A 122,400-nucleotide genomic window follows, 5' to 3' on the forward strand; every position below is an offset into this window, starting at 1 on the left:
TATCGCAAATACTAGTGGTAAAGGGAAGATGTATTTAAGTACTTCGTACATTACTAAGAAAATCTGATATTTGAATATATCATCAGAAACAAAATAAATATGTATAACAGTTCGCATTTGCATGCACAAATATTATACGTGTATATTACGTAATGAGTACACCGTATAAGAATTCTAAAATCTGATGTGTAATTCGTGTTCTTATGATTGCACTTTTTGTTACTACAATGGTAATTAAGTAGTCTTCTTTGTAGCATTTTGTGGAGAGGATTATGTACATAAAAGTTGCACATGATACGCTTGGTAGATATTGAATGTCATATATGTTATTTAAAGTAAGACTTGAGTATATTGTGATACTTTGCAAAGAATATCCATTTAAATTTGTGAGCTTTGTTGCACGTAGAGTTTGTTTGTAGTTTAATTTTCGTGCAGTACTTTGTGTCATATTCCCGTGTGGTTTTATGACGATTTTTTCTGAGGGGAATCAAAAGCTTGTTAACTAAAAGGTTAGCTGCATTTCTGTAAGAAAATGGAAACATAAATTGCATTATATGACACGGACTTCTTTCTAATGAAACTGAAACTTGCTTAAGATATTTCTTAATTTCGTTTTAGAATTATTAACAGGATTACTAATATTATTATAAAATTGTGCAAATTACTTTGTTTAATTCATATTATCGAGTCTCATTTGCCTTTTCTTTCTTTACATTCATAATATGAAAAGAAAACGACATCATTAGATACTGCATTTACACTAATAGTACATCGGTAAAACACCAACAGATTTAAATCTCAATAATAAATTATTTGATATTAAAGTTTCAACATCTGAAGTATAATACTGAAATTAATATATATACACATATTGGAAATGTGATAAACATCTTTCACAATAATCAATATTTAACAGCACGATTAGAAATTTCTTTGTTTTTTGAATACTTGTGTAGTCTGAAAAGATTCGAGAACAAGTTACAATAGTATATTTTTCAAGCCCAGTTACAAAACAATTAGTTAAAAGAAAGTTTAGATATTACTAAACATGAATTCAAAATCAGTTTCGAAAATAGCACATCAAGAAGAAGATTAAAATAATAAACTGATATTGCTTAATGGAAAGAATTTGTTTTCCATTTTCTTCAATTGAATACGTAACTTTGTATTCAATTTGGCTTTTTAAAACTTGCATGCCCAGTTTGTTGTGAGAATAGCAAACACACACACACACAAACATACACACGGATGCTCACAAAATTTGCTCCTGAAACTGCAAGACTGGTACAATTATTTGTTGGATGAGAAGTTGTTGGATGGGCAGAGTTAGGAATTGTCTACTGGGGGGCAGACTTTTTGGAAGTTAATATGAATAATCCATTTTTGACCATCTTATAGGTGGCATTTTTATTTTTTGTCAAAAAGTTGAGGAGGCAATGCTTCCCCATGCCCCCATAGCAATGCCCTTGGTGAGAAGTATTCCTAAGTTTGCTTTGATTACATGATTATGTGAACAACGAAACGTAACATTAGTTCAACTAAAAAATACTCCACAATAAGAACAAAAAGAAAGTGAAATGTTTATAACCTAGTCAAAATTAATGAAGGAATAATTATAGTGGTTACACAAAATAGTTCTTTTCCGACTTTCGTTTTCATTCGTAAAATAACTACGTAAAAGGAACACACAAGAATGAAAATAGTTAACTTCGCCATTTTCAAAAATATTTAACATTCTGTTGTTTTAACAAAAATTTACTTTAAACTATATCAAGATATTCTTACGTGAATGGAACAATTAAATTCTTTCCTCATTTATGTATTATGAGTCTTTGTTCAAAAAGAAATTTGTAAAACTATTTGTGTACAATGGTTTTTTTGGAGATAATCTTACTTGACATTATCTTTTTTTTTAAAAAAAAAATAATTTCAGTTTCGCACACTTACAACCTTGCAGCAAAATAAATCGCATTTTAGAGATATTCTTTGATTTAACTGTTGTCCAAATTTAATGCGTAGCAACACTGTAATTGTTTTTTTTTTTCAATACTTTTTATAATGTTCTTATCCATCTTAACGAGAAAATGAACACAATGTTTAGAAAACTCACAAATGTAGATAAATGAACAAATTATATATGTTGATGAATCAATAAGATTGAAAAGAATTTTCACACTATTACATATAAACTTCGGTAATTTATATCATTGATGAGCATATATCTCTCTACAAAAAAATTCACTAAAATAATATTTGCGAGTTCTTTTTAATCTGTGATATACTCCTTTTGAAGTATTGTGCTAATTTTGCTCTCTATTCACTCAAGTCAGATCAAGTGTTTCTACTTAAGCTAAATATATATTGATTTTCGTATCATGAGGTAGAGTATACTTAATTTGAGATTGTTACTAGAATTGATGTCTTACCTTTACAAAGGAGTTTACAATGTTCAATCTTCTCTAAATTTACTACAAAAGTGACATGCTAGAAAAGGAACTTTAGAATACTTGGGGAATACGTTTTTTTTTCTCAATTCATATTTTATCTAATTCTTTTGTTATATTTAGACTGAAATTATGCTTATATGTTTTCTTGCAATTACGCGCAAAAGTAAATTTTTAAATATAGAGTACAGGAAAACAAATAATACATACTATTTATATTAATATAATAACTTCCCATAAACATCAGGATTTATTTCGAGTGCTTTTTTTTTCCCAATTTGAACAAATCTTTCTTATAGGCAAATTATTCACTTTGCATAAGCAGAATATTGTTTAAGGTTAGTTTAAAGGGCAAGTTTTACCGATAGATGTCACTACAGTCTTTGTATCTCTCTCATGTATTTTTTTACTTTTCACGAAAATTTACGATTTCTCTTACTAGAGAAAGAACTTCATAACCTATCGAAGATAACAATCCATGCCGATTTTTTTATTTAGAATTTTCTTCATTGTTGAAATAGATATCCAAACCATTAACAATGGAACTGTATCAACATTGAAGAAAATTCTAAATTTAAAAAAAAATCGGAACAGATTGTTGCCTTCGATAGGTTATGAAGTTCCTTCTCTAAAAATCTGAAGTCTCTAGGTTGAAGTTTGTAAGAGAATTTTCGTGAAATGTATAAAAAATACTGAGAGAGACGAAAATTATAGTGACATCTATCGGCAAAACTTGTCCGTAAACCACATTTGAATTCGTATATTCAGCATGAAAATGTACGTGATACCATAAAACTGTGAACTCTAATGTAGTATTCACATTATACTTCTTATGAATAACTTATAAATCGAAATGGCACAAAAATATGCATAGTTTACGCATCACAAATGTTCCGTATACTATAGAGAAGCTAACAGTTTAACGTTACCATTCTTGCGAATTTTAAATATTTAATTATTGTCTTTAATAGATATCTACATATTCTCGTTTTTTTTTTTTTTTTCAAAATGATGTAGCCACAATTTTACCTCATACTTAGAACTAAACACATTTTATGTACATAATTTGCTATGTATATTCAAGAAGGAGCTCTAATACTACACTTCAGCTCAATTATAAATTAGCTATGAACGCACTTGTATATCTGTCCTCTCAAAGCAACTATTTTTGACATAAAATGTATTCAAAATATTATTAGTATCTTCCTATTCAATGTAAACAATTTGTGATATTGTATATACTTTATCTGTATGTATATTCAAACACTACTGCATTTTACTTAATCTTACCGTATATGAAAAGATCCATTTTATTCAATATATGTATATATTTAAAGAATCGTGAATTTTTATACTTGAAATACCGTAGAATTGCTTAATTAAAGTTATAGCATATTTTATTTTAAACATTTCATGTGATGTTATTTCAGGAAGAGAAACACATTTAGATGTATAGAGTAGAATTGATAAGTATACAAAAATAAAAAAAAAAAAAATCTTTTTTGGATCTTGCTTAAAACATTTACATGGTTGTATATCAAATGGACAAAGAGATCTATAAATATATTCTTATGAATATTATGTAGACTTGTAATCTCTTTCTTGTATCGCATGGTTCAATTTCGGGACGAAAAGGTGAAATACCTTGATAACTGAATTTTTAAGGTTTTCATTTTGTATTATTGTGATATGATATAATTCTTCAATACTTGTAATTATTTAAATTAAATGCGTCAACGTTGATCAGTAAGGAAGGAGATAATAACACAAGAAATAGGCAATCATATGTTTACGACAGCCTATTTTGGGAAAATGATTAAGCTATTCAGTACGGTTCTCCAAACCTATCCTACAATTACTATAAAATTCTAGAGTTAGTATATTTGTTGTTAGGTAGTAAATTTGGTCTATACTGATTATGATATGAGTTCTTCCATAAAATCATTCTCTTTGTATAAAAGAATAATTAAAATAATAATTTAGCTCATAATGATATTCTTATTCATTCGAATAGTGTATGCAGTTTTTTGTTTCACTGATACTTTAAGCTCAAAAAAAAAAAAAAAAGTTATTGATTTTAGACGGTATTTGTAAAAGGCAAACAACAGTCAGAAGGCATTGTGACGGATGATATACTATAATAACAAATTAAATTTTGAACTAGTTTCTACATTCTTGAAGCAAATCCCGTGCAGATTGAGTATATACATAAATTCATGAAATATACATTTCTTTCTCTCTGCATTCACTTTTTGTATCGTCAGCAATCATTTGTGAGGTATGCACTTGCATTCTTCGGTACAAATTCACTTTAAGAGGTCTTGTGCAAAAACACCAACCAATTTGTGCTAGGTGACTACTAAAAACCACGAATATTATGTAACCGAGTCAGAGCAGGAGCGCAGTAAGGCTTGAACGGTAACGATGAGGGTGCGTCCGTAGGGAGCAGGCGCATCAGCGGTGGTGAGTTTACGCGTGGATGAGGCTTATGGAAACCACTGCTTTCATGATACAAAGATATGTGATTGGTATCCTCATTTACACTTTCGCTTACAAATCTGAAAAAAAAAATACCTTTTACTATTCCCCACATCTGCACATCGTACCACTCTTCGTACTGACGATTTGCAACAACTTCAGAATTTTGTACAAACTTAACCAACGCTTCAATAGTTCCGCTTCTTCACTCTTCACCTTCGTGTACCCTGAATCATCGTTAATGTTCTGCTTCCTAACTCTTCTCCTTCGTATACCCTGAATCATCTTTCTTCATTTCGTACACTGTGCTTAATGGCTACATAAAGCAGAATGTGTGCAACATGTTACATTTCGATTTCTGTTTTTTCTACGTACAAATCCCTGTCGGACGTACCGGTAACAATACAAGGTACTTCGATTATTCACATACTGGTCTATTACAATATTATTACTACTTTATTCTGTATATTTTATATTCATCCGTCACTACTTACCTTATGTCCCAATACGTATATACCAGGTTCGAATTTCATTAATGTATTTTGACGTACATACGCATCTCACAGGCAAGAACACACCATATTTTTTTATTATTCACACACTACTATTAAAATATTATTACAAATTTCTTTTGTAAATTTTACAAATTTATGGATCCATATAATCAATCTCTACCGCAAATCCACTATTTGCAGTTAAGCAATAGCACAATATCAAAATATTTTAACTGGCATGGAAAGTAAATTCACGAATAGAAATACAATATTATTCTTTACTAATTATGAATTGTCTTTCTTTATCAATGGTAAACATAGTTTGTGCAATATAACTAGAATAATCTAGTATTAATTGTCTTTAAGAGCCTGACATACTAAAAATAATACAAAATTTACCATTTTTCTTTTGCTTGATTTTGATAAGTGAAAGGAGATAATCAAATGCAACTTACTATAATCATAGATAATGTTATTCTACAACAGAAAATATGAACCTGAATAATTTTCAGTGTTTCTATCCATAGAAGTTACAGTGTTGCCAGAATATAATTTCGCCAAAAATCTAAATTAAGGCAGCGACTAGAGGAACGAACTTAACTGCATTTGAATACTATCATGTTGTCTTGGAATCCTGTGAATTACTTTTTTTTTAAATAATAGTTGCAATTAGTTTGTAATAAACAAAATAGTTTTAACTTATAGTTAGTAAAATTAAATAATAATAATAATAATATTTAAAAAGTAGTTCACAGGATATCAAAACAACATGATACGTAACTAAATGCAAATTACGGTCTCGTTAACGGTCCATGGTTTCGTTATGACAAATTAATATATCTTGCTTAAATGTGTTTTTACCTCTATCTCTTGAGTTCGTTCCTTTAGTCGCTGCCTTAACTTAGATTCTGGGAGAAATGTTATTTTTGCTTGTGAGAAACAAGCGAAAGAGAAATAGTATTTTATATTATTATTAATATTTTTAGTATATTTTTCTTCTGAAAAGTTACATTTTTCTTTAGGTGGTTAAGTATTGTTTTCGTAATTATGGGGCTCGTGAAAAATGTAAGATTACTTTAGACGAAACTTGTCAGTGATTAGGTCTTTCAAAGGATAAAGGAAAATATCTTGGAAGGATGTTACAAAATATTAAATAGTTTAGTTATACTAAAGTTGCTTTACTATTCCATGCATTGTGCCAAAAATATATCAGATGACTTAGTGGTTTTTATTTACATGTGTCGTCGTGGTGATAATTTTATGATTATTGGGTTGAGCTGTTCCTGGGGGGTTTAAAATTTGTCATTCCTTTGTTTGTAAGTGTGTTTTAAAATAACTGTCAGTTTCAATTGAAACGATAAAGTCTTCTATGAAAATTAAAAATCAAAACTGTGGACTTCAAAGAACAAAGTTTATGAAAACAACATGGTCTTTAAATCGCTAAATACAACAATCATGTACGAACAATTTTGTATAATGCGTTTTCCGAAGTATCTTGCAATCGTTCAAATGTTAGCTAGACATAAGTTTCTTTTTTATTTATATTTTATTGCAATGCTTTCAGATAAATCACAATTAACTTTTATATGTAACAGTGGCGTATTTAGGGGGGGGGGCTTCCGGGCTTAAGCCCCACCCGAAATGTTACTTACTATAGTAAAGTATATGAAATATGTTGCTGAATTTTCACATTTTCAGGCAAAGCCCCTCCCGAAACAAAATCGTAAATACGCCACTGATATGTAAAATATATACATATATACAGGGTGTTACAAAAATTTGTCACAATATTTTGGGAATAGATTCCTCACATTAAAATAAGAAAAAAAGTTCATATGACCCTGTGGTCGGAAGTGCATAGTTTCGAAGTTATAGGGTGCCGAAAACGTGAAAACACGATCTTCAAATATCCATAATTTCTCTACTGTAGGACGATCGTAGCTAGGTCAAGACATCACTGAGGAACTGTATCTGAACTGTCCAAATTATCCATCTTTCAGAACCTTCGGTACTTGCGCAATCATTTTTAGAGAGGCTGTTTGGGAGTACTTGATTACTATCCACCTACCTCTAAAAATTGGTGTGCAAATACTGGAGGATCCTTAAACATAGATATTTGGATAGTTCACATACCAGTTTCTCAGTGATGTCTTGACCCGACTACGATCCCCATCAGGATTCTGCCGCCTATAGTCGGACAATTTGTCCATGCCGACCAGATGCCGCGGTCGGATTGCCGGCGCCGGCATCTTTCAGCGCGATTTTCGACCGCGGCGAATAGTTGCCTTGGCGAGCGGTCGGCAAACAGCCGGAAATTAGCATTAAATGCGCCGGCACCGCCGTCGGAAAGTTGTCTTGCCGAGCAGTCGGCAAAAAACCGTAAAGGCGCAGTAAATGCGCCGGCGCCGCCGTCGAAAAGAGGCCGGCATAAGGAGTCGGCAGAGGGTCGGAAAGAGGCCTTTCCGATTGTTTTGCCGGCTCTGACGGTCGGCAACAGTCGGCAAAGAGTCGGCAAAGGGAATTTTACTTGACGATTTTCGACCGCTTGCCGCCTCGGCAAAAGGTCGGCAACTTTGAACAAGTAGATCGTCGTGCCGCCGCGGATGGGTGCCGGCTGTCTCCGGCGGCCCGCCACCGTCGACGGCGGCAATCCCTCTTTCCGACCGCGACGTCCTGATGGGGATAGGTCCCATAGTAGTGAACCTATGAGCTTTTAAAGTTCACTTGTTTCACATTTTTGGCACCCTATAACTCCGAAACTGTCCAATTTTGAGCACAGGTCCCTATGAACATTCTTAAATTTATTTTGATGTGAAAAATCTGTTTCCAAAATTTTGTGACACATTTTTGTTAACACCCTGTATACACTTATGTTCTGGTATAGTTTCTTTAAATGCACCAAATTTTCTAAATTCGAAGAGTAATTAATGACACTAGCGCTGTGGTAATTTTGTTCATATAACGGCAAGAAGAAGAATAACGGGGCAAATTCTATTTAGAAGATTATAGATCATTATATCTATTGACAAGAAACAAGCAAGCCACTAGTTTGTGAAACAAAAAGCTTTAGATAGAGTGCAGATAACTGGTAAGAACTTTGAATGTTGGATTTTGAGTTGTCAGATTTACTAAGTAAAATAAAAATAAGAAAAAAAAATGGATAAACTTTGTCCTAAGAAGTACACTTAAATTGTCTTTTTAATAGTCCATAGGGACCAGACTTCTAAAGGAAAAGCGTTTGTGTTGAATTTTGAGACTTCTTATTTAAAATAATAATAATAATCATAATAAAAGCAAAAAGAATTGTGATAATTAAAAAGTTGCCTTGTCGTAGCGTGGTCACTGTATACATTAGTTATTGTGCACAGATAGATTGTGTTGCTCTTATTACAAGGAAACAGACTGATTGGTTTAGAAAATATGAGGAACATTTAAAAAAAACATCTGTAACTTTTCTTTTTGTAAAGAAAAGGTGTAGTGCGTGTAGTACGGAAGTAGAAAATTTTGCAAAAGAAATGTGAATTGAATCATTATACGGGTCAAAATGTAGACGTTAAGAAATGCATGGTAGAATAAAAAAAATATATCGGATAAAACTAATACACAATAATCAATTTTCATTATATATCGATGTTAAGTGAAATGAAAACTTATATGAACGTTTTATCAGAAATGTAAGAAAGTTTCTCTGTGTAACGCTATTTCTTCAATAATAATGTAATCTACTTATAGATATATAAGCGATATTGTAAATTATACATACATATATATTGAGCACATTTTCCTGAATGATATTGCTCTTAATTCGCTTGTTAACAAATTATTCCACATATCAATTTCTGCTAATATTTAAATCACAATTGTTTTTTTTTTTAATAATGGAAAACACTATGTATTTCATTATGTAAATATTTATCTACGTACATACTTTGTATACTTGTAAATATCAGTGCACTGAGCTAGACTCAAAGAAAAATGAAAAAATAATAATACAAATTGTATTTTATGGCACAAAATTGGTAATTTGCAGTTAAATGTTATACAAAAATTACTACTTTTATTATATTACAACACATAGGTGTATTGCGGAAATTTTCATTACTGTAAGTTTCCAAGTGCGATTACCGATATTTTAGTTTCTGAAACAAACTCTTGGACTTTTTCTGAAGCTTTAAACGTTTCATATCATATAGGTAATTTAAACTTGGATATTATTCATTATGTCGTTTCATTCATAAAGGTTGTTAAAGAAAGTTAACAGCTTTAGTAAGAATAATAGTGATTAAAAAGATGTTAAGTAATGATGCTTCTAACGAGGAATGTATACATTACATATATATATATATAGTGGGCTTCTAAAATGAATTCCTTTATTAAAAGTATGCTATAATATAGGAAACAAAGTTGATCATTGGATTAGAACCTGAGATTTGGAGTTTCTCTATATAACTTGTGATGATGTGAATTGTTCAAGCACATCTTATTGATTTACACTATAGGAGCAAGCCTCTACTCGTAACAAAACACATATTATGTTCTATAAGAATCTGAGTGTTTTCAATTCACTGAAAATATGTTATATAAGATTGGGACAAATGCTGTCCTTCATTATCAGCCCATCAACTTCAAGCAATTAACATGATTGGAAATATCCTGAGAAAATATTACGTCATATTCGACTAATTCCTTACAAAAGCTATCGGTATATATATATATATATATATATATATATATATATATATATATATATATATATATATATATATATATATATATATATTAAAAATCTTTGCGGGAAAGGGAAGATAGGTTAAGTGAATTCTCCAAATCGATTAATATTTACGAAAATCACCATAGAACATATTTATTTAAACCGGGGGAGGAGATAGGTTCACTCTTTCGATCTAAATTCATTTTGAATCCAAATAGTGGGAAGGATTTGAAACCTCGAAAAAATGTGCGTCATATTCCATGAAAATCGAATTTCTTTTTTCACGAAAGATATCGTGGATCATTTTTTTTTTTTTTAGTCGAGGAAAGGGAAGGAGATGGTATAGTTATCCATACCACATTAGGCGGCTAAATTTATGACTTATTCTTGGCGAATTTGAATTCCAAATACTGGGGATAGCGGAAAACACACTCAATACGTAATATTATGTAATATACATAATATTGTGTAAAAACCAAATGATTTTTACAAAAGTTATCCTGGAATTCTAAAAGAAACTAGAGACGGGATAAGGGAGGGTAAATCCACAACTTAATTCTTTACTAATTTAAATTCCGTGTAAAAAGGGTGATTAGAAACCTCAAGAAATGAAATGAAATAAAATTTTTCGTACCTTCCTGGAAACATGAAGAAAATGTATTACAATGTTATACCAAAATGGAAGTTTTTCAGTATAATTTTCATTAAAAAACATTTTTTTAAATTAGGGCTAGTAATCCATTCCACGTGAGGAGGATAAATTCTCCTTTCATTTTTGACTAATTTTAATTCCAAGCAATGGGGATTATAAGAAAAGGTTTAAAAAAGACTGCGTAATATCCTCATGGAATATAGTGTTTTATGGTGTTTCTTGCCTTCTCTCTTCCTGGGAGAGACGAATTTAAATCTTGCTATTAAGTCTTATTAAAAGGTACTTAAATATGATTTTACTGGATGCAACTGTACCAAATAGGATTCTTAATGTACAATAAATTTGTTTTGGGGTGCACCTACAAGTTGACCCTCACTAGCTTGATTATAGCTGTTTAGTACTCGTGATGCTATTTCACTGAGATACTTGCAATCAGAAGTCAACCAGTCTTGTGACTGAAAGATGGATGATACAGTAAAGAATTGTTTTATTTCTATAAAAAGCGGAAGTTTGTGTTAAACTGGAAATAAGCCCAAATGTTACATTCCTCGCTGTTTCAGTGTCGTTTTCTTCTTTCTGCACAGGTTTTTAGACAATCACAGTAAAAATAAAAATCAACTTGATGTTTTCTTCATATGACTGTACTAGTCAAAAGATGTTGCATTACTGTGTTGATTCTTTTACATATTTATAATAAAGGAGTTACTTCATTTTCATTGCGTAGTATCATTCTTATATTTCCCCTACAAATCAATTAGGCAACATCTATTAAATTTAAGAGTTAACTCAGCGTAAGCCAATATCCCTTTCGCGACGTACCCGCACGATTGTGCGGATATCACCTACGATCACTAATAATTATATATTTTTGTGTTGCATTTTATTTCTTCGGCCGGGGACGGCTCGCTACAATTTTGCGGGTTACATGAGTCGTACAGATGCGTCAATCCCAAACGAGAGTGCGTATTTCTTTTGTTTGCGGTTGGAGTTTGGTGGGGATTTATAAAGATGTTAAAAAGTTCTCGTATGGAAAGGGATATTAGATTTAAGATTGAATATATAAACTATAACTGTGCCGCTACCAACACTCACAGAGAGAGCTTGTCATTCAAGAGAGTACGTTCCTTAACTGCAAGTTATGCTTAAGCTGTCTTACGACGACTCAACATAATTACACCGATTATTAATGAGATATTTGTTATATGAAACTTCCATAATACACTTAAGAGCTTCCGTTATCACTCTTGGTCCAACTAAGCTTCCAGCTATCTATTTACATAATCAGAGATTACACCTAAGGGAAATGAAATGAAATTTTGAGTTTTACGTCCCACGGTTATGCTGGTTAGGCTAAAGTAGACGGTGATGATGAGAAATGAGAGAAATGGTGGAATGAAGAAAGTGGGAGGAAATGGGAGAACCCCGAGGAAACCACACACACGGTGTTTGTCCACCACGGACCCCAAGCACCAGAGGTGAACGCTCTACCACTGAGAGAACATACAAGAAATTCCTGAAAATCAATGCCCATTATGATTGTTCTTCACAGAATCTATCCTAACAATTAACATTCAATATAGAGGCATGACTAAATCTTCCCTAACACATTGTGTCCGTAATTATTCCCAACATCAACTTTTCTTTGGGAACTTACTGAACAGAATAACCATAACAAAGATAATATATGACAAAGTATATAAGACATTTAATTATTCCCCACATTGATTAACTCACTGTCAGGATTTACTGGTAGCATATATATATTCAAGATTCCTATAAAAATCTGGAGCCAATGGGAGAACTAATTAACATGACGTCTGGTTACCATTCAAAATGTGTTCCCAATGTCTGTACGTGAAGAAGGAACCAACACTGTATGTCTTAGGAAGCATAAGCGTACCACCATTTTTGAGAGCCTTCTAATTATATTCTGGGCTCGTGCTTGACTATTACCTGAAATTCTGTTTGCGGCTCACTCTTAAACCGTAAAATTTTTCTTTCTTTTTTAATGTCGTACCACTATCTGAAATTCTGTTTGCTTTTCTCTCTTACAACGTAAAGTTTTCTTGTTGGAGACCGGATTTAAGTTTAGTGTCCCGGTTAGCAGCGAGGCTATATAAGACGTTAACCTACAGGTTATCATGAAATCCGAACTACATGAGTTGTGGCTGAGAATCGAACTTGGCCAAAGACCCATATGCTAATCACCTAGCCACGAGGAAGGTTTAGATAGATTAGAGTTTAACACTTCACCATTACCTGAAATTCTGTGTGTTTACTAACTGAATGACCCACAAATTTACGAACTAACCAAAACGTTAGAAGTTTGCTTACTGAACATTTTTTTTTTTTTTTTTAATTTGAGGTTTATACCTATTGGCAAGAAGCTGAATTAGCCGTGGAAAATCCCTTATCGCCGGTTCTCGCTAATATAGCATCAAACCATTTTGAAACTAACATTTTAAAGATCCCTGAACTAAAATACATTTAAGTATTTTCGTTTAGCAGAAGACACAATGGTGTACACAAATGAAGATCAGCTTAATCATCATCTAGGCAAATTTGAGAGTACTGACAATAGAATTGAGAAAGAAAGTAATAATTCTATTAATGTTTTGGACACTACTTTTTCAGATTCAATAAATTCCAATCTAAAATATAACGAAAACATTTAGCAAGTAATATACTCGTTAGAAAAAAAAAACAGGGCATTCGTGGAAGATAAAAGCGTGCGTACGGCTTCAAAGATGGCCGTATGTCTGTCACTGATGATTCCGGTTGTGGTGGGTGTCGGCCAACAGCAATTATTCCTGGAAATATTTAATACGTTGAACAGTTTATCGTTAACAATCGTCGCATAACCTAACAGAGAAATTACAAGGGTCTGTAATCTTTCGCTAGGAACAATAAATACAATGATCCCTTATCATTTGCTGTTCCGAAAGGTAAGCGGAAACTGGGTTCCAAAACAGATGTCCACTTTTGACCACCACAAAAGAAGGTGGAGTATGCACTGAACTGAAGAACAGCTATTACTCAGCGCTAAGTGATTTCCATCTGTCTGGGCCCTTAAAAATAATTTCTCAGAGGTCAATATTACCTCGGTCATGACGAAGTGAAGTAGGCTGTCCTAGAGTGGTCCAGATAGAGCTTTCTATACCGAAGCATTTCGCATTAGTCAAACATTGTGATAAGTGTGTAACTGTAGCAGGGGGTTAATGCAAAAATAAATACAGTGAATATTTTATCTTTAAATTATGGAAGACGAAGTTCATTCTTTCATGATGTAAAGAAGGAAACACTCTGTGGGTTGTTGAAGTTAACAATTCTCTTCCCTGTCGAAAAAGGCAATAAACTAAAGGTACGGGTGCTAACGTTCACGATATTTCATTATTTATTATAGAAAAGTATTCTTAAGCTAATTCCTTCAGCTCGGTAAATTGATTGTACTCGCATGAATAGTTGATCAATATTATTGTATAGCTTAATGGCTAACCTTTTTGCATCTATAATGCTTTCATGAAATTTAATATTGAAATAATTTCAGCAGCCTAGTTGCTTTCATTGGTCAATTTAAAAATAATAATAATAATAATAATAATGAAAACTCACAAAACATACACCAAATTCACTGTATAGAGTTCTTTGTAATCTTGCTACATCTATCAATGATATATAAACAAACAAACAAAAACAGTCAATGATTATCCATTTTAAAATACGTTTATAATACCATACTTATTTAGCAATCTCTACTAGAAGTCGGCCATCTTTTGTTTATATAATAATGGGAAGTTACAAAGTATTCACTGTTCCCAAATTTCACACCTATAAACAAAGTGCCTCTTGGTACAGTCTCTGAGATTGAACGCAAATTTGAGTAAACTATTGAGATCGACTACGTTCAGGTCCATATTTCTGAATGAAGCTATTTAAAACACATTTCAGTATTTATCAAGATTGCCCTAATCCAGCTTTAACGTTGAATGTTTAGACTAACAAGATTCGAAAATATTCCTTTCAGCATGAGACGTTTTTCGAATAATCTTGACTTTCTGAACGTTGTGTTTAGATGTGCCTTGGTGGCTTGATAGGAAGAAACCGCTTAATCTTACTTGTCTAAAGTGGGATCCAAGTCGGATTTCTGTCACAAAGGGAATCGAATCAGCGAAAATACGAGAAGAAAATATAGGCATTAGCCACTTGTCTACGAAGGGTTATTTTACAGAAGTTATCCTGGACCAATTTGACAACAAACGTACAGATGTATGTCGTACCAAACGATAGGAGACTGACTCTAATTATTTAATGTATCTTTATCTTCATTCGAATGTGTACCGAATGCACCAAAGATACGTACCATAGCAGACCAAGGAAGACATTTGCACAGATTCAAGCGACTTTTAATGATTAAAAAGTAGGATCACTAGTGTTACGTAAAGAAAAGAAGGTTGTAGTATCTTCTAAAAAATCTTATACTTTATTGCTAAATATTGGTATCAATTTCTTTGTAACGGTATCTGAAATTAAACACCTATTATGACTTGACATAGAGCGATCAGATAACTCAGATAATATAACTTGGTTCAGGAGCGGAAATGAAATGAAATCTTTGAGTTTTGCGTCCCACGGTTATGCCAGTTAGGCTAAAGGAGACGGTGATGATGAGTAATGAATGAAATGGTGGAATGAAGAAAGTGGGAGGAAACGGGAGAACCCCGAGAAAACCCACGCACACGGTGTTCGTCCACCACAAAGTTCACTTGGCGGGGGCTGGGATCGAACCCGGGACCCCTAGCACCAGAGGTGAACGCTCTACCACAGAGCCACCGCGGCCCCGGTTCAGGAGCGGATCCAACACCGACTTCTGGGGAAGGGGGGCGGTGGGTTGTCATACTATTACTTAGAGCTACTTTTAACAGCTTCAAACTCTGGAATGAGTTTTATTTATATGTATAAAATGAGAAAGTTTCCTCTTCTGGAGGGGGGGGGGGACAATTGCCTTCCCCCCTCCTTGGATCCGCCACTGACTTGGTTTAGGTTTCGGGAAAAGATAATGTTTATTGCGTACTCTGAACATTTCTCGAGGGTTAGGAATCAAGAGAGAATTTTCATTGTACACTGATTTTTGTTAAGGTGGGAGTAGTAAAAGAGAATATAAAGATTCGTTGTGTATTCGAAGTGTTTTTTAAAAGGTCTGATCTTGATTGATAGATTTTTGTAGTTTTTATAGAATTTTGTCTTAACATAAGCTTCTTCGTGGAAGCCAAAATCTACATATCTTGACATGGCGTGATCTTTGTTTCCAAAATAAGTTAATACTCAGCTGCGTGACAAACTTAAACGTTCTTTCTGTTTGATCAGTTTCTTGAAGTGCTTGTACTCGATGTAATGACGTATCTAAGCTTAGTAGGCATGATTCGATGGAAAAGGCCCGTGCATGGAAAGTAACGAAGTCAAGAACCACTTAGCTTGTAGAAGTTGACGTCAGAGTGAAGACAAGTTGATGATGATTAACAAAAAATTGGTTACTTACCAATAAATCCTCCAGTGGGAGAACTAAATATTCTCCAAACGTATCTTTACTTAACCACTGAAGATGGGACTAGCTTGTTGTTCCGATACGTTGGGAGAATATTTATTTTCCCCACGGGAGGATTTATCGGTAAGTAACCCATTTTTTGTTAATTTGAATTATTCTCTCATGAATACGTAATTTTAACAGGTTATCATGGCCTTCGTAAAAACGTTATATACAGAATACACAGGAATAATAGTTGAAGGTAGGGAAGAGATGACTTAGCTGACCTTCATACTTTTATTATATATATACTTGATAGACGGAAGTCATAGAATGCATCGATACGATGCTTAAGGCTACAATAATTTAGGATTTTTGAAATGGCGTCGTCGCTTCAAAAATGAACAACCTCCGGTGGATGTTGTTTCAATCGTTAAGTAAACATTGACAATCCTGAATGGGAAAAAAAGCAAAAACGCAAAAAGGCTCGGCCACGATATGATGGTTATAACCTCTAAGGTGCGTTACTAAACTGAATAACTGTTGCGGGTTCCGAGATTTCGAGGTACGAACGTGTTCAGTTATTCTAGTACAAATGTTCCTTTTTGTTTGACCTATATACACTTTATCATATATCGACATTTCACTCGATAGACGCCACTGCTTTGTAAAGGGTCAGTAAAAAATGCCTTAAAATTAGTTATGTATTTATCTATAGATTTCGGAGGAACTTCTGAAATTTTGATGGTGTGTGTTTGCAGAATCTACTTAATTTTTGCTGAAAAATGTGGAACCAAACAGATACCAATCCATCTGTCAGTTCCGGCATCTGTTGTTAGTTGATGGTGGGTGCCGACAATCTCCTGTTGTATCTGTTTGTACCATTTTAACAATAAAGATTTTTGGAAACCATTTTCCTGTCCAATTTGTAATAAATACTTTATTTCCTTATTGAGATCCTCAGAGAGGTCTGAAAGTAAAAGAGCTCTCCTAAAAAGGTTTTTCCAAACATTTAATTTCTGATGCCATGAATGTGATGATTTAAAGTTTATATATTTTGTACCAGCAGAAGGTTTGCGATATAACAAATTTATTGTCATGTGAAGTTTCCTCAAATTTTATTCTAGGATGAATCTGATTAAACTCAGCGAACAGTTTATTTAATTCTTGAGGGTCCTTGTACAAAATCAGAGTATCATCAGCATATCGAAAATACCTAATACAAGGGAATTTAGGAAGGATATTGGTTTCAAACATGTTCAGTACCAAATTAGAAAGTATCAGATAAAGAACATTACCCATTGCCAATCCATTGTCCTGTCGAAAAATGGTGTCTTCAACCTGAAAGACATTGTTTCTTATACAAAAGGTTATTAGTAGAGAGACTAATTGGATTTTGTATGGGTTCACTTTAATTTAATTAAAGCCAGTTCGACTGCCAGTAGAACCAGGTCTACTGATATTGATGGATACATCTCCACAATATCTAAGGATGCCAAATGGATGGAATTCGCAGCAACAAAGGAATTCAAGCATGTTTTCAACTCCAAACTGTTTTTAACCGTGTATCTAACTGGAATATTATACGATACGAGTTTGTCATACAGCCATTTTGAAAGTAAATATGTAGGATGATGAAAACCAGCTACTATTGGTTTTAATAGAACATTAGGTTTATGCATTTTTGGAAGCCCATATATGATTGGTAAGGCTGGGTCATGGATTTTCAATTTTGTTTTGATTTCATCAGAAATTATAGAAGAGCCATTCATCAACCGATTGGTTGCTGTTATCAAGGATTTCAATGGGTTATCCTTACATCTAGTAAAACAAGACTTTTTGGCACATTTGTATATTTTATCCCTGTATTGCTGCTTTGATATTATTATGTATTTATTGCCTTTATCGGCTCTGATACAAAAAAGTTGATGGTTATGTTAAAAAGACCTGAATTGGATTATTAGTTTCCGTATATGTCCGGTAGAATCTTTGTGTTGGTGGTACTGAAAGAGAACCGAATCACATTCCTTTCTCACCTCATTAGCATCCTCTTGATCAGGAATAAAGTGTTTAGCCTTCTCAACTGAATGAACTAAGTCATGAATTGGTAAGTGTATTGTAGGTTGAACACTAAATTTAAGTCTGATTGAACTTTTTGTGATATTGACAATCTTAATCTTGAAAATTTGAGTTGGTTCTCCCTAGAGTTGAACCAGCAGCAACCTAGCGGGAATCCATTTGGTTATACGCCCAACTGCATATTACGTGGGATATATTTGATCACGTAACACTATTACACATTCTTTCTACACATACTTACATATCTGGGTTCTTTTTTAATAACTGACGCGATTCCGTGATTTGTCAAATGTGTATTAATTGTTATACTTGCCCAAAGATTATCAAAGTTGAGTGCTTTTCTTCTTGAAGGGATGTAAGAAACTTCATGTGAGGATTTTACTTTACTATCCCTCCCCTTCCCCCTCCCCCCCCCCAAAAAAAAAACACTTCCGCTCACTTCAGTGAAGTATCGCAATAGCTATAGAAGACAAAATTATGGTAACTTAAAGTGGTTTTCAGAACACGACAGGTCAATGATAGTTTTCAAAATGCATGTTCTATCTCCTTCTGAGAAAATCTAAAACAACAAATTGTGTTTCTGTTTTTATTTTTCAGGAATTTTCTTTTGGAACTTACCTGTATAATTATTTTCATTTCTTCTATATATCTAATACTATCGCAGGCTATATATATAATTTCGCAGGTTAATGTCAACTCCCACCACAATGATCAACAACATTTTTGCAATTAATGACCCACGTACTTAACAAGTAGCATTTATAACTTACTATTATTCCAGGATCATACTTCTCGTAGTTTTATACAATATATTCTCAGAAAACATAAATATATGATCTTAAGTTCGTGGAATCCCATCATAAAACATATAAACCGGTATTATAAAATCATAGTTTTGTAGATATATCGTTAGGTTAAATTATCATATGCTAAAAAAAAAAAAAAAAAAAAAAAAAAAAGTTTAAGGAGATTGTTTATAACACCATCAATTTTGAATTTTACTGCTTCAATTTATATTATTAATTATTTCATTTCTTTTCTAGCAATTTGATGAACGACAATGGAGGGACAGCGAGTGTCTCTCTCCCGAATAAATTTTATTCTAGCACTTCATTAGTTTATTTCTCTCCTCAATAATAATCATCATCATTATCATAGGTATTCTGCCCTTATTGGCAGGTCACTTGTCGCAGCTGAGAAGCTTCCATGCTTCACGGTCCTCCGCTAACCTCTTCGTCTTCACGTATGATCTTTCTGCTTTTATATCATCCATTAATTGGTCTCCTTCGTCCCCTCCCTCTCTTTCCTGCCATCATACCCTCTAGGACGTCCTTTCCAATTGCACTCTCCTCCGTCAGTTCTTCTTCTATCTTAACACTTACTTGTCGGTTCCTCCTCAATAAAATTCACAATTACCTGTATTTTATTTATTTTATTTTAAGCTCCCATTTACTGAGGATAAACTACGTTGAATATATATATTTTACAAAATCACTAAACTCGCTAATCTTCAAATTAAAATTAGTTATTTATCTTTTCGATTCGAAAAGTTATTAATTTCCTGATGATTTTTATTTTTTGCATCTTAGGTTAAAGATCAAAGTCCTAGTTGCCACGCTCCAAATATCTGTAATGTGCTCTGGTGCAAGTACAATTTAGTGGCACATTACAACTTCTCGTATAACGCATGTACTAGAAAATGCAACCGCTTTAGAGTTCTCAAAAAACTGCATCATCAATTTATACTACGAATTATAATTTTTACTCGGAAACAAACGGCAATTAAGTGATATAACATGACATTTATAAATTAACTGTTGACTAAATGCTTTATCTTATGGCTTCATTTTGCATATTAAGTCAGTGTTCTAAGTTTTGACCTAAGACGAAACGACTTGACAGAACATATTTTTGGAGAAGAAAGAGAGGAAATACGGAAGCTGCCTATCAGAAGAAACTTTTCGCTCTCTCTCTCTCTCTCTCTCTCTCTCTCTCTCTCTCTCACACACACACACACACACACACACACACACACACACAAAAAAAAAGACTAAACGATTATTTGGAGAGCAGTGACTGCGTTTTAAGCGGTATTGCATCGCAGTTTGCTACACAAAATCAAAGAAATACGATGGTAATGAAACATCGGATCGCACAAGGTGATTTACTTATGATCATAATTTATTACTTTTGCAACAAAAAATAGTATATCATTGTCAAGACAGAATGGTTCTCTTTCTATGTCACATACACTAGTAAGCGTTGAGTGATAAATATTCAGCCCTCCCCTCACTTGAAAACCCAAGCTTTTCCCTTCAGGTGTATTTTAGGTTCTCAATAATACAAACTAATTCACTACGGACTATACACCATAATACTGGAGACTGGTCATAGAATTGTCGATGAAGATACCCCGTGTTTTCAATTGCATTTGAAAATAAAACGCCTTAATGAGATTTCGAGATGCACGATTTCATCTTTTAAAAAATAGATCACTAACAAAACGCCAAACTTCAGCAGTATCCTCGTTTCTGCTTTTTTTCTCTATTCATTGTTGTTTCAAGCTGTGGTAAGGAGTTCATATATGACCCATCTAGTCCTTACATAGCATTGGTCCAGAAATATATATATTTTTGTCAAGCCCTTTTGCTTGCCATTGATAATGAAAAAAGTAAAGTAAGGTTTGTTTTAGAAAAGTGGAAAAAATGAACTGAATCCGAGTAGCATTTGGCTACAAGTTACGATTTAATTTATCCATATAGCTTAGCGTCCCTTGAAGCAGCGAAGCTATATGAAACGTGGATCTACAGATTAACTTGGAATCGGAACCACATGATCTCTAACCGGGAACATAAGTTACGAAATGAACATTTGTGTGAAATTAATTTATGTCTTAATCGTCGAAATGAAGGTTAATTTCGTAGATTGCAAATTCCAATACTATGTTTCGTGACGGCGTTACGGCTTCTGCACTTAACAGAAACCACTATTATGGACGCATTCAAAACCAGCTACCAGCTTAGACAATCTTTAGGACAAAGTTAGCACTTAAAGAAACATAATTCACATCACTTTTTTGGGGGTGGGTGGGTTACTTTTCATTATTAGAATGTTTGTGATATTCAAAAATGTTAATTTTTAATTTCCCTACCCACATATAACAATAAAATACACAATAATATTTTCTTGCATTGCAGAAAATGCGATACGAAACTTACAAATTGCAACGTAAATTTGAATCTGTTTAACAATTTGTGACACAAAAACCAAAACTTAAAAATGCTTTTGGAATTTCAGAATATCCAGCGAAGATCCGAAGGAACGCATTGTACAATATGTAGACATAATTATGCCGAACGTCCTGCCAAAGATTCTGGAGAACTGGAAACATCGCTTACGCACATGCATTGATGTTTTAAGGTATACATAATGATACACTATGAGTCCCTAACCTGACTTTTGACTTATCCTATATACAGGGTGCACCATTTATCTTGAAACGTCTTCGTAACTTTTAAACTAATAGACGAAATAAGCAGTGTTGCCAACCCAACATAAAGTTATATTTTTAATGACATTTTGTAAGCTTATTGTACATTTCAAATCTACTTATTAAACGAAAATTTAAAATGCAATATTTATTATTCAGTGTTACAAACTAAGTATGCTACAGTATCACGAACATCGGTAAATATCCAAATTTTGGAGCCCTTTACAGCAATAATAACGCACGTGACAACACACATTGGAAGTATCTTAAAAGTGTCGATCTATACGAGGTGCATTCAAGGTATAACACCTCCAGTTTTCTTTTTCTCACGACTAGTAACAGATAGAAAAGTATAGTTTGTTTTAAAATACGCGAGCACTCGTTGTCAATGAGTGACAGAGATGGCAACACCTACGGCCCACAGAACTCTAGCGGCAGCGGTGAGAGTGAAGATTGTTTTTGATACTTTGACACTCGTCGTTTTCTTTATTTGCGTGTTGTCACACCGTTTGAAATTCATCGCCACAAATCAAGACAATCTCGGCCTTGCACAAGCCGGTCTCCCGACAGTGTGCACAGATCCCATGTTTGGAGGCGATGTGTTCCACCACTCGTTCAGCGATCCTCCAGAACAACTCTCCCCACTCGTTCGATCATGTCGTCAGGCCCGCTTGTAGGAGGCCGAGATTGTCTTCGTTTGTTGTCACACGACGTTCTGCCTTCTTTCAACTGTCCCACTGCTCTCACGAACGCACATTAGACACATCCATGACACTATCATTACATGTCTCACTCAACTGGTAATGAATTTCAAACGGTGTCAAACCACCAAATGGAGAAAATGACGAGTATCGTAAATATCGAAAATAGTCATCATTCTCACTGCTGCCGCTAGAGTTCTGTATGCGTCTGGCGTTGCCACCTCTTGCCACGCATTGACAACGAGTGCTTCCGTATTTTTTTTTAAAAAAAATAGCACGTTTCTATCTGTTACCAGTCCTGAGAAAAAAAAAAAAAGTTGTTACAACTTAAATGCAAATCAAAATCATAATATGACATTTCCAACAAGTGGGAACAAATTTACGAGGGAATGAAAATCTTACTTTCTTCAAAAGATTGTATTTCGAAAATGTGCTTAGGTAAGTATCACATTCAATAACATAAGATGGTTTACAATAGAAGTGAAGATCATAACATCGTTTACCGCAATTTTATATCTCAGCCCAATCCGGAGATTTGAAAAACCTGATTAGAGAGTGTTATAGTGCTTCAAATGACGTAGTTCTGGGAAATGGTTTTAAGCAATATTGCTTCCGTTTGTTTCTACAGAAGATTGTTCACTGTTAAGTTTAACGTCCGTTTCAGCAGCGAGACTATATGAAACGGGACCTACTGATTAACGTGGAATCCGGACATGAGCTCCCGCCGGGAATCGAAACCGGGTTTCCCACACTAAAGGCGCCTATGCTAACCGCTTAGCCATGAAGGAGCTCGATGTTCGCTGTATATCCGACCATTTTCGAGTCGGTGCTGCCACCAAGCGTATCATGCTGGACCTATGGAGTCGCTGGCGGAAGCAGTGTTGTGTCTGACCTTGTAGGTGCGTGTGTGTTATCAAATAACGCCGACAATCAATCGGTATTGGCAGGGTTACGTAATGGCTCTTTTCCACACTAAATTTTCATACGTACAACATTGTGAAACAGTGTGGAAAAATGGGTTAACACTCGGGGTGACTGAGAAAGCTATTGTGGCCCGTTACATGCAACAGGCTCTCCTTGTGAAACCACCAAGAGAAGAGCAGTAAGCAAAGTGACACCCGTAGTGCTAAGGAGGATCCGTCGATTGGCATGCCAAGAAATCCCCGACGCAACGTAATATGGCCCACAGATTCCACCTCGCGCCGTCAATTGTGAACAAAACAATTAGTAAGCGCTGGAAGTTGAAGTGTGTACGGAAGACCCGTGCACACTATCTGCTGCCGCGTCGTATTGTCGAACGTAAGACAAACTTCAGGAAACTTATGAAAAGTACCTGGCGGGTTCCAAATGGAAGAAAGTTGTCACAATGAATCAATCATCAATCATGAATCATATGTACATCTTATTGTTGATGGTCACGTTTGGGCAATCACATATCCTGACATTGACGGCAAGGGCAGCAGTAACTTTGTTCGTCAGTGCAGAGAAAGTTTCCCCTCGTGATTTTATGGTTGTTACCGGATTCGGATATGAGGGTAAGTTGATGATATGCAAGGTGCACAAAAATGTGAAGGTAAATACAAGGTACCTCTAAGAATCCATTCTGAAACCTATCTATCGGAGATACATCCCACAGTTGTACGGAATGGACGAACCAGGTGATGACCCATATGAACAAGGCTTCGAGTCATACTGCCAGAACATCACGTTTTTATCAAGAAATGACAGAGGAAGTAGGAATTCGTGTCATGCCGTTTGAACACATTCCTGTGAAAAGCTCAGATGCCAGTCCAATGTATTTTTGCGCATTTGGGCTGTTGAAACGACTTCTTCAACATCGCCACCCGCGCACCCTGGATGATCCATGTAAAGCGTGCAGGCAGGAGTGGGACAGAATTCCCATGCGTCCTTCGCCGGAGCTTGCTGCAATGGAAACTGCAATGTCATGTGATAGTCCACAATGCTGGGGGTCCTATAGAACATGATCAGTGGTGTTAGCGCGGTATTTCTTAAGATGAGTACCCCCAGCAGATGGATCTCTCTTAAGAGTCAAAATGGTCGGATATAAAGCGAACAACCTTCTGTAGAACATTACAGCAACAGTTTTTGGCCGTTGTAATTACAGGGTCTCGTAATTACGTAATTTTAAGCAGTGTTTTACACTACCAATATTTATCATATCTTCGGAATGGTTTGCTGTAAACAGCTTTATGATCCTTACACTTGTTGTGAACCATCTGTGTGATTAAATGAGATAACTTGTCTAAGCACTTTTGCGAAATAAAATCTTTTGAAGACAGTAAAATTTTCAATCGCTTGTAACTTGTTCCTACTTTTAGAATTATACCATACCGTGATTATAGTATTCGACAGTCAAGTACTTCTGATGTGCATTGACAAGTCTGCCTCACTTGCGTTACTAGTGTTGTAGGAACCTTCAAAATTTGGATGTTAATAGATGTTTGTGATACTGTAGCGTCTTAAGTTTGTAACACCGAATAATACAAGGGTCATTTCATAAATAATGTACACCATGGCAACACTGTGGAGTGGATGATGAAATCGAGGTAAATATTTCGTCAAACAAAACTGGGGTCTTGAAGTAACACGGCGTGCGCTTGTGCGCTCTCTAGTGAATACAGTGTGGCTGTGGCAAGTGTTGGAAATGGAGGCGGAAGGTGTCTCGGGTAACGTGTCTATTGAAGATCAGAGGTCATACATAAAGATTGAAACTTCACGTGGCAAAAAACAGTGTCTTACGTGAAGAGTGTGGTGAGATAACAGTGAATCGTAGTACAGTATCTCGTTGGGCTACTCATTTCCATAGTGTCTTGTAAGTATAAAGGAAGATGCAAGTCCAGGAAGGCCGAAATCATCAACCGATGAAAGAGGTGTGAATTTGCGGCAGATACCCTTAAACAGGATCGTCGTGTATCATCTGAGTAATTTTGTGACATCACAGGGATTCCATTTGCATCACTATACCCAATTCTAACAAGTGATTTACAGAAGAGAAAAATTTCTGCCCGATGAGTCCCGCACACCGCTAATGCTATGCGCCAAAAGCTTCGGAAATACGGTTAGGAAATGTTACCTCATGTTCCCTACAGTCCGAACATGACTACGACCTGTTCCCAAAGTTGAAACAACGTATGGTGGACGTCGGTTTCCATGTTGGAAGAGCTTACTGCAGCCGTTACCCACACCATTCGACAGCTCCACAAAGATGGCGTCCTTGATGAAATAGAGAAGCTACCGCACGTTGGGATTCCGTCATTACGAAACAGGAAGATTATATTGAAGGCCTGTAAAAAGATCATCTCCAAACAATAAACGTGTACGTCACAGAAAATTAGTGAGCATCAGTTATGAAATAATCCTCGTAAATAATGTATTGTATGTTTTTGTATCATACCGTATGTTCTGTCGATATTTGCATGTTACAAATTAGTTACAAAGGGGTTTGAAGATAAAGGGATTTGAGGATAAATATCGCTTCAAACCATTTTCTTCGTAAGCCTCTAGATTTAAAGTATATAATAATGTTTTCTTTCAAAGATTTGAATTTCAAAAATCTGGCTAGTATATGCCGTATATGCACGTACACTTTCCATTACAGTCTTTACGTAATACTATTTTACCAATGTATAATACTTCTTAATTTAAATACGAAATGACTCTTCTACATTTTGCAATACATGCAGAACGATGACGCAATGCCTCCATCTATATAATCTAAAATTAATGTTAATTGGCATGCAAACACTTTCATATATGCAATTTGAACTTTACTCTAATGTGTATGGTCCTCAAAACACACATTAAAATAACGTTTTCTAAATATATTTTAATAAGTTAAACTGAAAATTACAATTTTGGACACACAATAAAGCATTATCTTTATTTAGAAAAGTACAAACACTGGGTCCCCTAGATTTTGACTTGTTTCCAAAGTACTTTTCTTTTGAATTCTGACAAAAATCAAGTATTATAAGAAAGTTTGAATTTCCTTGTTTAGCATATACTGTAATAATATCGTGTTTTGGAAGTGTAAACAGATTAACAAGCCAGATCATTTCACACACTGAAAAATACGTGACAGCTGCATAAAAACACATTCATATTCTTTGCTGCGAAATGATCTAGTATGTACCATTTATGAGCATACTCTTCAATGGTAAAAAGTGTCAATCCACAATTCATAAATAGTTGGGTTTTTCAGATTAATATATAAGACACACAAATTTCATTAGCAAGTTGGAAGAACCACAACAGAAACAAAGATTTTCAGTCAAAGTAAAGAACTGAAAATGTGTCAGAGAATTATTACTGTATCAAAGTAACAATAGCTCTGAACAAAATGCTAAATCTGTTATATCTTGAGTCTGCAAATCCAAAAGGTATGCTTCAAGGTCACTTCGCACTGCAATAGTGTTGCCACATAGTGCAGTGACACTATTAATAGGAAAAAACGGAGATTTCTTTTCCTATATTTTTGATCCTTTAGTAACCAATAATTACAAACAACTGAAGCTAACAGTCAAGCATCCTACTTAGTCACATACCAACACAACATACGAAGATATTTTATAAATTTGAAACACAAACACATGACAAGCATGAAAGAAAATGCGATAGTCACATGTACGAGCAAGCTTCAAGTGCGGTACAGTAATTGTAACAACAGATTCCAGCTAAACACAGACCAAAAAAGCGACGGAAAATGAATTTTTAACGAAGTGACCTTGAACCATATAGTTTCCTTACATCGAGTACAGCATTTTCTTTCTTAATATAAATTAAAGGAAGTATTTTAGTGTCATACATATATATATAACATATTCGCTTACATTTCTAAAATCATTCATTACAACTTTTAATACTCTTAGTTTGCAGATACCCTTGTATATACACTTCCTGGTTTCATTAAGTCAGGACTAATAACTGCAAATGAAAATATGTAAGTAATCCATACTGAAACCCAACAGAAGCTTTATCTTTTTCTTGGCTCAGTGGAAGATATTCACAAGATGAAAGTAAAGTTACATACTGCTCAAAGCTAACACCTGAATTGGGTTCTTCATTCCTACCACAAGCACCAAAACTTAGTAGACTCCATTTTATAATTCATTCACGCATGTGTACAATTATTCATAATAAAAATCACGTATTCAAGTAATATACCTTATATAAACTCCGATCATCATTAAATGTTGACAAATATAAGAAAGAAAGAAAAAAAAAGCTGGAAAGGAATTTGTGTTATAAAGTAAAACAAATACGAAGAGATGAATACAATAAAAGAAAAGTCAAATACGTAAGATCAACTCTATGAAGCGTTATACAATCACACTTAAAATATTTGCTGTATACATTAACATCAATTATAAGGTAATATTATTCAAAGTGAAAGTACTTGTTTCTCTATCCAATATATTCAAATTACTGAAATACATTTTCTGTTCCTTGAAGTATAGTGTGTCGTCTCCAAGGAAGTATGAGCGCCGCCACAACCAATCGCAAAGTTTTGCTTTACTTTCGCAATACTAAATTACATTCATGATTAAACAATTTTAACTCTTTTCTTCTATATTAAGTTACAGGTTGCAAATATAAGCTTGTAGGTTTCCAATGATGCCAGCAGCAAGCAAATGATCAATGTTCATCAATACGAAATAATGATAATATTTCATAAATAGGTAAATAAAATAATTATTTTAAATATTAAGAGCATTTTCTATATTCTTCAAAATTTGTTTTCTACATTAATGTTTTAGTAGTTAATGCTAGTTAGAAGTGTTTTATGATGTTTCTCAAGTATGATAATATTCAAGCAATGGTATTTTTCTATCTTTTAACATATTAATAAATGTTGCATTCTAAATCACAAGCTTTATTCATTTTTCCACTCATATTCACCCTTGTATCTGTTACTTCTGGCCTATTATGTGAATCTGAAGTAAATGTAAGTGTATTCATTACACTGTTTCTGAGTCAATTAATTTAAAATTACATTATAGTGAAGGTATCTTTGTTTCAGGTACTTTTCATGATGTAAATGTTAAGCTGATTTATTTTTTTTTTTTTAAATAAATTTTTGAAATAAATGTTGAGACCACTCGTTCTGACAAAAGGGGTCGTATGAGGAAGTAGTACTTGCATTTTGTTAGCAAGATTAAATAAACCGAATATTTACCTCCTTTTCTGAAGCTGTATGCTCAAATCATACATAAATACGCGAATCTAAGCCCCACATAGACGCAACCCCCAATTTTTGAAGGAGAAAAAGAAAAAAAACTCCAATGTAAGACGCACCCTTCACGAACGAACAGGTCTTTTCGAAGGGTCACAATGTCGGAGGGCATTACCTTTAAAACTGCACCTGAAAATCTTCTGGGAAGCACGTTGTCATTCCCAAACAATGACTCAGTCACCCGCGCTACTCCCCTCCTTACCAAACCTGTTTGTGCATCCAACTTCCTGATTTGCAGCATTTTTACACTCCTTATTTTGTTATAAATTGTTGTGCTTTAAGATGTGTGACTCACTTGTGTGTACTCTTTAAACGGAGGAAGACACCAGCCACGGTATGTGGGAGGGGAGGGAACAATCTCTGCTGTCGTAAATTCACAAGAATGATTCATCTCTTTCATTTGACGCTGATTTGCGGGCTAATTTTTTTTAGAGTTTTTATTTCGCGTAAAATGCGCGATTTTAGTTCTGCATTCTGTTTGTACACACAAAATGCACATTCTTTACAGAAACGTAACTAACGGGATTAGCAATTTTTGGCAGAACTCCATCTAATCTGGCCTAAATTTGCAATACAAATCTAAGACGCCCCTTGATTTTGGAGGAAAAAATAGACGAAAAAGTGTCTTAGAATTGCGTAAACACGGTTTCAGCATTTTAAAATGTTTAGTACAGGGTGGAAATGGTAAATAAAGAATGATAAAAAGTCATTTTCTATACAATTCCATTCGGCCATTTTCTGATCATTAACACTAAAACTATTCCTTGTCAAAAAGAATCTACGCACACCACCCTATCAGCGAAACTATCGGTTACAACGAACTCAAACTTCAAAGGTCTTACCAAGGCGTACATACGGCGTTTTTTTTTTACCTTATTTATTTATTTTACTTTATTGTATTTATTTATTTTTTGACGCTACGATTACTAAATTGCAAAACAGAAAATGAGGGTATGGTAGTCTTCCTTCGAAGCACGAATCAGCTTCTATGTTTTTTATGAACAGTGAATTTCAGTAAAAGCTGGATTGTTTATATTTGTGAACATTACTATACATGCACATAACACTTCAGAAAATGCTGGGGTAAATTTTATGTACTTCTCCCTCACACACATCACATAGCAAAGATCAGTACCATTTTTCTGGATGTTGAACATAATGGTGTGAAGGTTAACTTAGGTTACAATAAAAAATATTTGGAACAAGAAACAGAGGCAACCGATACACACAAGGTTTTCGTCTAACAAGAGGTCTACAAACCAAGACTTGATGTCGAATTTACTATAATACCCTTTTTATATTAACTTTTTGCCACTCAAATACCAAAGTATCTTTCTTTGTGCATTTTGTTGTACAATGATGTGTCACTTAAGTTCTTATTACATAAATAATGTATTCAAGCATACATGAAGAGTATGTTCTGAAAATGGTACCAAAACTTACAAAATGAGACAGAAAAAATATCTGATTTTCAAATTTTACAAAAAAAAAAAAAAAATCTTATGCAGTAAAGGACTTAAAAAAGGAAAATACTTCCAAAGTTCTCAGTGTGATTCCCTTGTGATAACAATGGAATCATTGTTGAACACCAAATCAGTTCGCGATGGATAAACACTCTTCAACTGACCTTCCACGTCTACAATTCTTACTTGTTCAACGACTAAAGAATGGTAAGAGCTCTCCTCTGCATCTCCTACTCCTAAATTAAGGGTCTCCAACAGTAACGTATCCAGGATTTTCTTGCAAGAAGACATTTTGTCCGCGCTAGTCACCTCCACAAACATAGCAGTGGTTTCCACACTTAGCTTGAAAGGAAAGAAAGAAAATAGTAAATTTAGTTTAACATTTTTTTTTCAGTTTACGTTATTTTGTTGGGTATTCTACACACATCAGGGCATGTCTCAGGGAAGTAGTTCGGCATTATTGTTCAAATAAATCCTTGACAGAAACCGGACACGTGACAATATTGCTTATATTATAATTTTGTGTTCTTCGTAACTGAGACAACTTTTGGCTGAGTTGAATATTACACAAACAAATATTTCTCATTCTTTAATAACTTAGTTTTACATATTTGTAAATCTCTTTATACAGAACTGGATTCTCTTGTGTCCACGTCAGCATGTTTTTTTTCAAAAACTAAGAACAAAGGAACTCAGGATCATACACTTATTATTCAGTTATGCAGTCATTTGTAGTCGCGACAGCAAGTTTTCGTCTTGGCAGAGTCCAGCATGGTAACTATTATTATAGAAGGCTATTCCTAAATCTCTACCTTACACTCACGACAAACTGGTTTATGAATAAATCTTTTATATCTAGTAACTTCATTTTTTCAGTTAACTAGCACCATGTCCGTTTCTCGCACGGGGAGAGTACGTTTCATTTTGGACATAAAAGGTACCAAAACTATCATTAATCAACTTAGGAACCTAAAACCTATGAATTCGACACTAATATCGGTCATTTTCAATTATTTTTACATCTCACCATCCCCCCCTTAAGAGTACTAATAGAGGCTGAATTTAGATTTAAACGGCATCGGCAGGATCAATGTTCGTCTCAGGGACCACGAAAACTATGTATTCGACACTAATATCAGTCATTTTCGATCATTATATATATATATATATATATATATATATATATATATATATATATCCCCGATCCCTCCTAAGTTGCTCCGTCAAAGTGAAATGACAAAAACATCCCAGGCCCGAAACTCATCTATGTTGAAAATATAATCGACATCGGTCGGGTGATTCAAGACTTATTAAGTCACAAACTAGTCACTTTCATTTATATATTTTAGCCACTACCACTATTGAGTTATGAACCACACACTTCTACTACAAACATTAAACTTGAAGTTTACACCACGGTGGGTTAGTTTTAGAACAATATGATGCAGAATTGACTGCTTGAAGTGAGACTAACGGTTTTATCCCCCAAGTCCTGTGGTGCTCTCAACTAGAATCCAACTCGGGACTACGTTACAGAAAGCATATGTGTAAGCCATTTGGCTACGAAAGGACACGAGGAAAACATCAATACGTAAGATATCATATAAATAAATATAGGCTTTCCAATGCTAATGAAAAAGAGTATAAGAAATCAGAACGAAAAAATATAGGAGGTTTCGTGAGGCTGTGAAAAAGGAACATTTCAATTATCCAATAGGTAGATATATATATTTAAAAAAAAATGGAAATTACATCAATTATCATACATTCTACTCTACATGTAACTAAATAGGTAATTATCTCGTTGCAAAATTTTATGAGTTTCTTAGTGTTTTCGTACGTAGCTCACCAGTACTAAGCAACGACAATAAGGAAAGTGTAAAAGAAGATCTTCGTCAGAAAATTGGTGTTTGTAAGTATACGTCTCCAAGACGTGAATAATTTCATCACTTGCAAGAATGTAAAATAAAATCTAAAATAAAAACATTCTGCAGCTGGTGCTCTTAAGGTAAGATTTGACTATGTGTAACATATTCTACAATTATTTGCCTACAGTTAGACTTTTCCTCATTTGTATCTTACGTACGTCAATGAATTCTATCGGAAATGCTACGCAAATTCTTTTCATAAAAGATGGATACAATGTGCACGAATTCTTAAGTTTCTTTGGGATTGGTCGCAATATATAGATAGATCAAGCATGCCCTCTGTGTCATGTGTGAGTTAACATATAATGTTAGAATGTCGAAACAACTGGCAATGTCGACACAATGTGAAGAAAGAAATTATAGAAAATGTCAATAATGTGAGCCTGATGTGTGTAATAATAAGAACCGCGTTATGCAAGGTACGTTCTATATTTCAGGAAAAAAATGAGAAAAAAAAAACTGTACTTACTCTTTACGTTTTCATTGTCAATATGAAACAACAGGGCATAAAAGGAATTTCTTCAATTTACTTATATAATGAAGCATATCTAAAAATTCAGTACCTTAAACACACCCAATATTGTAATTATATTTAAATATATACATGAAGATTATTTTTATAGTCTTGGAAAATACATTTTGAAAATTATTTCTGTTTACCTTCGTAACATCACTGTTTGTAATAGGAGGGAATGATATAACGCGTCCAGTGCTGTCCAGGAGGCATGGGTAAACAGGTTTCCCTTCAAGTAAATACAGGAACCTACGGGAAAAAGAAATCGTATTAAAAAAAAAAAAAAAAAAAAAAAAGTAGTGTTGTGTTATACGATAATATCTTGGATATTTATTCTTGGTAGCATTTATACGTTTGTCACAGAACACAGGCCAATATAATCTAATAGGGAAATATCCTTTACACTAGTGATTGGTAATTCTTGTAATCCAAGATATACAACAGGGTCCAAAATGAAAAAATGAAATGAAATCTTTGAGTTTTACGTCCCACGGTTATGCCAGTTAGACTAAAGGAGACAGTGATGATGAGTAATGCATGAAATAGTGGAATGAAGTGGGAGGAAACGGGAGAACCCCGAGAAAACCCACGCACACGCTGTTTGTCCACCACCAAGTTCACTTGGCGGGGACTGGGATCGAACCCAGAACCCCTAGCACCAGAGGTGAACGCTCTACCACTGAGCCACCGCGGCCCCAGGGTCCAAAATGAAATTTTGGTATTCAGTTTCCTGACTTTCCATGATTAAGTAACTAAATTTTAGCTGAACCGCGAACACTTATTTATGGTTAGACTTGGAAACAAAACCATTTTTTAATCGGCTCACACCATCCACACAGCCATGCAACTTTTTTTTCAACGAACTTAAAAACTTCGTTACTTAATTCTCTATATCTGTGTGTCTGTCTGTCTGTTATTTGCGAGTTTTTCAATTTTGAACCCTGCATTCGATAGAGCATCAAAAACCATCAGAGAAAGTGATTAAATTTTTCGCGTCACTCTTAAGGCGGATTTTCATGCCCGCGTTAGAACGGAAGCATCACATGTAGCGTATTCACCGTAAATTATTTTCGTTTCCATACATCCGTGCGTGTATTGCGCCAAATTACTACTCGCTAGCTAATGCGCATGCGTAAAATAGAAAGTTTGCGACTTTAGTTTGTGATAATGGATTCCCGAAGGAGAGCTATCGTTTTAGCTGGAATATATTTCAAAACGCCGCCGTCGGAAGTATGTTAGGAAAATGTGGTGGGTTCACCCCATTTTCCAGCTTAGACGAGAATACGGAATATACAGGAACCTTTTCTTTGAATTAAAATCCGATCCGGATAAATTTTATAAAACAAATAAAAATATTTATAAATCATACTAAAGCATGTTTCAAATTACATTGCTTTTATTTTGTATAGGGATTGATAATTTGTACATACCAGTTATTGTATGAACTATCTATTGTTCCCGTAATACAACTAATTAACTACACAAATATAAAAGTACTAACCATCGATAGCAATATTCTCAGCAATTTGATGCCATGTTTTTGTCCTTAATACTGAATCCTTGTATTTCGGATGCTTAAGATTGTACAAAATTTCGTTTTCTCTTACTTGTTCTACGAGCAGTTCTTCAAACGTTGTTCTTACCTCCGCCATGTTAGTCAGTGAATACAATAGTGTACGCGCGCTACTTCCGTCAGAATTGAACAAATTTCTACTCTGACGCGAGTGTAGCGCGCCATCTCCGATGCGTGATTTCATTGGCTGTTTAGCACAATCGCTCGCAACTCGCGGAGGTAAAGGACACATGAAAATCCGCCTTTACCGTTCCCGAGATATTGGCCAAAACATGGCCGACTTCCAGAGATTTAAGGAGCCATATCTCGGGAACGGTAAGAGTGACGCGAAAAATTTAATCACTTTCTCTGATAGTTTTTGATGCTCTATCGAATGCAGGGTTCAAAATTGAAAAACTCGCAAATAACAGACAGAGAGACACACAGATATAGCCGACTTCGACTTCCAGAGATTTAAGGAGCCATATCTCGGGAACCGTAAGTCATAGAGAGATGATATTGGTGTTGATCAATATCTGATGGTAAATAGTTTGGTACCAAATACTAATTGGTGACCACTGTCCAACTGGCCACTGGCCACCAATTAATATCGGTACCAAAATATTTACTATCCTCTCAGGTATTGATTAACAACAAAATCATCTCTCTATGACTTACCGTTTCCGTGATATTGGCCAAAAAATGGCCAATTTCTAGATATTTAAGGAGTCGTAGCTCGGGAACCATAAGTTGTAGAGAGATGATATTAATGTTGATCAATACATAAGAGGATGGTAAATATTTTGGTTCCAAATATTAACTGGTGGCCAATGTCTAACTGGCCATTGGTTTGGCCAGTGGCTAGTTGGATAGTGGCCATCAGTTAATATTGGTACGAAAATGTTTAACATTCTATTAGGAATTGATTTACACCAATATCATCTCTCTATGACTTACCGTTCCCGTGATATCATCTCTCTATGATTGGCCAAAAGATAGTTCCGATTTCAGGAGATTTAAGGAGCCAAAACTCGGGAACCGTAAGTCACACAGAGATCATATTGGAATTAATCAATATGTAAGAGAATGGTGAACATTTTGGTACCAAATAGTAACCGGTGGCCACTGATTAACTGTCTATTGGCCAACTGGTTACCGTTCCCCAGATATTGGCCAAACTTTTCGAATTTCTAGATATTTAAGCAACAATATCTCGAGAACTGTAAGTCATAGAGAGATAATATTTTGTTAATTTTTGCGAGGAAGAAAAGGTGCGGATAAAAAAATTACTGCGAATGAGTGACATCAGAGATCCTTAAGAGTTTGCATTGGTTTTGCCTCCACCGCTGTTTGCAGGATATCGTTGTTCAGTTGCAGAGATCTCCCTTCTCGTAGGTTATCGGTGAAGCTGGAGTTCCAAGACAGAAAATCTCTGGCACCTCTGAAGATTAATGGCACCTTGGCCATATATTGCATTGATGTTTTGTGCCGCTGTGCTAACTGAATGTTCCTGAAGAAATTCATATAGCATATACTGTATGTGATCTTCCTACACTGTCATTGTCAAACACAAGTCTCAATTCCAAAATATGGAGTAGAGAGTAGACTCTTCTACACACTGTTGCACAATGAAGTGTCCTATATGATACAGCTATGGCAAACTTACTTTGCGTTTTTTTTTTTTTTTTTTTTTTTTTTTTTTTTTTTTTTTATCACGTCAGATAACATACGGTGAAGAAATGGACTGCGAGGAGAGTCAGTCTGAAATTCAGTAAGGAAAGGTTCAACTTCTGAAGCAAATGCTTTAAATTATAGAAGTTTAGATAAAAAGCATTTTATCTTTGCAACATACCTGACATGATCTGATAGTTCGCAGAGTTCGAAACTTATTTTATCTTTCCTAAAACAATGAATGTACAACAGAATATACGGATAAATGTCAATAGTTCGCTGGGTAACACTATTATTTTCAAGCAAACACAGAACAAAATTCACTGGAAAATTTTCTGAACCTCTATAGTAGTGTACTGGGCAAGGCGTGCTGAAATATCATAAGTTAAGCAGAGCTCTTAGAAATCCAATGATTCTGCAGTTCGTTACCTCACTTGCAGCCTTACGAGGGGGTATCAGAAAGTTTGTGCAATTACCTAGAAGATGGCGACGAACTACAAATCTCCTCGGACCATGCATTTTATAGTTAGGTCCTTGTATGTTAACCATACAAATTCTGGACTCATTAGAACAATTATTATTATTATTATTTTGAGGTAAATCACTGAAGGTGCAATGACTGAGAAGCTTGAGGCATGGAATGTCATTAAGTTACTTCATCTTCAGAGGAAATCAGCACATCCACGAAGAGATGAAAGAAGTCTATGAGGATGAAAGCCCATCTTATGAGATGGTATCCAAGTGGACACAGCAATTCCAAACTGGACACTTGACCACTGCGGACGCCTCTAGATCTGAAAGACCATTGATACCGCCTTGCCGGAGAAAGTTTAGATCATAATGGAAGACAGGAGGATAACCACTGAAAGTATTATGTGTGTATTAAGTATGAATTATGGGTCTATTGGAATATCGTTCACAACCAGTTGCATCTTCAGAAAGTGTCAGCACGGTGGGTGTTACGACTGCTCACATCTTTCCAGAAGCGAAAATCGCGAGGACGCTTTTGCATCGTTGTGGGGTGGATGAAGAGGACTTTTCTGACAGACTAATGACAATGGATAAAAGTTGGGTTTATCTTCATGACCGAGAAAAAGAAAATGAGCAAATAATGGAAACATTCCTCCAGCCCCAACCCTAAAAAAGCAAGAGTGCAGAAGTCTGCCGCCAAAGTGGTGCTTTCCGTTTTCTGGGACTGTGAAGGGGTTATCACGACAGATTACCTACCACTGGGGCAAACTATTACTAGTACCTAATATTACCGTCTCCTGACTAAGTTACGAGAGGAACTGAAGAAGAAACATCCTGGATTGATCACAAAAGGGTGCTGCTGTTGCGGATAATGCACCAGCTCATTTCGATCTTGCACGCATGTTGAATGCAGTCGAATTAGGATATGAAATACTGCTCCACCCCCATACTCACTGGGCCTAGCACAATTGACTTCTTTCTCTTCCCAGAAATGAAGCGTCCACTCACAGGACGACATTTTGACAGTGCGGATAACATCATTTCTGAGATTGAACTGTAATTTCAAAGGTAAACTGCAGGCATTTACAAAACCGTCTTACGGAAAGTGAAGAACTGTTGGCAAAAATGTCGCTAGGCACGGTGACTACCTAGAGAAGGACTAATTCCATTATGGGGTCAGAGTTCTCCGGGGTGGATTTCTTCTAGGTGATTGCAAGAACTTTTTGATACAAAGTAACCAGCCCATGGCTCCCTGTATCAAGAATTACAGGATCATTTGTCGACGTCTTGATATCTGTCTTGAAGATATGCAGAAATAAGTTCACATTAAGGTAATACATTGAAATTTGAATCATCTTTTTTAAGTTCATGGGTGAAAGCATGTCTTTGAAAGAGATTACGAGGTCAGAAGCTATAGAATTTCATAAAAACCTTATCTGAAATAACGCATGCACGCTTGCCCTTTTACGGTACTACACACTTATGCTTCTTTCAACAACTGAATTGGTTCACTTCTAAAATATGGTAATAACCCATAAACGGGTGTGTACATTATTTTGTCACGTTGAAGCTGTATTTTCTATGCAATCTTACTGTCTAGGAACATAACTGGTACTTTTACATCTTTAGCAGCAGTGCGCATTCATGTATGTCATTACACTTTTAATACACCATAATAATTCTATTTTTATAGTGTTATCTTTTACTAAGAATCCCTGTGAAGTACTTTCTTTCGTCCCCGAAATCGTACCCATTTGCACTGCAGAATCTACATTTGAGTAGGTAACATCGCAAGAAACTTTTCAGTTCTGAATAGATGAGCTACAAATAAGATGACTCTCCAAGTCAGAAGGTACTGGCTTGTTTTCTTGAGTCATAATGGTATAACTGCTCTCAACATTGAAAAGAACGTGGACATCTTCATACGATTTTTACCTTTCATGTGACTTGCTACCCCTTGCCATCCTATGTAACTCAGCGGAAAGACGCTCCGGCAAATGTTGCAACTACCAAAAGGTTTGGCAACTGATACATTCCGAATCCATGATAAAGAATTGGAAGGATTGAATATATTCTTGGAATAATTGGAAACTGACAAAGATTGTCTGCACAGGAACATTGGATACAACGAATACCACAACTACAATACCTCTTCACTTTCGATTCTGCCTCTGCGACGTGAACAACACGCTAAACTTGAGGAAGATTGTTACTCTCCGCTTCACCGCACTGCTTCGTAAATAAAAACCGGCTGTTGACGATTACATTGAGTATTTTTCTTCTTCCACGTACACCACCTCGATCCACTGCATAAATCAAATTGCATTTGTTACTCCTATTTCTTCTTGGGTCACAGCCAGTTTTTGTGTTTAATCTAGGCGTTTAAACTTTAAGTTTCTAAGATAATGAAAATTACTGTAAACAATGAAACACGATCGTATTTTTAATACATGACAATATAGTGTATACACTCATTCTCAGATTGCTATTTATTCCTTTAGAATTTCTTTAATAATGTTTTTATTACGTTGTATTAAGTTCAGGTGGGTATTTACAACATTCTATTTCGCAACAACGGATACTATCGCGAAAGTAATCTAAATTCCTACGCCTGAACGAGCAGAGAACAGCTTATTTCTGAGAAAAATAAAATCGTGTCCCGGAATATTATTTAGACGGGTGAAAAGAGTCAATCACTGCAAATTTGTAGTCTCACAATTCCAGAAGGCGGGTTAAGGTCATTGACAGACGGAAATTAATTATTTAACTTTTAAACTTTAAATTAAAGCATTAGTTTAACGTTTCACAAAAGAGCTACAAACTACTGAATTAATGATATACGAACAAAAGGAATCTTAATAGATGGACAAACGGAAGAACACCGAGAAAACCCACCCATTCGGTGTTTATTTATCACAAAACCCATATCGCGCATCCATAGTTTAAACGCAAGAACTTTGGGCTCAGAAGTGAACACTCTTCAGACTACGCCACCAAATTTGTGTTTAAGTTAGTATCAAAATCCACAATATTTCAAACCCGCAATTTGAAATACAATCCATCGCTTCTATCAGTTTCCTTCATTCAATATCACACGTGATAATGAACCTTCAGTAAGAAGGAATATGTTTGTTTCCCTAGTTCCAAAACCTAAGGATCGGAAAAAAAAGAAAAACCCATAGGAACATGACAGACATCCGATTACCTCTTTTTTTTTTTTTCCTACAGCAAAGATATGAAGATATCAACAATAAAACGAAAATTGCACATCATAAAACTTCGTTACTTCCACAGTGTATTGGAAACTATTTATTATTATAATTTTACGATAATGTGAATGGCAAATTCTGAGTCTTAAAAAAAAAGAGGTAGCTACTATGAGTGTCCGCATGAGGAACACCCTCCAACCTTCAATACATTCCAATTACATAATACTTTTTATACGTCTTGTCTGAAAATAATCTTGTTTTATGAAGCTTTTGACATTTTATATTGGCATTGAAAAAGCGTACGAAAATTTGGCTCAAAGAATAACTAAAGGGAGAGAGAGAATGAAACTTTATTTGAACTCATGTATCATAAATATTGTTCGCAAATTGCTGCATCATTTTTAATATCAGAATAATTTTTAAAAATTTTAAAACTTATGAGAGGAATCATTATAATTAAATCATTAAAAGTACATAATTTTTGATGAAAAATGATCAAATATGTACCTATAAATGTATCATAATAAATATTGGATTTTAAGTAGGAAGTAGAACTTGAACTTGCACATTGGTACCTATAGACGTATCCCATATTTAAAGATCACGAATCCGATGAAATTAGTCTGGCTATTCACTGAATATTGAGCCAATGCATATACTAATGTGAAACTTTATCAGCTATTTTCATAAAGACATTGCAAGACATTGTAACTATCATTCTACTTATAGGTTTCTATAATTCTTGAATCTTTAAATTTCCAAGCTTTCGACTCTCCCTTGGACTCTTGGTCACGGAGGTTAACAACAGACAGAAAAAGAACAGAAACATCAAGGAATAAAAAGGAACAACGGACTTACCAAGGGGAAGAGATGTGTGGAAAACATGTTAAAAGCGTCAGCGATCTGCAGATGTTCTTGAAGCAAACTAAAATATGGCGTAGTCAGTTTGTGCGCCTTTTTTATTTCTGTCGGAAGGTTGCCAACTCAAGTTATTTTGATTATGCCAATGCTGTGAAAATTTTGTGACACCGCCTCCTATTCGTCATTCAGCCATCCATTGTCTAAGTTTAATTTTACTTTTATTTAATGAATAAATACATTTTCAAAAAACAATCCCTCTACTTCATTTCTAGCTCCAAATAAAATTTTTGAATTTTCTACCTTTTGCTTAGTTTCTTTTAAATGTTTCGATAAACCTGACACCGGATTTTCCGCTTTTGAATCTCTGTTTCTTTACTCGGACTTTTGAAATTTCTTTTCGTTTTGCTTATGTAACCCTCTTGGCAATTGCATTCCATTTCATAAATGGCCGATTTCTGAGCTCCTTCGTGGCCAAGCGATTAGCGTACGCACCTTTGGCGTGGGAGACCGGGTTCGGTTCCCGGCAGGAGCTTATGTGGTTCGGATTCCATGTTAATCAGCACGTCCAAATCTCATATAGCCTCGCTGCTGAACGGAACGTTAAACTCAAAATCAACTCAACTCTCATTGGGATCTGTGTAATATCTTTTAAATTGAGCAATGTTCTTTTCTAAAGTTTTAGGTTGTTTTAAAGCTGTACATAAACCGTATTGAGTGTAGATTCTATTTAATGCAGTTGTCAATCTAGGAAAAATAGGCAATCCTATCCATCTTTTACTCTTCATGTCGGTTTCAGGTTTATCGGAACGTACATTCCTTTTAACCCGATTATACCAATTATTTAATATTGGAGCTGAGTATCTGTTCAGACTACACAATTTCATCAGGTATTCGAACTCTGTAAATCTGTTTTTAAGGAAGTAAGATGTATAAATCGCAAAAAGAAATACTTTCAAATATTTGCTTTAGTACCTACTGAATGTGCAGATTTATAATGAATGTACTGTGTACCTGCAGTTGGCTTGTGGTGGACACTGGTATGAATTTGTTGTTATGCCTTCTTATATTAAGGTCTAAGTACGTAAGATTGCCGTCCTTTTCTTTCTCAACCGTGAATCTCAAATTCTTATGAATGTTATTTAATTCATTTAATAAGTAATCCAGTTGTAAATCGTCCTTGTACAAGACAAGTACATCGTCAACATATCTATAATATCGTACCGTACCAAGCTTCCGTTCTTTCAAAATTCTACTTTCAACCATATGAAGTACTAGATTAGCTAACAATGGTGATAATGGGTTTTCCCATAGCCAAACTTTCAACTTGATATATATTGCCTTCAAATGAGAGAATATTGTATTTTAGGCAACATTCAAGAAGATTAAGAATTTCATTCACTTCTTGAGTACAAAGGTTTTTACTGTACAGGATGTTAGAACCGATTCATAAACTACAACAATTGATGCCATTTTTATGTTATTTGCGTTAACTCAATTTGCCTATTCGACTGAAACCTCTAGTTGGCAGAGTGCCAAGGACGGTCTATCTTAATGAAAGGAGAGAAGGGAGAAAAAAAAAAGGTTATTTTTTGCGTGAGCGGTAAAGGCAATGTTTGAACAACAATGCAGTAAACTGCACAAGTACAAACGTATGTCTGCTGTAGAGAAAGACAATAACATAAGTCCTCCTGCGAGTCGTTGGCGCAATCAACCGAATATCGAAGCCCCTAGAAACACATCGCTAGGTTGCATTTGAAATGTGCGCGCTCTGTTCACTGCGTGACATAATCGCCTGACTAGAAAGTACTGCTGACCTGGAACCAATTTACCTAGCTTGGCAACTATGTTTAAACTTCCAGCTTCCTTTCTCTCGCCTCCAGAGTCGCTCCAACAGGAGAAAACGAACACTTGTTGTCCGTAGTACATACACATATCTATTTTTTGTAGTGGACTCTTCTACTTCTGTCATACGCAGAGGCATCAAGAGAACTAATGTCCGAGGGTAAACTGTATTTGTTGTTTTTTACGCAATAAGTAAGGGGAATATTCAAACACTTAAAACAATTCACAAGCCAGTTGGCCAATTTACACGTGGGATGGCGTTGACCTGATATAATAGGCCTAACAGGAACTTCTGCCTTATGTAATTTTGACAGACCGCATATAATAGGTAATCCGAGATTAGATATTTTAAGAGCTGTCCTTGTTGTTGAGTTCAGAAGTTTAAAGATTCAAAAATTACAGAAACCTGTAAGCAGAATAGAGATGCAAGGGCTCGGAAAAAACAGGCTTTTTTGAAGAAAGAAAAAAAACTTTTTTCTACTTCGCTTTTTGTTTGGGAAATTTTGGGCTTTTTTGAAAATTTCGCTTTAAACTGATAATGCAGACTTTGTTTCGCTTCTCTACAACAAAAAATCATTTAATTAGTGGTTGATGCAGATAATAATATGAAACCTCGAAAATAAACCATGAATTTAAAAAGATCTTTTAAAAATTCTTAACATATTTACATTATGAATTCCAAAGGATTAACCAATATATGTAATAATATTTTAACCTCTTATATGCAATAAGTGCTTAAAAAATTATACATAAATAACTAGCAAAATTGTATGTAGTATTTTTACTTCAAAATATCACACACCATCTTTTTGAAGCAAAATAAAGAAAAGAAAAACATGAGAGAAATATGCACATCAAGAGCTTCGTTTCGGGTAACTCTGTACATTCTTGACATTTTTCAGTTAAGTTTTAACTGTCATATACATTGTATGAATATTTCGAAAAATTTTTCACTGATTGATCACATACGTAATAATCTGTTACCACCTATCAGGTGCTTCGGATCTGCAAAATCGGTAAAGCTCCAAATTCTGTAATGCACTGACTGTTAATTAAGCTTGTTCAGAATCGGGAAAGTATCGAATTTTCTGTTCATGGATCATATACGTAATAGACGGTTCATCTGAGCATATGGTTTCCTAGGCTGTAGAATATATAACCACAATACGGTTTACCCAGTACTGAAGGTTTCTGAATTTTTAACAAGAAAATTCAACATATCGTTAGATAACTTTTTTTTTTTTTTTTTAACCAAAAAGAAAAAACTATGGAATATATTTAAAATGAGTGGAAGAATCAATCACTGTTCCAATTCACAAGAAAGACGACAAAATTGGTTGTAATAATTATCGAGGCATTTCTCAACATTCTATTAATAAGATTGACCCCATACGCGGATGAAATTATTGGAGATTATCAGTGTATATTTAGTAGAAATCGATCAGATATTTACCATTCGACAAATACTCGAAAAAAATGGGAATATATTACCCAGTACATCGACTGTTTATGGATTTTAGAAAGGCTTACAACTCGGTTAGGGGGAAACATTGTACAACATTCTTACAGAATTTGGAATACCGAAAAAGCTAGATTTACTAAGTGTCTAAATGAATCCCAGAGTAAAGTCCAAGTAGAAAAATGCGAGCTTCCACGTCGAGACTGGCCTGAAACAAGGATATGCGTTATTGACATTATTATTCAACTTTGTTCCGGAGTACGCTATAAGAAAAATCAAAGATAGGATCCAGGGCCTAGAGTTGAATGGTACTCACCAGGTTATGGTGTATGCTGATGATGTAAAGCTAATAGGAGAACAATCGAAAGAAATGCAGAGGCTTTATTAAACGCTTGCAGAGACATGAGTAAATGCAGAGAAATCTAAATACAAGGAAGTTCACAAGAATCGTAATATGGCAAATTATGAATGCGTTAAAATATCAATTAATACTTTCGACACAGTGGATACTTTCAAATATCTTGAACCAGTATTACCAGACCAAAATCATACCCACAAAGAGATTAAATGTCGACTGAAATCAGGAAATTCTTGTTATTATTCAGTTCAATATATTTTGTCGTCGCGAATTCTGTCAAGGAATTTAAAGCTTAAAATATATAAAATGATAACAATGCCTGTTATGTTTTATGGTTGTGAAACAATGGTCGCTTACGCTGAGGGAAGAACGCAGACTGAAATTATTTGAGAATAAAATTCTGAGACGAATATTTGGACCCAAGAGGAACGGGAATGGGGAATGGCGGGAACTTCATAAGGAGGAACTACATAATTTATACGGTTTACCAAACATCATTAGAGTCATCAAGTCTAGGAGGCTCAGGTGGGCAGGTCATGTAGCCAGAATGGTAGGAACGCTTTCAAAGTTTTAACTGGAAATCCAATCGGAAAACGTCCATTAGGAAAACCTAGGCCCAGATGGGAGGACAATATTAAGATGGATATAGCAGAAATAGGAATACGGAGAAGAAACTGGATTGAATTGGATAAGGACAGAAGTCAATAGAGAGCTTTTGTGGCCATAGAGAAAGAAAGAGAGAGAGAATACATTTAAGTTAAGCACAACAAACATGAGTGAGTGGTTAGCTTTCGCGCTTCTATCGTGAAGTCCGGGATTCAACCCCACATTCGACAATTTTGACAAAAGTTTTCTTAATCCCATCTGTGTGAATGTAGAGATAGTGCGTGTACTATGTGTCCTGGCCGACTACCTTTCTACTCGTTTTTAAATCTTTGTTATTACTAATTACCAGCAGTGATGGATTTGCGAAGAGGGTTAGGGGTGGGGGATGTCTTTCGGATTGAAGCCTCTACCCCGAAATTACGGAATTTCTAAAACAAACTAAATATTAGTTTTACCTTTACTCATAAACTTCAAGCTGTCCTCAAATAAAATAAAATAAAAAAAGGAATTTTTAGAAAAACTAAGCATTAATAAAAGCCCCTCCTAAAATACTTTTCTAAATCCGCCACTGATTATCGGTATAAAATAGTCTTCAAGGTTGTATCTGGAAGATTATAGCTGAATATACAAATGAAACGAAATATTTATTATGCCTGTACTCATAAACTTAAGCTCGTCTTAAAGAAAAGTTAGGAATTTTTAGAAAAAACAAACATTATTCAGAAAAACCCCTCCCAAATATTTTTAAAATTCGATACTGATTATTTCTATCAAATGGTATTTAAGGTTGTGTCCGGAAGATTATTGTTAAATCATTGCACAGCTACAGTATAACGGAAATGTGGAAGTACGCCCTGATGGATATATTGAAAAACATAAGTTTAATTATGTGCTAGAAGCTAGGGTTCTAAGCTCTAAGAAATGAAACACGGATGACTAAAAAGAAACGATCTAGAGAAGAAAAAAATGTCGATGATTCAGAAGTTAAAATAAGGTTAAACAGCTTCTAAAATTGTCCTCAAATACTACGTACTTTATTTTTACTTTAATTCATAAACCATGTGCTCCATCCATCATGATGGTAAATTCCAGAGCGAAATATGGCATTTAGGTCATGAAATCTGATTTAACTTTAGAGTATACTATAAGAAAGCTATTTATACAGAAAAATCATGACAATGAAAAAGCCAAAATTTCCAAAATTCTCGTTTTTTTTTTCAAAAAACCCGGCTTTTTATGTGCAAAAAACCATCGATTCAAAAAAGCCGGCTTTTTTGCATCTCTAAAGCAGAATGATATTTTCATAAACTTATAAACATTTCCAAAATAAACCTCTTTGTGAATTAAAATGCAATACAATGAAAAAACACAAACTTAAATATGAGTAACCATATTTCATCATTTGTGTGATAAGCTACCCTCATTTAATGCACGAAGAAACCTTCGACAACATCGAAACCAATGAGAATAATACATAAATAAAAACAAATTAAAACAATAAAAAAAATTGAATTATGCGTGTATCGAAGATGAAACTTCCACTGGATCGTTTCCAGTGTGGATGATTCACCAATATATTCTACTCCACAAGCGAAAGCAAAAGATAATGCTCAAGGCTATGCACATAAGTTTGTTACATATCATTAATGGAAACACACAACCCCATCTGAAAGTGTCTTACATTTTTTAATTTCAAATGTTCTTAATATCTAATTCTTAGCAAATAGAAATTCCCTGACTATTCTCGGTCTTCTTCAATTTCCTGATATTTCCCAGTTTTTCCAGATTTATCGCTACCCTGGTTGACTATATCTGAAACTCCACGTAGAAGTATCTCAAATGTCAACAATGTGGTACTTATACAGTGTACATCAAGGAGGACGTGGTTTTAGTGTCATTTTGTAGCAAAATACAAGTTTTGACTCACGTAGTACACTAGTTCAGAAACAAGCCACCGCAAGCGCTAGCGGCAGTTGAAGGAAAGATGGCTGCCTTCTCGAGCGTGCTAGCTGTGTTTTTTTGGTATGAAGAATCCAAATCTGCAACAACTGTTCAACGTAATTTTCGTACAAAGTAAGGTAAGGCCTATTATTTATCAGTGGCATAAGAGTTTTATTGAAACTGGATGTTCGGTAAGACACAACAAATCTTCAGGTCGTTCCCGTACGACTGAAGACGTTGTAGAGGAAGTAAGACTTCAGATGGGATGTGTGCCGCATCACACATTGAACCTCTTTAGGTATATAAGTATTTTGCTACAAAATTACACCAAAACCATGTCTGTAAACTAAATCAATAAATCAATTCGATACTATCAGTTTCCAAAGTTCTAAAATCCTTTTTGATACATCTTGTATTCTTTCATGATAGAAGCGACGATATAACATTGGTGTTACAAAGACCTTAAAAAACAAATTAAACAGTAGCTAACATACCTATGGATCCCTGAATAGGTATTTCTCTTCTTTTCCTTGCGAACTGCATCGGCTTCCTTCTGCAACTGCGAAAATAGCTCAGCACCTGTGAAGTCCTTCAACCGCATCAACGGCCGAAGCACTATTTCAGCAGGTGGTCTCGCAGTATACATTAAATTTCCCGCTGGGATTTTGGACAAGTCATGTGTTGCAATTGTTGCTACATTCCTCTTCTCACAAACAGTATCATGTAGTCTTGTCTGATGAGAAAAAAAAAAAAGTTACACTTAAAGAGCTTGTTCTGAAATAATATCCGAAAATGTTTTAAATACATCACTTAAGGGAGTCCATTAGTTTCTCCCTTACTTCTTCATGTACTTTCAAAATATTGACGAAAAATCAGTACTTGCGATGTGCTGTTTGCTGTTGGTACAGTTCATTGTCAACTAGTACAGATTCAAAATTGATATCAAAACGAAGGTCTTCACAATGGAAAATATTTTAAAATGAATTGTTCCTCTTAAGTACCATTTTGAAAATATTTTAAAACAAACTATTTCCTGAATATCAAAACAGTTATTACCTTTGAGAGTTTGGCAAGTTAAAAATCACTACGATATTCTGTAACTTGTTCTCATAGTAGAATCTTTCTCGAAGTATTTGAACCGCCATTTCATCCTTATTTTCTTCTGGTATGCTGGAAAATAAACTTCCTTCACGATAGAGATGCAAGGGCTCGGAAAAAAACCGGCTTTTTTGGAAAAAAAAAACTCGGTTTTTTCTGCTTCGCTTTTTTGCTTGGGAAATTTTGGGCTTTTTTGAAAATTCTGCTTTAAATTGATAAATCAGAATTTGTTTCGCTTCTCTACAACACAAAAAGTCATTTAATTAGTGGTTGATGCCGATAATAATATAAAACCTCGAAAATAAACCATGAATTTCGAAAAGATATTTCAAACAGTTTTACTTCTCAACATATTTACATTATGAATTCCAAAGGATTAACCAATGTATATAATAAGATTTTTTTTTTTAACCTCCTACATACAAAAGTAAGCAGGGTTGGCAAGAGCCATGGTTATTTTTGAAAATGCCAAAAGCCCGTTTTGGGGGGGGAGTTTAAACTAGGCTTTTTTGGTTTAAACCAGGTTTTTTTGGGTTTAGATATTTTGCTTTATGTATTTATATTACATATTGACAGAAATAAGTTTGTTTCGCCTTGGTGTTATTATGCAACAACGGGGTTATGCTGGAAGAGGTCACATAAGCTTAAAGAAGTCCGGTCAGTAAATTTCTTAAATTGAGAAACTCCCGCCCTAGCCATCGGGAAAATCCCGTCATTACTCTAAATGTAAAACAATAACGGAAAAAATCCTGTTATTGCTTTGCATGTAAAAGTTAAAGGTCAACGTATCATAATCAGTACGTTAAAACTGAGGTATTAAATTACAAATTTAGTGCGTACATATCATTGAAAGTACAATCCAAGCTAATGTTGGAAGCTACGTAGGCAATCGATAAATTTTGTCAATTTATATCAGTATATTTAAGCAAGCTTGGCTTCTTTATAAAACAACAGGCATTCAGGCATGCAGAAATATACAATTTAGTTTCGTTTCGTATGTTCAGGCTTAACATCCTTACGTAATACTGAGGTTATCAAGGAGAAAACTTTCACTTAAAGTGACATCCGAACCGCTACTTTGTTTACGCATGAAAGAAGGGTTGTGGTTTGACCGAGAATTGAACATGGGACACCTTGATTAAAAGGTGAAAAGGAAATAAAACTAATGCAGATGGTTTGATGTATGGAAACGTCACCATGAAGTTCACACGATTCGCATTTTTCGTACCTTTTAATTTTTTTCGGTTTAAACCAGTTGTTTTTATATATATATATATATATATATATATATATACATATATAAAACAGCTGGTGTAAACCAGCCAACTACTTCTTTTAAAAAAAATACTCAAATAAGTAGCAAAATTCTATGTAGTATTTTTACTTCAAAATATTCCATACCCTCTTTTTGGAACAAAATAAAATTAAAATAAAACATAAGAAAAATACTTACATTTATATGATACACTTAAAGGCTGCACACCTAGAGCTTTTGGTTTTGTACATTCTTGAAATTCTACAGTTTTATATAAGCACCATCACGGTTTATTCAGTCCTCAAGTTTTCTGCATTTTTAACAAGAGGGATTGAACATGAAGGGTGTGAGATAAGAACATGGTAACCCATAATTTTACTATTTTAAGAAATTAGAAATTTTCTGCTGCACAATCCATTTTGAAAGTCGGAAAGCTGATTTTTCACATAAGTCTATACATGAGGGATTAAACGAAGCGGTATGCGTTGCTGCCTATCTGATGCTGCGTAACTCAGCAATTGAAAATTTGTTTTAAGTACCATGTTCTTGGCTCATACCTTTCATATCATTATGGAACTCTCCCCACCCCACCAACACACACACAAAAAAGGACTACGGAATATATTTAAGTTAAGATAAATACAACTGCAGAACAAACATGATTGACTGGAGCTTTTGCGCTTCTATCGAGAAGACCGGAATTCAACTCAGCATTCGACCATTCTGACAAAACTTTTCTTCATTCCATCTATGAAGTAGAAATAGTGCGTGTACTGTGAATTGGCTGACTTCATTTTTTATTGTTTTTAAATCGTTATTATTACTAATTACCAGCAGTGACGGTTTTGCGAGGGTTAGGGGGGCGGTCTTTCGGACTGAAGCCTGTTCCCCAAAATTACGGAATGTCTAAAACAAACGAAATATCTATTAGTTATGCCTTTGCTCATAAAATTTAAGCTGCCGTCAAATAAAAATTACGAATGTTTAGAACTTTTCTAAATTCGCCACTGATTCTCAGTATAAAATGATCTTCAAGGTTGTATCCGGAAGATTATCGCTAAATATATAAACGAAACGAAATACAGTATTAGTTATGCCTGTACTCATAAACTTCAAGCTCCTCCCAAATAAAATTAGGAGATTTTAGAAAATGAAACAATCAGAGAAACCAGTCCCAAAGTACGTTTCTAAATCCGCTACTGATTATTTGTATAAATTAGTATTCAAGGTTGTATCCGGAAAATTATTGCTAAATCGTTGCACAGCTACTGTATAACAGAAATGTGGAAGTACGGTTAGACGGATATATTGAAAAACGCCCGCTTTGACGGATATATAGAAAAACGTAAGTTTAACTTCTGCGTTAGAAGCTAGAGTACTAAGCTCTTAGAAATGAAACAGACGACAAACTGAAATGATATCGAGAAGAAAAAAATTTCGAAGATAAAAATTTCGATAACATAAAGTTAAAATAAAGTTAAATAGCCTCTAAAATTGCCCTCAAATACTACATTCTTCATGTTAGCTTTAATTCGTAAAACACGTGCTCCATCCATCTTGATGGTGAATTTTAGAGCGAAATATGGCATTTAGGTCATGGAATTCTTATCTAAGTATAGAATATACTATAAGAAAGCTATTTAGATAGAAAAATCATGAAAATGAAAAAAGCCAAAATTTCCAAAATTCTCGTTTTTTTCCCAAAAAAGCCGGTTTTTTATGTGAAAAAACCGTCGATTCAAAAAAGCCGGCTTTTTTGCATCTCTACTTCACGATAAGTATTTTGTAAACGTGTAAGATGAGAGATGAGGAGGTGAACTACATACACTTCAAGTTGACGATCAGAGAATACAAGCTTCAACATAAGGTAGCTGCCCTCTTCAATCTTGTATCAATGCTGCCATAACTAGAAACTTCACAATAGGACACTAATGATGCTCTTTTTCTTTCTTTACTTTTTTTTTTTAAATTCAATTCCTACGGAGATTCAGGTAATAACTGTGTTGATATATATTATAAATCAGTGCGTAAATATACGAACTTTGGTATTTCTACAAACTCTTTTGTAAGTACTTGATACTTCGCAAAGAAATCATAAGTTATAGTACGATTTTCGCAATACTTTGAAGATAAAAATGAGTTGGAGACTGATAAACGTTTTTTTGAATATTCTTAAAAAGTAAAGACATTGTGAATTTACCGTTTGTTGATAATTTACAAAATAATAGAAACACACGGAGCAATATGAAAATTTTGGCTTCACATAATATTCAATGTCGTTATGGTAGGAATACAAAACGGAGTTAAAAAACGGAACAGACGAATATAAACATGTTTGTATTTGCAGACGATGTAATGATCTGGGGAGAAACAGAACTAGTACACAGACAACTGGATGCTTGGGACAAATGTAAAGAAGAATGTGACTTCATATAAGCCAAGAGTAGATTGAATTACTCATTTCAAGGATTATAACCAACTAAGAGCTTGCTAAGAAGGAAGGAAAAATCTACAAGGAAGCAACCTACAGACAGCAGTGTGTTTTAAGTACTGGGGTTCCGAAGAAGCGATTGTAAATGACTGTCTGAGAACTTACCACGAGACTACATTAAATAGGATGGTCTTATCATAGCGTAAACATCTAATATGGGTCAAGAAAACTAAAATGGAATCGCGATATGTCTTAGTGGCAGGGTGTTCTTCTAGTGTGTGGGATACCTGGTTCGATCCCAGCTAACACCAAGTAGGCTTTGTACTGGATATGCACTGTGTGCGTAAGTTTGTTCGGGTTTGTTTTCTCCCATTTTTTTTCATTCCACCACTATCATGCATCTCATTATCACCGTTCCCCTTAGCCTTGGTGCAAAATTGTGGGATATTAAACAAAAATAAATAACTAACTAACTAACTAACTCTATGGCCTATGGAACCCGGAGGTTCAATGCCGCGTTCACAAAAGCTCTCCACTGACTTCTATCCTTAGCTAACTGCATCCAGTTTCTACTCTGTATTCCAATCTCTGCGAGATCCATCTTAATATTGTCCTCCCATCTGCGCCTAGGTCTTCCTAATGGTCGTTTTCCGATTGGTCTTCCAGTCAAGACTTTGAAAGCGTCTCTACTTTCTTCCATTCTAGCTACATGACCCGCCCATCTAAGCCTCCTAGACTTAAACAAAAAAATAAATAAATAAATAAATAAATAAATAAATAAATAAAATAAAATAAAAAATAGTGTAACATACTACAGCAAATTATGGATGTGTTAAAATATCAAATAATACTTTTGATAAAGTGGATACTTTCAAATATTTAGGATTAATATTAACAGACGAAAACCATATTCACGAAGAAATTAGATGTCGAAAGCAGGGAATTCGTGTTATTATTCATTTCAAAATCTCCTGTCGATGCGAATTCTGTAGAGGAATTTGAAGCTTAAAATATATAAAACAATAATCATGCTTGTGGTTCTGTCTAGTCCCGGAACATGGTCGTTTACTTTGAGCCTGAGGGAAGAACATAGACTGAAAGTATTTGAGAACAAAATCCTGAGACGAATATTCGAACCCAAGAGGAACGGGAATGAGGAATGGCGGAAACTTCATAGCGAGGAACTACATAATTGATACGGTTTCCCAGACATTGTTAGGGTCATCAAATCTAGGAGGCTCAGGTGGGCAGGTCATGTAGCCAGGATGGAAGGAAGTAGGAACGCCTTCAAAGCCTTCACTGGAAGACTAATCGGAAAACGACCATTAGGAAGACCTAGGCACAGATGGGAGGACATTATTCAGATGAATCTCGCAGAAATAGGAATACAAAGTAGAAACTGGATCCAATTGGCTCAGGATAGAAGTCAGTGGAGAGCTTTCCTGAACGCGGCATTCAACCTTCGGGTTCCATAGGCTATAGAGTTACTAACATCCCACATAAATCTACGCTAAGGAAACATGGATGATGATGATGATGATGATAATAATAATAATAATAATAATAATAATAATAATAATAATAATAATAATAATAATAATAATAATAATAATAATAATAATAATAATAGAGGATGATGATGATGATGATGAAGAAGAAGAAGATGAAGAAGCAAAATTTACCAATAAAAATGAAGTTCCTAACAAGCATTCTCACAAAACCGAGAAAATATCAAATAATCCGGAAAATTCTCACCAGAAAGTATTCGGGAGAGAGAGAGAGAGAAGAAACTAAAGTACTTGGTATGGAAATTTAGAAGCTTACCTAAGAAATTTTTACACATAGGTCAGACAAACTGTCATATTGTCAAGAAACACGCCACAAGATGAAACAGAAAATGATGTGAAAGAAAAGAAAGGAAAAAAAACAGAGAGCCAAAGATGAAGTGGTACAAGAAAGAATTAAGCCGTTGGACAGGCATTCTGCATACCCAATTTCGGACAAGATGCTGGAGTCAAGAGGATAGTAATGTTATTCTGAATTCAGTAATTTCAGTTGATTAAGGAATTGCATTATTACAGAAGGAAATGAGCGAATACAGAAACTTGTAAGTTTAAAACAAGAAGCGAATAGGTAAATCCGGAAAATTTATCACTATGACAAATTTCTATAATATGAAATTAGTTTAGCAGCCAACTTAATCAGTCACACAAACAAAGAGGCGTGTATGCCTTGAAACTGTGAAATTAATTTTTTCGCACGTTCTAGGTAAGTTCTGTCTATTTGAAGATTTTAATATGCATCCAATAGTACTTGTGGGCAATTAACAGATGGTTATTATTAAATTTCGTGAAATAAAGATATAGCAAAAATACAGGGTTCCTACTCTCTTTCCCCCCAAAATTTCCAGGACAAGTCACCAATTTTCCAGGACTTCTACACAGGAAAGTATAACAGGATTGCAACTGTAGGTTCAAAACTCAACAGTAAAATGAAAAGTACAGTAGCTTATGCAGTTAATATTAACGCAAATATAGTATTAATACACAAAACGAAGTATAATGTGCTTTTATTTATTTATTTATTAAATTTCGATTTTTCTTTCTTTTTTGTGGGAAGGGGGGCTCCCAATTTCCCTTATAACCACCCGATCCACACTCATCCTGCACATGTATTTTCATTCTTTCTAAATGACATTCAAATTTTCAAACAACAAAAATCTATTTTTCCTACATGACATCTTAATTGCGTGATAGTGTGACAGCTATAATTAGGGAAAAGAAAAAATATATTACAAGTTTTTAAACTGAGTATGGTGTTGTGTGATTTCCTCATCTATATACATAACCTCTTTCTTCTTTAGCGAAGTTGCTCTACGGATAGCACTTGACTTCGTTAAAGTAAAGCACGACTTCTGCTCTGCTTCACGTCCAAGAAACTTAAAGTTTCTGTGGTATAGCAAGGAAATGAGTTCCACCTAGATATGACTTTGACACAAATAGCATTCATATGAAATTTTACTGAAGAGGAAGTACTGTTGTGAAAATAGACTGATTATGAAGGATTGATACTGGTACAAAGCACAGTTGCTTAAGGATAATGCTAGTGAAGACAGGATTCAAGAATGGATTGACAGAAGATGGACAGACATGGATGAAAGAAGAAGAGAGTTCTCCCAGCCAACCACTCTTGTTGGGAGGCAGAAAGTCCACCAACCATCCACATAAATCTTTATTATATATGTAATTATGAAAAATCTGACATTCAGTATTTCTGTAAATTTCAAGGAGAGAAATGCATTTTCAAGGACACTTTCAGGATTTCCAGGACGAGTGGGAACCCTGATTAAACACTTGGTTACGAGAACTATGGTACCTCCTAAACGACATGTGAAGAAGATTTAATTACGGGTCACATGAAATTTCACAGATCAGGTATCCAATTCTTTTTTTCAGTTTATTTCTAATCATCTCAAGGAACTTTTTAGGAAATACAACAGCATCTTACCTACGATAGTACTCTCAAATAACTGGGAAACCTCTAACGGAATATAAAAGCTTTTATACAAACACGATCACTTCTTCGGTAGTGTACTAAATCACTTGTAAATGTGTAGCACTAATATAGGAATGACTAAATAGAACATTCACCAGCTTAAAAGAACAGATCAAGAGACTTACAAAAGATAATTCTGTTTTACCTAGACATTTATTGGAAAGTAAATACAGTATTTAATTAGTAACACAAAGCCAAATCAACAGAAAGAATATTGTTTTTAAAGGTTACCATTAATTTAATTAAGAGCCAAATTAGGTTTGGATAGGAAAACACACAATATTATATTAAGATACAAATATGACTACAAAAAGAAATAATTTACATTTTCAAGCCACAAGTTTCATCTTCATGTAAGGACAATCTTAACGGTCCACACTCTTACTCATTTATGAACTACCACTATCTGTTTGAAGAAAAAAAAAATAAAGGATAGGAACAGCAGATCAGGGTTGGCTGGTTTAAACCAGCTGGTTAAAAATAAACAATAAATAAATAAATAAAATAAACCTGGTTTTAACCAGAAAAAAAAAAAAAAAAAACGAAAAATGCTTTAAATCGTGTGAACTTTATGATGACATTTCCACATATCAAACCATCTGCATTAGATTTATCTCCTTTTCACCTGTCCCATGTTCAATTCTCGGCCGAACCACAACCCTTCTTTCAAGTGGAAACCAAGTAGTGGTTCGAATGTCACTTTAAGCGAAAGTCTTCTTGATAATCTCGGTATTACATAAAGATGTTAAGCCTAAAGATTCAAAACGAAACCAAATTGTATATTTCTGCTTGCCTGAATGCCTGTTGTTTTATAAAGAAGCAAAGATTGCTTAAATATATTGATAGACATTGGCAGAATTTACTGACTGCATACGTAGCTTCCAAAATTGGCTTGGATTGGTCTTTTACTTAATGATATCTCCATACTACATTTGTAATGTAATACTTTAATTTTTCCGTACTGATTATGATACGTTGACTTTAAAATTTTACATGCAAAGTAATAACGGATTTGCTTTGCATTTAAAGTAATAACAGGATTTTCACAGTGGCTAAGGCGGGAATTTCCCGATTTAGAGGTAATTTTGCATAATGGTTTTACTTGTGCAACTGTTTATCTTTTTGTCATAAAATAACTCCTGATAATTATATTAACAAGCACGTAAACATCAGTACAACGTATTTTTTTTTTTTTTATCAGAAGTCCTTCATGAGTGAGTCGGCAGACTCATCGCATTTGTGATCAATTAGTCCCGGTTTCGAATCCAAATGGAGGACAATTTCTCTCACATGTATGGCAGGAAGCGGTTTGGATTCCGCTTAGGTTTATGTGACTCCTCCCAACATAGCCCCGTTGTTACATACTAGCATCAAGGCGAAACAAACTTATTTCTATTCGTATGTAATATAAATACATAGAACAAATTATTAAAAAAAAACTGGTTTAAACAAAAGAAACTGTTTAAACAAACAAACAAACAAACAAAAAAAAACAGGTTTAAACCCAAAAACCGGGTTTTTTGGTTTTTTCAATAAAAAACATGGCTTTTGCCAACCCTGCTACAGATAGAAGTAGAGAGTACTTGAGATATGATAAGTTAATTTCAGTGTACTACGTGGGTTCAACAGTAGAATTGACAGGTTAGCTCTGAACATATTCGACATAAATCAATGCAATGGAATTTCAATATAAAAACAATATGATCTTATCACTCCTGGCCCTACACAATTACACTGATAATTACGATTTAACCGGTTCCTTTATTCCAATTTAGTGTATTATTACTTACCGTAACTTATCATATTTATTACCATAATAATCTTCGTAAATTAGCTCAATTATTACGCACTGACCACGCAACCGTTCGTTGCTATAATTATGTAACTAGTCAAGCTTACACCACCATGTTTTCAATCTGAATTTTACAATATCAACCTGCGTCTTTCGTGCCAACAATTACAACCTATGGAACAATTTTTTCAACAATTAGTACTAATATTTGTCCTGAAACGAAGATAGGATGCTCCACTGAAACAACAGGATGTTGTTTTTAACCGAAGAAAATGACGTCACAGAGCTCACTAATATAATCAAAAAACTGGTTTTTCTACATTGCGGGTCTGTGAGCGATAGGTTCTCTTAATTCTCATGTCAAATCTATACATTATATAAACAAGTAAAAGTGACTCATTCATCAACGTCCAGTATTACTATTACTAGAAGCATGAATTCTGGACAGAATACTCCCTTTGTCGCTAAAGAAGGGAATTTTTTAGGTACATATCCTAAGGTGGGATAAAGAATGCTACAATTTTTTGGCAATTGTAGAGTATCCCAGGAATCTCCCAAGTTAAAAACATAAAAATCTTGATTAAGAATAACTGAATACGTGGCTTAGCGTTTCCGAAAATTTCATTCCGACGGAGAGAGAGGATTTATTTTGATTTCCGAATCTTTATTCGGAAAATGTCCAATGTGAAAATTCGCTTGAGTTGGATGTGGGGAATTCAGCATATAAACTTTTAATTAAAAGTAAGCGAACAAGAGCTTCCTCGTGCCTATGTGGGTAGCGTGCACGCCTTTAGCACGAGAGACCTGGGTTCGATTCCCATGTTAAGCTGATGGTTTACATCTTACATAGCCTCGTTGCTAACAGGGACGCTAAACTCATATCACATCAAAATCAAACTGTGAGCGAATATGTGCTTGAGCTCTTTCAAAAATTCCGCTTCTAAAGAGGGAAAGCGGCCGATTCCTACAATATTTAAATTTTCCATTTTATATTTGTTAAAGCTTTATTCTTCCTGTGCGATGAACGGGTTTCTGCTAGTACCATATATGAAAGACAAACAGAAATTAACGACTTAGGTAGTATGAAAAACAAAACCGATAAGGCTCATTATGAACGTGATTTAAATGCTCCGAAATTTTCCACAATGTAACTGTTTCTTTTATTCTCCACGGCATAAGAATATAGTGTTAAATATTATTTTTGTTTGGAAAATGCTGTAATCAATATCACAGTCTTTTGGGAGCCAAAATCATGACTACACCAAGAGCCTATATTCTAACTGCACTACTAGCTCTTTCGTGGCTAAGCAGTTAGCGTACGCGCCTTTGGTGTGGGAGATCCGGGTTCGATTCCTGACGGTCGTTCATGTGGTTTGAATTCCACGTTAATCAGTAGATCCAAGTTTCATAAAGCTTTGCTGCTAAACGGGACGTTAAACTCAAAACCAAATAAACTCTAACTTCACTACTTAAACGTTTTGCAAGGAGGTAACACCATACTTCTAATTAAATTACTAATTAACTGGAATTTTTAATTCTCCTTTTCAGCTCCAATGCTCTGTAAGACGGGGTTACTACTTAAAGTAGAATTCGAACCACAACTAGTTTCACCTGGAGCTTTTGGACTCCTATTGGGTTTCGAGCTCGGGATTACAGAGTTATGTATTTAGCAACATATTTGTTCACTGATGATTGGAAGTTCAATACATTGTATCCGTAGTCATCTAGTATAGCCTCTGTTGTTTTCTATTTTTCATCATCATCATCACAGGCATTCTCCCATTATTGGTAGGTCACTTGCTGCAACTGAAAAGATTCCATACTCCACGGACTTCCGCTAACCTCTTTGGCTTCACATACGAACATGTACTGAAATTTATCCGTTACATTCCCTTATATTTGATGGATTGCAACCCCAAACAATAAGGTTATTTCTGCAAGTAATAGGAAGACATATACCAGGTTTTATTAAATTCAGATAAATTTTACGAGTTACTGTGGAGCAGACGGACAAACCAGAAATGCCGATCGAGTCAAATGGTATAAGTTTCACTAATGCTCGCTTCAATTAAAGTGAATGGACACGATATTATCTACCACAATTACATGACCTAGCATCAAACCAGAGATCCTCGCACCAAAGGTGATCTCTCTATTACGGAGCCATTACGCTCCCTCATTTGCATTCGATGTACAATTTTAAATCACGGAAACGTTGTACTTTAAATCCTCCAGTGAAATTATGAAAACACTCTGACAGATTAATTAGGATTGGATATGAGTTTACTATTCCATTCAGCAGCGAGACTGTATCAGACATGAACCTATAGCTTTACGTGAGATCCAATCCACATGAGCTTCCGCCGGGAATCGAACCTGGATTTCCCACGCCAAAGGCGCGCATGCTATCTACATAGCCACAAGGGAGCTTTGATGGACTGAGTAATTTCACGTTGCCTACGTAAGTAATAAAGCGTGTACATAACACCCTGGACGAAATCCAGGAGCCAAATTTTACTGGTCTATATTTTTAACACGAAACGATCTTGAAATGAACGCTACGATCAGTGGACATCGAAGAAAGAAAGAAAGAGAGAGAAAAAAAAACATTTGATAGGCTTCGAAAAATTAGAGACGAGTGATAAACCAAATAAATGAAAAGATGCAAGAAAACTGTCGGAATAAAGATAAAGACCTCGGGGACCTTTCACACTGCAGATGAGAGCTCTGCATCACAGCCACCATATTCCTGGTGAACTTTGAGAAAAAAAAAGTACTTACTGCATTTAAATCTAGAAATAAAATTAAATCTTACCTGCAGCTGAATGAACTTCTTAAATGAAGCCTCCGTGAACTTGACGTTCCTTATAATGCAACAGGTGATGAAAGGTCGAACACTTTTCACGTCCTCTGTAATTACAACAGCTGGTGTCTCATCAGAGACATGAAGAACTTGCAGTTTGTGACACAGAGCGTCAACCTACAGACAAAAATGAGCAACTACGTACACTCATGTCCAAAATTATTGTCGCATGTTTATAAAAATGTTGTTATAGGAATATAATTTGATAACGAATTTGCTCGGTATTTTTTATAATGTTAGTATATGTATAATCGGCAAAGACATGTATGTGGCAAATTTCATGTTAAAAGAGCAGTAAATAAGAACAATAAAATGAAAATAAAACTTTCTTGTCCATTTAGCAACATTTTGTCTTACTCATTCTAATTTCTGTATTTGTAATTCTTTTCTCATAAAATTTACCACAAATATACATTTTCCGATTTTACACATAGTATCAGTGTTAAAAGTACCCTGCAAAATCATTATCAAATTATATTCTTACAAGAAGACAGTTATAAATATGCGACAATCATTTTGGACATGAGTGTACATACGTTATACTTAACACGTTAATACCATTAGCACCATCACTAATCCTTACCATTAGAGATTAAGTTCTTTCCAAAGATTGAAACTGAAAGAAAAATATCGAAGTCATTAAGTACATATACAAAAATGAATACGCATAACTATCTGATTTATATTAGTTTTGCTCTAATAATTCAAAATAGAAATAATACACAATCTCTGAGTAAAGCACATTTTTTTTTTTAATTAAAATATCGATATGCAACAGTTTCCCTAACTAACTGAGCCTTTGGCTTCATCAGATACATTACAACACGCAACATCAGGTTCGTCGAGACATTTATTGAAAAGTCAACATACAATAGGGTACACATACTACATGAAGTAAAATCGTAGACCGAAGAAAATGTCACTAAAGAGTTCTAAATATTAACAAAAAAAAATTGACCTTTCCCACGGCGCTGCCATACACGCACACGATGATAATCTGTTATACGGTAGAACTGAGATTCATCATCGAACACGATCCGTTGCACTATGCTTCTCAAGTGCGATACCACTCCACGCGGTCATTTATGCACTGGCGTCAATGGCAATCTACGCAAGGGACGATGCACCCACAATCCAGCTGATATCAGTGTTAAGACACGGTATGGGATGATACAAGGTGTTATATAGAGTACTACTTGTGTCCGGGTAACAGATACAGACGTCACAGGATTACTTAATGCTTCATGCAATATGAAACGGTACTCCCGTGTTGTGGTCTGTCGTAGTCGACCAGAAATCTTAATGTATCCACTGGCCCCAACATCGGGCCGCAATGACACTGAAATGTCCAACATGTCTGGCAATAGCACGAAATACTCAGGCTAACTCGTGCAATCCCACGATGCAGTCTCTTTCAAACACCGTCAAATGCTATCTAATGCACCGACGAGGTTTCTTGACCTTCCCGATTCACTCTTCCACACTTCATACCTGACTGAAAAGACCAGGGCTTAATTCCTTACTGCTGACATTACAGCCATCTGGTGAACATTCGCAATATTTTTGGTCTTCGAAACTCTCATCGTTTACACACCCTCTATTGCAATACATATCTACTGAATTACAGGTGAATTGGATGATTTCTTCTTGATGCGATGATCCTGACACCCTTCCCCTTAGAAGCGGAATTTCGAATACTCTGGGGCATGTAACCACCTATTTTCAGTAAGGAGTTTATATACCAGTTTTATCTCCCTAACACAAGAGGTTACTAAGATAATATATTCTTGGCGTACACGTTTACCGCCCCCCACTTTACAATATAGAAAATGAAATGAAATTGTCAGTTTTACGTCCCACGCCTACGCCGGTTAGGCCAAAGGAGACGACGATAATGAGAAATGAGTGAAATGGTGGAATGAAGAAAGTGGGAGGAAACGGGAGAACCCCGAGAAAACCCACGAACACGGTGTTTGTTTACTACAAAGTCCACACGGCGCGAGCTAGGATCGAACCAGGGACCCCAAGCATCAGAGGTGAACGCTCTACCACTGAACCACCGCGCCCCCCTTTTGCAATATAGATTGCCTCTTTTGTCTCTTAGGGTTAATAATACTTCTAAATAATGAGTCAGATATATATATATATATATATATATAATTTTAATTTTATACTCTTTGTGGATGTTGATAATACAAAAATTACTTACCAAGTATTACTGAGGTCTAAATCTGGCGTTTATGAGATAAATGGAAATTCAATAGTACAGATGTACACTACAAGGTACAATCGCCATGGAATGTGCATTGTTCATGCGTAAATTATCACACACACTACTGAACTTGTTGGCAGCAGAACCTACTATTAAACAAATACTTATTTCCGTTACTCCACACGCATTCTGGACTTTCCAGAGATACACCGTCAGAATTTTACTCAAAAACAATAATATTAAACTTTCGCACATTCTAAATCCTTAAAGCAAACTATCAACGCAGAATAGGTTACTATATTTGTAGCACTTATTCGTCTGCGTGGGTTAAAAGATGTTCTGCATTTGATTTCTTCCTACTTTATCGTCATCTTAATCCAAGATGGAAAGAGAAAAAAAATGGACAAAGTTGGTTATTAATTGATCTTACTGTAAAGCACGAACTGCTTCCATTTCCCTACATGTTTAGAACAAGTTCAGGGTAGTCCAAATGAAAAAAATCTCCTTCGTCCCGCGCTCTTGGGGATCAGAACTTCTATAGTGGTCACTCTCAACTGCCCCATGAATGACGTACGGGCAGACTTTTAAGATTACCAAAACCAGTACAGACATGTTAAGAAAGTAAGGAAGGGACGAAGTACGTTGATTCGGATTAGGAATTAGATTTTTGGGCTTTCGCCAACTATGGCCATGTTAGCCCTTCACGTATGAGAGATGACGTCTCCAATGTTTACCATGCTGTGGCTCGAGGTCGGATGTGCATTTCGTAGTACATGCGGACGTCCTTATGACTAGTTACGGAAGTTTAGCGAAGTAGAACACGCTTGATTTGCTCGAGACTGCTACATTTGGTATTTTCGACTGCTGTTAAAGCATGAGAAACGTAGGAAGAGTGCTGTGCTGTCGTGTAGGGTATATGCCGAGGGAGACTAAGCCATAAACCAATTATTCGTGATCCTCTTTAAACAACTACGGGAAACTAAAAGTGAGACCTCGACGTCGTACGAGAAACAAACAAGTGACTGCATAGTGGGTGAGGTTCATGCTCTAACTGCTATCGTGATAGTTGCCCACGGTAGCATATGTTCCATCGCAAGGGGTTCTAGAGATCGCTTATATTCTCCACCGTCACAACTTTAACCCGATCATGTGTCACTTCTCCAAAAGCTACATGGAAAGGATTATCATGCTCGTCAAACAATTTTGTGAATGAGCATTATGCCAGAATGTATCTTGTTTTCTGACAAACTAACATTTACTAATCATGGACAGGTGAGCCTCTGAAATATATTACTAATGTGTACCCAATCCTCACTGGCTAAATCAAGTGAAACGGCAGTGCCGCGAACTATAGCTGGCCAGTCCTTTCTTCCGATTTGATCCAACTATACTTTTTTTTTCTGTGAGGGTATGCTAAAGATATTGTGTACAAGGCCATACTAGTGACTCTCAATGATATGGAACACTGTATTACTGCTACCTGCTCCATTTCAACTGAAATGATACAACAAATACAACCATCTTTACACCCTAGGCTTTCGTGAGGCTAATAGGTATAATTTTTAAACGTAACTTATGAATGTGTGTGTTCTGAGTTGAGTTGATTTTGAATTTAACGTCCCGTTCAGCAGCGAGGCTATATAAGACGTGGACCTACTGATTAACGTGGAATCCGAACCACATGAGCTCCCGCCGGGAATCGAACCCTGGCCTCCCACGCCAAAGGCGCGTACGCTAACCGCTTAGCCACGGAGGAGCTCTAATGTGTGTGTTCTGTTGGGAAAATTAGAGCGTCACTTCGTGCTTATCTCTAGCATTCACTCTTGGTTTCTTCCGACGATACCCTGTGGTACATTTGAACCAGAAGCGTGCAATAAACACCACTGACATTCTCACCACTTATGCTTTCCCTTACATGATATTCCAAGCATTATCCTTTGGTGAATCACTCTGTACATATTCAACAATTTTTTTACAGTTTTTTATAGGCATCTAAATTTACTATAAACTTCAATACATGGAATCCTGTACATATTACAACACCGAAACTGATTTGGGAGTTGCCAACACTGATACCGAAATGGAGAACTTTCTAGGAGACTGTAAATAGTGTTTTCGTGTATATATATTTATTATTTTACTCCTTAAATCAGCTCCTAAATGCAGAGAATCAGAAAGAAACCTAGAGATCCTACGACTCTTTACGAGTAACATTAAGATATGTAATTACAAGAAGCAAATCGTGAAACAATCTGCCCTGACGAAGACGACATGACTACCAGAGTTTGAAATATTGGATAATTAAACCGTACTAAACAGGGCACAAATATTTTTATTATACTGGTTAGGAGTATCTGAAAAGAATTGTTCGAGACTATTACAAACACTGACTTACTTTGGCTGCTTCAGTAGCATTGCTCTCAGAATCCCCTCGTTTTCCTCTTTTACCCTTTTTTGATTTTCCATTGGATGTTGAACCATCTCCTCCTGAACCTCGAGGGCAGTTCTGACGTATATAATCTAGAATCTGTTTGGCATGACACTGATCAACCAACTTCATCAAACGTCTGTCTGAAAGCTTATTTCCTTTCAAATTTAAATCTGAAATATTAAGCACGTATATGTAATACTTTACATCAAAATAAGAGTACATCAATAAAGTATGTAAATAAATTACAGAAACACAATTTGATCAACAAAAATTGACACTACTTTCAATGTAAAACGGAAAAATACAAATACTCGATTTTTTCTTTTGCGGGGGAATTTTTGAGCTTTTTAAAAGGTAAATTTAATTAAAAAAATGGCAGTTTGCTCCATCTCTTTTCTCCACTATAATAATATTTAAACAATTTTAGGAATGATAAAAAATGCATCAAAAGATTGCGATCTTGACCAATAACACTGTGCAACACGGAATCTGTCCTTCAAATGAAAATACGATTTTCTTATGTATTTTTGCATGAGAAAGTCAAATCTGTAATTATTTTTTATGTATCACGTACCAATTTTGTGAAAAATTGAAGTTTGAAATTTTGTTTTATGAATAACTGTACTTTTACGGGTGGTGATGAAATATGATTAATGTTTGGTTTGGTTATAAAAATTTAGCGTACTTTTCAGCAGCGAGATTATATGAAAAGTGGGCCTACAGTTGAAGGTAGAATCCGAGCCACTATGTCATTCCATGTTCTCCTACTGGGAATCGAACCCGAGACCCCATGCACCGAAGGCGCGCGCTCTACCCATTAGACCACCGGGGAGGGCAGAAATGTGTTTAAGATAAAAATTGTTGCATTTGTAATATACCTTACACTATACGCTCATTTAAACATCATCCAAGCGACAATTCTTCTTCTTTGCAGAAGAAATACGCTGCTTAAAGAGAGGATCTTCTCATCCCTCCAATTTTCTCGTACTGCGTAGGAGTCTTTTTCTGTGTTATACGAGGAAACACTTGTTTCTCATATTTCTCCTCACTCTTTATCTTCATTTCAGGTAGTAGCCCATTAAGATTTAGTGATAAGCGAGTTTAGATTTATGTTGCCAAACTATGCTACCGTATGGTCTAGCATTTAAGTAATTTTTGGTTCGATTGTATTATTTGCTGACTGGTGTTTCATTAGGAGAGGTCATATTTGCCGCATTGTATCATTTTTGATAGTGTATGCTGTGCACCTGCGTTTCAAAAAAAGTGCTTAATAAACGTTTAGCTATGTGCAGTGAAGTGCAATGTGTTGTGCGTGTAAAAATAAACCTGACTTATTTTGCTAGGTGTGTGATGAACTTACATCTAATACTCATAAAGCAGCCTTACACCTTTAGTTAAAAAAGGCTTATTAACTGTACTTTGGCTGTAGGATTGGAAACATTTATGAGACTTGGACCCTAAACATATATTGCACTATGTGTTCCAGGAATTTGAGATACTGGCTACAAGGAAAACGCAATTCTGTGAAATTTGCTATTCTTATGATTTGGCGCGAACAAATATATCAAGTAACTGACTGTTACCTTTGCTTAACAGATGTAAAGGTTTTTACCTCTAAATCTGAACATCAGATTCAGTACCAAAATATAAAGTCAGCTATTTGACCAGTTCCTCAGAGTAAATATCTTCCAGTACTTAAAGCTCCAGAACGTTATACTATTGATTCAGAAAAAAGATACACCAGACGTTTCAAGGAACAGGAAAGATATAGACTTTCAGCCATCTACATCCCAGTCAACGTCACCCCATTTGATCACACAAGAAGAGCTTGATGATCTTATACGAGACTTTAATCTTCCTAAAATAAAATCGGAATTGTTGTGCTCCAAGCTTCAAGGTTGGAATCTCTTAGCTCAACATGTTAAAGTAAGTTTGTTTAGAAAACGACAAAGTCATATTGAGGATTATTTTGTTGAAAATGGAGGCATTGCTTATTGCATCGATGCAGATGTCTTATTTCAGTCTTTGGGACATGAACATAATCCCACCGAATGGCGCTTGTTTACTGACAGCTTTAAAGTAAGTCTGAAGGCAGTGCTTCTCCATATTGGAAATTTTCACCCATCCGTTCCTGTAGCATATGCGGTTCGTACATAAGAGACGTATGAAGTATGAGTGCGATATTGGACTTCACTGAATATAAAAAAATCAAACGGCATATGTGTGGGGACTTTTGGCTTCAAAGACAAGATTGCATTCCTAACAGCAAGAACATATCTCGTAAACCAATTGTGAACCTTCAAGATGTATTTTTGCCACCATTCTATATGAAGCTTGGGTTGATGAAGATTTTTGTTAAAGAACTAGACAGAGAAAAGAAGAAATTCCAAAACTTAAGTGAGACAAAACTTAAGGAGTATTTATTGGTCCACAGACTAAACCAGTCATGCAGGATGAAGACTTTGAAACTAAACTCTCTGAAATTGAAAAATTAGCTGGTTGTCATTTAAATAGGTATGTTCAGATTTTCTTGGAAATGTAAAGGCTGAAAATTATGAAGCTATTGTTACTGACATGATGCGCAGTTTTCAACTCATGGGATGCAACATGTCATTAAAATTACACTTTTTGCACTCAGATCTTGATCTTTTCCCTCGAAACCTCGCGCAGTAAGTGATGAATACGGAGAATGGTTTCATCAGGATATTGCCATATTTTAAAAGCGTTACAGGGAAAAATGGGCTGAAAGTATGCTGGCTGAGTACTGCTAGTCTATAATCAGAAAAACTCCAGATGTCTACAAGCGTAAACTACCAAAAAATATCTTAAAAGGGTAAATCAACAAAATTTAATATTAGTATAATACGTCTTCCTAGCCTACATTAGATAGTAAATATATGTAAATATGTACATTTCGTATAATGTGTTCTGGTCTGCCCAACAAAAACGTGACGTGATGGAACATTTTGGTTTCCACCCATGAATTCAGCACCTGTCATTTAGTTAAAATCACATAATTTCATTTGAAGAACAGAAAAAAAGTTTAAATTTGTTGCACAGTGTAATTAGTTTTTGGATCAGGGCCCACAAAATTTTTGAAACGGCCCTTAAATCGAATTTTCGTATTTCTTACGAATAAACACATCATACTGACGTAAGTTTTCCACTACTAAGCTACAGTGGTCCCTTCTATTGATTGCATCTACATTTAATGTACTATTAACTTACTGTTTCGGTGCTCCTTGATTACCTTCCTCAGCAAATCTAGGCAACTCCAAACATCTCACTTCTTAGAGATTTACCTTACCTAATACCATTTGCATGCCACGACTATGTATCTTGCTTGCATTAGAATTCTTTTCTTTTGAAGGTCCATTCCTGGACCTTATACAGAATATTCTTATGAAGACCTGTAATTCTGCACTCTTTGTAAAAATCTGTTACTTCTAATAAGCACTTTGCTACGATGCTGTTATGATCTTAAATCTACGATTAAAATTTAATTGTAAATTGTACGTTAAACTCCAATAATTTTTCGATTTCTTTAATTTGTTGAGGAGTTTACAAAACATTGAATTGCACGTAGTTTGCCCGGGTTTGGTGAGGAAGGTGTCAGGAAACACCAAAACAGTGCGCTAAATATCTGACGCAATACATTAAACGTTTGTAATTATTACAAATATGTGTCAATTCCTATCTAAATAATCGTCTCAATGATTTAAATTTTAGTATTATGCTAGATTTACAATCTACTGATTGGAAGTTAACAAATAGATTTTACAGTTCTTGAAACAGAACATCTAAGCCATGTAGGTATGTTACTAATAGAAATTATAGGATACATATTCAGTATTAACAATGAACTCACCTTTGTACCGTGGGGTATTTTCTTGTCTAAGAAAAGAAACAAAAGAAAACCTCTACACGAAAGTGAGTTCATTATTATGTAGAAGTATTATTTGAACTTAGAAGTACTGTAAACGTAGGTAGTTTCTTTGCCCACAACTCTGAATTTAGGCAATCTAAAACCAAAACACAAGAGCTAATAACTTTCAGGCACTGATAAGTTGATTAGGCATCCAAAACACCACGAATGTAACTATCATTACTCAAGGTAAAAATTTCTATATCTGAGTCGAGATTTCCAAAGGCAAAATTTCCGTAACAAACCAATGTTATGACTGACTGACTGGAGTTTACCATCAGCACCGAGGTTATTTGAAACGCGACCTACTTCTTAATGTAGGATCCGAGGGAAACACCCACGAGCATAATCGAAGATAGAACCACGAGCAGGACCAAGGCTCAGGAGCGGATCCGGGGGGGATCGGGGCGATTGCCCCCCCCCAGAAGAGGAAACTTTCTTTATATATATATATATATATATATATATATATATATATAAAACCCATCCCAAAGTTTGGAGTCCTTAAAAGTAGCAGTATGACAACCCACCGCCCCCCCCCCCCCAGAAGTTGGTCCTGGATCCGCCCCTGCCAAGGCTATGAAGTTGTGGAAGTGTCCTGTCATAAATCTACTTTAGTCAAGCTTTATATGTTCCAATTTTATAACTCAAGTGCATGAAAGGGGTGAAAATGAAATGAAATCTTTTTAAGTTTTACGTTTCATGGTTATGCTGGTTAGGCTAAAGGAGACGGTGATAATGAGTAATGAATGAAATGGTGGAATGAAGAAAATGGGAGGAAACGGGAGAACCCAAGCACACGGTGTTTGTCCACCACAAAGTTCACTTGGCGGGGGCTGGGATCGAACCCGGGACCCCAAGCAACAGAGGTGAATGCTCTACCACTGAGCCACCGCGACCCCCAAATGCATGAATGTATTTAAACAAAAAGTGAATACACGTAATTGGAACCTTTTATCTGGCCTCCGTACGAAACCCCAGCTTACTTCCAGAGCAACACAAAACTAACAGCATACTACTGAAGGAATCTTTGCATTAAGTTTCGAAGACGAATATCCAGTGTATCACACAAGAAGCATTAAAAGTAAAAACATCACATTGAACCAAAACTAACTTAACCAGATGGCCACGAATATAAGAACACAGCATTTGACCCAGAATGTAGGCGTAGTAACTAACCTGCATAATGCCCTAATATTTTCCATATTGGAATAATTTAGCATGATAATTTGGTTATAGTTTGTGAACTGCTTCGTAAATATTTTAATATTCACTTTCCCAAATCTTAGCTGCAAGCGTGAATTCTTCTAAGTACCTTAAAATCTGCATTTCGGTAACCGTACATTGAAGGGAAGGATCCACGCACAGTTCGAAGTTTGGTGTTTGAAATACTGAGTCAATGTTTTGTCATTTAATGCAAGTTACGTTCAAGATCAAAACGATGTCTTTGATGCAGAAAACTTTGTTGTAGTTTTCCATAATTGACCAAAACAAAATATCTTTTAAAAATAAATAAACAAAAACCTAAGGAGTTTGTTACCAATAGAAACAAGTTAACACCCTGAGTGAAAGATGTTTCCCTCCTAACTGAGTCGTATTCATGTCTAAAATCATTAAATAATTGATGTGCTGGGATATTGCATTCCCCTCTCTTTTCGAGTATTGGCGAATGGTAAATATCTGATCGATTTCGGCTAAATAATTTCCAATAATTTTATCTGTGTATGGGGTCAACCTTACTAACACCGTTTGAGAGGATTTTATACGACGTTGAAAAAACGAAGCTTTGATAATAATTACAATCTGCTTTGTTGCCTTTCTTGCAAATTGGAATGACTGATTTTTTCCACTCTTGTAGTAATAGTTTTTTTTTTCTTTCTCTCTCTATCCAGACGAAGATCACGAGTGCATTTCATTCCACAATTTTGCCAGATGGCGAATGCCTTTGTCAGATGACATTTACTACAGTGTGGTCCGGATGTGGGCGTACCCTTAATTGGTTTTTCCTGATGATGTTAGGTTTTACCCACATTTGTTTGGTAACATTGCTTGGCACTGTCTGGCAACATTGCTATCAATGTTCATTTGTTTTCTCTGCAGTGCAGTTAAAGTAATCAACAATGTGTGATCAAAGCCCATATAGCATTGAACAAAGATGAGTTATTGCCGTTTGGCTTCACGAAAGGCGTTACACAGGTGACACCATGGAAAGTGTTAAAACGAAATTTACACACTGCTTTAGTATTAATCCACCAAGAAAAGCAACAATGTTCGGGTGGGAAAAACATGACTCAGGAGTATTTCCGCAAAACATCTGCGAGAACTTGGCGCAGATTTCAGCTGTGTTACGACATGGATGGTGATCATATCGATGTTTATGACTCTTAATACTTCAAGGTAACTGAATACAGACATTCTACTATAACTAACACTATACTGTTTAAACTAATGGGTGGGTGGAGAAGTACGCCCACTTCCGGACCACCCTGTATATTTCCCAAATCCATCGACGCTATTGTGACTTCTAGTGAGCCGTTGTAAATGATCAAGTTTAGGCACATACCCACCATCGCTGACGCGCCTACTCCATACGGACGCACCCGCTCGCTAGTGCTCGGGCCCTCCCTACTTTGCTTTTGTTCTAACTTGGTTAGATAGCATTTTTAGTGGACACCTAGCACAAGTTGTTTCATGTTTTATGCACTCTAGTTTTTCTGTCGTATGTTCACATTGTATTTATACTCATGACAATTACAAATAACGAACCGTAATCATTACTACATCATTTAGAGTCACTACCAAGTGATTTGGGGGAGAAACTAAATAATATCCGTCTTTGTCAAATTCGTTTTTGCCTTTATACAAGGATAAGTGACAAACCCTGCAATATTCTGGTACAAAGCATAAATGTATTCATTACAGTACAATGAAATGAAGTTAACATTCACAGTATAATCTGTCGTGTTGGTCTGTGCAGCCACCTTCTTCCCACGTTCTCTATTCCACGTCTTGTCCTTAGATGCAAAGAAGTCAGTTATTGCTGTCTGTATAGATAGAGACTATATACCAGGTGTGGCATTAATTCGATGCTATCAAGTTTCTGACATTTTGTTCGGCGTTTTTCGAGCCGAGAGTGAATTTACATTATCTTGTTGCATCAGGGCGTTTTCGGTTCAGCAATGTGGGATATTTTGGCCTAACGTAGTATACATCCGCACCAACTGTACGGAATAAAGGTCGGCGTTGATGGTACGACCGTTACGAACGGAATGATTAGGGGTTAGTGAACGAACTCGGAGGGAATTATCCTCTGGTACACACACACACACACAGAGCATGACTTTATTGCTTGAAATGGCCGTGTTTGAAATATGGTTCTGCAAATTGGTCCTTGCTCAACCACTGTTTTTACACATTCCGATTTCGGAAAAACATGCATGTGACAGTTTCCGGAAGTGCATATCATATGAATTTTGCAGCAGTAGTCGGACATGTTCACTTCCCCCTGAGCCTGAATTGTAGTCAGCTCATGAGAGCGTAATGTAGCAGCTCGTTATGATTTTCCCAAGTTCGTGAAGGTGACGTACTACAGTCGAGTAGGAAATGGTGAGTTGGTCACTAACACTAACAATCGTCGTGTGTTAGTGAATGGAATATCTTCAATGGCGTGTCGTATAATCTCAGAATCTGGAGGCGACCTAGCACAGGTTGGTTTGCTTTTTTGCACTATGCCACACACCCAAAAGTCGTATTTATATGTAAATCGTAAAAGAACCCTAAGTTTTCAATAATTACTTTTGCTGGTCTCCTTGAATCTTACCTATGCCAACCAGAATGTTTTCATGTCGCCCAGCGGAAACCTTATAGGGAACGAGAAGGAAATTAGTGAAAGAATCATAATTTTGCAACAATTCTTTCAAGTGGTGCGTCAAAAATAAACCATACGAATTTTACTATTTCGGGTTTGCCATCTGCAGTAGTAAACATTTCTAAACCAGCCCTATTTTTCCTGTCTGCATAAGGATGTCAAATGGAGCGTGTAACCTAATTTAACCCCTACTTACTCATTCTTTGAAATTCACTACTACTTCATATTGAAGGAATTTACGATACTTACTGAAATCGTTATAACAATTATTCTAATATGTGTCAGCATTATCTACCAAAACCGGTATTTAACTTCTTTGCGTTGTACTAGTATGAGTTTTGTTTAAACAAGTTTTAATTCTAATATCATATAGGGCGAAATGAATATTATTGCGGTAACCAATAAAAGAAATTTCGGGTTCACTCGAGCAGATGGTTCTACCAAACAGAAAATATATATTTAAATAAGTATAATATGATGTGAAACCGAACATATTTCGTGAAGAAATGAGACTATTACCAGTATTTTAGCAACTCTAACCTAACTTGAAAATCGTTGGTTTACTTTTGGTGCACCACTAGAAAGAACTGTTGAAATATTACGTAAGTTAATTCTTGGGTTAAGTGCTATATCGCCGGACTAATTTTAGGAAATTTACTGATTGCAGGGCTCATAGCGGTTGGTCTCTTGTAAATAGTTGAAACCGTGACCAAAAGCACACGAAAAAGTGACCAAAATCTCATCATGCCCCTTTTTCCTTTGTCAATTTCTCAATCACCTCTCTCTTTGTTTGTTGTTTTGTTTCATCTTTTCCTCTTTGAACTTCCTCCTTTCTTAGGTTTTTTAAGTATGCTTTCTAATTACGGTAAGCAGACTTAGCAGATGTAAGAAGCTTCCGAGTAAGTGGAACCAGTTCTGGCCTATTTCCGAATTTCTTCATCCCAGACATCTATAAATATTCAACTTAGCATTGAGAGCATTCATCACCTACTCTTAAGAAGAACATACAAGAAGCATAACACAAGACGAACATGATGAACCCCCCCCCCCACACACACACACACAACGTTGAGCGAAGCCTTATTACAAGAGAAAACTAAGACTATTATGATAGAACAAAGAATAGACACAAAAGGGTTGTCAACCCCACCTTCCGAGCTTAAGCATCCACCAATCATCTACTGTGCTTTAGAAAGAATAAAAGCTGAAGTGAGAATAAAGCTAACTGTTTCACATGTGGCAGCAAGTACTGAAGCTTTCAGAAGAGCTTTCAGAACGTGTAACAAGTTTCTGCCTTTTCCCATTTATTTTTATAATATTTTTCTTAGAAAACTGCCAATGCAAAACATAAATCACACGAAAAAGTAACTTTACTTTCCAAACAAGTAACTTTTAGTGGCAAATTTGAAAAAAAGTAACTTTTAGTGACCAACTTGAAAAAAAAGTAACTTTTAGTTAAAAACGTGACTCGCTATGAGCCCTGCGATTGAATTGGAAATTATATTTTGGTTTGTGAGGAAGTGTGAGTGAAAATCAGGTGATGGGAATAGTTGAAGTTAAGAACGTGCTTGCTGTACAGTGTTTTTGATGTAAGTGGCGCTGTATGTGGCGGCGGAAGGGACTACTTGACGGAGAGGTACACTTATGATTTATGGGAAAGGTAGTGTGGAAATGATGCGTAACGGACAAGATTTATGATATCGTGTTTGAGTTTTATCAAGTCATACAAAAATAAGGACTGTTAGTTGTTGAAATTGTGTGAAAGGCATGGTCTACTGAACAGGCAAAGAAGTGTGGAAACGAAACTACAGAAAAGGAGAGGAACATTAACAAAATCTAATCGTATCTAACCTATTTTAGTACATTCTGGTACTTTTTTGGATGGCACCCCCAACGCTGTGCAACACATAAGCCTTGCATTTTATAACAGTTTTTTTCCACCATCCTCATTTATGCGTATACTCACCGCGGCTGACGTGCCTGTTTCCTATGGACGCAACCTCTCGCTATGGCCTGAGCCCCCTGCTGCGTTCCTGCCTTTACTCGGTTAAATAGCCTTAGTGCTTTTTAGTGGCCATCTAGCACAAGTTGGTTCGTGATTTATCAACTAACTATCAAAAGCCACTTGCTCTCACTTTATTTCGAACAATAGTCCCTATCAAGTGAACCAGGGTCACAACCTAGTATTTGGAGGGTGGAGGGAGAACTGAATATTCCTTTATTTTTCGATTTTCGTGTGGTCCCGCGATACAGCAGTAATGTCTAAGTTCCTTCTTTTGGTCCCCTAAAAGGTTTCCGCTGGGTGATATGAAAATATGGCTCCCGGATGTATATCACAAAAGCTGCAGTGCAAAAAACATAAACCAACCTGCGGTAGGTGGCCACTAAAAAGCAGAAATGCTATCTAACCGAGTCAAGCAGAGCGAAGCCGATAGGGTCGCGCGGCAGCACTTCGGAAGGGAGAGGCGCGTCAGTGATGGTGGGTATGTGCATAAGCGAAAGTTGTGAAAAAAATTGGTTGGCAAGTTTCTAGAATACAGGTCCCCTTCTTATTTAATTGTAATAAAGACAGAAAACATCGTACTCTGTGGGGCTCTAACCCACCTCCACTCGCTTACGCTCGCTCTGCAATACTATGTGAGTCAAATATTAAACTTTGGTACCAACCTAGCTACAACACTTGAAGGGTAAGGGGAAAAATCAAGGAATGTCCATGTATGTGCTTTTTTGGGTGCTTTGTCCTATGTGTTAGTGACTCTTGGTACTATTTGACTGTATATGCCATGCATACGTAGATGTAAAAATGTCCATGTAAAAAGGGGCAAAAGATGTAACTAACCCTATTCTTCTTACGCGGTTTTCGACATAAAATCGCAGTTTTCTCGAAAATGCAGTTTTGTGACATTCCTTCTTTTTTTCCCTTACCCTTCACTTGTCATGCTAGTAACGCTCCACTTGTAAATATAAAATATAGATTCTGTACATTGTGCAGAAATATAGCACCGGGGAATATAGCATCTAATCAAGGTGACCAGACGTCCCGTTTTAGCCGGGACAGTTCCTTTTTTGCAACCGTTGTCCCGTTTTCTTCTGATTCTCGAACGGGACGCCTAAATGTCCAGTTATTAAGTAAAAATGACCTAGGTGTCCCATAATTATTATTCAATATATAAATCGTCAATGGAAATTCTACTCTCTTCCGTACCAACACTCGTTGCCAAGGTTCAGCCGTGTCTAGAACTTCTGAATTTTTAAATGGGAATTGAGTGTTTGTGGTTCAAGTGGGAATTCTGAGTGTTCAACTAGTTAAAAGAATTGTTGGGTAGAACTTGCAATCAGGAACCATTATTTGTTGTGTGTACACGTAAAGTTAGAAACGGTGTGTTATTACTCTTACTTGTGTATTTTGTAAATTGAGAACACTTCTGAGTCCCAAAATGCAACCTGGAAGTCAGATATCCATCCCCCCCCCCCCGCGTAGCCCGTAACTCCTAATAAAAATTTTTGTAATGCAAAAGCAAGTAGTGTAACGTACAAAAGAAAATTTAATGACGAAAATATACAATATTTTAATCACCTTCTCAGGGAAGAAAATTGGAACGAGCTTTATATACATAATCAGGTTAATGAAGCTTTCAGTTATTTCATTGACACCATAAGATTCTATTTCGATCTAGCATTCCCTGTTGTAAAATGTGTAACTTCAACAAAACAATCAAAACCCTGGGTAACACAAGGGATCAGAATAGCAAGCAAAAAAATGAGACTTCTTAACAAAGCTAAAACACAAGGAAATCTATCACCACATACAGAGACATATTACAAAAGATACAAGAACATATACAAACGGGTTCTGAAAGCAGCAAAAAAATTACACAATGACACAATCATTAAAAAATCAGATAATAAGTCGAAGGCGTTGTGGAAACTAGTGAAGAGCGAGTTAAGTTTAAACACTCGTAATGATGACGGTAATTTAGAGGTAATTAAAAATGGCAACATAATAAAAGACCCTCGTATAATTGCTGACCTATTTAATAACTATTACACCAACTTATCACATACGTACAATAATGATCCAGCATTGTCCACTTCGAAAATATTCTCAAAAATTTGCAACAATACAATGTATCTACATCCAGCTACTAATGCAGAAATAATAAAGGTGGTAAAGAAAATGAAAAGTAAATGGTCAGCTGGCATAGACGGCATACCGCCAAGTATTGTAAAGAAAAGCATTAAATATATTGCTGAGCCTCTGTGTTTCCTCATAAATATGTCGTTTTCAAGTGGAGAATTCCCTAGTATATTAAAAATTGCAAAAGTAAAACCAATATATAAAAAAGGCGACAAATCAGCGCTTGAAAATTATAGGCCTATTTCGCTTCTTTCAATTTTCTCAAAAATCTTAGAAACCACAATGAGTGTCCGGCTAGCATCCTTTTTACTTAAATATGATCTAATAACACACGAGCAACATGGCTTCCTACAAGGGAAATCAACGGAAACCGCAATATATAACTTCGTGGAAAGTGTACATAAAAGTTTAGATAGTAAGGAGAAATGTATAGGTGTTTTTCTGGATCTTTCGAAAGCATTTGACTTAGTGTCACATAGAAATCTTCTCTCAAAGCTACAAGGTTACGGAATAAGAGGCAATGCATCCAAATGGTTTCAATCGTATCTGAAAAATCGGCAGCAAGTAGTAGAAATTACATACAATAACAGGGATACAAACCAAGCTACACACTACATATCAGAGAAACAAGAAATAACATGTGGAGTGCCACAAGGATCCGTATTAGGGCCGCTATTATTTTTGATATATATTAACGACCTACCAAGTAATATTGCTCCAGCAGAAGCATCCCTTTATGCAGATGACGCTAATATTATAGTAAAAGGTAAAACAAATGAGGTGGTTGAAGGTAGTGCAAACGAAATCCTTTGTAAAATCTCTCACTGGGTTAAAGAAAATAAGCTTAAATTAAATATTGAAAAGACACAAGCAATTAATTTTCATCACATGCGCAACAAACATGCACAGCCTAGGAACATTATAATTCAAAATAATGAAATAGAATATGTAAACTCAACTAAGTTCTTAGGAATTTGGATAGATAAAAATCTTTCTTGGGATGTGCAAATAACTAAGCTTAGTAAAAAATTAAACCAAATATATTTCGCAATTAAAGTTCTTAAAAATGTTTTAAGAGAGTCTACTTTAAAAACAATTTACTTTGGATTATTCCAATCGAATTTAACATATGGTATTATATTTTGGGGAAATACACACAAGGCCAAAGTCATCTTTACGATACAGAAACGAATAATAAGATTGATGGCAACTGCTAAACCAAAAGATCATTGCAAACCAATATTTAAAAAACTTCGTATACTTCCAGTACCCTGTTTGTATATTTTAAATCTATTGATATTTGTAAAGAAACACCTACAAGGTATCCTTACGCGAGTAGAACAGCAACATGATCATGACACAAGAAACAAAGAAAACTTTTCTATTGTAGAACACAGAACAGTATTATATGAAAAAGGATGTAAATACGCGGGTATCATGCTTTACAATAAACTTCCGAAAGAAATAAAAACTCAGGACTCTGTTGCTAAATTTAAAAAAGAACTCCAGAAATATTTATTACAACATTGCTTTTACTCGGTAGAGGAATACATGAACTGCTAAGTAAATAGAAACGTTACAGGATATACAGTAAATCAATGTCATTACTTGCTTTTAGCATTACATATTTGTTGGAGGGTTTCTAAATACACTGCAAGTAATAATTGCTAAGTTTATTTTTAACAATGATGTCATGTAAAATGTATAGTGTAATAAGATGTAAGAAGTAAGGCTTAATTACTAACCTAGTGTATGTAATTTTCACTATTATTGTTTCTTTTACTTCTGTATTCATATATAAATGACGTGTCCGCTTCATATGCATTGTATTACAGTGCTAAATGTATGAAAAAAGGACGAAATAAATACAATACAATACAATATGCGCTCCGTTTTCGCAAGTGAAAATTCTGGTCACCTTGCATCTAATGGAGTCATCTTCATATGCAGTCGCTTACTTTATCCATCGTAAAATATTGTTAATGTTTTTGACACCCGTAACCCTACATTTGCAAACCTAAAATACAGCTGTATTACTTTGTATTTAATACTGTTGCCTGCAGAAATTTGTCTCTTATTAATGTTTTTTTGGATTAGTATACATGAAGCTGCATCAGTCCCCTCATACTTTTAGGGATTATTCATTGAGTATGTACGAACTTACAAAGGGGGTAACAAAGCCATTGGATATAGTATACGTAAAGCCTCTCGAAGGAGCTGGACGCTCATATTTTTAGGGATTATTCATTGAGTATCTACGAACTTACCAAGAGGGTAACAAAGCGACTTTGACTTACTTATCGACTGATACGAAAATAAAAAGAACGTACCTGTACTTTATATCTGCATGTGTAGTGCCCTTGTACTTTATCTGTGACTGTGTGTGTGTGGGGGGGGGGGGGATTTAACGCATATCGCATGTCTTGTGCACATGGATACTTCTTAATATTGCACTACGTAGAAAATTTTTGGTATTTCATGTAGAAGTGGTAACAGAACACAGAAGAAACGCAGATCAGGGGGTTCTCATGTATACTATTACCTTTTTTTTATGCAAAGTACTGAACTTTTATCTGTAAATATTTCAAAATGTGATGCGCCGTAACTACACCTGCAGTCTTGCCATTAGCGCTTACCTTTATTTAAACATTTGGGCCCCTTCATTTACACATAATCCATTTTTGCTTACCTTTCAACTTCGTTATATCAGCAAGTTCTCCAGGAACAATTGCGATTGCATTTTCACTTACGTCAAGGTTTTTGAGCGATGCAAGAACATTTATGTTTGCAGGGATTGATTTTATTTTATTCCCATTGCAATACAACTCTGCCAAATGTGTCAATTCAGGGTAGCACACATCTGGGAAATCTTCAAATTCATTATGAGAAATATTCAAAGAACTTAGTTTCGTAGCTCCTATCATTTTAGGCAAAGTTTTCAGCTTATTTGATGCAAGATTCAGCGACGACAATTGTGGTAAACACGAAATCTCATCGGGAACACTTTCGAGTTTGTTCCTGGACAAATCTATCAATTTCAACTTTGATAGTTTCCCAATTTCCGCCGGTACTTTGGACAAATGATTGGAATGTAAAACTAACGATGTCAAATTGGTTAGCTTTCCTACGTCGCTTGGCAATTCAGATAGACATGTTTCACTAATACTCAGATAATTCAGATTTACTCGGAATAGGTCGGGATGAATCCCATTTTCTTCAATCTTCTTGGACACAGCAGCACCTGACAGAACAAGCTCATGTCTATTCTCTTTAATAGCTGTTTCAATTTCAGTCCATCCCGACATTTTCACACGTTCTGGTTCTACACAAACGTAAACAAATGCACGCAACAGACAACCACACCGGCTGGAGCTACGTATGTATTGGAATATGTTAAACACACTCTAGATTCGTTCCGTACAACCCAACACCAAGTTTCACCGTTGTATAAATTGATCATCATTGAGAAGAAGAGAAGCATATTTTTTTCACGCGCCACCCTAGCTAACTGTTTTTAAGTTGGTCAAGGAAGCTGGTGAGGTAACACTTCGTCAGCTATATGTTGTATACGCCGATTTGTATGTGAGATCCTGACTGCCAATATTGTTTCATACGGAAAGTATGTACAGTATATATGGAACACTTATACAGAAAGTATTATAAAACATGCGTTTTCAGTTATACGTTTGCTGTAAGTGTAAAAACTACAGGATTTACAAATGTAACATATGATTTTACGTACGCTACATAAATTTTAATTAGTCTCGATGCGTAAACGTGGGACGTTAAATTAGATATTTCATTTCATTTTAAAACATATTAGTTTTGTTTTTCCACAACTAAAGAGAAATGTAGAATTTAACATCGGTAATTCCGTACACTATAGGTCCGACTACATGGGTATGGCCTTGGCTCAGAGGCTCAAGCATCCGTAGGAAATTTTTAATGTGTGCTCATAAAACTAATATCGAAATAACATTTTCCTGACATCTTAGTGCATGTGACCGGAAGTTTGATTTCATGGGCGGATGCTTACATGTTAAATCATTGTTTATCAATATAACTTTTAGTCTCCTAAGTATATGGCACATTGAGGATTGAGAGATATAACATTATACAACAATAAATAATAAGCCTGCCATACGTTTCGTGAAAAACGGGACAGTCCCGATTTTGGACCGCGTGTCCCGCGTCCCCGTAAATTTAGTCGGGACAAGCAAGTGTCACAGTTTTAGTCTCGTCCTATTTCTGCTGTCAATATCAGCCTATCTAATAGGGACCTTGTTATTAATGAATTAACAATAAGTTGTAACATGAAATAGCTTGGAGCAGGTTATCACTACACTACTCTCTCCAATTTCATAATAAGCAAGCCAATAAACTAAATAGATTCTCAACACTGAGTTGCAATTGTTCGTTGGCAGTCAAGGGAATCTAAATTTTTTGATTAAGTGCACAAGCTGAGCAGTTTCTCATAATACATCACAAGTGAAGTATTCCAATTTTGTATAAACAAGAATGCCTAAAAATGCACTTTTTCTACAAATTTGAAGCGTTTCCAGATGAAATCTCTCATGTAAATTTATAAGGCCCATAGTTGTCCAGAAGCATCAAGTTTCCTGAAAACAGATTGGACTACAGTTTGTTCGTTACTTCTTTGTATCCATTTCAAATATTGCGGTGAAAATCTTTTCAAAAAAATGATTGTGATGGATTTTTTTTTTGTGGGGGGGAGATCGATAGTGTTCCGTATTCTCATGAACGAAATATGGCAGGTTTATAATCCATATTCACAAGTGAGAGTGATTTTGTACAGTTATTTAAAATAACTTGGAGTTTGATACCATTATTTTGTATTTCTAATATAGGTCAAAAGTATTTATATAAACTGAGATTACACAAAAGACAGACAGTTGAATCGTGTTCAGTTTTCACTCAAATTATTCTAAAATATTATTATAGAATATTTGAATTTAATTATTATTATTTTATTTATTTGTTACTTGCTGCAATTGAGAAGCTTCGAGGCACGGTGGTCTTCAGCAAGTCTCTTCGTCTTGATGTACAAAATTTATTTTTAATATCTTCCTGCAACAACAGTCTCCTTCGTTCCTTCAACCATATCCTCTAGCACTTCCCTCATAATAAGTTTCTCCTCAGCCAATATCCCAACCAGTTCCTCTTCCCCTCCTCTTAACTATATCTAAAATTCTTCTTTTCTCTCCTAATCCTACTATTTCTAACACTTTATTCGTTTCCCGTTCAATCCAGTTAATTCTCTCCTTTTTTCGTCCATGCCCACGTTTTGAAAGTCTCCAATTTTTTCATCGCTTTGGCGTAATGTTCATGTTTCTGCCTCATAGAGTGCATATTGGAATCAGTAAAACAAAATCTCAATATTTAATTGGAAGTTTGTTCAATACAAAGATTAGCTAATCGTGGTTGAAAAGGAAAAAAAAATCTGATGCCTTAAGAGTATACAAATAATTTTGCAATTCATGGTATTTCAGTAATCTGTGCCCAGGAGCATCCGACATTGGTACATCAAAGAGTAGAACAATGACTTCAATGTCACCATACTGCATATTGGAATCAGTAAAACAAAATCTCAATATTTAATTGGAAGTTTGTTCAATACAAAGATTAGCTAATCGTGGTTGAAAAGAAAAAAAATCTGATACCTTAAGAGTATACAAGTAATTTTGCAATTCATGGTATTTCAGTAATCTGTGCCCAGGAGCATCCGACATTGCTATATCAAAGAGTAGAACAATAACTTCAAGGTCATCATATGCATATAGGTCCTCACTCTCTTTCCTTCCTTCCCTTTGAACAGCAGGGATTCCTGGAAAACTCAATTTCAACACTCCTCAAAATGCAAACATTTTTAAAGAATAAAGACGACGTTGGCGAATAAGCTTGTCTAGGAACTGTTTAGTGTTTTTTAAAATAGAGTACCGTACATGAAAGGCAGTTGCTATTTCTTCTGAGAAAAAAATACGAACATCAAAGTACGGTACCAAAGTACATAGTCGGAATCCTTTGAGGGGGCTCGGCCTCCTGGGCCCACCCCTTCTTTACACCACTGAATAAATAAATGCATTAACAATAAATAAGTAAAGATAAAGCTAAATATGTATAAACAATCAAGAATATTAAATAAATAAAAATATAGAGGGCCTTATGCAGAGTCGTTTTGACATCTGATTAATGCCTTAGTACGAGTTTGGTTAACGGATGGTTATCAAAAGTGTATTCAGAGTCTCTGATTAGGACTTAGAATTGACGAAGTTAATCACATGTGACTAATCTAGAGCAGAGGATACCCTTTTAGCCAAGGTTTAACTTGCGTAACACATCCAAGGATGTTATAAAATAGAGGATATGCCTATATGTATCTCCATCTTATTGAATTAATGAAGCCAAAAAACAACCGAGCTTCGGCAAGTCTGATTGGCTACTCTCGTTTTCGCCATCGTCTGATTGGTTACTTTCGTTTCTGCCATGATTGTTGGCTCAAAACATTGCGATCTTATTGGGCGGAGTGGGCAGAGTAGGGGTGGTGAAACTGTGACGTATGGTGAAGTTTTTGTCGTAAGGGCAGATCCTCTATTTTATAAGATCCTTGGACACAACATTTTGAATTTCATGTATTTTAATTTTTACAGACTACGCATGCGCACATCTACATTCATTTGCCACATTTATTTTTCTCACCCGATGAATTTGGATTATATTAGTTAATCATACCCAAATCAACATTTTAGTTGTACTCAAAGTAAACTCTGAATACCTAAAAGTACATTTTCCTTAGTAAAGCGCTAGTATTTCACTAACTAGTCTGTGGCTAACCATTGATTAATGAATTCTCTCTGAATTCCGCCCAGAATAATTAAACATTAGCAAACAATAAACTGTCATGTTAGGCTAGATTGGGTTAGGTTAAAATAGGTTAGATAGTTTAGTAAGTAATAAATAACAATAAATTTTTATAAACTATTAGGATAGGATTAGGAACTGAGGTAGTTAGTCAAGCTCAACGGATATAGGACTTAGGGAAATTATTGTTAATTTTTCATAGTTTATTGTCGTTTATGTCTTGTTTTTGTGTGTTATGTGCCGTGGTTTATTTTCCTTTTACCTTTTCCTGAAAAGAAGACAAATGGCAATGATGACTATCCTGTTTTAATTGTCAGATACTGAAGGACGGGTCTTAGCCAAACTTTAAAAAAAAAATCCTCCCACAAGCGTTGACTTCCAAATACAGCCCCCGTGCAAAGAATTAATATTTCAGCTCGTAGAAAATATTAGTTTAACTAGAATATTGTTCAGAGATAACATGTATATCAATCGAAAGATCATGTCAATCTGAATAAAACGAGATAGGCCTACTTGATGTAATTTTGCACGTATAAGCCTACTTTTCGACAAAATCGAGAACGAATTTTTATGCTGCTAAAAATATGTCGTTCACCACCAGTAATAGTGTTGCCACGAGACGAGACGAGACTTCAGGCTGTCTCGTCTCGTCTCGTGCAAAGAATGTCTCGTCTCAAAAAATGTGCTCGTCCCGTCTCGTCTCGAGAGGTTCTGTCCCGTCTCGTCTCGTTTTGTCTCGTTAAAAAAATAGCAGCATACCATGGGAACGAAAGTAAAATGTAGCAGACTGCACCATGCTAATCAAGATACAGCTAAGTTATTACCCAGAACACACAAGACAAGAAATGTCACGGTAGCTACACCGTGAAGCATTTACCTCTGGCGTGTGTGGTAGTCAGTTCGATCTCGGTTAGTACCATGTGAGCTTTGTGGTGGACAAACATCGAGTGTGTGTTTTCTCGAAGTTGTCTTGTATCCTATCAGTTTCTTCATTCCACTAATTTTCCCATCATCTATTCGGAGTGGGCCAAAGTTGCCTAAAGGTCTTAAAAATAAATTCAAATAAGCTCACAAGGTAAGGACAAATAGTTTACAAGATAATATATCTCTGCTGTTAGTTGTCTGAGGCTTCTCGACCCTGGCTTTTTTTTTTTTTTAACATTTTGAAACATTGAAATTTGTTTCACCAGTTTCAATACACGAATATACAGTAAATTGCCCATAGGTACGTCGAAGATGAAGACATTAATGTCAAATAATGTTTTCACTACAAGCAAAGTTCGATGTAGAGGTGTCACCATCCCCGACACTACCGTATACTATCAGCCCACTTGCTTTATAGTATCGGTATATATATATATATATCGTCGGCGGCAATTCAAAACCTGCTATGTGCATTTTGCAGGAGAAGCGAAAAACAGTATCCTGGTTAGCTTTTTGGCTTTATAAAAGTGATGTTATAAGTAATATTTGATGCTGCACGTAACTTGATACCTTTTCAAGTAACTTGAGAAGGTACCAGTTACGTGCAGCATCAAATATTACTTATAACATCACTTTTATAAAGCCAAAAAGCTAACCAGGATACTGTTTTTCGCTTCTCCTGCAAAATGCACATAGCAGGTTTTGAATTGCCGCCGACGATATATATATATATATATATATATATATATATATATATATATATATATATATATATATATTAGATAGATAGATAGATGGGTGTGTACACTTTGATCTCATATATTCCAGCCTTTAGGTTTCACAGTGTTAACCCATACCAATTCAAAAACTACTTTCCATTTTAGCATGTTTAAATTTGTTGCAATTATTAAATTATTATTATTTTTTTAAAAAAAAGGCTTGGTACCAAATAATTTTATTGAGTAATGGAAAGTATTTGATTGAAATTTTATAGCTTACTGCACAGTAAGCTCTACTTAAAGTGCCATAGTAATGGGAGCTGAACGACACATCGGAGGAAAGAATGCTTGGGGCCAGTCTACACCTCCATGGTACAAATCTTCCCATACCCGCGGGATGTGTGCCTCTATATGGTGGTTGCCCCGTTTGTGTGACAAACTCATTACAGTACACCCAGATTAGCTAGTGATCTAAAAAAATGATTTTTGGGTGGCCATTTTGGATTAAAGTTTCTTATATTGTCGTGGTATATTCGTAATCATACAACGCACACCTTCATACCAAGTCGAGCGGTCTGCGGCGATAGACCATCGGCTTGAAGGCCCCGGATTGAGTCCCGGAAGGGTCATGTGTATGGATTTTAACAACATTTGTTTTTCCGTATTGTGTCAGGGGGCGAAATCGTACGGAATAAAAGGATTTCAGTCTGAAAAATTTGGAGAGAATATCCTCGCCAGGTTACTTTCATGTGAGTAAGGAATTAGTAAAAATATAGGATATACATTTTATAGCAGGGTCAGTGGCGGCGTAAGGCAAACTGGGGCCCGGGGCCAGTGAAGTTGATCGGGGCCCCTTCTCGAACAATCATGATTTATACACTGCTATTTTTGACATTCATTTCCATAACCATTCTCTCTGTTTACTCCTCCTCCCCCTTTCCCATTAGTGTGTGTGTTTAAATCATCTTAATTTAGGATTTATTAAATACATGGGGGTGACATTCAGCATCCCTGTCTATTTTTTAATGCTCAGAACCGCCTTTAGGATGGTATCTAAAAATAAACCGGACCAGGACTATCATTGCATATTTTTTCTTTTTTATTCATTTTTAAACAAAGGACACGATAGAAAATGGGTTAGAGGTACAAGTGTAACGGAAACTACGACAGAAATAATAATTTTAAGAACAAACAAAACGTAACAACAAATAATCCAGAATTTATCCTACACTAAATTATACTATTCTAGTTTAAAAGTGTACTGTAATTAGATGGAATAGTGGAAGTAATGCTCCTAATAATACATTTAGAAACAAATACGTACAAAATGTAACAATGAGCTGATATTGAAAAAAAAACTGCAAATGATAATATAACCGATGCGATTTCTGAATGTAAGCTCTAAGTTTTCTAGAATTTTCTTGTTCGGTTCTCGCCTTTGGTATTTTTCTGTGAAGTTTCTTGTTTAGCTAAGTTTATTAATGGTTTCTCACCTGTCTGAGTTTACGCTACATCGGTTTTATTTGATTAGATTTTTCTCCTACGATTAGCCCCATTCACTTTAATATTCAGTTTCTCTCCAGTGATCATACACGATACTTACTTACTTTTTTTTTTTTACCGGACTATCTGTAAATAATGGCTAGAATAGATTACTCTCCTGCGTGTCTTCTTCATTTATCTTTTACTAGGTTCCTCTCCAATGATAATATACGGTCTATTTAGTTCCACTGCTTTCGCCGAAATATCAATGAATAGCTAAGCACTAGAATGTTTCTCTCCTGCTTCTCTTTTTGGATCAAAAGATCCAATATAGTATATTTCAGTCAAAAATTTTCTTGTAGGCCTTATCTGGAGAACTACATATAGTGTGGCCTAACCCAAACTATCACTTAACTCAGTATGATGTGCTTATTCCGAAAAAACACGAAAACTGAATTTAGGGGCCGTTCAAAATATTTGTTGTGCATGATGCAAAAATACATCAAAAGACCCTATATATTTCAATAAAAAAATTTCTTGTATGCCTTATATCTGGAGAACTACATATAGTGTAGCCTAACCAAACTATCACTTAACTCAGTATGATATGCGAATTTCGAAAAAATATGAAAACTCGATTTGCATTTTTTTGATCATTCCTAAAATTCTTGTTTGATATAATTTTTAGATTTCACACTTGTTTTATGATTACATTATTTTGTATTTAATAATTCAGTCAAATTTATATTCTGTCACTTATGACTGTTTCCATTACCAATTACTAACACAGTATTAGAAAATATTATAACAAAAAATCCTGAATATATTGAATAATTAGGGTATCATAGATTAAATATGCGAGCACAGAACTCTACTACGGGTTGTACCGTACCATCCTACTTTTCATTATCATCCATCACCAGTCAATTGACAGATCTTGACGGCTTTTTTTCTTTTGGCACTTTTGTAATTTTATTGTCTTGAATTGAAACATAAAACTACTTTCGACGATAGTTCCACTACTTTATTAGCCTAGGTTCCACCAGCATCCAGAATGCTACCTTCCATGCTTTGATAGGTGTGAAATTCTCAACTATACTATAAAAATCCAAAGTAGATGCTATTTCATTTTCGATAGAAAGAATGACCAGATTCGTAAGTCTTTCCTGACTCACTGTGGAGAGCAAGTATGATTTTATCAGCTTCATTTTACTGCAAGACCTTTCACATGATGCGACAGATACGGGCAATGTCATCAAAATATGAAGAACGGTTGCCAAACTTTTGAAAGCTTCAATCCACATTGAAGACAAATGTCAGATGCATTGTGGGGAAAAGTCAAGTTGTTCTTCAGCTTTCTGAGCACACCTTAGTGAACGGATTATATCCTTACAATCCTGAAATAATTCTACGCCATCCAGGTCATTCAGGTAGATCAAAGCCAAATCAGAGCAACATGTTTATAGCCTTTCCTCACTCTCACCATTTAACTGCTGCACAAAGTTGGTAAAGTAAAAAAGAAAATAGTTTTTTTCTTTTGAATATTTATTTATTTATTTTTATTTATTTTATTTATTTTATTTATTTATACAAGTAACAATACAGACATAGTGGACACACACACTACACACACAAATAATATATCTATTTTTAGGCCGGAAATTCTCCGGTACTCCAGAGACTTATTATCAGGCCTATACAAAAAAACTTAGTTTACATACCAGCCTATATGGCCGGACGGCCTCCGGTATTCCACGAGGCCAAAAAAAAAAAAAAAAAAAAAAGACATTAAAACAATACTATGAAATACATAAAGACAGACAGACACATACATATATATATTGGTGGCAACACTTCTAATACACCACAACTATAAAATTATTTTATTATTTTTCTTTTACATTTATTAGCACTACGACTGGTAACCTCCGGACCTCCTTGAGGTTCCAGTCCTTGGCAGGGTTTCTTTAATATTAATCAGTATTATATTGTAAATCATTTTTATAGCTGTTACTTTTTTTACTACAATTTTAATTAACTATCATTTAATTTATTATTAATTTTACATTATCTTTCAACAAGAAGACACATACATAATACAACCTAATGACATAATATGATTATGATAGATGGCCCTTCACAGAAGCTTTCGCTTGTGAGTGAGAAACCATCTTCATAAAGTATATATAAGTGAAATTTTATCATTTTTTCCTTTTTTCTCTTTTTCTTCCTTCTCTCCTCCATTTTTTCTTTTCCCTTCCCCTTCTCTATTTTTCCTTTTTTTTAAAAATAAATAAAAAATAAAAAATAAATCCCAGTAGTTGTAGATAAGCATATTTCAAGTGACTTTAGTCGATTATTTACTAATTTAATACGTTAACGCTCTTAAGTCATCATTCTTTATTTCCTTTAACCAATTAGTTATTAGTATTTTTAATCTATGCATTTTTCCTTCTTCCCTAATTTCTTTTGGAGTATTATTATAAAGTTTCGGAGCCAAATAATATGTTTGATTTTGTGATATACCCTTATTTACTTTTATTGTTTCAAGATCTTTTTGAGTTACTTTTCTTGTTCCATACCCATGAGAAATTTTATTCCATTCATTTTCATGTTTTTTTACATAGAGTAGGACTGCTTTTATATATAATTTTTCAGCAGTTAAGACTGAAAATTCTCTATACAGGTTTTCTAGACTGTATTCTTTGTTTTTATTTAAACATATTCTTATAATATTATTTTGCTGAACTTTTAAAGGTCTTATATGCGTCTCATAGGCAGATCCCCAACTTAAGATACCATCCTGTATTGTATCGAATGCTTTGGTTAAATCCAAAAATATTGTTATTACTTTTTCATTATGATCCATGTAATTTGTTATTATTTCCGTTAGTTTATAAATTGCATCAGATGTACTTCTCCCTTTTCTGAAACCAAACTGATTTAATGCAAGTATGTTATTAGTTTCAAGAAAGGAAACTAATCTCTTTTTAATACATTTTTCTAATATTTTAGCACAATTACTAAGTAGCGATATTGGTCTATAGTTATTGAGATCCTTTCTTGACCCTTTTTTATATACTGGTTTCACGAGTACTAGTTTAAATTGATTAGGGAAAATACCTGTTTCTAAACTCATATTATATATATGCAACAGTGGTTTGAACACTTGGTTTCTTATTGAACATTTTCTTCTCTCTAAATTTGTGGACTGAAATGTAAATTCATACGCCAAGAAACAAGAGGAAAGAAGGGGAAACCAGCAGTAAGTACGCCAGAAATTTTTACTTGGGGGTGTGTTCAAAATAAAAGGGGGGTGCTCTCAGAATAGTGATATAATTTTAAAACAAACTCAAACAAGAAAACAGTATATTTTGTTACGCAACTATTGCAATACTACTACTACTATTACTATTACTACTACTACTACTACTACTACTACTACTACTGCTGCTGCTGCTGCTACTACTACTACTACTACTACTACTACTACTACTACTACTACTAATAATAATAATAATAATAATAATAATATCAACTCTTCGCAGTGGTAGGTTCAATAAAGTAAGTTCACACATTTAAGCATTTATTATTATTATGAAACTAAGTAATTCAGTGAATCCTCTAAAAACGGACATCGGTGGAACACGATTATTTGTCTGTAAATGAGAGGTATCCCTAAAAAAAGGATTCTCTCTCATAACACCACACCATACATATTTATGGAATAGAAGAATAAGAGTTCGTCCTCTTATGAAGATGTCCATTATTGAGAGATGCCCGTTAAGAGAGGTTTCACTGTATTAAGAATTAACCTCCACTATTTTACCCAGTAATTACATGTGAATTGATTACATACAAATTATTATAATTATTTTGCAAAATTCTGCTATTATTTCAATTTATTCACCTTCAGCAAGTTTTAGTGGGTGATTTTTTTCCAAAATATTAATTGGGAAAAAATTCCCTCGTCCCATGCTGAAATCACATTCGTTTAGTAATTTGTACTGTACATAGTTCCAATTTCATTATTTTAATATTCTAACCCTGTTGTTAACGTTAATTGTTGTAATATTATTTGATCTCTTAATCTCTGTTCCTGCCCCTTCCTGGCTACGTTATGGCTCTGAATATCTTTCATAAGAAAATTATTCATTGATTTAGTTGTTTTCCAGAAATCCAGTTTTTCAATTTACAAATATTTCGTATTTTTCTGTTTTGTCTTCTTTAATATACCCTAATTTTAATAATCCCAGGACTCATAGTGGTCTGGTCTCTTGTAAATAGTTGAAAAGTGACCAAAAATGGCCAAAAGCACACTTAAAAGTGACCAAAATCTCATCATGCCCCTTTTTTCCTTTGTCGGTTTCTCCGTCACCTCTCTCTTTGTTGTTTTGTTTCTTCTTTACTTTTTCTTTTTGAGCTTCCTTCTTTCTTAGGTTTTCAAAGTAAGCTTTGTAGTTACGGTAAGCAGACGTAGCAGATGTAAAAAGCTTCTAAGTAAGTGGAACCAGCTCTAACCTATTTCCGAATTTCTTCATCCCAGACATTATATTTAACTTCGCATTAAGAGTTCTCAAAAACGTGAAATATTCAAATTCATCATCTACTCTTAAGAAAAACATACAAGAAGCATAACACAAGACGAACATGATGAACCACACGGACACACACACGGAACGTTGAACGGAGCGTTAACTATTACGAGAGAAAAGTAAAAGATGACTGTTTCACATGTGGCAGCAAGTACTGAAGCTTTCAGAAGAGTAATGAGTAACAAGTTTCTGCCTTTTTCCATTTGTTTTTATATGTTTCTTAGAAAACTGTCAATGCAAAACATAAATTACACGAAAAAGTCACTTTACCTCTCAAAAAAAAGTAACTTTTAGTGACCAACTTTGAAAAAAAGTAAATTTTAGTTTAAAAAGTGACTCGCTATGAGCCCTGTTCCACTCAATGAATTTACGTGAATAAAAATATACTTTACAAAAAATTAAGCTAGCGCCAAATGCGTTCCTGCATAACACTAGACTCAGTCTAAAATATATATAATTCTTATTTCGATCGATCTCTTCATTTCTAAAAACGTTTTGACTACACCCTTGTAACGTCCGTCCGTTGATACACCACTTGCAGAGCAGGCTCGAACCAGCCACAGAGCTTTGGGGGGGCCATGAATATGTTAGGAGAGGCCAAATCATTAAAAATTCTCTTATAAATATCTAAATTGTGCATTTTGTATTGAGATCTGGAGAGGACATGAAAAATTTACGGAGGGCCAGGCCCTCTTTAGCCCCCTCTGGTTGTGAGCCTGTTGCAGAGCAGCACTTACCAACTGAATCTGGTGTAGGCTTATTACTATATTGTCACATTTTTCCTCATTGAGGAGGAGGTAGGTGAATGACCACTCAAGACGTTGCTAATTTCAGTCATCTGCATCTGTCCATCAATCTCTTTTCTCGGAAACGACCGCGGAGGGTAGGTATGAGCAGGTCTCTTTCGTCAATTGTTTCGATCGAAACACCGTCCGAAACAATGTTATGTGGTTCTCGAAGCCGTACATGGGAACGAGGTTGCTTCGTATTTTGAAGTGAAATAAATAAATAAATAAGAATATTGCCTTCTTTCCTAAACGCTAAACCTTTTTTAATTTGATGTAATAAATAACCTATATGATACTGATTGATACAATTGGATTTGGAAGAGTATTCCTTTTCCATCCAGGGGTGTGTGTAAAGAAATTTGGAGGGGTTTTAGGGGGGTGTTGGAGGGTGTAGATTACTACCTGGAAACCAAATAAGCAAAAGGGGTTCACTCGCTAAAAATTCGACTTGTGAAGGATAAAAGAAAAAAAAAACAGAAGGAAGGAAAACAAAGTGAATCAGTGACTGCAGCGTCTCCACCAAAGAGCTTTTTAGTTAGGAACAGAATGCTAGCACCCTAATAAAGCATTATGTACGTTGATCTCTTCTTTGCGCCTTTCCCTTGAACTGATAAATAAATCTATAATAAATAATAAATAAATAAATCTATTATATATATATATAAACAGTGATATTTTAGGAAGCAGGCTAGCAGACGGGCCCCATTACTTGCATCATAAGACCTTAGAATGTAAACAGCACAAAATACTTCGATTTCTCCTTTATTTTTATTATATTGTAATCTACACTCAGCTATTTTCTTTAAATTTCTTTGGGTCCCCAAGAGAGTGAAACTTTTATTTATTTTTCAACTACATTCAGCTTTTTTTCTTTAATTTTTTTTTTGGCTCCCAAGAGAGTGGAACGTTTGTATTTTATTTTTTCACCTACAGTTATCCTTTTCCTTTAAATTTCTTCGCCCCCCCAAGATAACGAGACTTATTTTATTTGATTTTAATCTACATTCAGTTTTTTCTTTAAATTTCTTTGTAGGTCCCCAAGAGAGTGAGACTCTAACCTATAGTTTGTTTAGCTTATACGGAAATCCGGCACTGATTAGTTTTATTAGACAGATATTTCTGTTGTTTCATCTGTTATTTGGTGTAATATTGATTGACAATTAATTGCGTTTACTTTTAGAGAAGGTGTGAAATATAAATCTTGATGGCCCTTATAAGGCTCATGCTAACAAGATTCTTTAGTATTTTTTTAGCTACCGTCCGGGGGCCCCTACAAAGTGGGGCCAGGGGGCGGGGGCACCGCTCGCCCCGCCCTTACGCCGCCACTGAGCAGGGTTAAAAATATAGTTTGGGTATCCTATTTCTTTCCTGTTAATTATGTTCTTCAATGTTCGAATTTTGATCATTCTCATGATATTTTCTGCTTTCAACGGAGTTCCATGAATATTAACCAAATGTTCTTTACATTTATTAAGTTCGAAAGGTTTTATGCACCTGTAAGAAACCATTTTTGAAGATAATTCAGGTCCTAATGAATATTATTTACTAGGAAAGTGAAGTATTCCCCTCCTCTCAACATGAAAGCAGAGGGCAAATTCGCACTCTGGTCAGATTAAACATTTCCGCGTAACAAAAGGAAGGCCCCCCTGTAAAACCTCTTTACCTCCAATGTTATTGTTACTACCATAAATTTGCTGAAAGCAAACAATTGGAAGGGTTCGTCCACAATATTTTTGCTTTCTTTGTCCTTCGTCCGGCTTCCAAACGAAGATGTGAATTTTTCAACATGACTGCTGTAAGCGGGCGATTGGTAAAATGATAAAAGTGTGTTTTTATGTGTGTGTGTGTGTGTGTAAGAGAGAGAGAGAGAGAGAGAGAGAGAGAGAGAAAAGAAAAAAATAGTTGCAAGATGACGTACTTCAATTGCCGTTTTTGGTTCATTTAGCAAAAAGAATACCGCCGCGCCACCAGAGAATAAAGAAAGACAAGTGTAATCTGTTCTTCTTTGCCACCTCAGCCAGAACTTTCAACTACAGCCTGTGATGAGTGTAGACCTTACCCAGTTTTCAAATTGAATAGCTGGTGATGGTAGTTCGGTTTCTTGACCTTGTAAAAATCTTCCCTGTCTTTGTTTTGTTTGTCATTATTCCAGCCAGAAATAAAAAAATGAGATTTCCTCAGTTTACAGCAAGGGGAATTTGGGACAAGAGATTAAGGGTGATATTCCTGGAAGCTCATGTATCACGGTTGTTTCATTCAATAGACAGAGAACACTTTCTACGAAGGCTTTTCAACATGTTTTCTCACAAAGGGGATTTTCCTTTTGCAATCTATAGGACCACTGGCAATTTCAATCTTGGCCATTCCCGCCAACGTTTTCATTTTCGAGACACGAGACGAGACATTTCACGAGACGTCCCGTCTCGTCTCGTGTCTCGTCTCGTTTTCGAGACGGGACAAGTAGTCTGTCTCGTCTCGTGTCTCGTCTAAAAGGGTTCTGTCTCGTCTCGTTTACGAGATGAGACGAGACACGAGAAATGTCTCGTCTCGTGGCAACACTAACCAGTAATAATTTGTCAATTTTTATTTTGCTGAAACAAATCGATTCTTTCATTGATTGTCGTCTCCAAACGATCTTCTAATGGTCACACACTTACTTCTCATAGTCACACACACAGTGTTCAATTTGTAGGGGGGATGCCTGGAATTTTCCCCCTCTTAAAAAATTATCCCGGCTTCTGGTTTAGCTAATGTCGTCCCATCCAGGGATAGTGGTTTTCCCCTCTCTGTACATAGTTTCTTTATCATGGAAAATATTTAAAATCACACTCTTAGTGTATTTTGTTTTCTAAATTTGGATGACGTTTCTTCTGTCTCACTTCCCTTTTCTTCTTTCCCATACATGAGACTGTGTTTGTTTGTGCTAGCTACTCGCATGGAAATACCATTTTTGGGAGTTTTAAACGAATCTTGCAAGAAAACAATACCAAAGATGAGTGTGGTTTCAAGGTCTGTAGTATATTTGCAAGGTCCCCTTCCTCTTTGTCAGCAAAGATTTGAAGGGGAAGATTTGATGTTTAAGATTACCATTCAAACTCGGAGCACCGAACATCAATATACCAATAATACGTTTCTTCTTCCGCCGATAAGAAAAGAAACAATTGGGGTACTAGCAAAAGCACAAGTGAACCAGAGTTTTCCCTCTTTCCCCGTGTATGACATTACAGAAGGAAGAAATGTTTATTGCTCTTGCGGTCAACATATGTTTGAAATTTTGGATCCTACAGCCTCCCAAACCAAAGGCAAGAATGAATACAAGTCTGCGTTGTCATCTACAGTAGTCGTTTTTTTAATAGCTAATAAAGGAATAGAACTGGAAAATTTGATCTCAGGAGAACACTGGAAACCTATAGGGATGCACACGAGACGAGTCGAGACAGGATTTTCCTGACAAAATTCGAGTCGAAACACGGCTCTTCCAATAGAGAAATATACATTTTTCGAGTCGAGACATCACTTTCACAGCACATTCTCGAGACGAGACAGCCGCAAATCTTGTCTCGTGCGCATCCCTAGAAACCTACACTATCACTAGAATGGAATGGTTGTTGAGAAGGAGTAAAGGCAATGGGAAAAATTACAAATATAGAGGAAATTAAAGTTATTATACATTCGTGCTTGTGGGGTCAATGCCATATTTGTTTTTCGTTTGCGGCTGTCGCTGTGACAGATCCGTTTGGAACATCAAGTTTTATTGCTCGTTGGGCATAGGAAAACATAGATGCTTTCCTCTATCGGTCGTAGCCACATAGGGGCCGGCGTTAAATTGACAACAATACACCACTTCGGTTAATTTGGATTTTCAAACAATCGGAGAGTTATATAGGTTCCATTTGGCTTTAAAGAAAAAGAAAATAAATAAGTAGGGCCAGGACTTTAGAGTTGTTCGCAGCAAGTTAGATGTGGATGAGCCCTCTCGTGTTTTCTCATGTTGAGCATTTTACACCGGTGTAAACCGAATACTTACTTATATCGATCAATATTCCGGTAGTTTCTTATATATATATATATATATATATATATATATATATATAATGAAATCATAAACCTATGCGTGTGCATTACTTTTTAACATTTGTGTTCGTGTAATTAATCTTAAACATTAAAGTGCTTGTCTGTAGTAGCATTTACGTACAGCCGTTATAATGGAGAAACAACGAGATATATTGTCATTTTATGCTCCCAATACGAAACAACAGGAACAGAGACCAATAAATACAACAAATGACGGCACTTCATCGGGTAAGGTAAAACTTTCTGATGAAGTGAATACCGATATAAAAGTCCCATCAGCAGAAAAAACGTGCTTAATGTGATGCTAATAGTATCGTTTTCACAGAGTCAGGAAACGAGAGTAGTGCAAATGTCGGTGGTTGTGTTGAATCATCTCATTTTAATAACTGGAAGAAGAGCAGACCGTGGTTGGCAATAAACAAAATGAAATTAGTTATTTGTTCCGTGTGCAGTGAAATTCGATCTCTTAACACATATAGTATGGAACGCGTACGTATCGACAATGAGTTTATAAACGGTGTTTCCGCAACGGTAATCTCAAGAAACTTAATGACAAAATTGGTGATCATGCAAGATGCAAGTCCCACCTCAAGTGCATGGAAATAATGGATAATCGGAAGAAACGCACAGGGTACAGGTCAAAACTCCCACAGCCAAAACCCTCACACTCAAGAAATGTCAAAACGCCCACACAAACGGTCATAACCCCCACACAAATGGACAAATCTCCCAAATACACGAACGGTCATAACACCCACAGCCAAAACGCCCACACAATCGGTCATAACTCCCACAGCCAAAACCCCCACACTAGTAATCGGTCATAACCTCCAACGGTCATAACTCTCACACTAATGGACAAAACTTCCACACATAGCAACGGTCACAATCCCCACATAAATGGACATAACCCCCACACAAATGGACAAAACTCCCACATGCAGAAATTGTCACAACTGCCACGCAAATGGACAAAACCCCCACACAATCGGACAAATCTCCCACACTCTGAAATGATCCTGGTTGCATGTCTTGCCCTTGTACTTTTTAATAACATTTTTTATTCCACTTAAACTGATGTTGCAACTATTCTTCTTGCACTGTTTTCTAATGACAGAAACACTAAAGTGGGCGTCATAAAGAGCCGCAACAAAGACGTGTAATCACGATCATTTCAGAGTGTGGGGGATTTTTCCGATTGTGTGGGGGTTTTGTCCATTTGTGTGGGAGTTATGACCGATTGTGTGGGCTTTTTGACATTTCTTGAGTGTGAGAGTTTTGGCTGTGGGGGTTTTGACCGTTCGTGCGTTTGGGAGATTTGTCCATTTGTGTGGGAGTTATGACTGATCGTGTGGGCGTTTTGACATTTCTTGAGTGTGAGAGTTTTGGCTGTGGGGGTTTCGACCGTTCGTGCGTTTGGGAGATTTGTCCATTTGTGTGAGAGTTATGACCGATCGTGTGGGTGTTTTGACCTAGACCCACAGCACATTGGGGAATCCATACAAAAAAGCACGAGTCTATGGCAACTCCAAAATAAAAAAAAAAAAAAAATCAGAACAGCAGCAGCACTTATGCGTACTGCATATATAATTGCTGTCTTTCTTGACACATTCTTCTTTGGTTGATCTTCAGATATTAAATGGGGTTTCCTTGGGAAATATATTATACTCGGATCATGCGTGCAAAAACATGATAATGTTTATTGCCGAGTAGATGAATAAAAGTCTTGCTAAGTTTATTGTGGATTCAGAAAATTTTAGTATTTTAATTGCACGACAACATCTAACAAATCTTGTATGATAATTTATTTTTGTGTAGTTTTTGAAGGTGTTGCGTGTAACTATTTTTTTTTTAAATTGTCGAACACTACAGCAGAAGCTATATTAGGAAGCTTGTTAGAAACTTTATCTAACCATGGCATAAAGAAAAATGTTCTGAAGAATCACCTTGTTGGCTTAGCAACAGATGGCGCGGCAGTGATGCAGGGTTGTTACAATGGAGTTGCAACAAAGTTACATGAACTGTTACCAATTTGGAATCACAAGCTTCCTTGGTTTTCATAGCGCATATATCATACCGAATGATTCTAAGTTGTATCACGTTGTAGTTATAGTGCCCTGGCAATATATAATTTTGAGAGAAAAAATGGATTTTCTCACTTCCTTAGACTTCAACATATAATTCATTGTAATAAAAAAATTCTTCATTTCCAAAAAGTAATTCAGGTTAGAAAGGGTTAATTGTGGTTCACTGAATCATAAACTTGAGCTTACAGTTCAAGATGCGATTACATCTGTCTTTGATGTGTATCATATGTAAGCATTTATGGATGCTTTATATTCAGTGTTTTCTCATAGCCCAAGAAAATAGAGACTACATAAACAATTATGAGACGAACTGTCAACAAATATTCTGAAATTGGTTCATGTGTTTGGAGTACATTGGATTGTATCTTCATTCAATTCTGTGCGGTCACTGTGGGAAAGTTACACTGCATTGTGCAGTCTTTTGACTAGATGCATAAAGATGTATCTCGTCCGGTGCGTGAGAGATCGAAATTCGAGGGTTTAGTAAAGAAGCTAACCAGCTGATTATTCATTAGGGAATTTATATTAATCTGTGATGTTCTTGAAATTTCGAAATGTCTTTCCCTCTATTTGCAGAACAGAAGTGCATCTGCAGTTGAAGCTAAACGAGAAATCGATTTGGTATATCAATCGATTTGCGCGTTAAAGACTGTTGATTCCCCGAGATCATGGTAATTAAAAACAAATCAAGCTTCAAGAGAAATTTAATACCATTTCATTCTAATCAATAATAATCAGGGAATAACATATTCAAGTTTCGGAACGAAATTTTTATTAATGACTGCACTAAATTGGAACAAATTTTAATTAATTATTAATTAATTATATAAGCGCATATTGATTATATCAACATAAAATTAATCATTACTACTATTAAATATATTGTTATAATGTTATATACTCAGATCATTTCGATAAATTGCGTTCTTTAGTAATTCTGAGTAGAGTGCCAACGCCCTTAATGAATTAGAGCAAAGAAACACATTCAAAGGAGTGTCCATCACTAAGCCTACTGTTAGTGATAAAACAAAATTTGACACTTTCCGATTGAAATTTCTTCAATCCCTTTTAGACAACATAAACTCCCGTTTTCCAAATAAAGACTTTTTTGTTGATCCTTCAGTGTTAAACCCTGCTTCTTGGCCTGTTGATCAAAATGAACAAGTGTTCTGTTTAGCTAGATTTTGAATTTGAACATAAAATATTACTCTGACTAGAAGAGGCTAAAGGAAATATTTTTGGCCATCTTACAACTTTGAAGCCCCACTGCCCCTAATGTACGTATATGTAAATGCACTACATTGCGATCCGCTCATCCCTCCACTGGTAAATTAACAAATCGAACCCTGGTTCTTACAGTCACGCAAACACTACTTGTGATTAAAAATGTAATTTTGTAAATTAAATATTAATTAGTTCTTTCGAAGTCTGTTATAACATTTCCGATGCGATATGTAGATGTTGATTATAGATACGACACTTCGTTTTGAGGATAGGATAGGATAGGATTATAATGAAAGTTTGAAACAAACGTATCTGGAGATATTCAATAAATACAAGAAACTGGAAAGAATATTTCAGGATGTTAAGGAATTCCAGATCCTACCGGTGGTTGTGGGAAGCAGGTGGGCAATACTTAGATTTACAGAAATAGATCTACGAGTGTTTGACATTGCACAGAATGAAATCATAAAAACTATTTCACAGATAGCTTTAAAGTCATTAATAAAAACTGCTAATGCACACTTAGACTGTTAACGATTTTCGTTGGAATTATATATCTTTTTATCATTGTTTCATTTTATGTTGATGTGTAATTATTTATGAATACACTATTTTGAAGGAAGAATGCTGTAGCTACGATGTACAGAAGAAATTCTGGAAGGAATCAGTTCTAAGTCAGAAACATGAAATTTAGTGTTTGAACCATTCATTTAGAATAATTAAATATATGTTTAATCGCTTTTTGATATTTGTCCTAGAAGAGAAAATAAGAGCCGAGAGAAAATGATGGTTGCAATTATTATAATGAGGTCCTATATTCGGACCTCTTTAAGGTTAGAGACATGAAATTTGATGTTCGGACTTTTCATATTAAATGATTAGGCATGTGTTTCAACATTTCTAGGTGTTTGCACCCTGTAACTAAACTATATGAATTACTGAATAGAGCTTTCGGGGGTGAATGGATATGGTTTGATTGCTAAGAGATTCGTACTTCAAAATCCGTCTCCGAAGCTAAAGATTTTTTAAAATTCTTAATTCTCCAGATATTAAATTCGTTCTCTCCCATCCAATCATCTGATGCTCCAAAAAGAGTTCTTCAATTTAATTCGACAACTGCCTAATGTGATCCTTGCAGTTCGGAACCTTTCCTTCTGTTTCTTAAAATCACAATTTTCATCGTAATATGAATGCTGTCTGATCATTTTTTCTTCAATTCTAAATATGTAAATAATCACTTTCTGTCTCCATATTTGAATCTCTTTCTCTCAATGTCGTCCGCTATGAACTCATATGGCTTGGGATCAAACCTTCGACTCTTAAAACCAAATGTAAGCGCTCTAGCAATGTGCTATCGTAACTCTATAGGTTTATTGTTAAATGGAGCGTCATTTTAGATTTTGCCCGTACGTAGGCGGATATTCTCCGCATACATATGATTTTCACGTTTATGTAGAAGTGTATTACTATACATTTGATCAAACATTATGTATTTATCAAGCTCAAGGGAGGAGGAATTACACCCTTCTGTCCTCCCAACTGACGGTCCTGGAACATTTGTTTGCAATTACTGACAAGAAGTGAAATCACTCATTAAATAACACTCATTTCTGTCAGTAATTTTCAGAGCTCTGCACCCACATTACAGACTTTGGGAAGCACAAACTCTACTGCTCTGATTTACAATTTACATAGATTTCACAAGGAATATCTTCCAGCTTGCAGTGTTTGGAGAAGGGAAAGAATGCAAATAAAAGTGTTTATGAATCTATGGATACATTTTGTCACATTTTTTATTCAGGCTTTAAAAATGCATTTCAGCATAAACGAATGAAAGAGACGGTTTTAGAGCTATAAACCTTGTAAACCTAGTGTCTGTTTTACCCGTCTAAATGGAAAGAATATATTACGTCACACACTGCTTTAGACAAGGAGAGGTGGAGGAGGGGATGATTTGGATTGAATACTAGGAGCATATACTCGATCGAGACGTCTGTTTTTAAATGCATAGGCGAACGGGACAAAAGTTTGTTATTAATTTGGACTTTAAATTTTTGTAACGATTTCTAAGCTGCCAACTGTACCGAATATCGTAAAATGCATAGTTTTGCGTTGCCTTGACAGAATACGCTTTCCCAACCACTGCGGCCTTTTAGGTAGACTTTGGGGCCACATTTCAGAGTGGTTTAAGTCAACGTAACGCAAAATTTTCGTTTTAGTTTGCGACAGTAAACATAGTAAATGGTAATTCTAATTATTTGTTGCGTTATTTGCTCTACGTTGTGATCCGCAAATTTTGCAGAAGTCATTACGTAATGATTCGTTCTTTATTGATTTCTAGCACATGTTTATTTATAAGTACACACTGCGCCTATTTAACGCTTAACCTCACATTAACAGGTTTGTTCCATGTACTTTCCCATAATTCATAGTGATTTTTTTTGCAAGAAAAAAGTTATGTCCGTCCAAACTCAAACATCGGAACCCGAAGGTCTACACAGGAAAATAGCTACTTCAAATGTCAAAGACTCCCCCAAATTTATTCAACATAAGAAAAACTCGATACATTGTATGAGATACAAGCTATCATTGTGATTGACTCTGTTTGTGTACGTCCGTGTTCGTGTCCAAAAAAAATCAAGAACTATTTGATGGATGAAAATCAATTTTGACCCGGAAGTAGAGGGTTAAAAGTTAGGCTAGAATCGGGTTCATTGATAATCAATCCACCGGAAGTGGAAGAAATCAACCATTTCCTGTTTTAACCTAACGGTGGCCAGTGTAGAGTCAAAAACGATAATAGATAGCGATAAGTGGTTTTGTGCTATCGATTAAGCATCCCAGGAATGCATTAAATTATCCTCATCCTTAATTCTCTATCAAAACGAGATGGAATTGAATTCTACTACAACTTCCGGTGTCAATATTGAGTAGGGGAGACCGGGGCTAGTTGGCAGCAAGAGCTAGTTTACGAACTGCGTATAACTCCTTCACTAATTAACATAACGAGCTGTTGCTGCTGTCATAAAAGAGCGACCTATGGATGCAGCTGCTACCTCCATATGGAATTTGTAATTTGCGGATAATTTCGTCTATTAGATAAAGAGTGTTTTTGCCCGTCTGAAGAATTTTTTTTTCAGTTCTATGTTACAACATCACAGATTCGTCTCTACTTCGAGTACAGAGGTAAGTAATATAGCATTAGTTAGATCTGAACTTTGTTTTTATAGATATTCAAACAATAAAACGTAAATGCCAAACAATTGCTGAGTAATTACGTCTTGGTTGCACAACATGGGCTTGGGGTTAGTTGGCGATGTAGTATTTCACAACCTCTGTATGAGGTTATCAGAATAAGAACAAGAGAAGCAAACTGAGATTTCTTGCCATTTAGTATTAAGATTAGTATATTAGGAAAACTTTTCTCTCTTAGAGTGTAGCGATAAATTTTAAATGTTTACCAATGTAACTGACTTGTCGCTATAGATCTATAAGCATGTACAGAACGTAAAAAAGAGGTATCCGTATCCAATCGTTTGATCATTTCTTTATTTTGTTAATGTATACGTATACAGTATTGTGTAATGATGTCGTCTGACTATGTGAATACACACACATCTTCCTCCGCTTTATGCTGGTTGTTCCGTTGGTCTTACAATAACATCATGAATCTGGAATGATAATTAAAAATTTAGTAACTGAATTGCCAATATTAAATTATTTATTAAAAATATTTGTATAAAAAAATGTAGTATTTAACTGCTAAATAATAGTGGTAACGAATACCTGCAACTTCTTTGTCTATTTAGCCCATTGGTTTATATTGGGAAATTACTTTTCTGTGATTTTTTAAATAATCTGTAATTCTAATGGTCTGGTTTTACTGATTTGTTCTTCAAAACTATTTACGTGACTGAAAATTAAACGTTATATTTTTAATTTTAATAATCAAATTTACGTAATAATAGGTTTATAAACCAAACAAATTCATTGTAGAAATTCAAAGAACGTTTAACTAGATTTGAAAAACAATTCAATAAAATCACAATATTCAATTTTTAGTTCATTGTAAATAAAATAGAAAAAATCTACGTGCGAGAGATGATCAGAAACTAAGATTACAATGCCTGTATTTCTAGAGGACTAGCTCGGGAGAGTAGTGCTCCCGGAAGTAGAAACGAGAAACACAGTTCTGATTGGTTGGCGTTATCCACTTCTTGCCACGTTGCATTAAAATAACATAAATCAAAGACTTGGTGCTGTCGGCCTTCGTGGCCGAGTGGGCTAGCACTCTATGCTAGTAGTAGAAGTCTCTTTTGGCGCGAGTTCAAACCCGGCCCGAGGAAAGTTTTTTTTACATTTTTTTTACATTTTTATAACACTTATTAAATTAAAATAATATGAAAATAATACTTAAAAAAGTGATTTATTTACTTTTTTTGTAGTACTTATGCCCTTGTACTCCATGATATAGGGCTCGTTTTGTTCCCCTTGTACTTCATGATATAAATTTTGTGACCAACTTAGAACAACTGGTTAGGATAGCGCGTAAAACAGCTGGCTAGAGTAGCGCGCGGAAAAACGTACTTCCGGGAGTATTACTCTCCCGAGCGGGTCGTATTTCTAGAGCTTCGTCTGTTATAGAGGAATAAGAAGTATGCGGTAATGTTAATAAAGGAGTTGGGGAGAAGAGTTTCAGCCGCCTAAGGCGCTAGTTATTCGTAAACACAAATGATGATTCGTTTGGGAAATTAGTCTCGCAAAGAAGTCCGCTGAGTTATTCAATTTCTGTGGGCGAAACATGTAACTGCGACTGAATTTCACTGGCAGCTGGTTGAGGTTTGCCGGTGAGACTGTCGTAGAATGGTGTCGAGAGTTTGCGCCTGATCGAAAGAAAATATCGCCGACGAGGAGCGTAGTGACCGGCCCAGCACGGCATCAACAGATTTGAAAACAGTTGGGACATCATCGACCACCCTTTTTCCTATAGCCCAGACCTCGCTCTAAGCGACTTTCACCTGTTTCCGCACCTGAAGGAGCATCCAGGAGGTCGCTTCGCTTCAGATGAACAGGTGAAACACTTCGTAACAACGTGGCTGAACACGCGAGGATAGGATTATAACCAGAATGGAATCTTCAAACTCATTCTACGATATGACAAGTACCTCAGGCGATATGCAGATTATGTCGAAAAATGAACTATCTATCTATTGCCTGTATAGATTGTATGATATATGCACATTTCACTGAAGGCTTTGTAACCTTACTTTTTGAACACCCCTCGTTTAAATCAATGGATTAAAAAAAATTAAAGAAGGTATATGTATTCAATATACTGGAATTATGGAAGTTTCAAAGACACAGGTCTGTAGTAATTATTTTATAGAAAATTGCGTAAGGTTACGAAACATTAGGGAAAACAGATTATCATTCTCCTGATAATGAGGTGATTGGCATGTTAACTCATGACATCATATCTACACAGACATGTGTTAATCTCGGTACTTTTCTTGATGAAGTTAACTCGTGTGGAAAACTTTCTGATGGAAGAAAAAATGGTTCGCGTGTGAAAGGACGTAGCCCTATATATATGAAGTGTGTGTGTGTCTTAAGTAATTTTACATTTGTTTTTACTTGCACTTATCTAATTAACATAAGATCATTAAAAAAAAGACAACAGCAAGCAAAGAAAAAAGAACACATACTACCAAGAAAGAATATTGCAGAACACAAATGAACAAGCTTGAAAACGATAAATCAAGGATTATCTGATTTTTAAACTTTCTATTCAAATATAATTAATGGAATTAACATTGGTTATATAGTATTATATTAACTTGTGATTCAATAGTTTTTAATATACATTAATATTTGAATACTTCGAAGAATACGATTTATTGCATTTATTCAGAATTTTCTTAATAGATAATCACCATAAGCATCTTTGTTTCGCTGGCGGGTTATTAATATCATTCATAGTCAGCCTTTGCCCATCTCTCACTTTGTTGCCACAACATTTTACTTTCCATCAAAATATATTTTCTACTCAATGAGTATCTTCTCTCTTTCTCTTTTTAATTATGTCAAATAATGTGTTTCCAATTGTTCTACTCGTAAATTCTTTATTGTATTTTTATGTATCAAATTAGACTTTTTCCATTTTTTTGCCGTACCCAACATTCTAAAGGTATCTATTCGCTTTTCAGTGCTTTTTGGTAATACAAGGTGTGACACACACGAACACACACAAAACGAGACTGGTCCAATAAATCACTGTACTTACAGAATCAGTTCTCTGTGACATTATCACCTTTAAAGTAGTCCCCTTCAGCATTCACATACTTCTGCATTCGGTGCTGCCGTTGCTGGTAACAGTTCTGGAACGAGGTTTTTGGAAGGCCCTTCAGGAGATTCTCCGTTTTTGCCTGAACCTTTTTAACTGAGGTAAAATTGGCTCCCTTTAAGCAAGATTTAACTTTGGGAAATAGAAAGAAGTCACATGAAGCCAAATCAAGTGAATAAGGAGGATGCCCCATCACAGTAATGTTTTTGCTGGTCAAAAACTGCTTAACAGATAGAGCCGTGTGAGCGGCTGCATTGTCTTGTACAATAGCCATCCATCACACCACAACTGTGGCCTCTTTTTTCCCTAATTTTATCACGGTCTTTTTAGCACTTCAATGTAGTAGTGTTGATTAACAGTCTGACCACCAGGAACCCATTCAATCATTACAATTCCATAAATGTCGAAGAAGGCAATTTAAGTTTGACATGCGTGCTCTGTCCTTTCCCCCTGAAAACCGCTTATGCCATTCAAACATACGTGTATGAGACAAAGTTTCATTCCCATAAGCCTCGGTTAAGCATTTGGAATTTAGTTGACCGTTTGAAGTGTTTCCGTGGCTGAATTCTTAAGTTTCACAAGTTGATTCTTTGATTTTACATTAGACATTTTTCCCAACTGGTGTGATTGGTTAAGTCGAAACTGGCCGCATGGATAGAGAAGGTGTGTGGGATGACGTCACCAAAACAGTTGTTGCCAACTCCACTCTTTTTTCAAGCTACACATTTAGTCACTTTTTTGTGTGTCACACCTCGTATTTACATTTCTGATTCACACAAAATACTTTCTGATGTTTCCAGCTCCTTTTCCAGTATTTCCCAAGAGTTTTATCATCTACGCACAAAATAACTTTTCCTCTAAGAGAAAAAAAAAAAACCGTTCTCCTGCTTCACCTTTTCCTTTCAACTTCTACAATACATATATTTTACTTCTTTCCAATTATTATTTATTTATTATTCTTGGTATACATACTATTGACAGTTGACAAAGTACCTCGGAATCGTCATATACAGAACATATACACAATTCTTATATTACTTCATTTAAGGAAAAGAAGAAAATGAGATAACACAATGCAATGAATTTGATTTATATATTAAGAAACATTTTAGCCTAAATTCAATCCAAAACAATGTCATTCAAAATTTCCTGTGTACTGTTGAAATTACTGTGGATAACACATTTATGTCGATTTTCAACAAGTTTCTTAAAAAAAAAATAAACATTTCGTGTTTGTCGCATTTTTATAAATTTTTGTAAAGAAATGCTATTACTTTGTAAATTGAATAATGAGTTCTATGAAGATAGTGTGCAATCAGGGACGTACGCAAGAGTGAGTCTTGGGGGTACAAACCCCCTTTCGAAATTTCGACTTTTGTGTAAATTTAGCCTCATTGTAGGGGCAATTTTAGAAATTTTAATATAAAATACCCTCATATTGAGTTTGACCCCCCCGAAATAATTCACGTTCCTGCGTACGCTACTGTGTGCAATATTTCTTTTTGTGTTCAAATACGAATGAAAGTTTGCACGTGTATATCTGTATGAAGACTCATGTTTATTCAGATATTTTTGTACACTAGGAAAGTTCTTTTCAAGCCATCTATAAATTTTATAATCTCACAACTCTGTTCTTACTCGGAAGTAATCTTAATTGTATGTAAAACGCAAATATATATAAAAAAACATTCATTTGTTTAAAAGTGGTTTACATTATTATCTCTTGAGATGTAAATTATGAACATAGTATATATCTTTTTCGAGCTCTAAATGTTAATTAGATTACATTAGGTTTTGCCCTCATGTTTTTTTAACGCATTTCATAGCTTTTCCAAAGTATTCTAGCACTACAATATTTTTTTTAAAAAAAATTAAATTCTTCAATAAAAACTATACAATTAGATGAAAAAGAAAAAAATTATTATGAACGTACCTGAACGTGTGGAGGAGCAGCCAATATTTGATCTACGATATCTGCAATTTCGTTTGATTGTAGTGCTTTCATTGATGTGTACGGCTTCGACGCAGCTTCAGGGTCATTTTCATACAAGCGGTAGGTGAATTCTGTTTCTACAAAGCCTGGACTAACGCTCTGTAAGTATACAAATAGAATCAAGTTTCGAGAGATGTTAATTAACATGTATATGCACAAAACTGATTTGTGAAAACATAAGACCATTCTTAATGATTGCTTAAAAGTACAACAAATAATGCTGGTATAAAGCTTTTTAATTTCGGACAAGGTAGTTCTTTCATTGATTTTTTAAGCAAAGTTTTATTAAAATTGTTGAGTTAACTTTACAATGCCCGCTCCAGCTGGTATACTCTCTCAGAAACAAGGAATTACACTTTATTAATTTTATGAATATGGGCAGTGGCGTATTTACGATTTTGTTTCGGGGAGGGCTTTGCTAATTTTCGGGGGGGCTTTGCCTGAAAATGTGAAAATTCTGCAAGATATTTCATATACCTTACTATAGTAAGTAAGATTTCGGGGGGGCTTAAGCCCGGAAGCCACTTCCTAAATACGCCACTGAATATGGGTCAAAACTTTCCTAACCTTAAGCTAACCGCTCCTACCTTATTTTACTCTCCTCTACCGTACCCTACTATACTATACCCTTTTAAAGCGGTCCTATTTATCGATGCGCAACTGGAGCGTGTAATATAAAGTTTACCCAAATTGTTTTCCGAAATTTCCTAAAGTCGAAAACCTCAAATTCGATAGTCATAACTATTATGTATCTAAATTGTTAGTAGTGAACCTATCAACTCAGAAATACATACTCTTAATATTGAATAACTTATTTAATGAATGCCCAAGCTCAGCGAAGTGTATATATCAATTATCAAACAACAGAAACAGTTCTAATGTTAATACGACGCTTCCAATCAATGTTACTTACGAATTATGCATATTCAATGAATTATCACCATTCAAACCCGATTACGTAATTAGTTAATAAATAACTTGAGTTTCAAACTCTTTTAACTTCTTTCCATACAGGAGGTACAACCAAACTATAAATTGTTTCAAGTCGTAACTTTATTTCAGCATTTCAGATCAATAAAAAATAATAAAAAAAAAATATGTAAATATAGCTATATTTATGTAAAAATCTTACTCTCGAAGGTACTTCTGTGCAGGCACGTAGCCAAAGGGGGGTCCGTACCCCCCTTCGAGACCAGAAATGAAAAAAAAATTAAGGAAGGATGAAACAAAATGAAATTAGAAAACTACAGGAAGCTTTTGGTTACTCTTTCTTATGAGGAGATTTGTATTGGCGTGGTGAGCGAGATATCTTGGAAGAGTCAGGGAATTTGGAATTTCTAGAAAAGTTACGGACTTCTCAGAATTTCTGCTACTAGTCAGGGAGATTTCAAGCTTCCGAAAGCATAGTGCCGTTGCGTAACAGCGTGGACTTTTTTTTATCATAATTTTTCGTCATCGCATCCTTGCAGTATCAAACATGTTATTTCAAAAACAATTTTCTACTGCTCCTTTAACCTGTCATTTGGAACAGACAGTAGTTGACGGAATAATAAAAACAAAAATTTATGTAGAAAGTAAGTTTTGTCAAAATTTAATTCAACAGAGAAAGGAACGAAGATATTGTAAAATATTGTACAAGACATTATTGAATGTGTACTTTTTATAATAGTAGATATGTACTTTTTATAATAATTGAGGTCATAATGAAAGGAAAATTGTTATATTTGAATAAACAGAGGAAGGACGTAAATATTGTATAATCTTTTTCAATACTTTTTTTTTTATTATTTTACTCGAAATTTCTTCGTAGTTTGTTATTAAAATTGTTATCAACATATCCTCAATTTATTGTCCTAACAAGCCAATATATGTTGATTGTAAAGTAGTTTAGAGTGATCGAGCTCCTAGGCGTTCAGAACTTCATGCCCCCCTCCCCCATTGCGAAATCCTGGCTAAACGAACCAATATATGTTTCAGTAAAATAGTTTAGAACGATCGAGCCCCTGGTGCGATGACCACAGTATTTCATGTCACGGATCCTCCCTTCACGAAATCCTGGCTACGTGTCTGCTTCTGTGGAATATCATTTTGTAGAAGTCAACAATGAATTATATAAAAAGAATATAGTTAATAATAATATCTGTTGCATAAAGGAATAATTAATATTTACTGGTCAATTTTACACTTCGCCAATTTTGAATATCAAAGTGCAAACAGAGCTCCTTCGTAGCTAAATGGTTAGTGTACTGGTTCGATTCCCGCTGGAAACTTGTGAGGTTCGATACTACATTAAACGGAAGGTTTCATGTCTCGTATAAAATCGATTTGAAAGAAACGTTAAATGTAAATCCAACCTAGCATCTAAAGTTCAAAAAAGTAAAGATTAGAGTTTCGTTTGTGTTTATATGTGATTCACAAATTCTTTCTCTCCCTGTATATACAGGGTGGTAGGTAACTCCACCGAAAAACTTTTGGAGACTGTTCCTTATACGAAATGAAAGAAAAAAGCTCTGATAAACATGGGTCGAAAAACGTCTCCTTTCCGAGTTATGAACTACCGAAAATTCGAAATATCACGTTTCAAAACATCCTGGCTTAGAAACTATAGTGCCAATTTCAAGCGGTTTAAGGAATTACACAGGAACTGGTATACGCTCTATCTAAATATCCATGTTTCAGAATTCACCGGTACCAGCGAAAAGAAAGCACCATTAGTACTTAAAGGAGTATCTCTATACTTCAACTTCATTTTCACAGTTCCTTTCACCGATAACGGAAGATGGTAAAACATGGATATTTAGATAAAGAACATAGAGAAAGGAGGCATTTTTCGGCCGATGTTTATTAGAACTTTTTTCTTTCATTTACTATAAGGAATCGCCTCCAAAAGTTTGTCGGTGGAGTTACCTACCACCCTGTATAGCCTATATAAGACTCTACAAGTATACCTAATTTCGCAAATGTATTGTACATATGCATTTATGTTATTTTTCCTTTTTGAAATTTAGTAATTTTGTCTTGAAGTTTAGACCACAGTTCGTTGTAATTTTGCAGTTGTAAAACATGGATGCAATATTATTTTTTGTTACTGATTTTGCAGTGCATATTATGCTTCATATATCTAATCCAATTAATAATGAATTTATTACATGTGTGAATTTATTAATGAATTTGTTTTCTACTTCATACGTTTTTATTAGCCTACTCATTTTTATTAGATAACATCATTTCTATCTTGTCACTCAAATTAGCTAATGTAAGGAAAATGTAACTACACAAGAAAACTATTTGAAATAATAAACCTCATGAAACACATATTGAATAATACAATATAAAAAATAATCTTACTGTGTTAATCAAATAAACAAGACATATTGAATTCAAAGATTACGTGTTATTTGCCACGACTCAATTTTGGTATTGTTTGCCACGGTATAGTTCTCTCTAGCTTATTTCACAATCGTGAAGATTTATACAAAATCGACTTCTAAGCTAAGGGTTGCCAGATGACCATATTATAAAAATTAAATCTATCATATTTATAAACAGACTGCATACAATAAAATTGTCCCAAGAACGTTATTGGGTTACTGCCCTATCGACTGTTAAAGCCACAGTTAAATTTATTCAAGGTAAGTTCAAGCACTCGAGATAAAAATTTGTTTCCTCATAAACTCTCCAAATGCATTTTCGAACTTTCATGATGATCAACAAATGCATGATAACTTTCAATGTTTATACTAGGAAGGACCCCAAAAAATAAACTTTTGTTTTTTAAAAAATATTTATTTTTTTAACAAAATTCTTTCAGCTCCTTCAAAGTACTCTGCATTAGATGCGATGCACTTCAACAGTCTTCTCTGTCACTATTTGAAGCACTTCTGGAACTCTTCAACTTTAATATTGTCCAGTGCCCTCTGCGAAGCTCTTTTTACAGCCTCCATATAATAAATTTGCTTACCTTGTAGATGTTTTTAATTTTCGGGAACAGAAAAAAAACTCGCACGGGGCTAGGTCTGACGAATGCGGAGAGTGGGGAACGATCTCCTATCCTGAGAGAACAAATAGCGGTTCTCAGACAAGGCCGTGTGTGCGGGAGGCTTGTAATGGTGAAGAAACCAGTCACCTATTCGCAAGAGTTCTGGACGCTCCCTCAGCATATCCTCCCGCAAACGTCTTGAAACTCCCAGAATAAAAATGATTGTTAACAATCTAACCAGGGGAGACAAATTACCAGTGCACAATTCCACGAACATAAGAAAAAAATCATCGCCTTAACATTCGACCTCACTTCTTTTGCTTTATTTTGATCAGGTGAAATCGAAGGTTTTCCACCGGCTAGACCCTTGCTTGGCTTCAGGACCATATCCGTAATTCCAACTCTCATCAGCTGTAATAGACTTAGTCAAAAAATTTGGGTCACTTTCAGTCTGATTGTTCAAGTCCTGGATGAAATTCAGACGTTTGTTTGATCTTATATGACCAGATGAGGAACAAACGTAGGGACAACTCATTTGCGAGCTCCAATTTATTTGAGAAACGACGATCCTCGTTGAGTTTTTGGCGTCCTTTTGAAATGATGAAGGGCGTCCAGAACAACTCATCTCATCACGTTTAAAGCGCCATAACCTCACTCGAAAACTTGTGTGCAGTTCATAGCATTTTTTTTTGAAAAACCTGTTAAAGCATTTAGCAAGTTTTCGATGCCGATTTTTTAAACAAGAATCAAAATTTCAAATTCACTCTTGGTTCCTTTAAATCTGCTATAATGATTTCGCAGGCAGCCAAGGAGAACAACAGCTGAGAAAATGCAATTTTACTCAAACGCTTATCTCCTACGCAGACGCTGCGCCGCTTGAGCAACTGATTTGGGGACGTCTTTACTTCCTAAAGTTTGTAAATATGACAAAATGTATGTCATACGCTAATAATGAGTTTTATTTGTACTTCATGAACCGATGCTCGTGCACAATGGTGATAGTTTCTTTTGCGAACTGGAACAGATGTCTGCCTTTCTGCTGAAATTTCAAAATAAAACCTGCCATGCATTAGTTTTGGCTCGTGTTTCACAAGTTGGGATTTGTGATCCAATTTATGCATCTCGATCGGGCACAAGGTTTAACCAAATGAAGTTGAATGGTCAAATTTTGAATTAGGTTTGACTGATTTGTATGTGGGTAGTCCCAATAGTGCCAGTCTGGCGTACAGATGGCGGTTGTTGTATGAAAACGAGCTAGATTGTATTTTGTGGGAGTCCGCTCGTTCGTTTAGAACAGTAAATATTTGGTAGTAGATTTTATGGGAGGCCGTATGAGCTGCTGCAAAGACGAACATTGCAGTGGCCGACCAAATCAGGTGACCGAGGCAAATATGCCGAAGAAAATACACAAAATGGTACTGGATGACCGATGACAAAATGCAAATGAAAGTGATGGATAGTAGACATGGCAAGTATTTCAAAAAGTTCTGTACATTGCATATTAACTAAAAATTCGGACACGAGGAATCCCGTTTGCCCCGTTTGCTCACAATGGAACACAAACAGCGTTGTTAGGATGTTTCAATCGAGTGTTTGGCGATGTTTTACAGCAATAAAGTGAATTTTTGCATCGATTCATAGCCATGGATGAAACATGGAACCATCATTTTACATTTGAGACGAAGGAACAATCAAAATAATGGACTGAAAGGGAAGAATCGGCTCCAAAGAAGGCGAAGACAGTTTCATTTGCTGGCAAGGTGAGGACACCAACTTTTTTCTTAGGATGCTTGTGGCATACTTTTCATTTTAATCTTTAAACAAGAAAAACAATCAACGTTGAGTATTATGCAAACTTATTGTAGCGTTTGAATGATGGACTCAAGAGAAAAACGGCTGCATTTGATAAAAAAAGAAAATATTCTTTCAAGGAGACAATGCGCCATCCGTTATTGCAATGGCCAAAGTCAATGAGTTAAAGTTCGAATTGCTTCCTTACGCATGCTATTCGCCAGATTTAACCCTCTCGGATATTTTTTTTCCAAACTTGAAAAAAGTAGCTTCGTGGTAAAACGTTTGCCATCAATGAAAAGGTGGAGTTTGAGCTTAATGGCTATTTTGAGGAGCTCGACGGTCCTTACTATAAACAGGGTATCAGGGTATCAAAGCTATTAAACATCGATGGGAAAAGTGTATCGCTGAAAGTAGACTATGTTGAGAAATAACTATATTTTCCCCATTTGTTTTGTTTTGTAGCGAAGACGAAGGCATGGATCCACTAGTAGTTGGCCTGGGATCGAAGCGTAGTCTTGGATCCGCTAGTAGTTGGCCTGGGAGCGAAGACGTAGTCATGGATTCATGAGTAGTTGACCTGACAGCGAAGGCGTAGTCATGGATTCATGAGTAGTTGGCCTGGTAGGAAGAAATGTAGTCACGGATCCACGAGTAGTTGGCCTGGCAGCGAAGGCGTAGTCATGGATTCATGAGTAGTTGGCCTGGCAGCGAAAGCGTAGTCATGGATTCATGAGTAGACGGCCTGGTAGGGAGAAATGTAGTCATAGATCAACGAATAGTTGACCTGGCAGCGAAGGCGTAGTCATGGATTCACTAGTAGTTGGCCTGGTAGGAAAAATGTAGTCATGGATCCACGAGTTGTTGGCCTGACAGCGAAGGCGTAATCATGGATTCACGAGTAGCTGGCCTGTAGGAAAAAATGTAGTCATGGATCCACGAGTAGGTGGCCTGGCAGCGAAGGCGTAGTTATAAATCCACGACTAGTTATCCTGCAAAACCATCCACTATGCTATCGATGTTCATGTTTCCTCTGTCACCATTATCTTTGATCCACTTCAGGTTACTTATCAGCTCCTACCCCTCAAACTGAGAAGGCAGGAAGCAAACTGTGACGTCGTCACAAAGCAAATGGCCGTAAACTAACAACGAACAGGGCTAATTTTGAGTTAGAAACTGGACCAATGAAGCTCTTTAGTATTTTGTGCTAGTTACGATTCATATGTATAACAACCAATATTACCGCCCACATAGAAAATTTTCTTGCTGTATCACACACATGACCTGTTACTTAACTACTTACAGCAACTCGAATGTGACTCTTGATGTTTCTGAGTTCTCGACGCAGTCCTTCTGTGAGAGCTCTAACAGCATGCTTTGTAGCGGCATAAAAGTGTGTGGCCGTTGCTGGTGGCACTCTGTGTCCAGAAAGGCTGTTTAGGTGAAAAATGAACAGAGATAAATATCAAGGAAAGATCTTGTGCAATAGCTAACTTATCTACAATTTTCCGTGCTAGTATTTCTGTCATTTAATCAAACTTAAAGAAAAGTAATTGTGACAATAAATACGATGTTTAGTCAAGTTCATTCAACAAAAAAATCAAGCAATACCAAACGTGACAGGACTACTGTTTTATATATATATATGATTATCTGGATGATAGATATCAATATCAACGTTGTGGGTTGTGCTGTAGGTTCTTGAAGCTATATCAGTACGGACTGTTTAGGGTGATCCATACTGAAATTGTACTGATTTCAATTTTTTTGAAGGCCTTGAAATGTCTTTGATAGATTTTTTCTATGTATTTCTCCTTTTGAAACCGCATTGATTTACGTTCTTAAGTACTAACAAAACCAATACTCTTATTTTATTACTTCCCAAGCAAGATTAGAACTGCAATGAACTTTTTATTACTTTCGTAGAGTGACTACAACGGGTGATGAAGTTGCTCCTGCTCAAATATAGAAAGACGTATTTTATGAATTAGCTTTTATATTGTTATTAATTAGTGACCCATTATATGGTTGCATTGTGAATTTATGTTCCATTTTACTCTTACTAGTGTTTAACCGAATAATTTGTCATTTTTTTTATCAGGTAGAAGTAACTCGTATCCAAAATTCATAAGAACTTGGTAGAGATACTAGAGAACGTTTTCTTCGTCACATAATGTAGTGAAGACATGGTGTGATTTCAAATGTGATAGAGAGACGTGTTAGGATGAATATGCAGACAGAGCACAGAAAACTGTAACGATGACCGAAACATCAACAAAGTTCACAACACTGTGCTGCAGTATCATCGAGTTTCCATCCGTTATGTCGCTGAGATATGTGGCTTCTCATGTGGCACTGTGCAAAACGTAATTTCCCAGGTCTACCAAATGAAAAGCAATTCTGCAAGATGTGACCCTCGAAACCTTAACGCACTCTAGTGCTCATCCGTCGTGAACTCTTAGTTTCGTGCTGACATAGATTTCCTTGCCCAATTTGTAACTATAGATGAAACTTGGGCTTATCAAATTGTCCCAAAGCAGGGGCGTCATTTCAGACTTCGCTTGAGGGGGGCAAGAGCACCACCAACATAAGACTTTCACGTTTTGTACTAGTATATTAGTAGACAATCGATTAAAGTATATGTATATCTCAAACTCTTGGGGGGCAATTGCCCCCTCCTGTCCCCACTAAATGACGCTCCTGTCCCAAAGACTAAAAGAGAATAAGTTTAAGCTGCAATCGTCAACCAGAAAGGTAATTACCTTAATTATATCTGGTTGCAAGGTGTATTCTTTTTGTGGACTATCCACAGAGATCAAACTATCACAGTATATAACTCGTTGTGTGCTCTTATAGCAGGACAAGGCTCCCATCCACATGACACGCAATGCGAGGGCTACTATCGCAGATGCATAGTTTGAAGTAATGGCCTATCTTCCTATTCTCCAGATTTGGGCAACCAGTGACCTGTGTTTGTTCAAACGCTTGAAGAACGACTTGCGTGGGTAGAGAGTTTCTGTTGATTCTGAGGTGATAGCGGCTGTAGACTGTAGGTTGGAAGACCAGTCGAAGGATTTTTCTTTCTGCAAGGTATCTAGGCACTGTAGGATCTATTTCAGAAGTTCATTGGTGTTTTTCACTGGAGTATTTTTTTTAAAAAAAGATGCCACCTAGAGCTACTCTTTCTATGTTAGAGTCAGAGCTAATAGGTTTCCCTTCGTACTTTGCTTTCTGAATACGAGTTCCGTGCAGGGCTTAAGGGTCTTCACTACAGCGAAATTAAACTACCACTAATTGTAGTGTTTTTCTGTAATATCTTCAAAACAAATAAAAATATTCGAAAAGCAAAAACGTAGTGAACTAGACAATACGATTTTGCATATGATTACATTATTACAACTCATCTATCTGCTTTCAATTTGCAACTGTAGCAATTTTTGCGGGTTCTGTAAATAGCGGCATACCAAAAGCAAATAGGTGAATTGTGGTAAAGGTATCACATGCAAAATCATATTGTCTAGTTTACTACGTTTCTGCTTTTCGAATATTTTTATTTGTTTTGAAGATATTACAGAATAACTCTAAAATTAGCGGTAGTTTAATTTCGCTGTAGTGAAGACCCTTAACCCTTATCTGGGCAAGCGGGGCCTTCCAGGCCCAGTAGCTTCATTTTTTCGAATTTCTCAATAACCATAAATATTTCGATGACATAAAATTCTGAATTCTTCTATCGTTAGTCGAAGTTAAAGTCATGAACATATCGAGTTGGTAAGGCTAATAGAGTTGGTAAGGTCCAGTTGCCCGTCTACGTTACAAAAATATCTTGCCCGGACAAGGGTTAAGGAACGATATGGTGAAATCAGATATTGAAGGTGATGCAAGATATTGAATCGTCAATTAAAATATATAGTTATTAATGCATATCTATAAAAGTCTTAAATTATATGATGGAATTTAGGAAACTACTTAGTGTGAATCGTTTGTAAATTAAGGAATAAGAAACATTAAACATACTTTTGAAAAAGAAGAAACATCAATTATCAAGAAAATTTTAGTTAAATCAATATTTTACAATCGTACTTGATTTCCAGACATCTTACTGGTGATCTCTCTATATAAAACAATGATGATTTTAAACTGGCGGAAGTATGACGTAGGAATATGCTTTTATTATCTGAGAAAAGCGGAGAGAAACACAATGAGGGAAGGAGAATAAGAGATAAAGAGGAGAATGAAACAAACAAGCTTTGGTAGTGAAGCTAGTCTTGGAACAAAGAGTAGCATTATTGCAGAAAACCATTGACTACGCTTTTGATGTTCTTGTTTGCTTACTGTCATCTTCCTTTCATGAACGTCAAATTACCTGCCAGCTCCTTCCTCTCTTCGTGTCGTTTATTGAAGAGGTAAGCAGGAAACTACAACGTCACAGAATATTCAGCTAGAAACGACTCACATCAAAAGTTAAAAAGGACATTGCTAACTTAACATTACGAAAGCTTATTACCTGCTAATGTGAATAATCTGTCCATCATCAACGTTTCTTTCCCTCATTGACTTCACGGCTTCCCTCGTACAAAGGCACAAAGCAATAACATTCACATCCATCTGATATCGCCATGCTTCGGGAGTGCCATCTGGAAAATTGTCAAAATAAAAGTTTTATACAGTGAACCCTAAATTCAGCAAATTGAAATATAATGAAGAAGAAAACCAAAACATTAGGGCAGTGGCGTAGCTGGAATTTTTCAGGGAGGGAGCACTTATATTTTGAAGATGTCACTGAGGGTTACTCTCCCTTTGTCCATATATATATAGATGCAGATACTTGTCAATTTAATGAAAATACCTGGAGTTTAGAAACACGATGATCTGAGTATCTGAGTTGGAAATGGTCTGAAAACACATTCTTACAGACTTACAATTCGACGAAAATAACAAACATCACATTTCGAAATATTTTAGCTTGACAACTATAGTTCCTACCGTAAGAAGTTCAAGGTATTAAATGGGAATTAGTAGACGTTCTATCTAGCGAAACGAACTGCATGAATGAAGTTAAGGTATGGGGATAGACTTTTGAGTACAGATTGAGCATTTATTTTGTCGAGACTGGAGGTTTGTTCTCGGTTCATTACAGAACTTTTATTACATTTTTGTAAAAGGAGAGCTGGTTAGTTCATTGCAAGAAAACGACATAACGTATTGTTTAACCAGATCAAAGCTGTTTTTAATAACTTGCTAGGCTATAAAGAAGCATATATTGTGATAATGTATCTTTAAGAATTCTTAACTGTTTACGAAACAATTTCGATTAGAGAATTCTCTTCTTGGAGATATTGGAAACCACTTTACCTAGAAGCGATTCATTTTTGGCCAGTCCAGCATTATTGACGCAGACGTCCACTCCTCCCAGCTCCTTCTTTATCCAAGCAAACATCCCTAGAACTTCATCGTCTTTGCTTACGTCACATTTATACGGATACAGCGTACCTGGCTGACCTTTTAACTGAGCAGCAATTGCCTACAAGAAAGAAAACTTCATTTATAACTACAGTAATACATAATTTTTGTTTCGAATTTCGTTTGAGCAAATTGCGGGGAAGTTGTCATTAGGTGAGTTGTCATTAATGTGCATGCAAAACTAAAGATTTTTGGGGTCAACTCCTTACCCTGCTTACCAAGGTAGAAGTTGGAGAAATTCCAAGAATGTGAAGTGCAGAGCGACTATAATACCACATATGAGGACATGGCAGATACGAAATTATTAACTACGCGAGTGAGGGACAGTAAAAGAGGGGGAAACACAGCCTGTATGACTGCCAGCAGATTTAATGACCAAATTGACAGGGAAAGGAGGTTAGATAGAGGAATAGCACAATCCAAATGAAATCGACCAATTTCCAGGTCAAAAGTTGCTGACAAAATTTATTTATTTTTTAAAAGTTTTAACCTAAGATTGTACCACATTCAGGGAGTTGAAAGCAGGTATTCATTTTTTTTTTTTTTAGCCGCGCAGGTTTGTTTGTAGCGACCATTTTGTATAGGCGTGTGTGCGTATTTTGTACTTTTCAGAGGATTTCGTTAAACGCTGTAACTTTTTAGGTTTTAAAGATAATGAGTTCAAACCAAAACCATATGAAAGTTAATGGAATGGACAACATTCTGTGTTCTGTGCACATTGAGACGTACTTTAGAGCGTTGAAAGAAAAAGCCCTGAACATTGCGGTTGGAAACCTAGAAATGGCCATTTTGGAATGTTCATTTTGAAACAAAGTAAATGAGACTCACCTTCAATTTTTGTCTACATAGAGACTAGATAGTAAACAACGTCCCAAACAAGTTACAGGTCTGAGAACCATATATTTGATTTTCTGGAAATTTTTAAACATTGCGAATTTTTGAAAAATTGTGTATTTTCACCATCAAATATCTCAGGAAGGACACAAGTGAAAAATCTAAAATTTGCACAAAATAGACGATGGTTGGGCAGTAATAAGTAAGTAAAATTGTATCACTGTGACTTGAATTGTTTCTGAGCTATAAGTTGTTACAATGATGTGAAATTCGCGATTTTAACAGCTCAACAGATGTACAGGTTTTGTGTTGATAGTATCTCAGACATACAATTTAGCTATGTTTCATCAGAAGGAGTGCTGTCAAACAGCAAGAAATTCGAGATTTGCTACTTGTAAAAGAATTGTCATTGCCAGATCATATCATAGATTTATGCCTCTGACGCAAACACAAATCAGATGTTATGAAGAACATAGCATGCTATCATTTGCTCCTAATGATACCGTAGCCTGTATTTACGTCGAGAAATGAGGGATTGGGAAAATTAAAGACATCAGTCAGGAAAATAACGATCTTTTTTTTTTAACTTTTTCATCCCCATGGCCCAAGAACCTTTCTTTAAAACTACCTACGAATGACAAAGTGTGGGTGCCAATCACTAAGGTTCTCCGGAAACTCACACCCACAGAGTTCACAACTCTTACAGATCGTTCTTTCAATATCAGTGCCGAACTCTGTACACAAATTAGTCAACTGTTTACCTCACTGATGTCTTAACAGCAGCGATATAGGCAGAAAAGAAATAACAGAGACGTTTCTTTTTTCTACAAGATATGATTCATACTTCACCCATTAAACATTACTGTCGTGTTATTTTGACTTTTGTTACAAAGTTTATATCCACTCCTCATGGCGCTACATGATATTAAGTCCCAGTGAAGAAGAAACTTATAGCTCAGAAATCACTCAAGTCTCAGTGATGACATGGAATGACCCTTAATTCAAATATCACATATGTAGTATTCAGCCATATCAGCATCATCTTACAAGAATCTATGAATCGTTTTCCGCACTGGTGTCATAAATGGCACCTCACCATAAATGCTTCGAAAACACAAGCCATAGTATTTCTGCCGACACGCAAACGCTCCAAGACCCACAGGAATCTCTCACTTCTTTCTCTGAAAATTCAAGATGCAGCGATCCGTCCATCTAAAACTGTTACTTACCTTGGTATTGTTTTTGACTACCTTAGTAGGGGTAGGACCAACAAGTAGTTTAACCAATCAGAGAGCGAGTTGATTCATTGGCGTTAAGAGAAGGTTATTTGACAATAGGTCTATTGTTTACAGGAATGTTATTTAACCTTGACGATATTTGTATACAATAGATGTTTTATTTATATTATATTTTATTGATTGTTTATATTATTTGTATTGTTGACAGGAATGTTGTTTATCCTTGAGGGTTTACGTATGCAGGTGGGAACAATGAATGCCGCAAATGTGTGTACATGTAATTTTTAAACGATTTATTGTTGACAGAGAAGTAGTTGAAGAATGTAGTGGGTGGGGTTGAGAGAAGCGTATATTGTTTATAACATTTTCTATTGTGACAGAGAAGTAGTTCGACCTTGATTAGTCACGTAGGCACAAGTTTGTTTTGGAATTTCTAAGAAAGCTTTTGTTTGTTTGTTTTGGGGAGAGGAAGAACACAGGTGTGCGTTAAATTTTTTCTATTGTGACAGAGAAGTAGTTTGACCTTGACCATATGCATGGACAATAGATGTTTTTGGAATTCTAAGAAAAGCTTATATTGTTTTGGGGGAGAGGTAGAACACAGGTGTGCGTTAAAATTTTTCTATTGTGACAGAGAAGTAGTTCGACCTTGAATAGTCATGTAGGCACAAGTTTGTTTTGGAATTTCTAAGAAAAGCTTTTGTTTGTTTTGGGGAGAGGAAGAACACAGGTGTGCGTTAAAAGTTTTCTATTGTGACAGAAAGGTAGTTTGACCTTGATTAGTCACGTAGGCACATGTTTGTTTTGGAATTTCTAAGAAAAGCTTATGATTGTTTGGGGGAGAGGAAGAACGCAGGTGTGCGTTTAAATTTTTCTATTGTATTCAGGAATGTCGCTTGACCTTGATTAGTCACGTAGGCATAATGAAGAATGTTTGGAGATTTCTGGAAAAGTGATTAAAAGGTAAATGACCGTGAATTTCATAGAATTTTAATTAATTCCAAGAATTTTACCTAATTCCAAGAATTTTATGTAATTCCAAGAATTTATACGAAGATTACCGAAGATTGCCGAAGTTTTCCGAACGATGTTAAAATTTCCACAACTTTTTTGAACTTTTACGAAGATACACGAACGATTTAGTTTGGGCGTTATAAAAATTATTTAGTTTGGTGTTTGAATAGCATTAGTTAACATAAAAAGTAAAATAACTATGGAAAGTTTAATACAGTTACGTGAAATTGTTTTTGAGTGTTTGAAAATTAATTTAAAAATTTATAAGATGATATTATCATATATGGATGATACTGAAATATTTTCGGAGAAGGACATAAGATGTAAGTGTAGTGTAAATAAAGTAGACACAAACTGTATAAAGAAAGCAATACATGAGTGGAAAACAAAAGAAATTTTGCTATGTGCTGCTTGTAGTTATGGATATTTTAATGAAATGGAACATGAATGTTTATTTTTGGATGAAAACGTTATGAAATCACGAGTAAAGGATATTATGGAAAACATAGATGTGGAAGAAAATATATTTTATACGTATGCGAAATCACATTTTATCGGTTTGCTAACAAGAGAATCGTTTTATAACACATACTTTAAATTATTGAAAAGTGAAGTGTTTTTAAGTGATCTTGTGGATATTCTTCTTGATAAAGATAAAAGTAAAAGTGCTGAATAAAAACGAATATTTTATGTACATAAGTATTGCAAAT

The 122,400-nt window shown here is 35.4% G+C and overlaps 2 protein-coding genes across 2 annotated transcripts; both read right to left on the reverse strand.

Annotated features, from left to right (window-relative positions):
• Positions 1–26,397: 26,397 nt before the first annotated feature.
• On the reverse strand, positions 26,398–79,639 carry LOC145692896 (leucine-rich repeat-containing protein 47-like). The gene is made up of 6 exons (XM_081768450.1): positions 78,956–79,639; positions 64,300–64,505; positions 59,645–59,809; positions 47,193–47,431; positions 32,875–32,977; positions 26,398–30,628 (listed from the first exon to the last, which is right to left on the reverse strand). The coding sequence occupies exons 1-6, from the start codon at positions 79,569–79,571 to the stop codon at positions 30,368–30,370; spliced, it is 1,590 nt and encodes a 529-aa protein (XP_081624576.1). The 5' UTR covers positions 79,572–79,639; the 3' UTR covers positions 26,398–30,367.
• Positions 79,640–102,565: 22,926 nt separating this feature from the next.
• On the reverse strand, positions 102,566–118,665 carry LOC145692897 (dehydrogenase/reductase SDR family member 11-like; the record flags this gene model as incomplete). Its single annotated transcript, XM_081768451.1, is given in 5 exon segments — positions 102,566–102,709; positions 107,315–107,473; positions 114,448–114,577; positions 117,649–117,778; positions 118,497–118,665. Coding segments are annotated over 5 exon segments (630 nt in total), but the record flags the coding sequence as incomplete, so codon positions are not given.
• Positions 118,666–122,400: the final 3,735 nt, after the last annotated feature.

This window comes from Thermobia domestica, chromosome 8 (genome assembly GCF_964235325.1).
Source record: "Thermobia domestica chromosome 8, izTheDome1.hap1.1, whole genome shotgun sequence".
Classification (NCBI taxonomy): domain Eukaryota; kingdom Metazoa; phylum Arthropoda; class Insecta; order Zygentoma; family Lepismatidae; genus Thermobia; species Thermobia domestica.

Coding starts and splice junctions, on each gene's coding strand:
- LOC145692896 (XM_081768450.1), bottom strand. CDS start 79,571: ATGTCGGGATGGACTGAAATTGAAACAGCTATTAAAGAGAATAGACAT. Junction 59,810..64,299: donor ATGCTACTGAAGCAGCCAAA/GTAAGTCAGTGT, acceptor TTTTGTCTGTAG/GTTGACGCTCTGTGTCACAA. Junction 30,629..32,874: donor CAAACAGTGATGTTACGAAG/GTAAACAGAAAT, acceptor TTTCCTTTCAAG/CTAAGTGTGGAAACCACTGC.